This window comes from Tenrec ecaudatus, chromosome X (assembly GCF_050624435.1).
Source record: "Tenrec ecaudatus isolate mTenEca1 chromosome X, mTenEca1.hap1, whole genome shotgun sequence".
NCBI lineage: Eukaryota > Metazoa > Chordata > Mammalia > Afrosoricida > Tenrecidae > Tenrec > Tenrec ecaudatus.
The window spans coordinates 149,534,275-149,661,552 of record NC_134548.1 but is presented as its reverse complement, the minus strand read 5'-3'; the positions used below and the strand labels follow the sequence as shown (position 1 = coordinate 149,661,552).

Genomic DNA, 127,278 nt, shown 5'->3' with positions numbered 1-127,278 from the left:
TGCATCGAAAGAGAAGGCTCCAATTCAGATAGATGGACACAATGGCTGCAACAATGGGGTCAGCAGGAAGAGCTGTGGGGATGGCACAGGACGGTGCCTCAGGTGGTGTTTCGTTCTGTTGTTCATTGGGTCGCTATGGGTCGGAAATCTGTTGTTCATTGGGTCGCTATGGGTCGGAACCGACTGGAAAGCACCTAACAACAATAAAGTACAAGCCTACCTCAGAGATCGGGCGGGTTCTCTTCCACGCAATAACGCCAGCTTTCCGCAATAAATTAAGTCACATGATTTTTTGTTTGTTTCCCAGAGCATATACAAGTTTTATTGACACTAGACTGGAGTCTATTAAGTGCTGTTCTGCTTTAGGGTACAACAGAGGCCCCTAAATCTCAAAAAAAAATTCAGGTGAATATTAAATCTTAAAACAGGGCAGAGATACAGTAACTAGGTGGGGGAGATGGTTAGCTCGAGCTCATGATGATGTCCAAGGATTTTTGCTGGGACTCACAGATTTCAAAAGGACATGGGAGAAAAAAATTTTTTTAAAAAAACATTCATGGGAGAGCAAAGGGAACTGTCACAAAAGCATGACTGGCAGCAGATCTGTACAGCACAGTTGCAGGTAGAACAATAGAAGCAGGAACAGGACCAGGATTGGGACATGTACATTGTTCGAGCTTACAAAATTGGCCCTAGGCCTGCCTTTGCTACACCCAGCACAGTGATCTTGATCTAGGGCAGCGATCTTTATCAAGGACACATTCGTGTAAGCCCCTAAGGCAACTGCCCCTCCTAGGTCAGTGGGGTGGAAATAATCTTTCCAATACAGCCGGCCGGAGGGCAAGAGCTTTCACATTCCTGGTTCCTGTTATTTTTGCAATCTTGTAAGGAGAGACCCTATTAACAACAGAATGAAGCACCACCCTTACCCCCCCAAAAGAAAAAAACACTGCCCAGTCCTGTTGCATCCTCCCAATGAGTCTTAAGTCACTGTCAGTTCACCTTGTCAGGGCCTTCTTGCTCTGCTCTCCCAAACATAATGTCCTTCTCCAAGCACTGGTCTCTCCTGTCCAAAGTCCGTGAGACGATTCTAACCATATTTCTTTTTAAAAAAACATTTTATTAGGGGCTCATACAACTCTTATATGACCATACTTCTTCCAAGACACTTCTGTTTGTTCTGTTGGCAGTCTATAGTACTTTCAATATTCCTGCCCAGCACCACAGTTCAAATGCATCCATTCTCCTTTGGTCTTCGTAAGTCAATGTCCAGGTTTTGTTAGATCTCTCTGGGGCTAGATAAAACTCGGTCCTTGGCTCCGCGTGAGAAATAATTCACTCTGAAGCCTGGTTTGTAATCCGAATGAGTTTTATGAGAGTTAGAAGAAGTTTCAGGTTTACACAGGCACCCACAGGGCTCCTCACGAATGTGCAGTCTGCCTAGAAACTGGTCGCCAAGTCACGCGGTAGACTCTGGGCTCCTGCCTTTTCAATTATTCTGCAGGGAAGCATGGTGGACCACCCCTGGTCGACCCCATTGGCTGCATTGCATTCACCTGGCCTAGGTGGGCCAATCCAGGTGCAGCACCCAACCTCGCATACCTGGCGGGAAACCTGAACCTCTGAGTATGTGCGGTGTGCCACTCCTTTGTTTCCATAGCTCGGCCCTCTGGGCATGCGTAATGGACGTCCCAACCCTTCACTAGACTAACAGTTTTGCATGCACATAGGCCATGGACTTTGGTCGGGTTCACCTTAGTCTTCAAAGTAACATCTTTGCTTTTCAGCACTATTTTTAAAGATCTTTTTATTGGGGGCTCATACAAATCTTATCACAATCCATACACCCATCCATTGTGTCAAGCACATTTGCACATTTGTTGCCATCATCATTCTCAAAACATTTGTTTTCTACTTGAGCCCTTGATATCTTCTCCTCATTTTTTCCCTTCCCTCCCCATTCACCCCTCCCTCAGATTTTCAGCATGATTAAAGAGGTCGTGTGCAGCAGATTTACCCAATGCAATGTATCATTTGATCTCATGTCTACTTCTTCCATGAGCATTGCTTGTGGATCCAAGCACGGTGAAATCCTTGACAACTTCAACTTTTTTTCTCATTTATCATGATGTTACCTATTGGTCCAGTTGTGACAATTTTGATCTTCTCTACAGTGAGTTGTAATTCATACCGGAGCCTGCAAGCCTTGACCTTCATCAGCAAGTGCTTCAAGTCCTCCTCACTTTCAGCAAGCCAGGTTATGTCAGCTGCCCATCACAGGTTACTAATAAGCCATCCATAAATCCTGATACCACATTTTTTTTCATATAACCCAATTTCTCTGATGATTTGCTCAGCATACAGTTTGAATAAGTCTGGTGAGAAGATACATCCCTGACACACACCTTTCCTGATTTTAAACCATGCAGTATTCTCTTTTGTTCACACAACTGCCTCTTGCTAAGCAAGGTTGAAATTGTCAAGATTTTTGTCTTGCTTGGATCCGAATCAATGCTCATGGAAGCCGCAGTGAGGATATCAAAAGATACGCTGCATTAGGGACATCTGCTGCACAAGACCTTTTAGAGGATTGAAAGGCTAGGCTGCGAATTTGAGGACTACAGTGCGTCTGACCCAAGCTATGCGATTTTCCATTACCTCATCTGCATGTGAAAGTTGGACACTGAATAAGGAAGCCTGAAGAAGAATCGATGCATTTGAATTGCGGTGCAGGAGAACAATATTGCTAGTACCATAGACTGCTAAAAGGACAGATGAGTTTGTCTTGAAGGAAGTATGGCCAGAGTGCTCCTCAGAGGTAAGGATGCCAAGACTCCACCTTTGGACATATTGTCAGGAGACAAGTCTTTGGAGAAGGACATTATGCCTGGTCAAGTGGAGGGGCAGGGGGGTGGGGTGGGGGAAGAGGAAGATTCACAATGACATGGACTGACCCAGTGGCTGCAACAATGGGTTCAGGCATAAGAACAATTGTGAGGATGGAACAGGTCCATACTGTCGTACGTAAGATTGCTATGGTCCGAGCTGACTTGGGGGCTCCTAACAACAATATAGATTAAGCCTCCATCAAATGCTTTCTAATAATCAAACAAGGATGTAGATAACCTTGCCCTCAAGCAGAATGCCCTGGAGAGCGAATGGCCTCCAGTCCTCTCTGCCCAGCCCAGGGAGGGGCAGTTTCTCCTTTAAGGCCTTGCCTAGGTGTGTCCTTGATGGAGGTCACCATACTATGGCTGGTGAAGGGGCGGGGTCACAAAGCCATGAGTCATCTCCTATCAGTTTGGCCCTGATGGTCTTATTGGTGGTCTCATCCAGGTGTTTCTGCGTCTTTGTGTTCTCTGTATCTCTTTGAGGACTTAATGCGTTTTCTCTTTAAAGCGTATTCGCGATGGAGTCTCTTTTGCACTGGAAAAACGCTTTCGCTATTATCCATGACTACCTACAAACCAGGTGCTCAGGCTTTAAGAGTCAATATAGTTCTAGAAGGAAAAGACCCCAAATTCAGGTATGATTCATAGAGGGATATTGATATGTCTTTAACTGGACAAAGGTAAAGTATCTGGTTGAGGTAATCACATCATGGGGTCTAAGGAGTCTCAGTCATTCCGACAGAGAACATGGGAAACAGAGGAAACTGTCTCAACCTCGTGACCAGCAGCAGCTCAGTTCATCACAGTTTCAGGCAAAACTATTGAAGCTGGAAAGGGACCCCAATTGGGATTGGATGATTGCATGATTGTATCAATAGGCTCTGTTAGGCAGATAGGGCAGGGATGGGATGTCCATTAATGCATGCCCAGAGAGCCAAGCACGAGAACAAAGGGCGACACACTGCACATGCTCAAAGGCCTAGGGTTTCCTGCCGGTGGGCACAGGTGGGCGCTAAACCTGGATCGGCCCACCTGGACCAGCTGAATTCAATTCAGCCAATGGGGTCGTCCACCACACCTCCCCGTGGAATCCTTGAAAAGGCAGGAGCCGAGAGTCGGAGAACTTTGGAGAAATCTAACAGAGAGTTGCAGGAAAAGAGATCTTTGCGTGACGCCGAGCAGCCTCTGCCAGGCTGCATGGTCGGGAGGAATCCAATGGGTGCCGCGTAAAACCTGGAATTTCTAACTCTCATTAAACTCACTTGGATCACGAGCCAGGTTTCAGCATGAATTCTTTCTCATGCAGAGTCAAGGACCGAGGTGCAACTCTATCCCCAGAGAGATCTAACAGCTCAAGCATAGGAACAACTGTGAGGTTGGCACAGGACCTGGCAGTGTTTGCTTTTGTCCTGCATGAGGTCGCTATGGTCTGGAACCAACCCAATGGCACCTAACAGTAGCAACAAATTAGAAATGCTTACAAGATTGATTCCAGGGGCCTCCAACAGTGAAGATTATGTGACCCTAAAACCAAGACCAAACGATTCACTTCAATGGACTCTCTGTGAGCCTCTCAGACAGAGTAGAACTGCTTCTTTGGGTTCTGAGACTAAACCTTCTTACTGGAGCAGACAGCCTCATCTTTAACTTGAGGAGCAGCTGATAAATTCGAACCTCTGACCTTGTGGCTTGCAGCTCAGCATGTAACCCACCATGCTACCAGAGCTCCTTACCATGGCGCCTAGTACCCCAATTTCCATCAAGGCAATTTCCTGGGGTTAAGGCAGCCCCCTCCCCTGGGGCTGCCTATGGAAATGGCAATAATCCACTCCCTACCACCTTGCCTTTCACTTTGACCTTAGTAAAAAAGAAGTTGATAAAGGTTGATGATTAAGTAGTGACGCAAAAAATGGATTTAGGCCTCTCAATGTGAACCTCATCCTTCTGGAAACCTCCAAAGCAAAACCAAACTCTCCCATCCAGGCAATCCCAACTCACAGAGACACTCGAGGACAGGGTAGAACTGCCTCTGTGGGTTTCTGAGACCATAAGTCTTTATGCGAGTGGAAAGCCCGTCTTTCTCTCGAGCAGTGGCTATGGTTCCAAACTGCTGACTTTGTGGTTAACAGTCTACCGAGTAACCACTAGGCCCCCAGGGAATGATGGAAAAGCTAGAAATATTGTGAGGATAGCAATAATGGTACAGAGAAACGGGAAATGAGAACCCGCACTTGGCAAAGCTGGCCTGTTACATTTGGTCAAGGCAGGGCGGCCACACACCTTCAAAGTAAAAAAATAACAAACAACATCTGAAAAGTGTAATAATGAAGGTGTAATCAAATGAGGTGTGCCTGTACAGTCCTTACGACCATGCACACTCAGTAAATGGGAACTAGTAATATGACCGCTCTTTCTTTTTTAAATCATTTTATTGGGGGCTCATACAACTCTTATCACAATCCATACATACATCAATTGTGTAAAGCCCATCTGTACATTCTTTGCCCTCATCATTTTCAAAGAATTTGCTCTCCACTTAAGCCCTTTGCACCAGGTCCCTCTTTTCCCCCCTCCCTCCCCTCTCCCTCACGAGCCCTTGATAATTTATAAATTATTATTTTGTCATATCTTACATTGTCCAATGTCTTCCTTCACCCACTTTTCTGTTGTTCATCCCCCAGGGAGGAGGTTATATATAGATCCTTATAATCGGTTCTCCCTTTCTATCCCACCCTCCTGGTATTGCTACTCTCACACTGGTCCTAAAGGGATCATCCACCCTTGATTCCCTGTGTTTCCGGCTCTTGTCTGTACCAGTGTACATCCTCTGGTCTAACCAGATTTGTAAGGTAGAATTGGGATCATGATAGTGAGGGACGGGTGACAGTTCTTTCTTTTCGCCTCCACCATTCCTTACATGGAACTGACAAAATCCCCCTTCCTGCCTGCGCTATCGCAGCTGCACCAGATACTCCCTTCCTGGTGTACTCTTTTGTACACAACTCCAGCACCCTCCGTGGGGTTGGTTATGCTCCGCATACCATCAGAAGAAATGGAAAAAGATTGACCTCGACAAAGATTTTGCCTTGCTTGTCTCCACAATCCATGCTCATGTAAGGAGCAGTCAAGAGATCAAAGGAGGAGCTGCATTAGGTAAATCTGCTGCACAAGAGCTTGCAGCAGTGGTTCTCAACCCGTGGGTCACGACCCTCTGGGTTGAATGTCCCTTTCATAGGAGTCACCCGATTAATCACAGTAGCAAAATGACAGTGATGAAGAAGCAATGAAAGTAATGCTATATGGTTGGGGGGTCACCACCACATGAGGACCTGTATGAAAGGGTTACAGCATGAGGAAGGTGGAAAACCATGGTCTTAGAGTATTGAAGAGTAAGGATGTTGCTTTCAGGACTGGTGTGCTCCTGGTCCAAGCCACGATATTTTCCATGGCCTTATATGCACGTGAAAGTTGGATATTGCATAAGGAAGACCAAAGAAGAAAGGCGTATTTGAATTGTTATGCAGAATATTGCAAGGACCATGGATGACTGAGAACGGAGCCCTGGTGATGCAATGGTAATGTGTCGGTCTGGGACATGCAGGGTCCCTATTTTGAAACCAGCAGCAGCTCTGAGGGGGGAAGCCTGGACTTTCTACTCCAGTAAACAGTTACAGTCTCTGAAACCCACAGGGATGGGGTGGGGGTGGGGTCGCTGTGAGTCAGCCTTGACAAATCCATCTGTCCTGGAAGAAGCGAGGCCAGAATGCTTCTTAGAGGAAAGGATGGCGACACTTCATCTCACATACTTTGGCCATGTTGTCAGGAGAGACCAGTCCCTGGAGAAGGATATTATGCTTGGGAAAGAGGAGGGACAACAGATAAGAGGAAGACCTTCGATAAGATCAGTTGATGCAGTGGACGCAACAATGGCTTCCAGCATGGGGACACATGGCACAGAAACCAGGCAGCGTTTCGATCTGTGGTATATAAGGTCACTATGAGTTGGAACCAACTCGATGGCACTTGTTACAACAACCAGCACAGGCCACAGTGCCCAGCACATAGTGGCCTCCCTCTGCTTAAGGACGTGGAGAGGTGTGAGGGCTAGGAGGTTTCTAAAACTGTCATTGGACTTCGCTGAGTTTCAGTCTCTTGTCTAAAAAACCGGAAAGACTAATTCCTGCTGTGAGGGTGAGGGGATTAGTATGACAATTGGTATGTAGATCACCTAGCATGGTATTTCCTACTTACTAACAGGAGCTCAGGAGCCCTGGTGGTGTACTGGTTACGGGGTGGGCTGCTAACTACAAGGTCTGCAGTTCAAAACCACCAGGTGCTCCTCCAGAGAAAGACTGAGGCTTTCTGTCCCGTCTCTCCCCACCCCCACCCCCTGCTGAGTTCCAGTCTCAGACACCCACAGGGACTACAGGGGCAGTTCTACTCTGTCCTTGGGTTGCTACTGGTCGAAATTTGACTCAAAGGCTTCTTGTGGTTAGGTTTGCTGAGGCTTTGACAATCTTTACGTGAGTCTCATCTTCCTCCTGTGGGTTTGAACCACTGACCTTGCTGTTCGCAGTCCAGCGATAGTGCCCCCAGGGCTCCTTCAAGAAATAGTAGTTAGTATCGTTGTAGCATGTATGAAGTCCATACTTCGTGGCATCTCTGCCTGAGCCTTCTAGTGCTAGCCTGCTGTTACGGGGAAAATAGATGTAGGCTCTGGAGTGAGGAAGAGCTGAGTTCAAGTTATGCTTTTGCCCTTTACTCGCATTATGGCCTTGGGCAGGAGCCTCTCGGTGCCTCAATTTTCTCATAGTCAAATGGCAATAATATCTCCTTCACGGGGTGAAATGAGACTTGACTGAAATCATATATGCAAAAGTTTCTAGCATAGTGCGTAGACAGTTTCTCTCTCTACGTAGCCTTCTCGGCTCTACAACTCCTCATCCGTTCCCCTGTTGATGAGCATTCGGGTGGTTTCCAGGTTTGAACTACTGCAAGCAGTGTTGGTATGCACGTTCTTTACATGTCTTATGGTTAATATGTGAGAGTCTTTCTATAGAGCAGAGACCTCGAAGTTCAAATTAGCATTGAAGTTCAAATTAGCACAGTATTAGTTATCTTCTGATAAGTAATGAGTTCTACCAGGAAGTTAATTCAGAGAACTTGCCTTTCTACAGCAGCCTCACAACACCCCCCCCCCCCCCATATCTTCCGACTCACCTGGCTCAATTAGGTCCCAACCTTCAGAATCCTTCCAACTTGCTTCTGGCTTCCAGTTGCTTTCGCCAGCCCTTGTAAGTTTCAACTGTGGCTTTGAGATGGTGATAAAGAGGTGATTGTAAGACAAAGAACGTGAAACCCTGTCATTCTATGATCATTTGGTTTTTATTTGTATTTTAAAAAGTAAAACAACAAACAGAGTGCAAACTGCAAAAGCATTGGTTTGCTATGTGAAAATTGGTTCAGATCTGAAGTAGTTTACCAAGGTTGCACACTATACTCAAAATTGATATTTATTCTTCTTTTAACTTTTCATTGTTTTAAAACTAAAGTACTCTACAAAATAATGGTTCTTACTAATCATTGCATGATTATAACTGAAAATTTTATATATATATATATATATATATATATATATATATATATATATATATATGATGTTTTATCCACTCTGGGTAAAAAATATACAAGGTATTATCTCATAAAGTCTTTTTTAAACCAAACAGTTTAGCTTATTTAGTAAAGAATGTCTGCCTTGATTATGCCTTTTTAAAAATATATCTTTATTGTAGTTTAGGTGAAAGTTCACAGAGCAAATTAATTTCCCATTTCATAATTTATACTTATCTTGTTTCCTGACCCTGCTTGCAATCCCCACAATGCAACAGCACTCTTCCCACTTCCTCCCTGAGTTCCCTGCTTCTGTTAGTCCCTCTTCCCTGCCCTGTGGTGATTGGTCGGGTCAACTTGTCTAGTCTGTCAATGAGGTCACTGCCTGATGGTGCCTCCTAGTGGGCGTGACCTCCTCATAAGGAGGGGCCTGGGAACCTCCCCTTCTCTGTTTCACCTTCTTGCTGTTGAGTCACTTGGAGAGCTGTCAGAGACACAGCCATTGGATCCACAAAACTGTGTACCTACTGGCCTGTGATCTCCCTGCATTCTGCTTCCTTACATGTGGCTGTGTTACTCCAAAGAGGGATTCATGAACAAGTATCGGACTTATGGACTTGATCCGGACTGGGTTGGGATGTTTGCTTGATATATAATTACCTCTTGATATAAAGCTCTCTCTTACACATATATGAGTGTCACTGGATTTGTTTCTCTAGTCAACCCGGACTAACATAATAGTTTCTACCTTCAGAGCTTTGCTTTGGGGGCAATATTCCCCTTTGGGAGTATGTTATTGTTTGTTTTATAGGTCTATCTCTTGTTTGGCTTAAAGTTGATCTGCTGGAGTTGAGGTCAGCTCCAGGCTTAAAGGGTGTCTCAGAGTGACAGTCTTGGAAACTCACACGGACAACCCTACCCTGCCGCCCTATCGGGTCACTATGAGTCGGCATCAACACCATAGCAGTGAGGTTTTTTTGGTTTTAAGGGCCATAGTCTCTGGGGTTCCACCAGTTCTCTATCAGCTCATGAAGTCTGGTCTTTTATGGTTTTGAGTTTCATCCTTCATTTTCTTCTACTCGATCCAGGCCCTTCTGCTGTGATCCCAATCAGAGCAGTTGGCAGTGGTAGCTGGAACCATGTAGCTCTTCTGGTCTCAGGATTAAGGAAGCTGAGGTTTATGTGTCCTTAGGACTACTTTTATTCATACATTTTTCAATTTTAACTATTTTATTGGCATATAATTCTCCATGCATCCTTGATTTTTTTGCTTTGCTTTGGACACGGGAGACCAAGAGTTGCATCTTAGATGACTGCGCACCAGCTTCTAATCTCCAAGGTCTACTCACCAAAGTGGAATGTAGAGCGTTGTCTTTATGGACTACAGTATGCTCACTGGTCTAGCTGTCTCCCCAGAACTTTGCTCCTAAGTCTCCAACCCCCCTGACTCATTCCCTCAAGGTGTTTAGTTATGATGAAAATATTCTCCTAAGTTTGCCCCTGGATGCTCTGCTACAGTCACAGGTATATTTACAGCACATATAAATATCTATGTAGAAATACCCTCGGGCAAGCCCTGGTAGTGTAGTGGGTAATGCAGGGAGCTGCTAACCTCAAGGTCAGCAATTCAAAACCAGCAGTTTCTCCAAGGGAGAAGGATGAGGCTTTCTACTCCTCATAAATAGTTACAGTCTCAGAAACCCACAGGGGCAGTGAATTTGTCTGATACGGCCCCTATTAATCATAAATGACTAAATAGCAGTGCGTTTGGTTTGGTTGGAAACCTATATAAATTCATGAGTGTAGTCCCCTTCACCTTCCCACCCAAGTAAATATTTTTCTGGTATTCTCTGCTTTTCGCCAAGAGCCACATCGGACATCAGCAATGATATCCCTTGTTGTAAGTCCTTTTCTGAATCACTGGCAGCTCACTGTCAATGTACCGCTGCTATCATTGCTGGATGATCTTCAGCAAAACGTTACTTAAATGTGATATTACGGATATTGTTTTATATTCGATCATTCTGGTGGGTCATTTTTCTTTGGAATTGGCACAAATGTGGATCTCTTCCAGTTAAACTTGCATGCCTACCTAGGCATCCACTCCTCACAGATTGTTATTACTGTCCTTTCCGGACTGGGTGTTGTTGTTAGGCACATCACGTTAGTTCTAACCCATAGCAAACCTCGGTACAACAAAACATACCCCAGTCCTGGGCCATACTCACCACGGTTCCTGAGCTTCAGCCCATTGCTGCAGCCATGGGGTCAAACCATTGCATTGAGGGCTTTCCTCTTGTTCACTGCCCTTCTTCTTTAGCAAACGTAACATCCTTCTCCAGGAACTGGTCTCTCCTGACATGGCCAATGTGTGTAAGATGAATTCTCACCATCCTTGCCTCTAAGGGGCACTCTGGTCATACTTCTCTCAAGATTTATTTGTTTCTTCTTTTGGCGGTCCATGGTATTTTCGTTCTCCCCCCCACTCCACCGCGAGTCCATGGTATTTTCAATATTCTTCACCAGCACTATAATGAAAATGCCTCAATTCTTCTCCAGTCTTCCTTACTCAATATCCAACTTTCACAAACATAGGAGGCCATTGAAAATACCATCGCATAAGTCTTGTACACCTTAGTTCTCAAAGTAACATCCTTCTTTGGCAACACGCTCATGAGGTCTTGTGCAGCCGATTTATCCAATGTAATGTGCCTTTTGATCTCTTGATTGATGCTTCCATGATCAGTGATGGTGTATCCAAGCAAAACTAAACCCTTGACAGCTTCAATCTTTCCCCCATGTATCATGATGTTACCTCTTAATCCAATTGAAAAGATTTTTTTATCTACGCTAAATTGAATAGTAAGCCATACTGAAGGCTGCAATCTTTGATATTCACCAACAAGTGCTTCAAATCCTCTCACATTCAACAAGCAAGGTTGTGGAATCAGTATATAAATAATACTTCCTCCGATCCTGATGCCACATTCTTCTTCGGAGAGAAACAATAGTCATGTTGTTGATAGGTGCCATCGAGTCAGCGCTGCCCCACAGCCATCCTACGCACTAGGAAACGGAACACTACATGGCCCTGAGCCACACTCACAATTGTTGAGTCCATTAAGGCAGCCGCCATGTCAATCCAGCTCATTCAGGATCTCCCTCTTTTTTGCTGCCCCTCCACTTTACTAAGCATCATGTCCTTCTCCAAGGACAGGTCTCTCCTGACAACATGTCCAAAGTGTGTAAGACAAAGTCTTATCATCCTTGCCTCTGGGGAGCACTTTGGCTTTACTTCTTCCAAGACAGACTTTTATCCTTTTGGCACTCCATAGTATTCAATATTCTTCTCCAGCACCACAATTCAAATACACTGATTCTTCTCTGGTCTTCGTTATTCAGTGTTCAACTTTCACATGCACATGAAGCAACTAAAAATACCGTGGCCTGGATCAGATGCCCCTTAGTTCTCAGATGCCCCTTGCTCTTCATTACTCTAAGGAGGTGTCATGCAGCAGATTGACCCAATGCAATCTGTCTATGGATCTCTTGACTGGTGCACCCATGAGCACTGATTGTGGAGACAAGCAAGACAACATACTTGACAACTTCAACTTTTTCTTCATTTACCATGATGTCGCCTATTGGCCCAGTTGTGAGGATTTGGGCCTTCTTTACATAGATGATTTGCACTCCATACTGAAGGCTGCAATTCTTGATCTTCATTAGCAATTGCCTTCTTAATTTCAGCAAGCAAGGTTGTATTATCTATACACCGCAGATAAGACTCCCTCTGATTAATAAGACTCCCTTCGGTCATATAATCCAATTTCTCTGATTATTTGCACACAGATTGATAAGTATGATAAGAGGATACGACCCATTTGCTGACTTTAAACCATGCAGTATTTCCTGGTCCTGTTAGCACAACTGCCTCTTGGTCCATATACAAGTACCTCATGAGCACAATGAAGTGTTCTGTAATTCTCACTTGCTCGAGGCTGTCCGTTATGATCCACACAGTTGAATGCCTTTCCATGGTCAATGAAGCACAACTGAACACACCACGGCTTGGGTTAGGTGCACTTTAGGCCGCAAATTAACATCCTGGCTTTTCAGCACTTTAAAGAGTCTCGAGCAGCAGATTGACCCAATGCAATGTATCATTTGATCTCTTGACTGCTGCTTCCATGAGCATTGATTGTGTATCCAAGCAAGACAAAAATCCTTGACAATTTCAACCTTTTTTCCATTTATCATGATGTTACCTATTGGTTCAGTTGTGACGATTTTGGGTTGTCCTTACATTGTGTTGTAATCCACACTTAAGGCTACAGTCCTTCATCTTCATCAGCAAGTGCTTCGAGTCCTCCTCACTTGCGGCAAGCAAGGTTGTGTCATCTGCATATCACAGGTTGTTAATAAGCCTCCCTCCAGTCCCGATGCCATATTCTTCATATAATCCAGATTCTCTGATGGTTTGTGCAGCATGTAGACTGAACACGTATGGTGAGAGAATAGCACACTGTGGCACACTGTTCTGGATTTTAACCTTGTTCTGCTTTCACAACTGTCTCTTGATCCATGTACAAGTTCCATATGAGCACAGCAAAGTGTTCTGGAATTCCCATTCTTCTCAAGGTGATCCACAGTTTTTTTATTGTCCACATAGTATAATGCTATGGCATAATACATGAAACACAAGTAAACATCTTTCTGGTATTCTCTGCTTTGAGTAAAGCTCCATGTGACATCAGCAATGATATTCCTTGTTCCAAGTCCTCTTCTGAATCCAGCCTGAATCTCTGGCAGCTCCCTGTCAATGTACTGCTGCAACCGTTGTTGGATGAGCTTCAGGAAACATTTACTTGTGATGTTCATGATACTGTCCTGTCGTCTGAGCATTCCATTGGGTCACCTTTCTTGGGATGGGTACAAATGTGGATCTCTTCCAGTCAGGTGGCCAAGCAGCTGTCTCCCACACTTCCCGGGAGAGAAGCCTAAGTGCATCAGCTTGTAGAAACATTTCAATTGGTATTCCATCAATTCCTGGAGTCTTGTTTTTTTTGGCTAATTCATTCAGTGAAGCTTGAAATTCTTCCTTCAGTACCACTGGTTCTTGGCTTACATGCTACCTCCTGAAAGGGTGGAATGTTGGCTAGTTCTTCTGGTGACAGTGACTGTCTATTCTCTCCAATTTCTTCTTCATCCTCTTTTGATGCTTCCTATATCATTCAATATTTTGCTCATAGAATCTTTCAAGATCGCAACCCGAGGTTTGAATTTTTTTAGTTCTTTCCGTTTCAGATGTGCTGGCCTGTCCTTCCTTTTTGTTTTGCTCTCTTTGTACATTTCATTATCAAATTCGGCTTTGTCTTCTCAATCTACCATTTGAAATTTGCTATTCAGCTATTTGACTGCATCATTTCTTCCATTTGCTTTAGCTACTGTACTATCAAAAGCAAATTTCAGAGTCTCCGCTGACATCCACTTTGAACTCTTCTTTATTTCCTGTCTTTTTAATGACCCTGTGATTTCTTTATTAATAATGTTCTTTTTATTAGTAGAAGTAGTATTGGAAACCAGTATTTTATTGGTTGTTTTGAGGACCAGTACATATAAATTATAGACAATTTGCACATAATTATCTTTTGCTGTTGTTGTTCAGGGCCACACTGGCTGTATTTCTGATGTTTGGGGTTGGAAGGGGATGTGAGGGTGGGCCCTTTGACCAGTTTGCTGCCATTGGCTGAGGATGTCCTTGGAAACTGACTTAGCTTGGTATTCCCAGCCAAGGGCAGACTAGAGCTCTGCTCCAGCTCTCTGGCCTGCTCCGGATCTCCTGCCTGCTCCAGGTCTCTGATGAATGATGTTCTTGTTGTCTTCCCACAGCTCATCAGGCCTTCTGTCTCTGGCGTTCAATTCAGTAAATGTGTTCTTGAGATGTTCTTGAAATTCAAAGGGGATAGACACAAGATTGTATTTTGGCTCTAGTGGACTTGTTTTAATTTTCTTCACCTTCAACCTGAATTTATTGATAAGCAATTGATGGCCTGCTTTACAGTCAGTCCCAGGCCTGGGTTTAGTGGCGGATAGTGTGTTTCTCCATCTTCTCTTCTCACAGATGTGGTCACTTTGCTTTCTGTGTGTTCCATCTGAAGAAGTCCATGTGAATAGTCACCTTGTGTGCTCTTGAGAAAAGGTATTTGCTGTGAAAGAGTCGTTGGGTCTTGCAAAATTCTGTCATGCAATCCCCAACTTCATTTCTATCATCAAGACCATATTTTCCAACTACTGTTCCTTCCTCTTTGTTTCCCACTTTTGCATTCCAATCATGAATATTTATCAATGCATCTTGATTGTGTGTTTTATTGATTTCGGTCTGAGGTTGTTGGTGGAATTCTTTAATTTTTCATCACTAGCTTCAGTTCTTGGTGAATAAATGGAATAATAGTTATATTGATTGGATTTCTTTGAATTTGTAGAGATATAATTCTATCACAAACATCATTGTACTGCTACATAGACCCTAAAATGCCCTTTTTAATGATGAATGCAGTCCCATTTCTCTTGATCGTGTCATTGAAGGCATAGGAAACCATAATTTTTTTCTGATTCAAAATGGCCTTTGTCAGTCCATTTAGCTCACGAATGCCTAGGACATTGATCTTTATGTGTTCCATTGCATTTTGGCCACTTCCAATTTTCTTAGATTCATACTTTGTACATTCCACGTTCCAGCTATTAGTATATGTTTACAGCGAGTTCTTCTCACCTTGAGTTGTGCCCCATCAGCAAAGGAAGATCCCCCAGCTCCTCCGAAGTCACATTCTGAGTGCCTCCCGAGCCAAGGGACCTTTCCTCTGCCACTGTTTGTAATCATGTTGGGCTTCCATTCATTAAGCATTTAGTCTCTGACTGTTTTCATGCTATGGATAAGGTTCTCAGTGGCTACTTCCTCCAAAGTGGGCAGCCAATTCCTTCTGTGTTGTCTGTTCTTAGTTTCTGGAAGCTCTGTGAAACCTGGTCACTTTGGGTGACCCTACTGACCTTTGAAAAACCAGTGACAGAGTTTCCAGCATCACGGCAACACACAAGCCATCACGGTCAACAAACTGACAGAGAAGTGGTGACCAGACTGTGGATGAGATGGTATTTATCTCTGTTGCCTCTAACTCTTGTGCACCTCCCAGGGCCTTCCTTTGCCTTGGCCATGCTGTTCTGACCACCTCTATCTTGTATATTGTCTTTCCCTTCTCCCAAGTTAAGACGTGTCTACTCTCTAGTGATTCTCCCTCTCTGCCCCCTCAACAGTGTGAGCTTTTAAAGATCTATATGGGATGAAATTGACAGCAGCCACACCATGGATTAGATAGAAAGGTCAGGGAGTGACGTATTTATGGCCATGAGGGAGCAACGATGGTGAAAAGGAGGATGGGTGCACAACTGAGGACTTGCGACAGGGTCACTGTTCTGTCATTCCCAACACTGGACTTTTCCAGCTCCTGCATTCGATATTCCACTGCCACAGTCAGTAGTCATAAATGAAAGGGTTTCTTGTAAAAGTTAGTGGGTTTCAGTGCAAGGGGGAAATGCTTAGGATACAGTTGTTCAGCGGGACATGTTACAAGGCCCTTTTAGGGCAGCTAGTCAATGTCCAAAGGACGTGCCACTCTACTGTAAGCTTCCAAATGAAGGCACTCAGCTCTCCCTCCGGGGGTCAGCAAGGCCAGTTCCTCCAGAGGCACTCCACTGCACAAGCCAGCCTCCCCGGAAGCAGTTAGCCTCACTTGCTCCGTGGATTAGGAAATCTGTCACTGTTCCATGCTGTGGCTTCTGCTCCAGCTGCTCCTCTGTTGTCAAGGCATCTTCTGGATCCAAGAGGTTCATTGCACAGGGATCTTGGGGTCTAGAGGATGCGCTTCACACCTGGCTCTTTAAGGTAGTGAGAGCCCCTCTCCAGCTTCTTGGAGGGTTCGTTTTATACCCAGAATAAATTTTGTTCACAATTACTCACAGATGAATCCTATCAATGTTTCAACCTATCTTCTTACCCAGACTCATGCCGGAAAAGATGGGAGTTACAGAGACGTTGGTTAAAAGAGCCATATTCAATGCTCCCCTGCCCCTGCAGTCACTGAATTGTCCATGTAGAAATTGTTGGAGTGATGCATGTTTTGCTGTGTTTATTCTGAACAATGGCAAAAAGAGAGCTGCTTTTTAAAAGCTGTTATGCCACTGTTCTTTGCTAAGATATCTGCATGCAGGAGAAAATAAAGCAAACATGGCTATAAAACCAAACACCCATGGCTGGTGAGTCGATTCTGACTCATAGTGATCTAACAGGACAGAACTGAGCACTACTGAGTTTCAGAGACTATAATCTTTATGGAAGCAGATTGCCACATCCTTCTCTGGTGGGTTGGGACCACAGAATCTTCAGTTGGTAGCTGAGACCTTTAACCATTGCACCACCAGCACTCCTTAGCACAGGTACAACCACGGGCCTAGAGTCAACTCAGACTCAAAAAACTAAAACCCAGCCACTGTTATCAAGTCAATTCGCACTCCTAGTGACCCCATAGGAAAGAGTAGGGTGGCCCCAGAGGGATTCTGAAGCTGGAACCTTGTTATGGAAGCAGCCTGCCTCTTCTTTATCCCTTGGAGGGTTTGGAACCACCAGTCATTCAGGTAACAGCCCAATGCGTAATCGACTGAACCACCAGGATGCCTTCTTAGCACAGGCAGAACCCAAAAATCTTCTACACCCTCCACTCCCCTCTCCTACCTTTTGAGAAAGTAAGTTGTCGTCCCCGGTCGTGTGGCAGACTGCACATTGGACTGCTAGCACAAAATCAGCAGTTAGAACCCACCAGGCACTCCTTGGAGTGTGTGTGTGTGTGTGTGTGTGTGTGTGTGTGTGTGTAAGTAAGTGAGACTTTCCTAGTCTTTTTTAAAAATAATTTTATTGGGGGCTCATACAACTCATCACAATGCATCCATCCATTGTGTCAAGCATATTGGTACATTTGTTGCCATCATCATTCTCAAAACATTTTCTTTCTATTTGAGCCCTTGGTATCAACTCCTCACTCACCCCCCCCACACTCTGAATCCTTGATATTTTATAAATTATTATTATTTTGTCATATCTTACACTGTCCGACGTCTCCCTTCACCTATTTTATGTTGGCCGTCTCCCAGGGAGGAGGTTATATGTAGATCCTTGTAATCGGTTCCCCCTCTCTCTCCCACCTTCCCTCCACCCTCCTCTTTTTTTAACTTATATAACAGTCTTTAAAATATTATTATTAATCATTTTTATTGGGGGCTATTACAAATGTTTTAACAATCCATCATTCAATAGAATTAAGCACCCTTGTACAGATGTTGCCATCAACATTTCCAAAACATTTTCTTTCTACTTGAGCCCTTGGTATCAGTTCCTTTCCCCCCGCCGTCCCCCCACTTCCCTCATGAATCCTTTATCAATCATATAATTGTTATTTTGTGTCTTACACTGTCGATTGTCTCCCTTCACCCACCTTCCTGTTATTTGTCCCCTAGGGGGTTATATATCCAACCTTGTGATGGGTTCCCCCTTTCTCCCCATCCCCACTCCCCTGGCTTTATATTCTGGTAAAGAATAACAGTCTGGGAAACACAGGGGCAGTTCAATCAACTTGATAGCAGTGAAACTTATCTGAACACATTTATGAAGCAATGTGTCCACCACAATCAATTCTAAAGATACTTCTGTGCCAAAAATTCTTTTTTATAAGTTCTTTTAAAAATTTTAAAAGTTGTATTGGCATATAATTTACATAGCATACAATCCAATAGTTCACTTAAATCAAGGACAACTGTACACAATCATATCAGTTTTAGAACATCCCCCCTGAGATAGCTAACATTTATTGTGCCAATATGGCCAATGAACACATGTGGGATTAATTGAAGGGCGGAGAGATAAATGGCTCCGCAAGTCTCACCTCTCTTGTCTCTTGCTCTTTGATCATCAGACCAATGTGTAGCTGCCTTGCTTGTTCTGTGCCTCCACTTACAAGCTACACCACCTGTGGGACACCTAACCCGTGGACTGCGTTGCTATAATTTGAGGTTCCTTCAAGACCTGTTTCACCACGCTATTGGAATATACATCTTTTGAACTGGGGACCATCAAACCCTGTCATCTGGCTGTTGGTGACCTACCTGCCTTGCTGTTTGCTGCCTGTGGGTAAATAACCTGAATTGCTCCACGGAGGACTACCCAGCGACCCTCAAGTTTTGAAAGACTGCCAATGTCTCTCAGCTGTCTCACGGGAGTGAGTGTCACTGAGCCATTTGTACTGCTTTGTAGATTAATTAAATGTTTATTTCTTATGTTATCTCTCTGTCTATGTCTATCTAAATATAATTATTAGTGTCCTTGTTTTGTTTCTCTAGAGAACACTGTCTAACACCCCCCCCCACGGTTAAAGCGTCTTTAAAATGAGTTGTGCAATCACAGTCAGTTCTAGGGCTCCCTCCCCCTTCCTTCCCTCATTTCCCACCCCTGAAACCTCCCTTCCCTCCCTATCACCCTCCCACCCCTGTGTGCCCTATCAACCCCTGTATCCGTTATTATTATTGTGCATCCACTCCTCCTTTGGGGCACAAACTGGAAAACCCAATGGAAAAAAATCAACACCAAAATTGAGATAAGGTGGTAAGGATAAAATAATAATATGAAGACCAAAATACAAATGAGTAAGAAAAACAAAAAAACACCCACAGCAACATTCAAAATGCCAGGGAAAAACTTTCTGGCATGAGCGAGTAAGAGATAGTTGCACCCAGAACCAGTTCAGGTCAGGTCTATAGGGAGGTCACCTGGCCAAGTATTGAGTTTGATTCAGCATATTCAAGATGACAATGGTCTTCGCCTGACAGCAAGGTTGTTCGAGACTCTTGCCTGTGACTAGAGCGGACTGCCAGTGGTTCAGTCTGACCAGATACTCTGCAGATGGGTTTTGGGCTCCTACTGTCTTCTGTAGCCTTCTATAAATTGCTTGTTCATAATTTTAGCTCTAATACCTTCACCATATTAGAATTTTTAATTGTCATCTTTGGATCACATAAGCTGGTGTGCTTCTTCCATGTGAACTTAGTTGACTACTTTTAGATGGCTATTTGTTTGAATATAAGCCTGTAAGACCTAGACACTATTCTGATTGATAGCCAGGCACCACCTGTTTTCTTCACCATACTTTGCTGTAGCTCCCTTATCTTCAGTTATCTCTTGGCTAGAATTATGTGGGAGAGTAGAATCCATCTGCTTGTCCTCTCTGTTAACCTTTTTCAATCCTACTTCTTTCCTATTCCTTCCCTGAAACTGTGAACCAGGAAGAGAATGTAGGTAGACAAACTCTCTCTAGACTCATAAGATGAATCCCAGTCACATTCTTCTGACTAAAAATCATCCCCACAATCTCCCCACCCCATAATAGACTACTTAAAAATGTGCCTAATAAGCACATGACTACTCTATAGTACACCCAGTATACTGCCGTGGAGAGTGATCAGATCCTTGTGTCTGTCCCACCCTAAGTACAGCCCACCCCATTCTGATAATAGCATACATTATCTCCCTGGGGGGAGCTCCGGACACCTAAAGTCAATTCAGTTCAAGGAAAACCAAAGTTAAGCTGTCATCTTAACTCTAGGATCTGTCTACCCCGGTTAAGTATGTGCCTTCTTGTGAGGTGTATACCCCTAGTACTTCCCCTTCCTATTATGTGTTTGCCTCTAGACATGCCTTTCCTGTTCTGTATGTGTTTGATGTGGCTTGCATCAAGATTATATAAGCCTGTTAGAGAACACATTCCCATGCTCTCTGGTTTCAGACTACATGGAAGACGGGAGCCCTTACATGTTGTGTCTGTTGTCTCTTTAATTTTCCCTTTCGATTACACAACTGCTCCTTAGGACCTTATCAGTTGTGGAACTGCCCCCCTCCCCCCACTTTCCTTTTCCTGAGCTTTTTCCCTGAGCAAAGGCTGCGCTTTGGATCTCACATGGTTGATTTAAGGAGTGAGTGCCTCCCTTGTGTTCACCGTGGAGACTGTGAGATTTCCCCAGGTAGAAAATACCTTGGTCTTTGGCTTCGAGCAAGAAAGAATTCACATCGAAACCTGGTTTGTGATCCAAGTGAATTTTTAATAAAGGAGAGGATCAGTTTCCGGCATTACAGTAAACTGAACATATGAGAGAGAGAGAGAGAGAGAGAGAGAGAGAGAGAGAGAGAGAGAGAGAGAGAGAGAGAGAGAGAGAGAGACCTCAGCACAGCTGTGTGTAGGAGCTGCTGGGAGTGAGAATGGTCTCAATGCTTCTGGCTTTTTCAGGGCCCCCGTGGGGAGGCATGGTCGATGGTACTGTTTGACTCCATGGGCTGAATTTAATTCACCTGGTCTAGGTGGGCCTATCCAGGTATACCGCCCACCAAGGTGTACCACTCCTTCCTGGCTCTGAGTCTGAATGCAAGCATGCACTCCAGCCCCTATGGCTGGCTGGGCTCATCCGATACTCTGCAGCAACCTCCTGTAGGGGCATCTTAGCATAGAGAGGGACAACTCCCCCATCGCTTCTCAGCCTTTTGGCTAAGATCAAGAGAGACAACTCCCTATCCAGCTACCTAATAAGAGCACTCAGGGATCTGAGCCAGGGGAGTTACATGTTTAGCAACATGTTTAAATGTTATGGTCTGGTGGTTTCAATGGTTTTCTAAATAATGTCAGCTGTTTCACCTCCATCCAAATAAACCTTCATATGCTTTACTCTGTCTCTATGAATTGGATGGAAATTTAAATCATCATTGGAACCAAGAGTTTCTATGTGAAGCATCTGATGACACTGAAAAAAATTGAGTATCTGATGCTATACCATGCTTCAAGACAAAATTTCATTTATTTGTAATTAGAAATAAATATTTCACAATATTTAAAAAAATAAATTGGCATATCTGTAGCTGTGAAGTGCCTCTGTTAATAAGAGCAAATCCTTAAAACAGTGGTTCTCAACCTTCCTAATGCTGCAACCCTTTAATACAGTTCCTCATGTTTTGGTGACCCCCCCCCCCACCATCAAATTATTTTCGTTGCTACTTCATCGCTGTAATTTTACTACTGTTATGAATTGGGCAACCCTTTTGAAAGGGTCCTTTGACCCGCAGGTTGAGAACCGCTGCCTTAAAAGCTACCACTTTGCTTTTCATCAGGTGCAAGCTGAAAGCAAAAGGAACACATGAAATTAGAAGCTATTTGATGGAAACAAATAAATTCTCCCTCTGCACTTGCACACAATCAAATCATCAGTGTTGATCACAACATGAAAATGACAACTCACAGTGGAGGTGGATGCCCTGGTGGCATGGTGGGTTATGCGCTGGGTGGCTAATCACAAAGTCAGCAGTTCAAACCCACCTGTGGGAGAAAAATGAGGCTGTTTACTCCCATCAAGATTTTACAGTCTCTGAAATCCACATGGGGCAGTCCTGTTCTGTCTTATAAAGTGGCTTAGAGTTAGATTCAACTCGATGGCAGTGAAGTTTGCTTTTTGGTTTGGGAGCTGCTAACTGTGAGATCAGTAGTTCAAAACCACCAGCTGTTCGATGGGAGAAAGATGAGGAGGTTCTCTCAGCAAAAGCTACAGTCTTGGATTGACCATGAACTGTCTGCCAAAATGGTTCGCTACGCACTTGACCCAGAAAACCCCATAAAATTATGTAAAAGGGTCAGGTCTTCTAGTCTATTTCAGGAACACCTGTGAAACTGCCTAGGCCAGTGGTTCTCAACCTTCCTAATGCTGTGACCCTTTCATACCATTCCTCATGTTGTGATGACCCTCCAACCATAAAATTGCTTTCGTTGCTACTTCATCACTGTCATTTTGCTACTGTTATGAATCGGTCAACCCCTGCGAAAGGGTCCTTCAGTCCCAAAGGGGTCGCGACCCACAGTTTGAAAAACGCTGGCCTAGGCCATCAAGGATATGCATTTCTGGAAAGCCACGAAGTATGTGAAAGATGTCACTTTGCAAAAGCAGTGTGGGTGTTCCGATGTTATAAAGGCGGAGTTGGTAGGCATGCCCAGGCCAAACAGTGAGGTTGGACCTAGGGTTGGTGGCCCCAAAAGAGTCCTGAATTTTTGCTTCACATGCTTAAAAATGCAGAGTCATGCTGAAGTTAAAGGTTTAGATGTGGATTCTCTGGCCATTGAGCACATCAGGTGAACAGTGCCCCCAAGATGCGCTGCTGAAATTTCAGAGCTTACAATCAAATCAAACCACAAATGAGCTCCCCCGGCCACATTGAGATAACCCTTCCTGAAAGGAACAAACTGTCCCTAAACACAGAAGAAAAAGAAATTCCCAAAGAAACCGAAGAACCAAAAGCTTAAGGCTCAGGAGTAAAATAAGCTCAAAATAAAATTTAATAAAAGCAAAGAAAGAAAAAAGAATTACAGTCTCAGAAACCCACAGGGGCAGTTCTGTGTCTGTCCTATAGGGTCACTCTGAGTTGGAATCGACTCGATGGCGGTGAGAGTTGACTGTTCATAGGGACAGATATATCATTATGATAAATGATAAATCGTGACAAATGTTTTGTGTCCATGTTACACAACTGTCGTCAGCTTACTTGGGAAACAAATGTGACCATTTAGGTTTTTGCTAATAAGGAACTCGGGTTCGCACCCACCCAGCAGCTCTGCGGGAGAAATAGCCGGCCATCTGCTCCTGTAAAGATGGCAGCTAAGAAAGTCCCATGGAGCAGTTGATGCTGTAAGTCATGGGGCTGCTGTGCATCCCAGTGGAGTAGATGCCACCCCAAACAGCAGCAGGAAGGCACTTTGGTGGGTTTTTAAAAAAAACTCATATGCTGAAGTTCCTTGGGGGAAAAAACAAAACTAACCTAAACTAAATCAAAGCTTTACCAAACAAGGTGTCCTGGCGGTATAAGGGTTACTTGCTGCGCTGCTAACTGCAAGGTCAGCAGTTTAAAACCAGCAGTCCCTCTGTAGGAGATAGACAAGGCTTTCTATTCACATAGAATCACAATCTTAGAGTCTTCTCCCAGCGGGACGAATAACAGAAAAGTGGACGAGGGGCAATGGAGGATGATGTAAGATATGGAAAAAGTAATCTGTAACTTATCAAGGGTTCGAGCGGGAGGGCGAGGGAGGAAATGGGGAGCTGATATCAGGGGCTCAAGTGGGAAGAGAATGCTTTGAAAACGATGATGGCGACATATGTGCAAATGTGCTTGACATATGGGAGGAGTGTATGGATTGTGATGAGATATAAGAGCCCACAATAAAAGTATTTTTAAACACAACAACAACACACACATGAGTTACAGTTCTGGTTTGTGAAGCACAGGAGTAGATGCATAGAGATAACAAATGAGGCAAGGGTTTATAGGAGAGGTAGGAGTTAGGGTATGGTAAGGGGGTTGGAACAGCAAACAATGTATGCAGGAGGAGAGGAGGGAGAACTAGAACTGATTGTGATTGCACAAATCATTTTAAAAGCAATTTAACTGTGGGGGAAGATGAAAAGAAAATGTTCTAAAATGGGTTGGGATAATGATTGCATAATTCTTCTTGATATTATTAAACTATCGAATTGTATGATAGGTGGATTATATGCCAACAAAACTGTAAAAAGAAAAAGAGAGAGAGAGAGAGAGAGAGAGAGAGAGAGAGAGAGAGAGAGAGAGAGAGAGGAGAGAGTTACAGTCTTGGAAACTCATAGAGGTAATTCTACTTGGTCCTATATTGTTGCTATGAGTTGACAGCAATTTGACCGACGGCAGTACGTTTTTAGTTGTTGTTGTTTTATCATGCAAAATAAATAAAGGGTTGTAGCTTTTATCTTATAATGATTGCCATAATCATTGAAGCAAGAGCAGTTAGATCAAGTACTTGCTAGACATTCAATGGTGGGACAGCTCAACGTTTATTTCTTTTTTTGTTTGTTTTTTATCATTTTATTAGGGGCTTATACAACTCTTATCACAATCCATACATACATCAATTGTGTAAAGCACATCTGTACATTCACTGCCCTCATCATTCTCAAAACATTTGCTCTCCACTTAAGCCCCCGGGCAACCTCTATTTCTGAAACTTGTTTTACTTATTCGTCAATACCGCAGTTCCAGCATCCACTGATTTGCCAACTGGGGGCTGGGCAGCTTCATGTGTTTGGAAAGCTGTGGTATGGGCACAACTGGCTGGTACGTGGAATGTCCCTCAGGAGCGCCATGGCAAGTCTTCCACCTCCACCTACCATGGGAATGAGTTAGTTGTGCATAAGAAAGAGTTTTATGTACAAGAGAAATTGAACATTGAGAAAACCTCCCAGCCCAGTCCAGATCAAGTCCATAAGTCCGATATTAGCCCAGATGTCCGATACCAATCTATAAAGTCCTCTTCAGACTCATGAAACACATGCAATGACACCGAATGCAGGAAGATCATAGGCCAGTGGGTGGGAGGTCTTTGGATCCAGTGACGTCATAAGCATCTCAGCACTGGCAGGGGTCTCTACGTGGTTTCTTCGGCATCAGAGGTCTGGTTGCATCAGGGCAGGTCCATGTGACTTCTCCAGCCAGGGACACTAGCATAGAGTTCCATAGGTCTTATCAGCTGCAATGTTTCCCAGGGAGTGGGTGGAGAGAGAGACATGTCTCCTGCCTTCAAGGAGGAAAAACCAGAGTTTTCCCAGAATCCTTAGAAGTCCATCCTTACACAGAACCCTCATTGGCTATGACGTGATTGACAGACTAGACTCCACCCCTTCCCTCTAAATCCTCTCAAGTCCCAAACTGACACATGATTATGTAACTACCACAGTTGTCCCAAAGGGTCATCACTGGTGGTCTTTACGATTTCATCCTGCTTATGCTGAGTGAAATTAGCCAATCACAAAAGACAAATATTGTTTGAGACCACTACTATAAAACACCAAGACAAAGGCAGACTTCTGTTCTCAAGTCATCTGATCTATTCCAGTTTCCCAGGCAACAGCATAGTGTGCTTTCTCAAAGCTTATGAACCATATACTTCTCTCTTATTTGTACATCCTAAAAACAACGTCGACAGGGGAGGCCTCAGTTCAATTGGGTCGGTTTCCCATGATGCAGAGAAAGGGAAGATCCCCAGGAGTTCCTGTCATATAACGTTCTACAGTCACCCAAATTAATGGACACTACCAAAAGAGTCATTAGAGAATCCATGGGAAACCCGAGTCAAGAGGGGACGATGGGGTGGGGGAATGTCTGTCCTGGAGAACATGCTTATGCATAGTCGGTGGGTGAGCCAAGGAGGACAGCATGCCATTGGGAAGAAACACTCAACATTAAGTACATAGACTACCGATGGGGGAGTAAAATATCTAACTGGTACTTTCCACCTAGTTTGCATTCAGCCCTTGGTGGCCCAGGATTTTAGACTCTCCTCTCAAGGCGCACAACATCACAAGGACACAATTTGGAATTTCCACTAAGTGAACTGGATTCAACCTTAAACAGATTAAAGAAACGGAAACAATCCCATGGGCCTGAGGCTGAAATGCCCCGGTGTGGAAGAAGCAGACAACTTCTATTCCAAGGATACAGATGTGGAGGTCATTGGACTTTGGTTCAAAAATACTTGCCTTGGGGATGCCAAATAAGTGGCAAATTAAGTGTACCATAAATGTGCTATTTAAAAAATCATTTTATTGGGGGCTCTTACAGCTTTTATCACAATCCATTCATCCATTGTGTCAAGCATATTTGTACAGATGTTACCATCATCCTTTTCAAAACATTTTCTTTCCACTTGAGCCCTTGGTATCAGCTCCCCTCATGCTATTTTCATACTCCTATTGTCTTTTTATGACATGTATCACTCAGTTCTGCCTTTATGAATAAGCACTATTCAAAAGTTTGCCCAAGCTCCAATCCTGATTGTTAATGTAAATAGTATCCAGTCACCTAATTTGTCCATCTGTACAAATCAACAATCCATATACTTTGGTCTAAAAAACTGTTCTATACATGTACAGTTTCTTTCTCTCAACAGCATTTTAAATCTATACCATAGGCTAAAGTAATGGTGATATTAATAGAACTACCATATGCCCCATGGGGATCATTTATAATGCCCTTCAACAAAATAATAATGATGTCCTTAAAGTGAATCAGGGACATATATAAACCATAGATATATGAATGGATTTTAAGCTTGCCCTTTATGGTAGCTCTAATCTCAGAACCATAAGTCCTTATGACATGACCCTGTTGAATACCAACCCCCATGAAGTGAACACTAAAGATATGGGTGCTTACAGAAAACTGTACTGAAGAAAGCGGATGGTGTACAGCTATCAGAAGGAATAGTATTTGGGGTCCTCAATGGTTGTCTTAAAACAAGCAGCCATGTAAATGAGACATCAGCTATGTCCCCATTAGACGAAGCACACCAGCCTATGTGATCCAAGAATCGTTAATAATAAAACCCAACTCTGGAGAAAAGAATGGTGTTAAAATTTAAATTCTGAGGGGATCAATGCTTAAATTCTGAGCAACCCGGTTTGCATAAGGGTTAGATGACAGTGAAGGCCTGAAATCCACTCACAGGGTCCCCATGTGGATTAAGTCTCTGATGAAGTCCCTCTGATCACAGGCAAGGCCTTGTTATCAGAGAGCGTGCACTGCAGGGAGGCTGACTGCAGTTGTACTTAAGCCAAAATGGGACACCTTGTCATGGCTCTCCTTCTTGATCTGATGTATAATTGTCCCAGTTTTTAATATTTTCTGCTTTGTTTTCAAGTGAAATTTTGCTCTGCTTCCTTCTACCATTGTTGCTTGGGCCATTTGTTTCTATTTTGTCTTGATTTTTTATGTTTTTCTTTATATGGAACCCAGATTAGAGAAAGCTACAGACACACCAAGTGGACTAGTAGATGCAAAGGGACATACATGGATTGGGAGGCTGGTAGGAAATGGGAAGCTACAGAAGTATCCTGCATACAAGGGTACGGGATACAAGGATAACGAAAGGTCCTGCGGTGATGGTTGCATAACTCTTATGAATGTGACTGAGCTGATGAAACATATGATGTTTGAACTGTATGTTGGTGAAATTGTTAAAAATAAAGTAACTAATTAAAATTTTTTAAATTGCTGTGCATTAATCTGACGGCGTGGCTGTCTGCACTATATAATGATATAGTATCATTATATAATGATCTCCATTAAGGGGTCACTGCCATCTAGTTAATTCTGACTCATAGCGACCCTGTAGGACCAGGTAGAAATGCCCTTGTGGGTTTCTGAGACTGCAACTCTTTTTCTTTTAATTGTAAACATTTTATTAGGGGCTCATACAACTCTTCTCACAATCCATACATATGCATACATCAATTGTATAAAGTACTTCCGTACATTCTTTGCCCTAATCATTTTCAAAGCATTTGCTCTCCACTTAAGCCCTTTGCATCAGGTCCTCTTTTTTTTTCCCTCCCTCCCCGCTTCCCCCTCTTTCTTTTTCTTTTAGATAAAAAAAAAATTTTCTCATCACTCCCTTCCCCCTGCCTCTTCCTTCGGCAAAGTCCCTCCGGAACTGTCGGTCCCATTGCTTTCTCTTCAAGCTTGCTTCCCTTTTCTATCCAACAATAACAGAGACCAAAAAAGTGAAAGATTGAATAAAAAGAGAGAGAGAAAATGACAAAGTAATAATTTATAAATTATCAAGGGTTCATGAGGGAGGGGGAGGGGGGAATGGGGAGGGAGGGGAAAAATGAGGAGCTGATGCCAGGGTCTTAAGTGGAGAGCAATTGTTTTGAGATTGAGGGCAACGAATGTACAAATGTGCTTTACACAATTGATGTATGTATAGATTGTGATGAGTTGTATGAGCCCCTAATTAAAAGATTAACAAAAGAGAGGAAAAACAAAGAAATAAAATCACATACATAATTCCAGGTCTATCCACTGACCTTTATGACTATCTCCCCACTGCTCCTGGGGGAATTCCGGAACTGCCATTTTTTATGGAAGTAGAAAGCCTCATCTTTCTCCTGTAACCCACTGTGCCACCAGGACCCCCAACATGAAAGACACACCTAGGCAAGCCCCTAAAGAAGTCCGCCCCTCTCTGGACTGGAGTGGTAGGGGTGGTGGAGGGAATTCATTTTCCAATTGGCTCTGCTGGCGGGCAAGACTACTCACCTCCCAGATTAATGGTCAAAGGGCTGATGATGGATGTGGAAGAAGAGGAAGGTGGAAATTGGGAAGCAACAGCAACATCGAAGAGGGAAAACAGTTACAAAGTTGATTATGATTGATGACTGCACAGCCCTTCTGGATACGACAGAACCGCTGCATTGTACGATCTCTTCGTTTGCGATCAATAAAAAAGAGAAGAACTTCATTGGAGGCTTAATCCATGGGGGTGGGGGCTCTGCAAATGGATATGGGGCTTTCCTTGCCTTCTGCAAGCCAGGTGCTCAGAATGTAGGCTCGAATATGTCCACTTTGCCTCCAGGCTCCTTTTCATGAGGAAAAACCAAACCCAAACTCATTGCTGTGGAATCCATTGTGACTCACAGAGGCCCGATGCACAGGCCTGAAAGGTTCCTGTTGAGAATTTTCTCCTGTTGAAAAGCTGGTGGTTCGGAACTGCTGACCTTGGGGCTGGCAGCCCCACGCCTAACTGCTACGCTCCTGGCTTCACGAGGAACCAACCCCAACGAAACTCACTGCCAGAGAGTCAATGCTGACTCTGAGTTTTATTTACGGGAGTAGAAAGCCCAGTCTTTCTTGTAAGGAGCTACTGGTTGGTTTCGAACTGCCAACTATGTGGATGGGGGCCCAGGGCATAGCCACAAGGCCACGCCAGCACAATTCCTGATAAAACATACAGTACCTGGTTCTTGATGAGGCTGATTGTATTTGGGATGTTAGCGTTGAAGAGAAACGAAAGCAAATTATTAAGCTACTGCGAGGACACAGACAGATCAGACTTTTTGCTGCCAGCCAACTCGACCAGCTGAACCACCCAGCAAGGATTTCTCTGAAAAAGCAGCCCTTGCATGTTGGTGTTGATGATGAGAAACCCAATGCCACTGTGGATGTTCTTGAGAAGGGACACGTAGTCTGTCCCTCTGGAGAAAAAAAAGATTCTTCCTGCTCTTTACCTTCCTTAAGAAAAACCCAGAAAAAGAAACTCATGGTGTTCTTTTCATCCTGTAAGTAGGTTAAAAACCACTGAGTGGCTGCCCTGTGTTGATTGGCCTACCTTGGCCATTCACCGACAGCAGAAGGAAGACAAGTGAACCGCCACAGTGCTCTCCAATTCTGCACCGCAGATTTCGGGAGGCTGTTGTATCCAGCTGTGGCAGCTCAAGGGCTGGGCATTCCTGGAGTCAACTGCATTGGTCAGTGGGACCCTCCCGATGACCCAAAGGGGTGTATTCATCATCTCCATCGCATGGGCCGAACAGTCAGGGGCTTAGATGGAAGAGGGCAGTCCTCGCTCCTTTTGTGTCCAGAAGAATGAAGTTTCCTTCGTTACTTGAAACAATCCAAGATTCGCCTAAGTGAGTTTCAGTTGCCCTGGTCCAAAATTTCCGCTATTCAGTCGCAGCTCGAAAAAACATAGAAAATAACTACTTCCTTCATAAGTTAGCCCAGGAAGCATCTCCAAGTCATATACTTGAGCCTATGACTCACTCTCAGATAAAACTCAGTCATGTTCATCATTCACATTTGCTTTAAGTGGCGCTGTCATTTGGTTTGCAGGAGCCTCCTGTTGTTGCTCTGCGGGGGAACAGCAATGAAGGCACACATAAAAAGCAAGGGGCAGGGGGTGGATTCGGCTAGCAACAAGATTGAAAAGACCCAGATCTGGAAGAACATTAGCCAGAAATCACCTGATTGCAGGCAATTCTCGCACTAAAGATACCCATTGTCTTTAAACAATGGCATTAATCATTGAGTTCCTTTCTGTGGATTTGTGTTGACTCGGGTGGATTTAAATGTGCACATCGTTTTTATGGATTTTTTTTTAATGTGTGCTCTTTCCAAAAGGCCTGCCAACGTTTCCTGTGTCTGCCTGGCATGGGGTTCTTTTGGTGGCAGACAATTGTGGGGAAAAGAAGCGGGGGGACGGACCCCAAAACAAGAAGAATGATAAAGGTTCATTCCATGTTCCTGGTTCCTCCTCAGGCAGAGAAGCGAGGATCCCTAGTGTTCTGTGACCTTCCTTTGTCGCTGTCAGAAACCACTGCTATGTTGCCCTGGTTACTACTGCTACCAAGGTAACGGCTCCTTTCTGTCCTAATTTTTTATCTGATCTCTCTCTCTCTCTCTCTCTCTCTCTCTCTCTCTCTAATTAAAATAAAAGCCAATATCTTACCTGTGCAACAAAACCTGCCCCCCCCCCATTTTCACCTGTACAGGTCAACGCCATGAACTATGTGCTCGGGTTGTGCGATCATCACCACTCTCCAGTCCCAACATTTTTTAATTGTCCGTTAAAAGAACTCTGGGGCTGAAGCAACCCACCACTCCGACCAACACACTCCCCACCTCTCTCCACCCCTCAAAAAACCCATCCCCACCCATTACCATCCAGTCAACATTCACTCGCAGTGGCCCTCTGCATGGTTTGAGGCTGTCCATCTTTATGGGAGCAGACAGCCTCATCTTTCCCCCACAGAGCAGCCAGTCAATTTGAACCTCGGACTTTTTACAGTTGGCAGGCCAACACTTTGCCCGCAATGCCACCAGGCCTTCCACTCTCCTCTGGTAAGCACTAATGAAAGATGGTCTTTATGTGTTTCTCTATCGAGCGGCCCTTTTGTGTCTGACTTAGTAACACCTCTTTTGAAAGTGACCTATCCAGGATTAGGCCCCAAATTCCCAATCATAAAACTGCTGAGGTCCTTTGCGCCTAAACCATTTTGGGCATTATCCTAGCTGGTCACACATTCCCTCATTTCTTGACCAATCACAGCCAAGGCAGTTCAAAATAACTAGGTATGAAACTCACTTGCCATTGAGTTGATCTTGACTCCTGACGACCCTACAGGCCAAGGTAGAACTGCCCCCTCGTGACTTCGGAAACTGCTAAGTCCCATGGGTGCTAAGTCCCACGGGTAAGTCCCACCATCAGGGCTCCAATTAGGTATGATAGGTATGTTTTATACTGATTTTCTTCATTTTTAAATAACAATACATGAGTCCGCACTTTCTCTGTATATCCTCCATTAATTCAACAATAAATGATATTATATTTCAGACTTACAATATATAGGAATTACTCAAAGGCAAAAAGCAGCTCAGTTTACTTTTAAAAAATAATAAATATTTTATTGTGTGTGGGTGAAAATGTACACACTAGATACGGTTGCCATTTCATCATTTCTCTGAAAAAATGTCCGGTGTTCTTAGTTACATTTTCCACGATGTGTCAGTATTCCCTTCCTTTGCTTTCCAGTTGTTCCTTTTCAGGAATCTCGTTTGCCTGCCCCCTCGTCTTCGCCTCTGCTTTGGCATAGATGTAGACCTTTTGATTCAAACAGTTAATATATTTTTTTAATGTTGTGAGTGATTCTGTTATTTCACGAAAAGATGAGCTCACGGGATCATCGAGGTTCAAGGGATAAACACTATGTCAAAGTTTTAGATTCAGGGAGTCCTCTGGTCTCAACTGGTTCATTAAATTGCTACACCCCCCCGCCCCCATTCTATCCAGGACCAACTACTGTGAACGTGGTTAGAATGGTCAGTAGGGTTAGCCAGGAAATCTCTAGTTCTTCACTTTCTTGTAGATTAACGTTGTCTAGGTAAAATATTATGCTGTGACGCCCAAAAGCCTTTGTTTTTTTAATTCTCTTTCCCCTCACTCCCCGTTCCCCCTCTGTCATGAGCCCTTGATAGCTTATAAATTATTATTTTATCCTGTCTTGCCCTGTCCGACATCTCCCTTCACCCCCTTTTGTGTTGTCCGTCCCCCAGAGAGGAGATCACATGTAGATCCTTGTAATCGGTTCCCTCTTTCCAACCCACTCACCCTCTACCCTCCCAGTATCACCACTCACACCGTTGGCCCTGAAGGTATCATCCGCCCTGGATTCCCTGTGTTTCCAGTTCCTATCTGTCCCAGTGTACATCCTCTGGTCTAGCCAGACTTTCAGGGTAGAATTCAGATTATGATAGCGGGGTGGGGGGAGGAAGGAAGCATTTAGGAACTAGAGGAGAGTTGTATTTTTCATTGGTGCTACATTGCACTTAGACTGGCTCATCTCCTCCCCTAGATCCCTCTGCAAGGGGATCTCCAGTGGCCGACAAATGGGCTTTTCAAGCAGGGTGATGACATGGTTCACCCTCACGTGTCAGGGCCAACAAATCTTCCTCTGGAAGATTTGAAATACTGCTGTTGTTGGGGAGTAATTCTAGTACACTCTTCATAGGCAGATTTTAACACCTTGTAGATTTTTCAAGGCCTTCTCTGACCATCATGCTTTCTAGGCATCAGTGTCATCAACGACTAAGTGTATAGTTACAGGTGGGTCCATTCACTTATGTACTATATTCCTGAGTAGGATATTCCACTTGCCTCTATTCTGATACGTTGGGTTACTGCAATAACAAAACCAGGAAGATACCCATTATCTTTCCACACGTGCTCTCTACTCTTTTCATGATTCTCTAAAGCTCCCTGCTATAAATTATAGATGGAGTCACATGTGCTTATTGAACTTAAGTTTGAATTCATTAAAATTAAGTAAACTTTTACCATTTGGTTCCTTGATCATTCTGGTCATATTACTGAGTGTCCCCGAAAGTAAGACACCCCCGAAAATAATACCCACTTACAGTTTTGCCTCTCACTGAACTATAAGGCATCCACTGAAAATAAGACCTCCCCGAAAATAAGCACCCCCGAAGCTACAGTACCTCTGGACTTTGGACCGTAGCGGTGGGCGCCACCGTGCAGCTCACTGTTGGCCACAGCACAGCCGGAGCAGACAGGAAGTGTGAGGTCTCTTTTAATAAAACAAGTCAATAAATGTGTACCATATTCTTCTTCATGGAAAAATAAGATATCCCCTGAAAATGACCTAGTGCAACTTTGGGAGCAAAAATTAATACAAGACACTGTCTTATTTTCGGGGAAACAGTAGCTAGCATAGACACAAAACCTTTCCATCTTTGCCCCAAAGTTCCCTTGCACAGTGCTGGGTGTCAAGTATTGAACTGGGTACCAGCAGAGTGTCTTCTACTCTACCAGATACTCAAATGTGGGAGTGGTTTTAGAACTGGGTAAGGAGTAGAGTTTTCCACTGGAAGAGTCTTAAGGTGCCTAATAGTTAAAGCCTGGTTTGCCTTGAAGGAACTGTTGGTAGTACTATGGACGCCAGAAGCTCAGAAGGAAATGTGGACCTTAAATGTGCCTGTGGTGGGGCTCTAAAACAGCGTTCTCAACCTGTGGGTTGCGACACCTCTGCGGGTCAGATGACCTTTTCACAGGGGTCGCCAAAGACCATCTGAAAACACTTATTTCCAATGATCTTAGGAACTGAGACACTGCTTCTCTATCCGTCTCCAGGCGGTTCCGCCCACAATCAGATATGCCCACACATGAGTACCTGGCGTGAAGACTGTTACCAACGCTTCGCCATGCTTCAAGACAAAATTTCATTTATTTGTCAATAGAAATACATATTTCACAATATATAATGACATATTGTTTTATGATTAATCACTATGCTTTATGTTAAATTTGTAACAATGAAAATGCATCCTGCATATCAGATATTTACGACGATTCATAACAGTAGCAAAATGACAGTTTTGATGTAGCAATGAAAAGAATTTGATGGTTGGGGGTCACCACAACATGAGGAACTGTATTAAAGGGTCGTGGCATTAGGAAGGTTGAGAACCATTGTTCTAAAAGAAAATGTCCGAAGAAAGGCAGAAATGGTAAGAGATGAACTTGGATATCTGGCTGATGAGATGTCTGAGCAAGATGAGGGCAACGAACATATATAAGGGAGCTTTACTCAATTGATGTATGTATGGATTGTATGAGCCCCAATAAAATGATTTATTTTTAAAAAAAGATCTTAAAGATGCCGCTTGGCGTCCTCTTGCCACTAATAGTGAAATGTAAGGGAAAAATGTCCCCTGGTGGACAATCTAGGACACATATGAGTATTGTGAATTTGTACAAGAGAATTTTCCAAACCATTAAGTCCGCTTTTCATTTTGCGCAGGCGGATTTTTAAGTCCATCTGGGGCATGTTTACATATTGCTTGGGTAAAGAGATTAAGCCTGGGGCCAGCCAACTACCAGGAAAGAAAACTCATCAACTTAAACGGAAGGAAACAGAGAAATAATGAGAGAATGCGGTCTGCCTCTTGGACATGTATGGCAGGAAACAGGCTAACCCGTGCTACATCTGTTCTTCAAGAAAAGAAAAAGACCCTCATGGGAAACAGAGCCTTCTTGGTTTCAGAGGGTGGGGTCACGGCCTCCAAGGTTTCAAAGAGCTGAATTTTCATTAACTATAGTCCAGAGTGTGGGGCTACCTGTAAGGTATTGGACAAAACCTGCAGTCTGGAGGGCAGGGCCATCGGTCTCAGAGAACAGACTAATTATTTCCAAACAGTGAGAGCTAATCGTGTAAAGTGTTCTTCTGGCTTGTGGAATTGCTTGGTATCCCTTATCTCATCTTTGCCTCCAATTTCTCTCATTTGTAATGGAAAGGTGTGCCTTGTGGCATTCTTCTTTGGAAACATAACTCATAGTCTGGATTTGCCAGATGCATTGATGAAGAGGAATTTTGCCCGAAGATGGAATACACCTCAAGTCTCAACCCTATTTGATTTAGATGATTTGGGAGATGGGAATTTAATTTCCCTTAGAGTCAATTTAAGACTTTGGGGATGATGTGATGGAGTCTTACATTGGGGAGGACATGGATTTGTGGAGACTAAAAAGCAGAATATTATTAATTGAGTTGTGTCCCATCAAAATACAAAGGGGTACTTAAAAACAATTTTTTCAAAGCTGTGTATTTCTTTCTTTTTTTTTTTTTTTGCAAAACAATGTTAACACTTTCAAAGTAGTCTCCATTACACTTAATACATTCGCCAAATCTGCGCTTCCATTCTTGCTCGCCTCCTGGGAAAAAATGCATATTATGAAAGCTCTACCCAGCGGGGCTTTTTTCCGGTTTTTTTTGGGGGGGTACCCTACATATGTGCTGTAATTCTTAGCTTTTATGCCTGTGATAATAAGCTCATTTGGGCATGGGTTGTTTGTCTTTGTTACTGAGGAAGCCAGATTAGTGTGGGGGGTGTATTAAGTGGATCTCTTTTGAGATATAAAGGAGATTAGACAAGCAAGTGGAGTGGAGATGTAAGATAGATGCCAAGACATGGAGACTTCCAAGGAACCAGGAGCTGAACAGACAATCTTCTCCAGAGCTGACAGACAGGGGACGCCTTCTCCTCGGGCTGAGGCTCTGAATTCAGCCTTCTAGAAGTGATAAGATAAAATGTTCCTTAAATATATCCATTCGTACTGCATCTGTGAGAACAGCACAGGCTTCTGTTAGAAGCCAAGACAAATGTCTAATGAAGAATGAAGCTGTTGGTGAATGGTTTTAGGACAGATCTCAGCTTCCATGGCTAGTTTCAGAACCTCAGTTCAAAGCACCAAGGCCGGCTTCTCGGGGTAAGCCGATATGGCTCCCAACTGCATGAAACTGACAGACTGTTCCAGTACACCTAAGACTTGGGACTTCCAGGGCTATTGCACCCCAGCGGCAGATGGCGTCATGAATGTAGATGACTAATCTGAGTGGAAAACAAAACAGGACAGAGTAAAACTGATCAGAGACAATTAGTTATGGCCATTTATCTTAGACTCTTATTGGAGTTGTTTTTCAGGTTCTAGGATCACTATGAGTCAGCAGAGACCTGAAGGGAGTGGGTTGTTTGAGGATCCGAGTTTACTAGAGCCCTCTTTCTTTTTAATTTTTAAAATTTAATTCACTTTATTGGGGGCTCGTACAACTCTTATCACAATCCATCCATCCATCCATTGTGTCAAGCACATTTGTACATTTGTTTCCCTCATCATTCTCAAAACATTTGCTTTCTACTTAAGCCCTTAATATCAGCTCCTCATTTCCCCCTCCCTCCCCGCCCCCTCCCTCATGAACCCTTGATAATTTATAAATTATTATTTTGTCATATCTTGCACTGTCAGACATCTCCCTTCCCCCACTTTTTTGTTGTCCGTCCCCCAGGGAGGAGGTCACATGTAGATTCTTGTAATCAGTTCCCCCTTTCTACCCCGCCTTCCCTCCACCCTCCAGGTATTGCCACTCTCACCACTGGTCCTGAAGGGATCATCCACCCTGGATTCTCTGTGTTTCCAGTTCCTATCTGTACCAGTGTACATCCTCTGGTCTAGCCAGACTTATAAGGTAGAATTGGGATCATGATAGTGGGGGGGGGAGGAAGCAGTTAAGAACTAGAGGAAAGTTGTACGTTTCATCGTTGCTACACTGCACCCTGACTGAGAGCCCTCTTCCCTTTTGGCTCCATTTCCAAACCTCAGTTTAGCAGGCTGTTCCCCTCAGGACTTTAGGGAGGAAGCACATGGCTCAACAATTCATTGTGAATGGGCCTAACCCTACATTTTTAAAGGCGAAGCGGGATCTTTTCCATGATTGATAGGTTAGTTCAGGGATCATTTCTGAACTCATGGAAATAATGATCTTGATTACCCCGGTTGATCTGAAATTAGCAGGAAAACCAAAGGCCTCAAGAACACTCACTCGCATGAACACCATTACTGTCCAGTTGCCTGATTTGTGCATGAATGTTCCCCATCAAAGATTTTATTAAGTGAAATGAGGAGAAATGAACAAATTCTCTGAAGAATGTATCACAAGACCTCCAACAAATGAAACTTGGGAATGTTTTTTAAAGGGAGTTCAGTGAAAGAACAACCTGTAGATTGTAGATGAACAGTCATGATAGTATGCTCATTCTAATGTGTAATCTACACTACATATACATATGAGGAGCCCTGATGGCACAGTGGCTACACGTTGGGCTGTTAACGGCAAAGTCAGCAGTTCAAAACTAAGAGCCTCTCAACAGGAGAAGGATAGAGCTTTCTACTCCTTTTGAAAGGTTGTCTCAGAGACTCACAGGGGCAGTTCTACCCCTGTGTGGGTCACTATGATTCAGAAGTGACACGATGGCAGTTAAACTTGGTTTTGGTTTTCCCTCGTGGACCCAATGGCAGTGAGTTGTTTTGATATGTCTATATGCACACATGCACATATAACTATAATGTCTCTGTGGAACAGCTCTAAATGAGAAATACAAATCATTGTTCCATCCAGGATAAATGTAGATGAACCAAATTCGTAACCACTATCATGCCATAAATATCACATTTAAAGAGAAATTTCACTTCTTTGGGATGTCCCACCCACCGTGAAAGTGTAAACAAAGGATGCACTTTCTTCATTATCTATCTATCTATCTATCTATCTATCTATCTAACGTTTTATTAGGGGCTCATACAACTCTTTTTTTTAAACAATTCATTAGGGGCTCATACAACTCTTATCACAGTCCATACATATACATACATCAATTATATAAAGCACATCTGTACATTCTTTGCCCTAATCATTTTCTTTTTTTCCCCTCCTCTTTTCTTTTTTTTTTACATTTTATTAGGGACTCATACAACTCTTATCACAATCCATACATACATCAATTATATAAAGCACATCTGTACATTCATTGCCCTTATCATTTTCAAAGCATTTGCTCTCCACTTAAGCCCTTGGCATCAGGTCCTCTTTTTTCCCCTCCCTCCCCGTTCCCCCTCCCTCATGAGCCCTTGATCATTTATAAATTATGATTTTGTCATATCTTGCCCTGTCCAACATCTCCCTTCACCCACTTTACTGTTCTTTGTCCCTCAGGGAGGAGAACACATGTAGATCCTTGTAATCTGTTCCCTCTTTCCAACCCACCCTCCTTCCACCCACCCAGTATCACCACTCACACCACTGGTCCTGAAGGGATCATCCGCCCTGGATTCCCTGTGTTTCCAGTTCCTATCTGTACCAGTGTACATCCTCTGGTCTAGCCAGATTTGTAAGGTAGAATTGGGATCATGATAGTGGGGTGGGGGGAGGAAGCATTTAGCAACTAGAGGAAAGTTGTATGTTTCATCGTTGCTATATCACACCCTGACTGGCTTGTCTCCTCCCTGAGACCCTTCTGTAAGGGGATGTCCAGTGTCCTACAAATGGACTTTGGGTTTCCACTCTGCACTCCACTCCTCATTCACAATGATATGATTTTTTTGTTCTAATAATGCCTGATACCTGATCCCTCGGCACCTCGTGATCACACAGGCTGGTGTGCTTCTTCCATGTGGACTTTGTTGCTTCTGAGCTAGAATGGCCGCTTGTTTACCTTCAACCCTTTAAGACCAGAGACGCTACCTCTTTTGATAGCCGGGCACCATCAGCTTCCTTTGCCATATTTGCTTATGCACAAAGGTTGCACTTCCTATGTGGTTGCCCGTTCTAGAAGACAGTCAAGTATCTGCTCTGTGACAGAAGACGATACTTTCTGGTGACCCAGGAACACTGACCTACTTTCATGACTTTGATAAGAGTGTGTTGGCGCTATAAACCAAAAACCAGTTATGAAGGTAGTCGAAGACAATTTAGATCATCTCATATCAAAACAGGTGTGTTGTTGGGCAATGATAAAAAATTATTTTTAGCATTGTAGAAGGAATAGAAAAGGAAAGGGGAAAACAGAAGTAATAGAAAAGAATAGAGGTTTTTTAAAGTCTTCAAAGTGCAGTGTATGCTGCTTAAACTGAACGCACTCATTGCCATCAAGCTAATTCCTACTCATAGTGCCTCTGGAGGACAGAGCAGACCTGTGGGTTTTCGAGACTGTGAATCATCAAGGGAGTGGAAAGCCTCATCTTTCTCTCACAGAGTGGCTCGTACCAATGGTTACTAAACAGCCTATGCAACTGGATTTGCTCATACAACAAGGAGGCTACGGTGGGTTCCTCAGTGACTCTGAGGGCATGCAGCTGAGCAGGTCACACGGGCCAAATCAATAAGAACATTCAAATAATAGAGGCCACGTGCTTGAAGTAAGGAACCCTGGTGGCGGGGTGCGTCACAAGTTGGGCTGCTAATCAGCAGGTCAGTCGTTCGAACCCACCAGCCGCTCTGAGGTGAAAGATGCGACTTCCTACTCTTGTAAAGAGTTAGTCTCAGACCCCTGAAGAGAGCAGTTATACTCTGTTCTACACGGTCGCAATCAGTTGAAATAGACTCAATGGCAATGAGTTCGGTTGGGGATGTTTGTGTGTTGGTGCTCTAAGTAGGGTTCCCGCAAAAGCTATTTGAGTGTGTTCGATTTGTGGAAGGTGTGTTCTTAGAGAACAACCTGTCAGGGAGGTCTGGCAGCAGGAAAGCAAACAGGAGAGAATAAAGCAAGGACAAGCTCTCAGGCAATGTTCAACTTTGCCTTAATCCACAGCGGGGCTGGAATCTGTTGGAGTCCTGCCTTGAGGCAGAGGCCAGGGATTTTGTCTCCTAGTATCTATCACTGGCTATCCTGGAAAACAGAAGGGGGTGGGGGGTGCTTCCTAAGCGCCCATTAGGTGAGAAAAGGTCACAGGTGTAAGTGACATTGAACATACATGTAGGATAAGAGCATCAGTTAAAGGGTCCCGGCAGGACAATAACAGCATCTAGTACATCCAGCGCCATCAACTCCATCCATGAAGCAGCTACCATAGGAAATGAGTGACCATGGGCTGTTGTTTGGAAATGCGCTCCTGTAATATAAGAAACTATTTTCAGGGGATCCTTTCAGCATGTTTATAATTAAGGCTAGTAATACTTGTGTGTGTGTGTGTGTGTGTGTTGTGTAAACTAAGACTCTGCTTAATTTCCACCATCTGTTAGAATTTGAAAAGGCAACCAATGAAGCAACAAAGTCAATGAATTATTTTAGCATATAAATGTTATAAGATTAGATCTATCTAGATTAGATAGGCTGGATAAACCATACAGATAGACTGATGGTTTCAAGGCGGGGGGGGGGGGGGGGCGGGTACATGGGAGAGGGGGAGGCTGGAGAAAGGAAGTAGTGTTAACAAACCCAGGGACAAGAGAACAACAAGTGATCCAAAATCAGTGGCGAGGAGGGTGTAAGAGGCCTGGTAGGGCTTGTTCAAGGACAATGTAACCGAAAGGAATTACTGAAACCCAAATGAAGGCTGAGCATGGTAGTAGGACAATAGGAAAGGAAAGGGAAATATAGGAAAGAACTAGGAGGCAAAGGATATTTATAGAGGTCTGAATACAGGCATGTACATATGTAAATATGTTTACATATGATGACGGGGAAATAGATATATGTGCATATACTTACAGGTTTAGTATTAAGGTAGCACATGGAAATTGGCCTCCACTCAAGTACTCCCTCAATGTAAGGACATTTTGTTCTATTAAACTGGCATCAAAAGATAGAGTGTCTGGGTCCTTAATGCTTGAAGGTAAACAAGCTGTGATCTAGCTGAGAAGCAACAAAGCCCACATGGAAGAAGCACATCAGCCTGTGTGATCACGCGGTGTCGAAGGGATCAGGTATCAGGAATCAAAGAACAAAAAATCATATCATTGTGAATAAGGGGGAGTGCAGATTGGGGACCCAAAGCCCATGTGTAGGCAACTGGACATCCCCTTACAGAAGGGTTACATGGAGGAGATGAGCCAGTCATGGTGCAGTATCGCAACGATGAAACATACAACTTTCCTCTAGTTCCTAAATGCTTCCTCCTCCCACCCACCACTATCATGATCCCAATTCTACCTTACAAATCCGGCTAGATCAGAGAATGTGTACACTGGTACAGATAGGAGCTGGAAATACAGGTAATCCAGGACAGATACACCCCTCAGGACCAGTGGTGAGAGTGGAGATACTGGGAGGACGGGGGAAAGGTGAGGTAGAAAGGAGGAACCGATTACAAGGATCTAACTATAACCCCCTTCCTGGGGGATGGACAACAGAAAAGTGGGTGAAGGGAAACATCAGAGAGAGTAAGCTTTGACAAAACAATAATAATTTATAAATTATCAAGAGTTCATGAGGGAAGGGGGAATGGGGAGGATTTGATACCAAGGGCTCAACTAGAAAGCAAATGTTTTGAGAATGATGATGGCAACAAATGTATAAATATGCATGACATAATAGATGAATGTATGGATTGTGATAAGAGTTGTACAAGCACCCTAAGATTGGCTTTCTTCTTTGTGCGTGTGCGTGCGTGTGCGTGCGTGTGCGTGCGTGTGCGTGCGTGAGCGTGCGTGCGCGTGTGCGTGCGCGCGTGTGTGTGCGTGTGCGTGCGTGTGCGTGTGCGCGTGTGCGTGTGTGTGCGTGTGCGTGCGTGTGCGTGCGTGTGTGTGTGTGCGTGTGTGTGTGTGTGTGACTAAGATTTTGAAGAACCAAAAGAAGATCCAAACCAAAAGAAGAACTAGTAAAGGATCTAGTTCCTGATCTGACTCGGGGCTTTTTTAAAACACAAGAATAATTCTTAACTTCCTCCTGAGAAATAGTAAGCATTTGTAATAAAATGCTTGTCATTTTCTGATGAACTTTTTTTTCTTTTTTTACATTTTATTAGGGACTCATACAACTCTTATCACCATCCATACATATACATACATCAATTGTATAAAGCACATCCATACATTCCCTGCCCCAATCATTCTCAAAGCATTTGCTCTCCACTTAAGCCCCTTGCATCTGATGAATTTTTATGAGGTTGAAAAGATTTTCTGAGAAACTCATTACCTACTCACCAGGTAAGAGCCTGATTATGAAATATATATCTTTTCAAAAATGGATTTTTTTTGTTAATTAAGTTGGAATTTTATATTTCAGACATTTTTTTAACTTGAATCTTACAACGATTATCTAGCCCTTCTCTTCTGCCGGTGGCGCTGGACTGGTAAGCGCTTTTCAGGGAAGCGTTGGACTGTTAACCACAAGATCGGTGCTTCAAATGCACCAGCCGCTCCTTAGGAAAAAGAAGCGCTATCTGCTTCCATAAAGACTGACAGTTTTGGAAACCCTACATAGGGTCACTATGAGTTGGAAGGGACTCTATGGAAGTGGGTTGGGTCTCTTCTTATAAGTTATCCTTACCAAAGGAGTCCAGATGGCTTAGCAGTTACATTTTGGACTTTGGGGATGCGCAAGTTCCAAAGTTCAAAACCACCAATCACTCCATGGAGTTCTACTCTGTCCTATAGGGCCACCTTGAGTGAGAATTGACTCAATGATAGTGAATATATACACACACACACATATACACACATGTATGTATACACACATGTATGTATGCTATATACAACATCATATATACATGTATGTATATACTCATGAACTGCTAATTGCAAGGTCAGTGCTTCAAACCCACCAGCTGCTCCTCAGGAGAAAGATGAGGCTGTCTGCTCCTGTAAAGACTGACCGTCTCAGAAATGCTACACAGGGCCACTATATAGGGTCACTGACAGTTGAAAGGGACTCTATGATGGTTACACAATCTATTATCAATTTGAGCAAAGGGGTGGAGTCTAGCCTATCAATCAGGTCACAGCCAATAAGGCCACAGTGTGGGCATGGCCTTCTCCTAAGGATTTTTTGTCCCTGGAGGCTGGACACATTCTCCCTGCAGGACATTCCAGTTGACAAGGCACCTGGAGCTATGCTGATGGAGCCAGAGCCCTGGAGCTGGAGGAGCTATATGGAGACTCATGCCAGTGTTGAGATACTTCCACCACCACTGGATCCACAAGACTTTCCACCCACTGGCCTGTGATCTTCCTGAATTCACCGTTATTGCATGTGTTGTGTGAGTCTGAAGAGGAATTTATAGACTAGCATTGGACATATGGGCCAATATCGGACTTATGGACTTGATCTGGACTGGGTTAGGATGTTTTCTTAATATACAATTACTCTTTATATACAGCTCTTTCTTTCTTTTTTTCCCCCCACAGGGGAGAGCACGAACACACTCCCCCATTACCAGATTATGCAGTCGAGTTTCCCACATTTGGGGAAATCGCAGGGGTCAGCACATCCGGAGTGCCATGGAGAAGCCTCACCCTGGGAAAACCACCTTCGGGATCATGGTATCTCCCCTGCCGGGTAAGTATATAAAGCTCTTTCTTGTACACACGAGTGTCTATGAATCTGTTTCCCTACTCAACCCATACTAACACACAAATTGTATGACATTTTAACCTAATTACGTCTGCCACTTCAACTTTACAGTGCTCTCTGTCCGATAACAAGGGTAGTTACATCCCTCAACTACAGTCTGAAGGGACTCATCAGAGGCTTCATCTATGTGAGAATGCTGCAAATGGATCTTGGGCTTCTGCAACCAAGTGTTCATACTATTCCCTCCTCAGATTTGGATTTTATTATTTACAATCTTTGGATCACACAGACTGCTGTGCTTCTTCCATGTGGACTTAGTTGATGCCTCAATTAAATGGCTGTTTGTGTGGAGACAACTTGTAAGCCCCAGACACTATTCCTTCAGATAGCTGGGTGCCATCAAGTTTCCTCCCCACACTTCGCTAGAGCACCTGTATCTTCAGTGATCTCTTCATGAAGGTAAGTCATGAACATAGCCATGTCATAAGAACCAATTGTTCTTAAACTGGGACTAAAAGTAAGTGGGAGCCCAGAATCAATTCATACATCTACGGTTTATATCTGCCTCTGGTTCACCTTAGTGACATCAGTGTCCTTTTGTGTTGGAGAACATTATCAATCGTCCCCATGGGGCCTAAGGCATAAAGATAATTCACTAATTTAGCCAATAGTACAGAATTTAAAACACTAACTGCCTCTTGTTCCATGTACAAGTTCCACATGAGCACAAAGCAGAAGCTCTGCTGAAACCTGTTCCCTTTGGGTGACCCTGCTGGCATTTGACATACCAGTGACATAGCTTCCAGCACCGCTGCAACATGTATGCCACCACAGTACGACAAACCAGCAGCCAAGTGGTGGAGCACAAAATGTATCCTGATAGAATAGCCGAAGCATCACACATAGAGATGGGCAGACTGGGTTTGAATCACTTACTAGCTGTGTGATATTGACTAAGTCATTTAATATCCCTGGTTCTCAGTTTCCTCATCTGTCAAGTGAGTGGCGATTAAGGACTTTTGCACATTTTACACAAGATCATGTTCATGGAATCATGTGGCAAATGATGATATTATGAAAGTGGGTCCTAGTCAGTAGTCCATTTGTTGGCTAGAGTTCCAATGGTACCCGGTGAATCTCTCAGGTATGTTGTCTGTCATGGTCTGTGCCATGGTGTGGAACAAACAGGCATGTGCTGAGAAGTAACAGAAAGCAGGATGTAGAGCATTTTCTTTGTGAGCTGTTTTGTGGTGATTGGCCTTGCTGTCCCCTCATACTATGATCTTGAGCTCTCCGAGGCCAAGCAACTCCTTTATCCATGATTTTTAGTCATGGCTAAGAAGTATGTATAACATTGCCCCCTGTAAACTCTCCTATATTGATGGATACATTTGCAGCATACAAAGGGGTACGCCCCTAAACAGGACATTTTTTTCAATGCTGTTCTTTTTTTTTACAAAACAAACTTATCACCTTCAAAATACTCTCCATTACACTTAATACATTTGTCAACTCTTCACTTCCATTAAAAAAATCACTTTCTTGGGGGCTTCTACAACTCTTATCATCCATCCATTGTGTCAAGCACATTTGTACATTTGTTGCCATCATCATTTTCGAAACATTTTCTTTCTATTTGAGCTCTTGGTATCAGTTCATTCCCCTCTCCTTCATGAACCCTTGATAATTTATAAATTTTTACTATTTTTTCATGTTGTACACTTGCTGATGTCTCCCTTTTACCACTTTTCTGTTGTGCATTTCCCTGGGAGGGGGTTATAGTTAGATCACTGTGATAGGTTTCCCCTTTCTCACACACCTTCCCCTCCCTCTCCTGGTATGGCTACTCTCAATATTGGTCCTGAGGGGTTTACCTGTCCTGGATTCCCTGTGTTTCCAGATCTTATCTGTACCTGTGTATATGTTCTGGTCTAGCCATATTTGTAAGTTAGAATTGGGGTCATGATAGTGGGGAGAGGAAGCATTGAAGAGCCAGCGGGAAGTTGTATGTTTCATTGGTGCTATATTGCCCCCTGACTGGCTTTTCTCCTCCCTGAGACCCTTCTGTAAGGGCATGTCCAATTGCCTACAGATGGGCTTTGGGTCTCCACTCTGCACTTCCCCTCGTTCACAATGAAATGTTTTTTTTTTGTTTGTTCTGGGCCTTTGATGATGCCTGATTCGATCCCATCAACACCTCACGATCACACAGGCTGGTGTGCTTCTTTCATGTGGGCTTTCTTACTTCTGAGCTAGATGGCTGCTTGTTTACCTTCAAGCCTTTAAGATCAGAGATGCCATATCTTGTGATAGCCGGGCACCATCAGCTTTCTTCACCACATTTGCTTATGCACTCACTTTGTCTTCAGAGATTGTGTCGGGAAGGTGAGCATCATGGAATGCCAATTTAACAGAAGAAAGTGTTCTTGTGTTGAGGTTTTTTTCTTTTATATTGCATGTTTGTCTCTTTACATTTGTTGTTTGCTTTCAGTTAAAATTCTCTATTGACTCTTCACCCAAAATCCAACATCTTCTGATAGTCCCAAATGTGTACGGTACATGCATTAGAAAACAAATGGACAACAAGACTAATATAATTTACAAGAAGACATATTCCTCTCAGCATGTTTTTTTAGGCCATTATTCCTCATTTTAGACAACATCAAGAAAATAGTACTGTACTTCAAAAAAAAAGAGAGAAAATATTACTTCTACAAGATGAAAAGGGAATCCCAGAAGGAGGAGATATGAACAAAATGAAACAAGTGGCTGCCAAAGGGTGAAACAGCTGACAAGTTCAACTTTCTCTATGTTGCACGTGTGGCAATGGAAACGGCTGTGAATAGCCCTGAGTGCTGGCAGGGTGCCTGATGCAAATATCCTTTGTATTCTTCCCTCCAGATGTGGGTCTGTAGTTAAATATGCTGATGACTTCCCCATGGCCCTCCTGTTCTTTGGTGTTTGCCCACTCTGAGTTTGGACCTTCTCCACACTCCGTTGGATATGGCTGCTCTTTCTGCTTGGGTATGTTTAACTTTTTAAAGATAAAAATTTCAAAATTATAGAGCAGTTGGAAGAAATAGAAATTAAAACTTCCTTGAGGGTCTTCCCTGAGACGCCCCAGCCTGTAATGTTCTGCCCCATTTGCTTTGTCTCTTATAGATACAACCACTTTTGGTTCAGAAGCAGTTCAATGATAGACATGGTCGCCCTTTATTAAGAGGGACTTCAGCATGCATTTTCTAAGAACAGGAATATTCTTCTCTTTGTCAATTACAGTACAATGATTGAAATCAGAAAAGAATCATAACCAAATGCTATGGAGTATTATTTAATACTCCTTCCACACTGACATTTAGCCAATAGCAGAAGCTCCTTTGTAGCAAGCATTCTTCTGCACCATGCTGTAATGCAGGATATTTGTCATATCTCTTTAGTTGCCTTTAATCGGGAACAGTTCTGTAGGCAGCATTTGTTTGTCCGTTTTCGTGTGTTTTTTTTAAGACATTAACTTCTTGGAAGAGTACAAGCCAGTTGGTCTATAGAACATTCTTTAGCCTGGGCTTCTCAGCTGGTCCTTCCTGATTAAATCAGTGCTCTTTGTAATAGCAAAATGACAGCGATAACAAAACTGGCAACTATTCAATGATGGGAAGAGGGTCAAACAAACTGTGAGACATCTACAGAATGGGCTGGAATGCAGTCGATAAGCATGAGAGAATGTATTTACTGACCCATGGAGATGTTTCCATTTTTTTTTTTTGCCAAAAGCAAATAATAAGTTAGTAGGCATATGAACCTATGTTTATAAAAATAATGACCTAGGAGTGGGTTAAAAATGAATATTTTTCATGGAAAAAACATTTTCCCATGAACCTTTTGAAGGCCCCTCATATATCCAGTAACATGCATACAAATGTTGGGAAGATTTTTTTTCTTTTTTTTATTAACAATTTATTGGGGCTCATACAATTCTTTTCACAGTTCATACATTGTTGGGAAGATTTTATTAACAATATGCAATGGTGCCTTATGGTCATTTAGGACTATGAGAGATGTAATTATTTTTCCAGTTAGCTGTGCTTTCTCCTTCTGGTGTAATGAGCATGCATTTACTTATGGATAGTGGAAAAGGGAATAATGGGAAGAAACAAGAAGTACTGCCATCTACCATTAATCAGCATCTTCAATTTGCCAGCCCTCGCTTTAGCTTAATAAATCATTAGCCTGTCATGAGATGCTCCCTTTAAGTGAAGATGGTGAGACTTTGTCTCATGTACTTTGGACATATTAGGAAGCGGATACCACAGGAGAGAAAAAGGTTATTTTTTTTTAAAAGAAAACAATCCAAACTAGCTTCCTGATAATAAAAATGGAGACACCAAAACTGAACTGCTATCCAGTCGGTTCCCACTCATCGTGACCTTATGTAGGGTTTCCGAAGCTGAAAGACCTTGATAGGAGCAGAAAGCCTCTTCTTTCTCCCACAGAGCAGCTGGTGGGTGAGAACCACCAACTTTTGGGGTAGCAGCCAAATGCTCACTCAACAGCACCCCCTTAAAAGGCAATGGCAGACTCTAAGGGGATTTGCAAGTGATTGGATGTGACGTGGACCAAGGGTAATCTGACTGACTGCAGAGTCACTAACAAACAGGCCAATGTCAAGTCGTAAGGACTGGGATAGTTGAGTGTTCACATTTTTTCTTTTTCTATAAATGTTTTTATTGGGGGCTCTTACAGCTCTTGTAACAATCCATACATCCATTGTGTCAAGCACATTTATACAGATGTTGCCATCATCATTTTCGAAACATTTCCTTTCTACTCGAGCCCTTGGTATCAGCTCCCTTTTCCCTCCCCTTTCCCCTCCCCGTGAACCTATGATAATTAACAGATTATTATTATTTTCATATCTTACAATGTTCGGTGTCTCCCTTTACCCACATTTCTGTTGTTTGTCTCCCAGTGGTAGAATTTTCTATTCGAGCAACCTGAAATCAATGTCTGGTTAATGCACCTCATGCACAACCATAAGCCATGTCAGGTTTGCATGTTACTATGATGCCCTGGTGGCATACGTGGGTTGTGCTTTGGGCTGCCAACCATAACAGTAGCATTTCAAACCCACCGCCTACTCTTTGGGAGAAAGATGAGACTTTCAACTACTGTAAAGAATCACAGTCTTAAAAAATAAGAGTCACGTCTTGAATACTCTCAGGGGCAGTTCTACCCTGCCCTGTACTCACTTTGAGTCACAACTGACTTGATGGCAGTGAGTACGTGAATGATGATGTTGAACAGGTTTGGGTGGAACTTGCAGCCTAAGCTGGGCTAGGGAGAAAGGTCTTGAGGTCCTGCTTTCGAAAACCAGCCAGAGGGTGGGATGGGATGGGAAAGTTGCATGTGTAGGACAAAATGTTATAAAGGAGTCGTTTATAATCAAAAATTCAGCTTTGAAAAAATTTATAAAAGTTTATCAGTGATGAGTGGATGGACTTGTTCCTTATGCCATAGGAAATTTCCTGTTTTATTAAAATTTAAAATGACAGCATGCTAAAAAACAACAACAAAAACAGTCAATGACAACCCTATTCATCACCAGGGTCATGGGAATGACACAGGACGGGGTAGTGTTTTGTTCCTCTGTGTCTGGGGTTGCCATAAGTCAGGGGCTTGACTTAAACGCAGCAAACAATAAAAATCACAGCAGACCAGTTGTGTTTGGGACTTGTGTTTGAGGAGCCCATAGATTGGATAGACATGTCCAGGGAAGAAAAACTGAGACACCAGCGTGAAACTGAGACACCACTGGAGAGGGGTACTAAACTTCAGTAGAAAACAGAGGTGACAGCTGTAGCATATCACGGTGACCAAGGAGAGCAGCACAGGATGGCAAAAATAACAGAGCCTGGTGTGGCCCACTTAGGTTAGAGGTAGGGAGAATAGTCAGAAGAAGAGTGGTTGTGAAGGGTGGTACCAAAGAAACCAAACTGACTCATAGCCACGGTGGTAGTTACATAATCTGCTGTCAACTTGAGACTATTAAGAGTGAAGGGGCCCCAGTCACTGAGCCGCTGCCGAGGACTCAGCCGCCTCCCCCTCGAGCCCCTCGCTTCCCAACGCTCTGTCCCCCCTGCCCACCTTCTCCAGCTGCTGCCTTCCACAGGCCATTTCCACCACGGAGAAGGAATTGTATTGTGTGTCCGCTATCCAAAACCTCCACTCTTTCCACCCCTTTGCTGATGCTAGTAAGGGTGATGACCTGCTGCCTGCAGAGACCGAGGATTATATCCATATAAGAGTTCAACAGCAGAACATCAGGAAGACCCTTACCACTGTCCAAGGGGTCACTGATGACTACGACAAAAAGAAATTAGGGAAGGCGTTTAAGAAGACATTTGCCTATAATGGTACTGTGATGGCGCATCCAGAATATGGAGAAGGGATTCAGCTCCAGGGTGACCAGCGCAAGAACATATGCCAGTGCCTTGTAGAGATTGGACGGGCGAAGGACGACCAGCTGAAGGGTCATGGGTTTAAGTAAGTGCTTGTGGCTCACGGAAGCTTAAGTGAGGATTCCTGGCAATGAGTAGTAAAATTCCCTGTCTCTTGTCACAAGTTTAAAACCTTACAGCTGGTATGATGCAAACATTTGGGGTCCACTTTTAACTTGGACTAGTGTAACTCCTTCATACAATAAACTGAAAAGAGCCCTGCTGCCTAGTCTTAAAGTCCCTCATTGAAACAGAGGTCGAGCAGTAGGCGCCTGGCAGTGCCCAGTCTGAAACAAAACAACAGCATCATGTTTCAGCCAAGCTCAGAGCCTCGAGCTCTCAGATGGCTATGTCTGGGCAGTAACTCCCCTGCCCTAAGAAAATGGCATCCACCACCTGGACAGCCCCCCGTGGGAGGAAGGGATGAGGCAGCTGTACCACTAGCAGGACGTTTTGGTAGCAAGAGAAAGATCCCCTGGTGTTGCGGCCAACCAGACAAGGGGGTGGGTCTTAGATCAGCTCCCTTCCCTCTGGTAAGGTGATAGGGCTTCCGGTGTGGCCACCAAGGTCTTGGTTCTTTTTGACCAGACATATCCTAGCTAGGGGGTGTCCAAAGATCGCTAAAATGTGAGGCCAATCTTCGGTCAGCATTACACTTTTGACAAGGGAACACATTGCAAACGGACGTAGCTAACTGGAGCGCTTGCAACATCACAGCCACAGCTGCCCGATGCCACGTGACGTTAATAACTGGTCTCCCCCTTCCTTCAGTTTTCATGTTACGTGATGTAGTTAAACTTATTTAAATAAAACTTGTTTGCAGAAACAAACAAACAAACCAAAAAAAGTGAAGAGGTGGAGTTTAGCCTGTTAATCAGGTAGCAGCTTGATGACCTCATTGGGAGGCTCTATTGAGATCAATAGTTCTCTGGATGGGACACACACAGAGACTCTCCTTGCGAGACATTCCTGCTGACAAGCCAGATGGAGCTACACCAATGTAGCCAGAGCCCTAGAGCTGGAGGAACACATGGAGACCTACACCAGCGCTGAGATGCTTCCACTGCCACTGGATCCACAGGACTTTCAACCCACTGGCCTGTGATCTTCCTGCACTCATCATCAGTGTATGTATTTCATGAGTCTGAAGAGGAACTTATAGACTGGTATTGGTCATATGGACGAAGGCTAATATCAGACTTATGGACTTGCTCTGGACTGGGATGTTTACTCAATGTACAATTGCTCTTTTTGCATATTATTTTTTTAATTAATAAATATTTTTATTGGGGCTCATACAACTCTTATCACAATCCATACATACGTTAATTGAGTAAAGCACCCTTATACATTTGTTGCCCTCGTCATTCTTTTTTTTCTTTTTTTACATTTTATTAGGGACTCACACAACTCTCATCACAATCCATACATATACACACATCAATTGTATAAAGCACATCCACACATTCCCCGCCCCAATCATTCTCAAAGCATTCGCTCTCCACTTAAGCCCTTTGCATCAGGTCCTCTTTTATTTTCCCCTTCCCTCCCCGCTCCCCCCTTCCAATGTGCCCTTGGTAATTTATACATCATTATTTTGTCATATCTTGCCCTATCCGGAATCTCGCCCCCCACTTCTCTGCCGTCCTTCTCCCAGTGAGGAGGTCACACGTGGACCCCTGTAATTAGTTCCCCCTTTCCAACCCACTCACCCTCTGCTCTCCCAGCATCGCCCCTCACACCCCTGGTCCTGAAGGTATCATCCACCCTGGATTCCCTGTGCCTCCAGCACCCATATGCACCAGTGTACAACCTCTGCCCTATCCAGCCCTGCAAGGTAGAATTCGGATCATGGTAGTTGGGGGGAGTGTACTTTTTTATGTACGAGTGTCTATAAATTTGTTTCTTTAGTCTACCCAGACTAATGCCCACCTTATGAGACACAGAACTGCTCCTATGGGGTTTCTAAAATAGTAAACCTTTACTGAAGCAGATGGCTTTGTCTTTCTCCCATGGAGTGATAAGTGAGCTTGAACCACCAATCTCTCAGTTAATAGTCCAATGCTTAACCCACTGCACCACCAAGACCTCCTGAAGGAGTGGTTCATGATACGGAAATGAAGGTCATTGAGTTTTGAGGAGAAAAACTGTGTTTCAAGTTTTGTGTCAACTTTTCTAGAAAGTGGCCTACACAGCAATCCATGGAAGGTGATGACCTTCATCATGAAATGCTCCAAAAGCCCGACAGTAGAGGCTGCCTGAAGCCTGCTTTTCCTGCTTTGCTTCTTTCCAGGGGAGAAAGGATCTCCACCCAGCCTTTTTCTTGTTACCCTCTCTCGGGACATGCTTCTACCTTCCACTCCCCAGGTGTCCATGGGATAGGTTGAAATATGTTTAAACATGTCTTGGAAGGGCTATTCGCAAGAATGCTGTATTGGATGGAGGGCAATGCCAAGGTGCCAGCTATGATTAGCAAACTTTCAGAAACTGCTTGTTTTTGTATGTGCATGCTTGCTGTGTAACCAAGGACACATGGAAGCTGGGTGCAATGATTGCTTCCTGGAAATAGGAATACCAAATATAGACTGTAAGCCTATTGGGTTTAAGGATCAGGAACATTTGGAAATCAGCCCAGGTAGAATTGCCTGCTTCACCTCAGAAACCAAAGTTAACCACTGCCTCGATGCCGCCAGCAGTTCTAAGTGAAAAAAAGAGCTCTCAAGTGGATTCATCCTCTTTTGATGGCCTTCCTCAAGGATTTCATTATTTAACACATATGAAAAAAAAAGAAAAGTGGAAGGGAATACAAATGAAAGTTGGACTCATAGCAAGAGGTTCTTGCTAACATTATACAGTGTGACAGGACTGTCTTGTTCTCCCGGATCTCCCAAGGTTTCTGCCGTTGACAGGGTGCAGTTACCATTTTTCTAGAGCTATTTCAGTGGGAAAGATGTGGCTTTTCCTTCTCTGATAGTTTCTGCCCGGAAGTTTTCACAGGTCTTAGTGTACATCTGACTGGATTTTCTATAAAGAAAATTGTTGCTTTGTTATGTTAGACATAGCTCAGCACAAAATGTGATTTTGGAGGATTAGTGGAAAATCTAATTTTCCTGCACCATCAATTCATACTCAACTACATTCCATTGATTGGTAATCTAGAAACTTCCAGGCTGACCAACAGCCTACTTGAGAATCTGTGTGATTGTGACCAGTCACTCCTTTTCAGACATGCAAGTAAATATTGTTTGAAATTGCTAAATGAAAACAAGCCTTTTTCTCACCCAATGAGGAAAGAGTATCTAGATGAATCAAGTTTATTTTCCCCCCTGTTTCTGATCGGCCATAGCTTTTTTCCATACAAGGTCTAAACCACCTGCTGAAAAGGGAAAGGTTCTAATGGTTTTATCTTGTCCTGACAGCATTGACTGGTTGTTAGCCACAGTCACTGTTTGGGAAGTAAGAACCAGCTTAGGGCAGATAAAGATCACAGAGGTGTTTCAGCAAAACAGTACATGATCCCTTCAAGTGGATTGAGTAAGCCGCATATGACCCTGCACACAAAGACGCAGGTCCATCTGGCGACAAGGGACAGCTATGAGTAATTTGTTCCCTTACCAGAAGATATGGCCTGGCCAATTACCATATATAATAGAGTACAAGCCAACCTGACCAGAATATCAGCCAAAGCACCTAATTTTACCACAAAAAAACTGCATTAAAAATGTGTTGAAAAACTCGGCTTATCCACAAGTATATACAAAAGCAAAATTTGACTTCAATCAGTATACAAATGAAACCATGTCTGGTTTCACTTCTGCAACTTTAGCTGAAGATGGTATTTGTACAAGCACAGAAAAATAGGAGTGAAGAATTCCAGTTCACCCAGACACTGAAATCCCATGGGAAATAGGATTGTAGGGCTACCTTGTAACATTATGTCCAAAAGAAATACCGTATATACTCTTGTAGAAGCCGAATTTTTCAGCACCCAAAAATGTGCTGAAAAACTGGGGTTCGGCTTATACATGGGTCAGTGGTACCCCAGCGAGGTGTAACATCTTGAGTGTGAATGCAGTTCCTCCGCTGTTCATTCAAAGCCCTGCTGACACTGCAGGGCTTTGAATGTTTGTTTACTCACATCTAACCAATCAGAGCCGTCCTATGATGTGGACATCTCCAATTTGTGGAAATATCCGTAGTGATTCACTTACTCTGGCAGCTGAACTGGTAAGGACATGTCTGTGGCTGCGCTCCGTCTCTCCCCTCTGGTCTCTGCATTAATTCACATACTGCATTTCCCACCCTAGGCTTATACTCGAGTCAATCAGTTTTTCTGGTTTCCCAGGAAATAATTAGGTACCTTGGCTTATACTCGGGTTGGCTTATATTCGAGTATATATGGTATACTAGATGTGTACAAAGGCATTTCCAAAGACAGGTAAGTCTTCTGGTCATTCAGACAGTCGATTAGGGAGGGTTTCTTGTTTTCTTTTGTGTATCTTATCCTTGAAGACATTTTATAGTCACTTGGGCGTTTAGAGAGCAAACTGGTTTTCCATTCTGCAATTCATACACATTTTCTTATAGTGATATTGATTGCAATCTCCACAATGTAAAAAGCCTCTTCCCACTTCCCCTCTGGGCTTACAGTGTCCATTCATCTTTCTTTCCTATCCCCAAGCTTTGTCCTTGGTTAAATGATGCCCTTTTGATCTCAAATGGTTCATAATCCTAAGGTGTGTACATCTCCCTAATGTCATTGTTCCTCTTACAGACCTGTTTGTTGTTTTGGCTGAAAACTGAGGCAGAGGGGGCAAGTTCAATTCCAGGGCTGAACTAAGGGACATCCACCAGCCGCTAGCTGACCAATAAGCCTGTTTGTTTGTTTTTTGGCTGTCAAAATAGTGTTTATTGATTTAGGGGAAAAATACTGTCTTTGAAAAGTACCCTTTTTCCGTGCTTTTTTAAAAAGCATATACCTCATTCATCCACACAGCAGAAACATTCTAAAGGAGAACTCCAAAGTATTTATGGTTTTTCTTTTTTTTTCTTTTTTTATCATTTTATTGGGGGCTAGTACAGCTCTTATCACAATCCATCCGTTCGTCCATTGTGTCCCGCACATTTGAATGTATGGCTTTGCATTCACTTGGCCCCACAACCTAAGCATTGCAGCCGCTCTCTCACTGTTGCCTCTGCGAAGGTAGAGGTAGCCTTCCCTTGGAGGGCTCACTGTTATGACTGTCCCAACTCTTGGGGAGATCTGAACTGTGCCATCTCGATCGTCTGATTCCTTTTTGACAGGACTTCAGAAACGAGAACTTAACATCTTTCAAATATTTGGTAACTCTCTGCAGTGTTTCTACCATGAGATAAGCCTAGTCTTTTTTATGATTGAATTTTAGGCCATATTGGGTTTTTTTTCTCCCGCTAATGGAACATGATCTCTGAGTCTTTTAGTTTTATACAATACTCATATCCAATGAAACCTGTGAATGTTGGAAGTTTCCTTATGCAGAAACCTGTCAGAGAAGGAAAAGACAACCAGTTTCCACTAAAATGAGCAATAGAAACGGCTTCTGACCAAAGGTGGAAAACTTTTGAGGCCCAGATCCACAAGGCAGAACTGTCTAGTTCCAGTTCTCAGGGGTTTCGCCACCTGTCTTTTAAAACAAGGATGGAAAATCCATGTCACGTAAACTTCATGATTCAGGTTTTTACTAAATTCCCACGGTGATTTAACCACCACACTGATTGAAGTCCAGAGCATCTTCATCATCCTTCAAGAAGCCCAAGGTCAATTGCTCCCCCATACCTTCCTTCCCCCCCGCCCTGGCTGTCACTCTTGGGATTTGCCTATACTTGGCCACTCCATGGAAATGAAATACTTCAGAGATGACGGGACCTCGCCCATCGGGTTACTACTCATCATGAGGGATCTTTGAAAAATAATAAATAATTTTATCGGGGGCTCTTAGAACTATCAGATGTACAAAGCACATTTGTACATATGCTGCCATCATCATTTCCAAACATTTCCTTTCTACTTGTGCCCTTGGTATCAGCTCTTGTTCCCTCCCTCGTGTACTCTTGAACATTTATAAATTATTATTTTCATCTTACCCCAACTGCTGCTGTCTCCCTTCACCCATGTTTCTGCTGTTTGTCCTCCTGCCTGGGGGTGGGGGGGGGAATGTGTGTGTACATCAATCAATGTAAATAGTTCCCTCTTTCTCCCAGCAGGGGTTGATCTGTCCTGGAGCTCTATCTGTACTAGTGCACATGCGCTGGTTTAACTAGATTTCTAAGGTAGAACTGGAGTTGTGATAGTAGCAAGGGTGGGGGTGGGGGGAAGCATTAAAGAACTAGAGCAGTGGCTCTCAACCTTCCTAATGCCCCGACCCTTTAATACAGTTCCTCATGTGTGGGTACCACCCCCAAACACAAAATTATTTTTGTTGCTACTTCATCACTGTTATTTGCTACTCTTATGAATTGGGTGACCCCTGTGAAAGAGTCGTTGGACCTCCCCACCCACCCAAAAAAGGGGGTTGCGACCCACAGGTTGAGAACTGCTGAACTAGAGGAGTATCATGTTTCGTCAGTGCTATACGGCATTCTGGCTGGCTTTTCCTCTTCCTTGTGACCCATCTGTGAGAGGACATCCAACTATCAACAGATGGGCCTTGGGTCTCCATTCTGACTCCTCTTATTGGCATTGAAATGGTTCTTTGTTTTGGGTCTTCTGATGTCTGACAACTACAACAGATCCCATTGACATCTCATGATCACACGTGCTGGTGTGTTTCTTGCAGGTGGGCTTTGTTGCTTCCCTGTTACATGGCTGCTTGTTTAACTTCAAGCCTTTAAGACCCCAGATGCTATATCTTGTAATAACTGGGTGGACACCATTAGCTTTCTTCACCGCATTTGCTATGCATCAATTATGTCTTCAGCAATCTGTCAGGATGGTGAGCATCATGGAATGCCAGGTTGTTAGAACAAAGTGCACTTGCATTTAGGTAAGGTGACCAGATTTTAACATTGGTAAAGTGAGACACCAGCGAAATACCATTGATAAACTCATATCCTGGCGAAATAGCCACATGGCAGCTGAAAACCGTATACCCTAGCTTGTCGTGCATTCTTTCCAAAAATCAGGACTTTTAAAAAACACCACGGGACACGGGAAAAATTGTTAAAAATCAGGACTGTCCTGCCAAAAGCGGGACTTCTGGTCACCTTATCAAGTCAGTAGTTTCAATATATTAAAATAGCTTGAAATAATCAGTACAATTTTAGAACATCTGATTTTTAGAATACTCTGATACAGCAAACTTTTTATATCTTTGGTATAGTTCACGTTATAGCAGCTCAGCCACACGGAGGAAGCCATTGTCCGTGTTAACAGTTTCCCCGGCTCCTGACCCTCCCTGGAGAGTCTATTTCTCTGCATCTCATCTCCAAGATTCCCACCTCTAGCAGGGTTTGTGGTTGCATGTGTACCCTGTATGTGTCTACTTGTGAGCTCCTTGTCAACTGGCAGTGGCTCTGTCTCCCTACCACACCATCCACCCTGCACCGTAACACATGTGTAGCAGAGGGGTGCCGGCAAAAGTATAATTTGGGTACTTGCAGACCTCTTGCCTTTTAAGAACCACCTAGGTCTGGTTGACTGACTTCATTATACTGATCATATGTAGGTTGTGTCTGCTCCAGTGTGACGTTATTAAATATCACTGGAGCTGGCGAAGAGTATTGAAAGTACCATGGGTGGGACTGCCAAAAGAACAAACAAATCTGGCTTTAAGGTACAGCCAGAAGGCACTTTAGAGGCAAAGATGTCGAGACTTTGACTCCCATACTTTGGACATGTCATCAGGCGAGACCAGTCACTGGAGAAGGCCATGTTTGGTAAAGTGGAGGGGGAGAGAAAAAGAAGGCCCTCAATAAGATAAACTGACACAGTAGCTGCAACAATGGGCTCAAATATAAGTATAATTGTGAGGGTCGCACAGGATCGAGTGGTATTTCTGTTGTGTGCAGGATCACTCGCTATAGGTCGCAACAGACTCAATGGCCCCTAACAAGTACCTGGTGGCGTTGTGGGTTATGGTGGGATGCTGACCTCAAGGTCAGTAGTTCAAAATCGCCAGCCATTCTTTGGGAGGAAAACAAGGCTTTCTCTTCCCATAGTTAATCTCTACAGTTCAGGGAGAGCAGCCTGCATGACCAGCCCACATGGGGGCAAACCAAGAGGGGAGTGCCACAGACCAGCAATGGAAGCAACGATATGAAGTCCCCGAGGAATATCGATAGACAACTGGCAGGGCGGGAAGGGGGAGGAGGGAGGGAAACACTAGGCACCTCATCTGAACTGGTTGGGGGATATTCACAAGGAGGCTGTATAGAAAGATAAAGGTGTGATTGGTTGGGGAGTGGAGCCCTAGACAGCTACTGCCTTGACTGCAGGAAAAGTAATGGGGTCTTGCAGAAGGTATGCCAGTAGGACTGAAAGAATTTAAGTGCTGTTAAGTAAACAGGTCCTGGGAGACCCAGGGGAATGGACCCATGGATTTTATCAGGGTCTGCTCACTTTTTAACAGATATAATCATCTACTCGGGGTCACATTAATTAGACATAGAACTATATGTATTCCCCCCACCCTTTCTCTTTTGGTGTTTATCTATATAAGATAGGCAGGATAAACAACCCTAAAATGGCAAAGGTTGGGGGAGGGGGGCATGGGAGGGTAGCAATTAGCATATAATGACAGGGATAGGGGAATAGCTGGGGATGTAAAATGGAAGATGAGAGAAGCGTGTAGCATTCCTGGTTGTGTTTGATCAATTGAAATGTATCCAAAAGTTATCACTGTGAGGTGAACAATTGGTAAACATGATAGTGGGTGTGGTAGTCACCTAATCTGGTGTCAGTTTAATGATTAAGAATATAAGGGAGGAGTCTAGGCTGTAAATCTGAAGATAGCCAATGAGACTTCTGTGTGCCCTGGCCGTCTCCTAAGAATTCTGGAAAATCTGGTACTTCCTCCTTGGAGCTGGAAGACACCTCTCTCTCTGCTATTCCCTGGGAGACATTGCAGAAGAAAGCCACATGGATGCAACCAGACCTCTGAAGCCGGAGAAGCCACAGTGAGAAACCTGCCGGCCGAGATCTTACAGCACCACTGGACCCAAAGACTTTCTACCCACTGGCTTGTGATCGTCCTGCATTTGGCTTCATTGCATGTGTTTCATGAGTGTGAGGAGAACTTTATAGATCAGTATCGGACATATGGGCTAATATCAGACTTATGGCCTTGGACTGGACTGGGTTGGGATGTTTTCTGTGTGCAATTCCTCTTGTATATAAACATCTTTTTAATTTTTTTGGCAAAAAGAGTTTATTTGCTGGCTAGAAGCCCAGCATCCAAAAGGGAATCGGAAATATCTTTCTTATAAACATGTGTCTATGGATTTGTTTCTCTTGTCTGCCCAGACTACCACAGTGGGGCAGGAGGAAAGAAAGGAGAAATAGAGGAAAGAATAAGAAAGTAAAAGTGTGGGTACACTAGTGGGAGTAGCAGTATCATGAGGGTAGAGAGATTGCCAGGGAGGGGGAGAAACCATCACAAGGTTGGATATATAGGTCCCCACCCTAAAGGGAAAAATAACAGATATGTGTGAAGGGAGACGACAGTATAAGATACAAAATAATACTAACAATGTATAATTGATCAAGGATTCATGAGGGTGGGAGAGGGGGAGAAGAGGTGCTTATACCAAGGGCTCAAATAGAAAACGTTTTGGAAATGATGATGGCAACATATGTACAAATATGCTTGATACAACTGATGTATGGAATGTTACAAGAGCTATAAGGGCCCCCAATGATTTTGTCTATACAGGTATATAGATACATATATTCATAAATAAAGATGGTGTATTTGTCTCTCTATACACACACACACAAAACAAGGAAGCAGGTGAACTATGGGCCTCTACTTAAATTTTACCTCAGTACACGAACAGTTTGTTAATAATCTGTCATTCTGTGATGCTCACCTTCCCACCATGATTGCTGAAGATAAACATGGGTGCATAAGCAAATGTGAAGAAAGCTGATGGTACCTGGCTATTAAAATACATAGTGTCTGGGGTCTTAAGGGCTTGAAGTTAAAAAAAGCAGCCACCTAGCATGGAAGCAAGAAAGCCCACATGGAAGCAGCACAGCAGCTTGTGTGAACATGAGATGTCAATGCGAATAGGAATCAGAAAACCAAAACAAGCCATCAGATTGATGTGAAGGAGCATAGGCAATGTGGAAACCCAAAACCTACCTGTAAGATAATTGGACAGTACCTCACAAAAGGGCCACACGGAAGGAATGTTATATCCAGGGTACAGTACAGCACTGTTGAAACACAGTATTCTTTAATATTTCCTCCCTCCTACTATTATGGTCTTAGTTTCACCTCATTAATCTTGTGAGACCTGTGTATATACATTTGGATAATTAAGGTCATTCGATGCATGAAATCCAGGATAGATAAAACCTTCAGAAATAGTAATGGGAGTAATGACTTCCTGAGGGTATGAGAAAGGGTATGTGTGTAGGGGTGGTGTGAATTCACAGCAATGACTGTATAACCCTACTTCAGGGAGACAAATAACAGAATTGTCGGTGAATGGATCATTCGGTGGTGTAAGATGCGGCACAATAATAATAATGGTTCCTGAGGGGTAGGGCGAGGGAGGGAGGGGATAAGGGGAGCTGATATCAAAGAGTTCAAGAAGAAAATGTATTGAAAATGATGGTGGTAGCAACTGTACAATTATGCTTGATCTATTTGCTTTATGGGTTGTTATAATATCTGTAAGAGTTCCCAATTATTAAAAAAAAGTTAATCTCAGAAGTCCAGAGGCAGTTTTACCCAGTCCTATAGGGTCACTGTGAGTTGGAATAAAATAAGGCTAAAATGTAACACAATTACTGTTATCAAGTGTCATTACTCAGGAGCGGTCACAAAAAAAGGCATACACTTATGAAAGTCATAACTCCTTTATTGAATGAAGAGTATATGCAAGAATACCAATAAAAGGAAACTAATACTACAAACTACAATTCTGAAAATAAAGCCAATATAACAGGAACCAAATATACAGAACATGAGAGGAATGTTTGATTTTGAACCATGATGCATTCCTTATCTTCACAATGAACCCAAATGTCCATCCAGCAAAATTATATGCCACGGTCTAACATGAGTGCTTTCTACAAAAGCAATAACACTCCAGGACAGTTTTCATTTTGCTTTGAGATATCGAAGATTCTCACATGTTTGTTAAAGTACACAGATTCTGAATCAACAGACCTACATAGCTCGGCAGTCTCTTAATATCTTGAGTAGCATGTACTCCCAAGGAAGTACAATCTATAATATGAAAAGCACTCATCTTTGGGTGTGTGGGGGGGAATTAAACAAAATTTTTTTTCTGTTGTGGGTTTTTAATAAATTGAGATGAAAGTAAAATTCACTTCCCCCTCCCCCAGGAACAATGAACTTTTATTAAAGTAGAGAAACTCAAGTCTATCCTTCTACTCTACAGAACATTTCTTACTAACATTTCTGGTAAGACAATAAATGCTCCAGATTAATCTTCAATATACGCTTGCAAAGATTACACTGTTAATATCAATAACAACAACAAAACAAAAAAGGGGGGGAAGAAAGAAAAGACGCTTTAAAATTTCAAGCTAAAATATGTGAAAAAGACAGTCATGGCAGTATTTTTTGAAATGATGTAAATGCTATATACTTATCAAATAATGTCATGCTTATTAAAACTACAGTTAAGGACTTAAGAGATGTACAGTAAATACACTGCTGAGGTACATTTGTCTAAATATCAATACCACAATGTAATTACTACCCAGTTGATGATGATGCTACTTGGGAACATAAGTACTGTACAATTTTTACATTGTAAGGCACTTTTACTCAGCATGTGACCAAAAATAAAAACGAGAATGATACAGAAACAAAACATTGGAAGTTTACACCAAAGATGACTTCTCATCTTTTTTTTTTTTTAACAAAAGTTATTAGCCAATCACACCACAGTGAGAGATAAAATAGGTAGCCAGCCACTTACCTAGCCAACCAAAAGGTAAAGTGCTATTCTGGTTGCTAGTGGCAGAGAAAGGGTTGAAGAAACCCCTACAAAGTCATATATTTCACTACATATAACAAATCCACCCACTGACAGCTATAGTATTTGAAAACTGGTATAGAATCATTGACGGGCCATTATTACCCCGGACACCTTCTACATTTTTCCTTACAACAAACAAACAAAAAAACCCATAATTACAGTAGTTGTCCATAAATGAAGGCGCTGCTATCCATGGGTAAGCTGATGGCACACAATGTATAAAAGATCTAGACACAGTGAGACAAGATTGAAAACCAGAATTTTCAAGCTGTCCTATGGAAATAAAGTACAGATCCTTTGGGGCAAGTCACATAGCTCGGTAAACACACATCTAGATCTGTCTTGCACTTCAAGTCATGATGAATTTAGACAATCACATACACACCAAAAAACCTTGATGGCATATTTCAAGCAAAAAGAAAACAGAGAGGGCAATCTACGACTACAGCTAGTTTCTTTCTCCTAAGAGTAACAATAAAAGATGGCTTTAAAAATAGAGCAGTCATGGAGCGCTTGGACTTAAGGAAATGTGTGAACAGACAACGGGACAGAGATGTGGTTAAGGGACTAACAGTTTTCACAAAAACTCAAGTCATTAATCCCTAAACCGAACCCACTGCGGGTAGGTCAATTCTGACTCCTAGCAACCCTAGAGGACACAGTAGAACTGCCTCCGACAGTTGTCCATCTTTACGGACGCCGCAGACCGCCATGGCATCCCCCAGTGGAGCCACTGGTGGCTTCATACCATTGACCTTTTGGTTAGCAATTGGGTGCTTCAACCACTGCGTCACCAGGACACTGTCAGTCATTAAGCACAGTGTAATTCTCTACCTGTTTCATTTTTTCAGACGTTTCTCTCTCCTGCAGAGTATCTTGGTGCAGAGTCACATCAGCATGTTGCTGTTTTGTATGCTAACTTGCTTCCATGCGGCCGGTTATTTAACAGTGCAGAAATCGGTATCTCTCTCCTCCACCTTGAGGGGCTGGGCTCCCATCAGGCAGTCCACAACTACCGGTTTTGGTTTTGCCATAAAGAAAAATCCCAATGTGCTTCAGCACGTATGTGGAAGAAAACATCCCGAGCTGGAAATGCCAGCGAGGACATCCTTTCTACAAAGCTGTGTTCTTAGGCTTTGATAAACAATTGCGAGTCTCTATGGTAAAACACCACCATGGTCTATCAGAAGAAAATAGCAAGGCATAAAAGCCTATATAGCAGATAACCAAAGCAGTGGAGCGAAAACATTAAAAAGTATTAAATAAAGGCTCCAAAATAGTGGTTATAAAATTCAAAATAAATACTGCTTTATGCCAAGATGGTTTGGTTTGGTTTCCTCCCATAAGCACAGGAGACCTCCTTACACACTTTGGGCCAACACGTGAAATGTTTCACACAACAGGGCACTTGAGAGGAATGGGTATCGGACTGGGGGATAGAGAGGGGAGGGGATGACAGTGTGCAGGGAGTGTTAACCCTTGAAATCTTAAAGAGGTTGAATTTGTTGTTGTCACTTGGAAAGATGCGATGATCCCCCTCCCCGCCCCGCCCCCAACCTGGCACTCTCTGTACAACATGGGAAGAAGTGGTGTACTGTCGAGCAGGTTTGGCATAAGCAGGAGCTCGAAGTTGAGAGCGGCCAGAGTGGAGTCCATGCTGGTCAATGAGAACTTGAACAGCAATCAAATGGAAAAAAACTTAACACACTGCCTGGAGGGCATTTTTCGCATGCGCTATCAGAGCCGGCAGAAAAAGTAAGGCTCTCTTCATTTGTAGCCATCAGTACTTGCGTGTGACAAGCACTTCACAAATTACCGTGTGGCCACCGGAGGCGTGTTTGCATTGTAAAGTCGAATTTGCTTAAGTTTTCCCTTGAGTATGAGGCCACTAAAACCGTCTAAACAGCACAACTTTGTTCGGTCCATATAGCCAGCTTACTTCGTTTCCATGTCTGAAATGGTGACATTGTACATGGATGGGGTTAATAGTGTTTCACTTGCTTCCCCAAAACTGCACACTACTGCTAAGTAATATCCACATGTCAAATGCTGCCACCTAGTGGAGGTTCACAGAACAAACAGGACATTTGTAGGCAGTTCAGTAAAGGATCTAAGAGAGCTGGGCAGTACAAAGTTACAAACCCTTTTGATTTTAGAAAACAGTGAAAAAAGAATAGTAGTTATAGATGTCTTATTCATTCCCAGTTTTCTAACTCTGTCCCATGAACCTGTTCAAAAGATGATAAGAAAATGTAAAATACGATGCTTGAGAGGAAAAAACAATAAATATGTTATTGAGGAGTGAGAATATCTTATTGATTTTACTTAAAACTACATTTACTGATAAAGTAGATAACCTCGTGTTACTATTACCAAATCAGCTAGCTAAAACAAATAAAACAAAAAAAAACCCCAAACTAGGCAAGGCTACACAATCCTCTGCATTCTAATAACATGCTCTTAACTAATTAGCTACTAAAGGCTCGCTGCACACCACCATGTCAACACCGATTAATGTGCATGGTATTCTGACAACAGATCTAATATAATTAACGTTCATACCTAATTTCCATTAAGTTGCTGCTGAGTTAGTTGCTGCTGATCAATTTCTACTTTTCCACGACTTTTACTCTCTCGTTCTTCATCTTCTTCATCCCGCTCATCATTTCCGCTATGGTTTTTACAATATAGTCTGTGAGGAGGAAAGACAAAAGCCTCAAGATGTTGTAGTCATCATTGATGAGCTCACGATTACATCACCATTAGTGGATGCTGGCCCATTTCCAATATGGGTCCCCTCATTCCCACTTACAACCAGTTCACAATTAAGCATAGGGCTACAGTCAATGCAAGTTTGTCTGACATAAAATCTCTGGCTTAAGGTTATAGTTAAATGATTACATAGACCCGAAGAGAAAGCAATTCCTCACTTTGCCCCAGATAGAAAGCAAAGTTGGCAAGCACTTTGAAAGTGTTAACTTTCAGGTATACCAACCAAAGCCTACCTCACTGCCATCAAGTTGATTCCAACTCAGGGGTCCTCAAACTTTTTAAACAGGGGACCAGTTCTCTGTCCCTCAGACCCATTGGATGGCCAGACTATAGTTAAAAAAACAAACCATGAACACATTCCTACGCACACTGCACATATCTTATTTTGAAGTCAAAAAACAAATGGGGCAAAAACACCCAGCAGGCCGGATAACTGTCCTTGGCGGGCAGTAGTTTGAGGACGTCCGTTGGAATCCAACTCATAGCGAAGCAGAATAGAACTGCCCCCTGTGGGTTTCTGAGACCGTAACTCCTCATGGGAAGAGAAAGCCTCCTCATTCTCCCATGGACTGGCTGGTAGTTTCAAAGTGCTGACCTTGTGCTTAGAGGCCTGACTCACATAGCACCCACAAAGCCACTAGGGCTCCTACTTTTAGACATTCCGAGAGAGAAAGCCCCTGAAATTTTGTTACATTGACAGGATTTGACATCTCAGTTCAGGAAATCATACATGTTATGTATGCTTCTTTCCACTCATGTTTCTCTCATTAAACAGTTTTATTCGAAATCTTCCAGTACTTGGTTACCATCAGTATCTGGGTCACACCTTTAGTGGTCATCGAACAGGTTTCTAGGCACCCTTCAACATGTTCCTCAAGATGGTGACTTTTATTCAAGACAAGGTCAGCTATTTTGTCACGGCAATGACCTTGCGCTTGTCTGAGTGCGCTGGCTACCCTCCCAGTATCACCACTCACACCACTGGTCCTGAAGGAATCATCCTCCCTGGATTCCCTGTGTTTTTTCCAGTTCCTGTCTATATCAGTGTACATCCTCTGGTCTAGCCAGACTTGCAGGGTAGAATTCAGATTATGATAGCGGGGTGGGGGTTGGGAGGAAGCATTTAGGAATTAGAGGAAAATTGTATTTTTCATCAGTGCTATATCGCACCTTGACTGACTCATCTCCTCCCCTAGACCCCTCTGGGAGGGGATCGCCATTGGCCGACAAATGGGCTTTGGGTCTCCACTCTGCACTTCCCCCTTCATTCACTATGGTAAAAATTTTGTTCTAATGATGCCTTATACCTGGTCCCTTCGACACCTTGTGATCACACAGGCTTCCACCAATAGTTTCTTTAAACATCCCCCACCCCCAATCAGAGGGGTGGGCTGATGTGGGCTCAGATTTAGGTCATTTATACACAAACAAACAAAGCAGAACAATGCTTAGAAAATGTTCATTAGATGCCCTCTTGTGGTCAGTAGTGGAAAAAAACCGATCAGGTAGGCATTCACAGAGGCACGTCACAATTGGGACGATCTAAAACAGATTTCCTATGAGACATTTCTAACATATGAATAGAATAAGAGGCAGGGGGCAGGCGTGGGTGGTAAGGACACTAACAAGTGACTTTCAACCTGGTTTGGCTCTTTTTATTCTTTGTCAATAATGTTCAAAGAACTCTGGAGAAATTGAGCTCTTCAAATGCTGCGCATTGGGAAGCACATTATCTATAAAATGTTGAGTTTAAATACTAATACGTGAGATTACTACAAATCGCCACCTATCAAGTATTCATCCCCCAATATATAACCTCAGTCTTGCCTTTGAGCCAATTTACAGGTAATGGGGGGAGAGTCTAACAAGTTATATGTTAGCATGAAAGAACAGAGACAAATCTAGAATGGGAGACAACTTCTACAGTACCACTTAGTGGGTTCTTTAATAAGTAAGGGGAGAGGGAGTGTAGTGTGGAAATTGTACTATATTGAGAGACTTCAGACTCTGTACCTCTGTCCAGATTTAAACAAAGCAACTCCAAAAGAAAATTTTAAAGACAACTGGGGACAGGTGAAAGTAAATTGGATACGATACTAAGAAATTATTCATCTTGATGTGTGACAATTGGGTAGCTGATTATGTGAGAAGCACCCCCTTTTTAGGAGGTACATACTGAGAAATGTAGGGAAAGATGGGACTTTGCTTTCATGTACTTCAGGAACAAAACAGACAGCAAAAACAACTATGACAATAACTTGGTAATTGTTGATGGAAGGATTTGTCAGATGACTTGATTTTTGTGCATGTTTCAGATTGTGGATCATAGGAAGCTTTCTTTCCAAAGATGATTTCGTTGTTCAGTACACATTGGAGTCCTGTGGTGACACTGCCTTTTTGAGGACTGTTGGTCCCAGGCCCACCTTGAGAAACAGTCTGGCCACAAAGGTCACAGATCAACCAAGCAGGATTCCTACTTCCAGAGAACTCACATATTTTATGGTGGAAAACAGACAATGAAAATAAACACACATTTATCTGGTACTAAAATGTCATACAGACAGAAAAGCAGAATGATACAGAATTTCTAGTCCTCCTCCCTTTCAACTGGAAAAAGATGCAGCAAAGGCAGGCAAGGAAGGAAAGCCCATTCAGTGAATGAAAAGAACCCACTTCACTGAGAAATGAATAGGTTGTAAAGAGTTTATAACAGATTATTCATGGACTTTTGAAAGCCCCTTCCTGCTCTTCCCATCATCTGTCTCCAAGTTATCTGCACATGAACTCTCATTTGAAGTCAATACTCTTTAGGAAAATATAATCTGGTTACAAATATGAAAATTTTAAAAAGTTAAAGAAATTACTCAAGTTATCTTGGAACCAAGTGTGTATCTTCTTATTTACCGTTGATGACTCCAACATGGTTCTATAAATCATTGAAAATGAAAAATAAGCTAAAGATCTAAAAATGAAACTGGGAATACTCATACACTGAAATCCGATGTAACCAGAAAAATGGTTCAGGCATAGTAAGTGGGAAAAAACACCAGAAAACTGTGTATAAGTGCACAGTGTTGTTATATTATATCCATATGTACAGTTACTCAGAATACTGGAAGAAAATATCTGAAAATATTTAAAACTTTTATCTTTGGCAAGAGAATTCATGTTTTCTTGGTAAGCTTGGACTACTAACCCCAAGCTCAGTGGTTTAAACCCCTCTCAGTTGCTCAAGGGGAGACAGATGAGGCTGTCTGCTCCCGTGAAGATCTACAGCCTCAGAAACCCTAGATGGCAGTAGGTTTTTAAAATCGCAATTCTTAGCAGCAACATGGGGATCTTAAGTAATACTAAATAATACATGTGGCAGTCTGCTTTCATAAAGACTCATGAAAACCCTAGGGGGCAGTTCCACTCCATCCTAGAGGTTTCCACTAAGTTGAAATCTACATTATAGTTACCATTTTTGGGGAGATGAAAATGGGTATTATAATAAATATATAACTATAAAGTTAAATAGGGAAGATGGTCTAGAGATTTTGCTATGTATACAAAACTGTGTGTTGGCTTCATTCCTTGGCTGCTGCATAGTATTCCATTATATGCAGGTCTTACATTTATTTATCAAGTCTCCAGGTACATGCTCACGGTATTTCTTACTCTACATGAGAAAATCCTCTGTGGTTAAGTCTGTAGTTCTGTTCCCCTGGCAGTTGAACAGAAACTGGTAATGCCAACTGCCTTATGAAGCTAGATACCCCTGCTTGGAAGACGGTACCTACACTGGGAGAATGACGTATATGCTGTCAGGATGCCAAAGCACTGGGGAGTGGGACTGTGTCCCTTATGGGTAAACAGGAGAATCAGTCATGCCTACACACCCATTGTCACAGGAGCTGCAGGCTTCTACAGGTGAGGTTTTTAAGGCAGGATGAGCCACAGATGTTATGGTGCCTGAGTTCTACTGCTAACCTCGCTGGTGAAAGGGCTTCCAGTGAAGAGGACCATCTGATAGTGCCGAGCTGACCAGTTGTACTTCTTGTCCTGTATCCTTGACTGGTGCAACCTGAACACAGAGCTGAGTCTAAGATGTCCTAGTGGCCCTGCAGCAAAATGATCCTACACAGCCATCATGAACAATAAGCCGAAGAAATTCTGGCATCTTTACTTGGTATTCTGGTCTGCTTCCTTCCCCAAGATAATTTGCTAGATGTACTGTTTATGGCTTTGATCTCTAATGGCAAACTGCTCTTCAAAAAAGTTGCACTAATTTATATTCAAGCTTAGTATTGAATGAGAAGACCTACCTCCCGTTACCTAGCTAACATTAGAGAATGAGCATCTTCTTTTTGCATTTCCTTGAATACCACTAAAGTTAAACATCTTCTCATATGCTTACTATCCATGGCTATTCCTTTTGTTAGTTGTCTGCTCATGTCTTTTGTCAAATTTTCAAATGGATTGCATTTTCCTGGCTAGACGGTTTCTCTTGGTGGGCCTATGGTAAACATTCCTGATTTAAAATTATCTTTATGTAAAAAAAACACTACTGCATCTCAGCCTTCCTGGTAGGCATGGTCAAAGGTAGGGGGGAGGGCTGACTTATTCTAGAGGGCTGGAGTGAGTGGGTAACAAGACCTTGAGGATGTGAGAACAGTACCTACGGGGGGGGGGGCTGTCAGATTTTCAGCGGGAGGAGTTTTTAACATGCTCAAAAATAGAGAGAAAAAAAAACCCCTCTAAGTTTCCTTTTATGCTTATAAAAAGCCTTTAAGAATATAGGACTCAACGAATGTACAGATGTGCTTTAGACAATGGATGGATGTATGGATTGTGATAAGAGTTGTATGAGTCCCTAATCAAATGTTTAATAAAACAGAAAAAAGAATATAAGACTAGCTCCTGTATTTCCTAACCACACTTAAAGTCTTAGTCTTTCTTTTTTTAAATGTCTATAATTTTAATTCATCTATAGTTTATTTTGGGGTACAGTCTGTGGTAGGTTTTGAAGCTTTTCCTCTAAATGGGTGTCAATTGTAGGTTGTTGACTTGATTCCAACTCATAGTGACGTTGTATATAGGAGTGAGCAGAAGTGCCCCACAGCACGTCCGAGTCTGTCATCTTTACAGAAGCTGACTGCCACGTCAACTTACTAGTGGCCTTGAATTGCTAAACTTTCAGATAGCAAAGGTCGACAGCACAGTGCTTTAGCCACTGTGTCACCAGGGCTCCTTTGTACATAGTATAAACCCAAACGACCAAACCAGTTGCCTTTGAGTTGATTTGAACTCATAAAGACTCTATAGAACTGAGCAGAGCTGTCTTAAGAGGTTTCCAGGGTTTACATCCTTATGGAAGCAGTTTGCTTCAGCTTTCTCCCATGGAATGGCTGGTGGATTTGAATCTCTAATCATATGATTAGCAGCCATGTGCTTTACCACCACCAGAGCTGTTTGCGCTTTAATTTAAACCACTGAGTCAATTCTATTTAATAGTGACCCTGTGTAGGGTTTCTGAGGCTATAAATCTGTACAGGACCAGCCAGTCTGGTATATAAATACGTGTAATAAACAGTGAGTAACTGAACGCTACTGCAGGGGTAGGTAATCAGAGGAAAATGACAGCTGCAGTCCCATTTCTTACACAACATCCACAGTCTTCTACACAGTGCTACACAGCCCAAAGAATGGGGCTGAAGTCACCTAATGTCATCTGTTGCAAGGTTGGTTCTGATTAGCATGTTTAGGAGAGCTGTTTCTTACTTGTAAATTCCTCGGGACATGTTTTCAATGTACTTGGCTTTGTCTTGCACTCCACAGTGGTAATGGTAAGTCTTAACACAGGCTTTGATTTCACATCCAATAGTAGCACCAGGCTGACTGCAAAGTGTACATTTCTGTTTAGGGAAAGAGAAAGGAATAATAAGAACGTGTTTTATTTTCAAAGCTCATGCAATCTTATGTATTCTACTTGGGCATATTTCATCCAAGCATTCCACTCTACCACAACAAAACAGCTGTATTTTCCACTGGAAATAAAGGAGGGGCAGACCTATCAAACAATACTGCAATTTAAGCCAAATTTGATAACATTTCTAATCATCCTCTGGCCTTTACGTTATTTAGTATGTGTTCAACTGCCAGCTTGTTAGAAAAACTGCAGTACCCATTAGAGACCTGACACCTGAACATCAGTAAGATACTCACCAATACTGCCAAACACACAAAAGGGAACTGCATTCTTTATTACAGTGGATGGAACTCCTCCTCTCCCACTTCTGATTATATCCTTTTTCATTACAGGTATGACTATGCCAAATATTTAGAAAAGGTAACTGTGATCTCCCCGAGAGGGACTGCTACCCAGCAGGCAGAAGCGCAGAGCAACTTTAAAGCAGCCCGTTGATCTTTGTAGAACTCATTTCGGTCTAGATCTACCTTGGCTACAAACATGTTCAAAGCTAGGTTAAGCAGACTCCTTGATTGCAAAACTCGTACTACAGCCTTTTCTCCAGGACAGTGGGAGAAGGGGTATACTACACAACCTCTAAGATACCCTTTTTTCGGGGGGGGGGGGGGGAGAGAGTGATGGAGAAGTTTTATGGAGTCATTTCCTTTGGGAGCATACTTAGTGAAATGTTAGGCTAGTGTTTAATTAATCTTCATCAGTGCAGAGATAGTAATTAATAGATCAAGTGAACTAAATTGGCATGCTAGTCACCTCCAGGGACATAGCACACTAACACTGCGTTATGTATGCTCAAGTAATTGTTCCTTTATGTTGCTCATACTATAGGTTCTGTTATAGAGTTTCTTTTTTTTTTTTTTTGGAATTTGTGATTGCTAGTCTTTTCCTTCTTTCTTTTTTTACATTTTATTAGGGACTCATACAACTCTTATCACCATCCATACATATACATACATCAATTGTATAAAGCACATCCATACATTCCCTGCCCCAATCATTCTCAAAGCATTTGCTCTCCACTTAAGCCCTTTGCATCAGGTCCTCTTTTTTTTCCCCTCCCTCCCCGCTCCCCCCTCCCAATGTGTCCTTGGTAATTTATACATCGTTATTTTGTCATATCTTGCCCTATCCGGAGTCTCCCCCCACCCCTTCTCTGCCGTCCCTCTCCCAGGGAGGAGATCACACGTGGACCCCTGTAATCAGTTCCCCCTTTCCAACTCACTCACCCTCCACTCTCCCAGCATTGCCCCTCACACCCTTGGTCCTGAAGGTATCATCCACCCTGGATTCCCTGTGCCTCCAGCCCCCATATGCATCAGTGTACAACCTCTGCCCTATCCAGCCCTGCAAGGTAGAATTCGGATCATGGTAGTTGGGGGGAGTAGAGTTTCATTTTTAATCAAAATTATCAATGAACTGAACTGTATCTAGAACACCACCAATTTTCACAGTGCTAGCTTCTCAAGTATATTCAAATTCTTAATTGAGTTCTGACAGGCATTTTTCAAATGCACCTTGTAGTCCATCATTCCTCTAAAGTTTGTCAACACCTTCAGAAAGGGTTTTGCAAAAGGTCATCTCTAATGGATTCAAAAGACACCATTAAAGACTGAAGGGGCACTTCACTATGTAGCGAGGGGACTCATCACTGAACCCGAGGACAACACACGATGACAAAATAGAAGATAGTCTCTCCCACCTGCAAAGTCATCTGCGCCCCTCACAAGTTGAAATGTAATCTAATCATAAGACACAAATCAAAACTATGGGATATTCTACAGAGCAATTAACAAGTTTTCTTCAATAAGGCAACGGTAATCAAAAAATAAAACAAAAAGAGGGTTACGTGCCAAGATTACTTCAGAGATACATAACCACCAAATGTACTGTGTGGTCCCCGCTGTGATCTTGATTCACACAAGGCATCCTTACAAAGGCAGGTTTTGAGGCAGTTGGGAAAATACAAATACGCACGGGGAATTACATGATACTAAAGAAGTATCTTGATTTATACAGTGTAGTGACACTGGGATTAGGTAAGGAATGACTGAAGTTCTTATAGATGAAAACTGAGGTTTTCAGAGTAAAATAACAGGGAGTCCAAAATCTGCTTTAAAGCACTTCAAGAATAGTGATGACAAATGGCATAAATAAGGCACATGCAAATCATCTGGACAAGTCACACATCAAGGTGGGGGATTGATGAGGTCTACTGTGTTCTCAACTTAAATGCAACTGAAATGCTTTTGCAATATAAAAGACATTGTGTGATATTCATAAACTAGCCAGTGAGTCAGGGATACTCTTTGCTGGTAATACAACACTAAGGTACATTTTTATTAAGGAAACATTTAAGCTAGGATAAACATTTTAAGTGACAATACTTTACAAGTGCACTTTAACTAAACAGAAGGCTCCAGGAAGGCAGAGTAGAGGGAAGGTGAGGAAGAAAGGGGGAACAGATTACAAGGAACCTCAATATAACCTCCTCCCTGAGGGACGGACAGCGGAGAACTGGGGGAAGGGAGACTGGATGGTGTAAAATATGACAAAATAATAGCAATTTATAAATTATCAAGGGTTTATAGGGGAGGGGGAAGTGGGGAGGGAGGGGAAAATGAGGAGCTGATATTAAGGGCTCAAGTAGAAAGCAAATATTTTGACAATGATGATGACAACATATGTGCTTGACCCAATGGATGGATGTATGGATTGTGATAAGAGTTGTACAAGCCCCCAATAAAATACTTCAAAAAAAAAAGAAAGAAGGCTCTAGGAAAAAGAAAGAAAAAGATCCTTTCCTGTTACTTAGAACCGATAAATAAGTAATATGATAGTTTTCACTGCTATATCAGAATTATGTTTTCCTCAAGCAAACGTAAATCATTATTTAGTTACATTTCCCTTTTTAATATGGCTTCCCATAGACCTATTACAATATAAATGTGTCAATGTAAAAAATAAAATGAAGTTTAAGGCTTAAACAAATCAATCTAACACTTAGTGCGGTATGTCACATTCATGTTCTCATTGATTTAGCAATTTCCTTGAGTAGTAAAGCAACATAGAAAAAGGATCAAGGGGTAATAACCCTTTAATTATGGTGCCAAAGAAAACCATACTGTAACATATGGAGTTTCTAAAGACTGGGTAGATCTGAGATCTATTCTTCAATTTAAAGCAGAAAATCAAGAGGAATACTGCGTAACCTAAATAGAAAATTACAGACCATTCTTTTTCCTCGCTTAATCTCTTGAAGTACAGTTTTAATGTCAAAATCCCCAAATTCGGCTCTTGATGTTGTTGTGAGCTGCACAGTGCCTGAAGAAAACAACTGGAGAAGAAAAAAGCAGAAATGTTAACACTCAGAATTCCTGGGGAAAAAAAAGATTAAACAACATTGGAACTGAGGTGTTATATTATTTTAATTTCCTGAGGAAGAAGATTTTAAAAAATCATGTACCAACTCCAATATTTGAAAGCACCTATATGATTAAAATATAAACCAAAATTTGATATAAAACTACAATCGGCAATGTGCAAGCTCAGATTAAATACCTCTGGATTCTGACACTGAAGATTCTTAACTGTTGTACATTTCCAACAAGTTTTCAAAAGGGATCTTTTAAATCAGCAAATTTCAACCATAGATGCAGATCAAAATCCTCTGGGGATTTTATTTTCTCCAAATAGTCATGTCTGGGATCTATTTCATGTGGGGGCTTGGGTACATGTATTTTGGATAAAGTCCCCAAGGAAATCGCATCTGCCTCTCTAGTTAAGAATCGCTGATAAACATAATTTTAAAAACTCAATCAAAAAGGGATGAGTAATTCAGTACAATCTAATATAAAAAACCACTTAGGTGTGCCTACATATATCTGGCCTAGACCTAAGGATGCAAAGATAAACTTCATGTCCACATGGAATTTAAGAGTCTATTAGAAGAATCGGCTCAAAAGTAACTGCAACTCAGTGTGTGTATAAAAACATTTATAACCGAAAGATCCCTAATGTTACTGTTCCCCTTATAGGCCTATTTTTTTTTTTTTTGCTGAAAATTGAGCCATGGAGGTGAGTTTATTTCCAGACCTGTGGGGTAACAAAGGGCCATAGCTTCCGTCTGACCAATAAACCTGGTCTTTTTTTTTTTTTATAATCTTGACATTACCCCCTCTATTGAGGATCTTCTAAAGGGAACCCTTTCAGGGAAGTTGATCGTGATTGCTGAGCACCATTTAGTTCTTCTGATCTCAAGGTCATTAGTCCACTGGGCTAACTGTTTCCATGTGTTGTCATTATTCATCACTCTTTGTTCCAGGCAATGAGCTGCCTTAGATGGCCACTCCTGAATTCTTAAGATCTTACTTGCTACTGACCAGTCGTATGTATGTAGAACATTGTCTTTGTGGACTATGCTGTGCCTATTTGTTATGACGGAACTTCCAAAAGTTCATGAAAAAAATGGCATGAAAAGATAATAGAATTTCCCATAAAGTTTTTGAAGCCTGCTCCCTCCTCCTCGTAGTTGCTGCAAAGGTAAATACACATGCACAAATATCCTCTGACAAACCCATAGTATACGCTCATGCTCCCGTCTAAGATCCATTCAGCCTCCACGTGTATCCATGCAGCTCATCACAGACCACCAATCTGGCAGAATTGTGGATTTAACAGTATTTACCTCTGTTGTCTTTAACTCTCACACTCCTCCCAGAGTCTTCCCCTGCCTCCATCACTTTTTTGCTCTCTTAAGAGTAGACTGGCAATGGCTAGAATCCTAAGGACATGGATCACCAGGTCTTTCTTCTGTAGCTGGTCAGTGGATTCAAACCGCCAGCCTTTGGGTTAGTAGTCTATGCAGGGACCTCTACTAAAGCAGAAAGACAGGACTTCCCCAATGTGCCTTTTATTAAAATTTGGATCACAGGATATACGCTTCCTAATTCTTAAACACGAATGTAAAGAAAAGGGCTGTATTTGGCTACCTGCTGAATGACTTTCCCAAAGAACTTGGAAGTGCATACAAAGAACCATACTCACCATGCACTTGTAATGTGCAGCTGCCTTTTTGGCATTAAATATATGCAGTTTTCCTCTAGCTTCATTTTCCTCCTCACCTACATGACAGAATCCACATCTGGGCCTGGCATCACTAGGGCTGCTTCTGTGTGGAGACCTCTCTCTCTGTGAATGCAAAGAAAAATGTGACTCTTTAAAAACCTCCCCTAAAACAGGCCATTGGTCTCATTTAAACCATATCAAATAACGAACTTCAGTTTAAATTCAATATAATCTCGGTCCCATAGAAAAGAAAGAAGAAAGCATTCTTCGACTTACATAGGAACTACTTTCCGTTTCATCTGTTCCATGGGAGGATGTGGACCTGGTATCTTCAGACAGCCCTTTGAAATGAGTTTTCCTGGGTCTTCCTTTGCGACTTTTCTTTTTATTTTTAGGCGATGAAGGCTCTAGTTCATGCTCATTAAAGCTTTCTTCTAAATCAGCTGCTTGAAAATGTTTACAAAGCAGACAAAGCTTTATAGGGACCAACTTAAAAATGTGCACTTGTTTATGAATCCTTAGAATATACCTTTCTCCCTAGACTGAAATCACCTCCAGACATAAGCAAACTCAACTCCAACCCCACTACCACTGAGTGGATTCTGATTCAGAAACCTTAAATGACAGCTTCTGAGCAGCCCAGTATTTAAGCCACTGTGCCACAAAAAATGGTTCATGATGTTCAACATAGGAACCGCTCGCAGATACACAATAAAAAACAAATACATCAACAAGCTTTATTATAATCTTAATACTTTTTTAATTTTGTATTTCTATGGAGTTTTGTGGTTTTGCACATGTATATGAATGTGTATGAGTAATTCGGTCAACATTTTTAACCTAGTTTTTACAAGAGTTCTTGTTTTGTCCACGGTTTAATCTCATACATTAACTTGGAAAACTAAGATGAAAATAAAGTAGGGAAAAAATAGACTTTGGGGCCAGGGCGGGGGCCCCCCATCAGACTCCACCGGAAAACACTCCTAAAGGTCAACAGACCTTGAACTATTTACAGGCATTTCTTATTTTTTTGTCATCGATTTTTTGTTGTTCTTGCTTTATTTTGTTTTCTTTTGTTGCTTTGTTTTTATGCATATTATTATCTCTGCAGGTCTATCTAGATAAGATAGGCGGGATAAACAATCTGGAGGAGAAAACAATGGGGCCGACGGTTCTGGGGGCACATAAGAGAGGGGGAAGCAGCGGAAAGGAAGTGGGTATTAACAAACCCAGGGACAAGGGAACAATGAGTGATCCAAAATCGATGGCAAGGAGGGTGTAGGAGGCTTGGTAGGGCATGATCAAGGGCAATGTAACCGAGAGGAATTACTGAAACCCAAATGAAGGCTGACCATGATAGTGGGACAAGAGGAAAGTAAAAGGAAATAAAGGAAAAAGCTAGGAGGCAAAGGACACGTATAGAGGTCTAGACATAGGCATGTACATATGTAAATATATTTATATATGATGATAGGGAAATAGATATATTTGCAAAAATTTGTAGGTTTAGTATTAAGGTCACAGATGGACATTGGGCCTCTACTCAAGTACACCCTCAATGCAAGAACACTTTGTTCTATTAAATTGGCATTTCATGATGTTTACCTTCCCGACATGATTGCTGAAGACAAAGTGGGTATATAAGCAAATGTGGGGAAGAAAGCTGATGGTGCCCAGCTATCAAAAGATGAAGTACCTGGCATCTTAAAGGCTTGAAGGTAAACAGGTGGCCATCTAGCTGAGAAGCAATAAAGCCTACATGAAAGAAACACACCAGCCTGTGTGATCACAATGTGTCTAAGTGATCAGGTATCAGGCATCAAAGAACAAAAAAACATATCATTGTGAATGAGGAGGAGTGCCTAGTGGGAGACCCAAAGCCCATCTGTAGGCAACTGAACACCCCCTTACAGAAGGGTCACGGGGAGGAGACGAGCCAGTCAGGGTGAAGTTAAGCAATGATGAAACATACAAATTTCCTCTATTTCTTTAATGCTTCCTCCCCTCCTCTATCATGATCCCAATTATACTTTACAAATACAGCTAGACCAGAGGATATACATTGGTTCAGATAAGAAATGGAAACATGGAATCCAGGACAGATAAACCCCTCAGGACCAGTAACGAGAGTAGCGATACCAGGAGGGGAAGGGGAAGGTAGGGTAGAAAGGGGGAACCGATCACAAGGATCTACATATAAGCCCCTCCCTGGGGATAGACAACAGAAAAGTAGGTGAGGGGAGACATTGGACAGTGTAAGACATGAAAAATAATAATAATTTATAAATTATCAAGGCTTCGTGAGGGAGGGAAGTAGGAAGGGAGGGGCAAAATAAAGAGCTGATACCAAAGGCTCAAGTAGAAAGAAAATGTTTTGAAAATGATGATGGCAACAAATGTACACATGTACTTGACACAATGGATGGATGTATAGAAGAGTTGTACAAGCCCCCAATAAAATGATTTTTAAAAAAGAAAAAATAAGGTAGGGTATCTAGCTTATCTGTAGTGTTTATTATAGTAGGCACTAGCAATATCTGGCCAGTAGCAACATTTACGCCAAAAATGATTCAATAAAATTAAACCTCAGTTTCTCAGTTGCATTAAGCACATCTCAGGTGCATATTAGGCACATGTGATTAGCGGCAAGTGCGCTACACAACATAGATCATGCATCTCACTGGAGAAAGTTCTACTGGATAGTGCTGTTCACACCATCATGGAAAATGAAGGAGCAAATTCTACAAGAGATCTACAAAGGAAATACCAACTGATAAGGCAATTAAATATCAAGTACAAAAGGAATTTCCAACCTAAGCAGATGAGTTTTGTTATTGTGTTACACATGTATTGGATTAACTCATTCATGCATAGGCACTTTAGGACTGCATTATTCAATAAATTGAAACAATGACTACTGTTAATGGAAAGGTGTCATTCACTACCAATGTTTTATTTATTTTTTTAAAAATCATTTTATTAGGGGCTCATACAATTCTTATCACAATACATACATACATCAATTTGTCAAGCACATTTATACATTCATTGCCCTCATCATTCTCACATTTGCTCTCCACTTAAGCCCCTGGCATCAGCTCATTTTTCCCCCTCCCTCCCCACTTCCCCATCTCCATCATGAACCTTTGATAATTTATAAATTATTATTTTTGTCATATCTTACACTGTCCGATGTCTCCCTTCACCCACTTTTCTGTTGTCAGTCCCCCAGCGGGGGGAGGTGGTTATATGTAGATCCTTGTAATCAGTTCTCCCTTTCTACCCCACCTTCCTCCCACCCTCCTGGTATCGCCATTCTCACCACTGGTCCTGAAGGGACCATCCGCCCTGGATTCCCTGTGTTTCCAGTTCCGCTCTGTACCACTGTACATCCTCTGGTCTAGCCAGATTTGTAAGGTCGAAATGGGATCATGATAATGGGAGTGGGGTGAGGGAAGCATTTAGGAACTAGAGGAAAGTTGTATGTTTCATCGTTGCTATATCACACCCTGACTGGCTTGTCTCCTCCCTGAGACCCTTCTGTAAGGGGATGTCCAATTGCCTACAGCTGGGCTTTGGGTCTCCACTCCACACTCCCCCTTACTCACAATGATATGATTTTTTTGTTCTGATGATGCCTGATACCTGATCTCTTCGATACCTCGTTATCGCTCAGGCTGGTGTGCTTTTTCCATGTGGGATTTGTTGCTTCTCAGCTAGATGGCCGCTTGTTACCTTCAAGCCTATCAGCTTTCTTCACCACATTTGCTTATGCACCCACTGTCTTCAGCAATTGTGTCAGGAAGGTGACCATCATGGAATGCCAGTTTAATAGAACAAAGTATTCTTGCATTGAGAGATTACTTGAGTAGAAGCCCAATGTCCATCTGCTACCTTAATACTAAACCTATACATACATGCACTTAGATCTATCTCCCCATCAACCTATATAAATACATTTACATATGTACATGCCCACATTTAGACCTCTATAAATACCCTTTGCCTCCTAGCTCTTTTCTCTATTTCCGTTTACTTTCCTTTTGTCCCACTATCATGTTCAGCCTTCATTTGGGTTTCAGTAATTCCTCTCAGTTACATTACTCTTGGTCACGCCCTACCAAGCCTCCTACACTAATGTTTTATTTCTTGAAAGCGTTTGGTGGACAAGACCATATATTTGGTGTTCAAAAACGTGTTCCAAACCAAATGAGTGTTCACTTTGCCTAGGGCCAAGCTATAGAAAGTTGCTTGGTACAGCTATAATACCTTCATTTCCCTCTTTTCCACATTATTACTTTTAATTCTAGATCATCAGTAATTTAGAAAACATTCTAACTCCTAATTAGCAAATGCTACCATCAATCTGAATAAGATGTTAAAAAATTAGGGTAGAGATACCAGGAGGATTAAGGGAGGGTGAGGGAAGAAAGGGGCAAGCAACTACAAGGATCAACCCAGAACTCCTTTCCAGGGGGGATAACCAACAGAAAAGTGGGTGAGAGGTGACCGAGGATGAGGCAAGATATGAAAATAATAATCTATAACTTAGCAAGGGTTCATGAGGGAGGGAGGGAGGGTGTGGAGGGAGGGGAAAGAAATGGGGAGGTGATATCAGGGGCTCGAGTAGGAAAAGAATGCTTTGAAAATGATGATGGCAGCATATGTGCAAATGTGCTTGACACAATGGATGAATGTATGGATTGTGATAAGAGATTTAAGAGCCCCCAATAAAAGTATTTAATAAAAAAATTACAAAAATAAAAAGCCTATTCACGTTGGTAAGAAAAGGCTAATTCAGTCAGTTTGCTTTAATATATAAAATCAGGCAAATGCAAGCACTAGACAGTCAATTTCTTTGAAAGTAAATTTGTATAACGGATAGGATTTCAGAAGAAAAAAAGGGGAAAGGTAAACATTATTGGAGAGTGTTTTCCAGGCAACAGGACAATTCATATGAAGAACTCTCCCTGCGAAGAAAGAATAGCCAGCTGAAGATAGATATCTTCTTCAGACCCTATCACTCCAAGGAAATTGATAGTAGGCACCACTGTCTACTTTTAACAAAATGGCCATTTTTGTGTTCTTTTTTTTCCCATTCTTGTGTTCTTAAAACATCTACAGAGATATGACTTCAGGAGGGATTCCATTCCCAGGACATGTTCATTATCCAAAAGATGTATTTGTCTGCCCCAAATATGTAATCGTTCAATAAAAAAATTATAGTGGACTATAACAGAAATTGTGAAAGTCACAAAGCACTCTTGCATCTTAAGTATATTAGGCCTTCAAATGTATGAAAATAAGAAAAAGTGAGAAAATCAAATGGTATACGCTAAACAGAAAAATAGCTGCTGTACCCATGAAAAAGGATTAATAACCTTATGAAAAAATAAGCTTATATAAGATTAAGACTCCCATGGATCAAGAATAAGATAATTCACAGACTAATAAGCCAGAGAAAACCGAACCCACTGCCAACTGCATTTATTCCAGCTCACAGCAATCCTTTATGGCAAAACTATATAAACCTTTCTGGAAGTGAACCACCGATCTTTGTCCAGTGGGTTCACACTGCTGACCTGTCTGTTAGCAGCTAACCACGTACACTGCGCCACCTGGGCTCCTCTAGACTACAAGTGGTATATTAACCATTTTTAACAATTTAACTTCTTTAAATGAGAGAGATGCAAACCAAGTGAGATATCATTTTCATCTATCAAAATAGCAGCACTGATATGGTTATCATGGACAGGTGGTAGTTGTGCATGAGGTATGTTGGCCAGCAACTAAATCCAGGCATCCCCCTTATGGAAATTCCATCACTAAAGGCTCTGATACTCCATAAAAACGCCTCTGAACCAGCAGTTCTCCACCTGCCTTACGCTGCAACCCTTTCATACAGCTTCTCGTGTGGTGGTGATTCCCCCCAACCATCAAATTATTTTCATTGCTACTCCATAACTGTAATTTTGCTACTGTTATGAATTGGGCAACCCGAGAAAGGGTTGTTTGACCCCCAAAGGAGCTGTGACCCACAGGTTGAGAACCGCTTCTCTATACAGATTTTTCCCCCCTAAACTGATATTTAATGCAAGTATAGAAATTTAGGCCTGAGAGCATATTCTAGAGGGGAAAACAGGGAAAAGCTGGCAAAGTCTTCAGATTATAACATATTTTCAATATATTTCTATTCTACATGCAGCTCTCCTCAGAAACAGAAACTGAGTTCTAGGATCTGGCTAGTGGTTGGCAATATTAAGACTCAGAACTGTCCACAAAGCCACAGAATAAAATCCACACTAGAGCGTCCAAAGTTAAGACACAAAACATGGGGCTTGATGGTCTCTGTAGTTCTAGCACTTCTCTTGAGTTTATCTTTTAAAGTCATTTCCAACTTTTACCACATTTGTGTTAGTGAGATTTATGCTTTAGGAGGTATGAGGCTGTTTTCTCGCTAAACACGTCCATGTTGTCAACACTGTGAGGAACCTGGAAGCACTGCTGTGTAAGCTTGTGGCTCCCTTGGTAGATGGAAGCAATGCGGAACGTTCCATCCTCAAAAGCACTCATGTTCCATCAGTAACATTGGCACGCCCTTTGTTCTTCATTCCGTTGGGGAAAAACATCTGAGGTCCATGCCATTCAGCTAACTGACAACAGAAATCACCTGGATCTCGTGTTAAAAGCCGCCAATCTAGCCAGCCAGGTGGAGCTGGAGATTGTGCATTTCTAACAAGCTCCCGGTGGGTGGCAGTCCTCCAGAGCAAAAAGAAGTCCTGCTACCTTCTTCCTCGCAAGGCTAACAATTCTCAATTCCCAATCATTCTAACTCATGCATCTGACTTGCTCTGGTTTAAGTGCACAGGCCTCTGTCCAACTCCTGCCACAATCCTGTGTGATTCCAACATGGATAATCCAAGCACCACCCAGCCAATCAGTTCCCGGATCTTCAGTGAAGTCCTGTCAGCTGTCTATAATCTCTATGATCACCGCCAGACAATTACTGAACACTTTCCTCAGGTGACTTTGCTCCAATCAGAGATTTGGATCAGACAATCTTATCACTAGTCAAAGCTTCTATTTAAAGAACAAGAACTATATAAATGCTGTATGCTTTATGTACAGTCTATGTGCACCCCCAAACAAACAAACAAACCCGGGTCTATCCACTGAAACCTAACCCTGAACTATAGTGTAAAACTATTCTTGTGGGTTTCCAAGGCTGCAAATCTTACTGGAATGGAAAGCCTCACTTTTCTCCTGCAGAGCAGCTGGAGGTTTTGAATTGTGGGCCTTGCAGTTAGCAGAACAAGTAATGCACACCACATCACAAGGGATCCTGAATTATACACAGGGACCTCAGAGAGTTCAGGGGGAAATTTCCTTTTATTTTACCAGTTGTTGGAAGCCGCCTTATGTAATCATTACTTGGTTAGCTCCCAGGGCACAGGCATCTCAACTGCAACCTTTTGGACTACACTCCTACGTCTCCCCCAGGAGCACACTCCACTCCAATGTTCTCGAAGTCAATGTCCCCTTGCAGCCATCTCCACACTGTGCTCTCCTTCACCCCAAGGTCAGAACAATTCTGCCTCTGCCCACCCTCACAGCTGACCATCTCTGTTCACCCTCTGGTCTACCTCTTGTATCATCATCATCACTCACCAGGATTCCTGGAGTAGGCCATATTCCCTGCTAAAAAACAAAAACAAAGGAAAAAAAATCCCCTCACTCCCTGGTTCTTAGAATAGCACTGAAATGCTTCTGGGTGCTCGGGCCCTCACCTTCCTCCACCCCCAACCCCAGAGGCTACTTTCACAGTTCTCAAACAACGGCGTTAGGAAGCATCAAGTTCGGTCCTGTGTCAGTCATTCCTGTTCCTTTTGCATAGGATGCTCCTTCAATCCTTTAGTCTTTAAGACGTAAATTAAATGAAACTTCTTGGGGGAAGCCCTCTCTTGTGTCACCAAACAGGCAGAACCTCAAAGGTGCTCTCTTAGTAGCCTATACCTCTGACTTGTGCCATTCATCAAGATTATAATAAGCAATTCATTACTCAATCACTTGTTTAATGTCCATCTCTCAAATTAGAATTCAAACTCAGAGGGAACTGAGGCCCCCCCCTAGTTTATTCTTGTAGCTCCAATCACCCAACAAGCCCAGCACATGGCAGGAATTTACTAACCCATGCCTAACTCCAGAAGGATCTTATTTTCAGTCCATTATTACCATAAGTTGTAGCACTGTTTTTATTAAAAGTGCTTTCCTCCTTGCTTCAAGTCATTTTATAGGCAGCCTGGCCATCACCATTAACAAGCAAATATATAGTTTCTGGGTCTGGCAGTCTAATAATCTAGCCACATGGTGGCAGTTCAAAATTATCTCCAAATAGCGTAATAACAAGGATGCTGCTGCAGAGTAACGCAACAAAGAATCACTTCTATAAACTCACAGGTCACCCTTCTCTGATACAAAACTCACGGATGGCATGGGTTTCAGGGATTCAATAATTCCTCATATTTTATTTTGAGAAGATGGGAAAATTAAGTGGCCAAATGAGGCAATTATTCTCAAATTCCAAGCTTCTAGTCGTCTCTTAAATACAACCCTCCACACCCTCATCATAACTCGTGATCATAAAGGAGAACAGCTATCTTTCCATCATTACAATGAACTAAATGGAAGGCTGCTTTCTCATTAAGAACTCAGCATCAAGTAAGTTCATGCTAAATGAATGCACTGAGACCCCCAAATTCAACACACACAAACTCGTTAACGCTGGCATATTTGAAATTATGCTTCAAGTTCTGTAATAAACTGTAAAAACTCACTGCCATTGAGTCTATTGTAGATCACAGTGACCCTATAGGGCAGCGGTTCTCAACCTGTGAGTCGCGACCCCGTTGGGAGTGGAATGAACCTTTCACAGAGGTCGCCCGATTCATAACAGTAGCAAAATGACAGTTATGAAGTAGCAACGAAAATAATTTTACGGTTGTGGGGGTCACCACAACATGAGGAACTGTATGAAAGGGTCGAGGCATTAGGAAGGTTGAGAACCACTGCTATAGGGCAAGGCAGAACTGCCTCTGTGGGTTTCTAAGACTGGAATTCTTTATAGGAGCAGAAAGCCTCATCTTTCTAATAAGCATATAAAGACACTCTATATACTGGTAATACAAGGGAGTCTCAATGTGCTACATATTTCAAACCAGTCATATTGCAAATTGTATTCATAGGAGTCCTTCCGGCTACACTAAAAGTCATCTTAAAAAGACCGATGGAAACTCTCAAAAATAAGTACCTCAGAGCAGAAAAACACAAACCAGACTCACTGTTCTCGAATCAATGCCAACTTACGGTGACCCCTGTAGGACAGGATAGAATTGCCCCTGTGAGTTCCAGAGACTGCAACTCTTTATAAGAGTTGAAAGCTCCAGCTTTCTCTCAGAGTAAAAAGGTAGTTCAAATGATTCTACCTGACGTTTGCTGCAGTGACTCTTTGTTACCACTAGGTGCTATTAACTGCTTCAGAAATCTAGGGAATAAAAGGGGTATTTTTTTTTATGTCCACCAGTCCTGCCATTCTTCTCAAATTACAAGAGACAAGCCTACATTTCAAATACCAGGCCCCAGTGTAGTCACATCCTTGTATTTTTCAGGTAGCAAGTCTCAATCCTTGGCTTCCCACTACAATCCACAGAGGATAAATCATACTGCTGCAATCTGAAGGAAAGCCAAGCCTATTCCTGTTCCTCACAATAGACTTTTAATTCATTCTAGAATTAAGCAGGGGAGTGAAGGGATTAACATGAAGACTAATCAGTTGCACTTCACTTACTGTCTCAAAACTATTATTTTTTAACCGTCTGTTTACCTTAAAGACTAGTTTTTGCTAAAGATTGTATTTTCAACCAGTACTTGAGTATCCAGGTGACTCTGACATCTAGAAGTGGAGACAAGACTTTTGGATTACAATAGTCAAGATTTAGGAGATTTTTATTCAATGACCAAAAAACATAATATGCTATCACAATAATTAGACAGACTGTTATAAAAGGAACACCTTCTTAAAATTGCATGCATTGGTCAAGCCATCCTAATTCTAAAAGGTGTGTTCTCAGAAGCCAACAACCACAAAAACCCTTAATGGTTCCTAACTGAAAAGAAACGGCTTCAGCAATCTCAAATTAAACCTAAACCGTTCACATAGTTAAGTATCAAAGCCATTTGTTTGACAAAACTTGAAAACAGAATTCAATTGGAGAATTTGCCCATACCATTTAAAAATCAACATATTTTCTTTCATTGCATTCACTACAAGCCCCTCAATGAAACATCACTTGTCAAACTTCCTACTTGTGTTTCCTACTTCCCATTTCTCCTTCTTCTTTTCTAACCCTTCTGAACTTTGTCCTTTGATAAGATAAATAACTTTTGATCTCAAATGGTTGTTTATTCTACAGTGTGCTTAGTTCATTAATGTTATTTGTTCCCCTTATGGGCCAATCCATTGTTTCGCTGAAAGTTGACCCATAGAGCTGAGTTCCATTCCGGACCAGAAGAGAGGCTAAGGCCATAATTTAAAATTATTTCTTATGGGTATGCCTATATTTTAAAAAAGAAGATAGGTCAGTGTGAATAAAAACAGAAAGTCTGGTGATTACAGAGTGTGTTAGTATTCCCAAAATCACATTCCCTAAAATATCTGAAGACAGCAAAGATTCTAATTCATCACATTTATTTCTTCCTAAAGATCAATATATCTTTACTATAATTCTCACCATAACTTGAGGATACATATTTTCTTAAAGTCTTCTCTTATGTTCATTAGTTTTATCCTATCACTTTTCTCAATTCTTCTAAGTGGATTTAATATCGACATTCATCTTGTAGTAATAACTTAATACAATGTAACTGACAACTTTTTAAAACTCAAATTTCTTTTTAAAACTGAAAAGTAGTGGAATGATGTTTACCTTCAGAGTTATATGCAGTTTTCTTGTGTTTTCGGCAATAAACCCTACAAAAAAATAAAGAAATGAAAAATTATCAAGTAAGAAAAAGCAATTAAGATTTCTTTTTCAAGTAGGGGGAAATGTATGCTTCACAGTATTCACAATTGCATTGCAAGTGTCTTATTATTAGACTTGCTATCATTTCTATCAACACTAATTCCTTAGCACAAACACCCTTTACAATGATGGTAAAATGCTTTCAAATAAGGAAAACCTTTACAAACGCCTACAGAAAGTAGGGCTGGGGGTGGGGGGAATATGACAAAAAACAAAAGGAGAAGTGAAATAATTACATGTAAATTCCTTGTGAAGGTTTCTCTCGGATCTGAGCTTTGTCATGCAATGCACAGTGGTAGTGGTATGTCCTGTGACAGGTTTTCACATCACAACCTATTGTTGCTCCAGGACAATGGCACAAAGAACACATCTACAGCAAAAACAGCAAGGTATTATTATTAGTGGTTGAGTGTGCTGAGGTTGTGCTATCTATCAGCTGCTGTCAAGGAAAACCGATTGGTTATTGAAAACGTTTCTAGGTAATAGTGCTTAGTTTTCTGCTTTTCTTGGCTGGAAACCAGGTGAATAAAATACTATACCAAGGGAGATTTCTCCTTCATGTTAACGACTCACAAAATTAACTGAACATTATTCATGTTTACGATTTCACTGAGGTCAGGAGAAACTGAAAGATAGCAAATCAAGAATGTGAGCTATGAGTACCAGAAGTGTCAGATCTTTTTGAGCAACTCAGGTATTTCCGGGCTAAATATGAAAGGTTTAAGTTACTGGGGAAACTATCTCATGCCAGAAAACAATTTCCTCTGTTATTCCATTTACGGAGCTTTGGTGGCAGAGCGGTTAAGTGCTCGGCTGCTAGACACATGGTCAGCTGTATGACTCTACCAACCGTTCCTCGGGATAAAGAAGAGGCTATCTGCTTCTGTACAGTTTCACAGCCTAAAAAACCCCACGGGACCAGTTCTACTCTGCCCTACAGGATTGCTAAGAGTCAAAATCCACCCAGTGGCAATAGGCTTAGATTTCTACTTTTAGTATGAACCTGCAAAAGAAGCCTCACGTTTGGGAGCCTGGTTAAGATGCACTTGAAGGGCTAAGCGATTAGGTAGATTATTTTTCAGTACCTTGAGCTCTGATAGTATTTTGTGATGTCAAATTGATTATATTGTGAAAATATGCTATCTACTTCAACTGTCATAAGAAAATTTACTTCTGTTACTTATCTCTTACATTGTGAGTTCAGAAACATAAGAAAAAGAACTCGATGCTTTCACCAGATATCTCACCTTCTGACTTTACCTTTTAAGACTCCTCATCTTAACTATCTCATGCCCTAGACTTAGAAAGGAGAACAAAATTGCTTTACCCAAAAAAGACTCTGCAAAGATGGCTAGGGATTGTGATGAGTGTCTCTCGGTGTACTAAGTGGACAATGAACGAGGCTCTCTCCTAAGCTACAGATGCCATACGTAAATAAGTGCACGGTGCTGTCAATCCGGAAAATGGCTCGTTTTATTACTTGGGTGCTCGATACCTTTTTCTTAATGCCAACATGCAAGACACTTACCACCCTAGCTCTTGTCTTTCTTGGTTCCTAAACAATTTTAATGTATACCAAGAGGCATATAAATTCCAATAAATTTGACATTCGTGTAAGCAAGTAAACACTCACTCTTATTCAACCTATCAGCATTTATAAAAATATTCCCATCAAAGATATTTGCCATGGTTGTTGTAAGCCAGGTGGGGGTTAGTGCCCCTTATTAACGCAGCTAGCTCCTGCTACTTGCAGGCTCGGTGCAGCCACTTCACTTTTATGAAAGACCTACATCAGTGCCTGTATTCACTAGCCAGAAGAAATCTTTAAGTTTTTGTTTCTATGAGAAAAAAAAGGTGAACAGTAAGCTTTGGCTTTTTTTTTTTTTTAAGCGTTGGCTTTATATGGAGCCATGAAGAGGCCACGCAGACCTCTTTAGAGAGCTGGGGGCGGTGCCAAGCTCCTTCCTGGGAAGGACATTCCAGCAACTCAGTCGGCAGGGCTTTAAACAGGGTTTGAACACTTGATGCCAATGTTCCTTCAGGCTCTGGGGCTTACCTGGGGTCTGCTTTATGCCATCTCAGTCTACAAAAGAGTTCATAGGAACACTGCTTTTCAGACAGCGGGGGAATCTCTACTTGAGAAATCCCTTAGTTCAAAGAATCATTTCACTAAAAAAGGAATCGTATCAAATCTCACACAGGGGATGCTGTTATAGAGTAAAACCTGTAAAGGCCATAACTTGGGTAAGAGAGAAACCTGCGAAGAGAAAAAGACTCAACTCACTGCCATTGAGTCAATCCCGACAGGAAGGAGAACTGCTCCTGTGAATTTTTGAGACTGTAACTGTTAACAGTAGAAAACCTCGTCTTTCTCCCGAGGAGGAGCTGGTGACTTAGAAACTTAACCTTGCAGTTAGCAGCCTAACATGTAACTGAGAAAAGGAAAACCCCCACAAATTTTCCTCCCAGTGGAATGTTGGAAATGTGGTAGGGCTGTGCTTTGTCAAAGTGGCAACCTTGCGAACCTGGGAACAAGGCAGTCCTGTTGAGTGCCAGCTCTCACAGGTTTCACCTTGTACTTTATTTTTCGTTTGGTCTTACAAGCCCATATGTCCAGGGCTGACTTTCAATAGATCACAGCAGGAGATCAGCTCTGCTTTGGAGGAGAAGTCAGCCCAAAGCCGGTCATCTATGAATGGTTTATCACCAGGATCCCCGAAAACATACAAAGCATGGTAGGCCAGTGGGTGGCCGTCACTGTACAATTTGCGTGACTGGGAAATTGAGGTAGTGAGTCATGTGTACTGCAGCTTAATTTTGAGGCTCTATCTTTTCAGTGAACTGTATTCGTGGTCCAAAACCTACTTATTGAATATTTTAGAAAAAAAAGTACATAAAGAAAAATATTCCATCACTCCAACAAGTCACCAGACACCCCCGTGTTGTGGCACGGCTTACATGCAAACTCTTCTTCGCCTACTCCTTTGCAATCTATTTTTTTCTTTACACAGGAAATTGAGCAGTTCACCCACTTCACTAAGAATTCAATTACAAGTAGTTTATCCTGAAAGTACATCTAAAACAGGTTTGGAGAGGTGTATTGTGAAAAAAAATTACTGAGTTGAATAAGCAAGCAAAAATTAAAGGGGAAATGTTTATTTCGAAGTGGTGGCAAAGAAACAAAAAAATGAGCCCTTTCATTTCAGCCAATGAAATGGCTGGGAACTAGTGCACAGTCTCGGCAAGCACTGGGCAATTTTTTGTCAAAGAGTCTTTCAAAAGGTTGCATTTTCAGATCCCCAGACACTATATTTCTATAAATCCAGTCTAGAAAAATATCAGACTCCAAAGAAGTTTTATATAAAATCACGTTCATTAAAAAAATAAATGAGGATCTGATACCAAGGGCTCAAGTAGAAAGCAAATGTTGAGAATGATGATGATAACAAATTGTACAAATGTGCTTGACACAATGGATGGATTGTAATAAGGGTTGTACGAGCCCCCAATAAAATCACTGATAAATAAAGCACGTTCATTGCAAAATTTTCCAGAATAGCCCACAGAAATAAAATCACCTATGAACAACAAAGGAAAATTATGTTATGGTATTAACCCACAAGGGAATACTGCATGGTTTCAAGTCAGGAAAGGTGTGTGACAGGGTTTTTTGTATTCTCTCACCATACTTATTCAGTCTGTATGCTGAGCAAATCACCAGAGAAGCTGGATTCTATGAAGAAGAACACAGGTATCAGGATTGGAGGGAGGCTTATTAACAACCTGTGATTTGCAGATGACACAACCTTGCTTGCTGAAAGGGAGGACTTGAAGCACTTGCTGATAATGATCGAGGATTGCAGCCTTCAGTATGGATTACAGCTCAATGTAAAGACGACCTAAATCCTCCCAACTGGGCAAATAAGCAACATAATAAATGAAAGAAAAAAAAAAAAGGACCGAAGTTGTTGAAGGATTTTGTCTTACTTGGCTGGCTCCAGTCAATGTTCCTGGAAGCAGCAGTCAAGAGATGAAAAGGCACATTGCCTCAGGGAAAACTGCTTACAAGACCTTTTTAGAGGACTGAAAGGCAAGGCTATTACTTTGAGGACTAAGGTGCATTTGAATTGTGGTGCTGGAGAATAACACTGAACCGATATCATGGACTCCTAAAAGGACAAACCAATCTTTCCTGGAATTAGTATGGCCAGATTGCTCCGTAGAGGCAAGGATGGAGAGACTTCATGTTATCTAGTTTGTTGGACAGGTTGTCAGGCAAGACCAATCCCTGGAGAAGGATATCACGTTTAGTAAAGTACAGGAGCAGCAAGAAAGGGGAAACTCCTCAAGGTGATGGATTGACACAGTGGCTGCCAACAATGGGCTCAAGCATAGGAACAACTGTGAGGATGGCACCGGACTGGGGGATGGGTGGGCGGGGGAGAAGTGTTTCATTTGGTCGTAGGTAGGGTCGCCATGGGTTGGCTGGAAATCACTCAATGGCACCTAACAAAAACAACAGCATACCCACGGGAAGGAATAGTCTACAACTATTCTTTTCAAAGAACATTTAATGACCCGGAACATGGTTTAAGTGTAATGTAAAGTGAAAAAAAATGAAGCAAGGACAAAATATTCTGTGTACTATGAGCTCTAATATGTTTTATAACGTACATTAACGGAAAATAGAGAGAGGTCAATATGGCACAATTCCAGGAGTGGTTAGTTCTGGATGGTGGGATTGGGAATTATTTGTTTTCCTTCATAATTTTCTATAATGGGAAAAGTTCTCTTAGATGTAAATCCATATTTTAAAAAATACTATCAGGAACACCCTAGCAAATGCTTCTACTACTCACCTCTCAGGCTGGGGATAGTGCCAAGAAAATCAAAAGTATAAAATATAGTGAAAGTGTTGTCAACTGCTTATAAATTCAAATGTACTTAAAGCAAATGGACTGGACTACTCTGGTGAGATCTACTATGCAAATAACCTGGTAACGATAGCATTTAAAACTGATAGTTTGTTTTTTCAAGTGAACAAAAGACTTTATTTTTCATTGTCAGTGCATTGCAACAAAAGAAAGAGTAAGATAAAATCAGTAAAAAATGTTTGCGGAAAGTGGGAACTACTTTTCTGGGCGAGGGGGTAGAACTAGGGATCAAAATTTACAAGATTTATTTTCTACAGTTTTCCTGTAATACAAACAGTCATATGTCTATCAAGAACAAAGAGAACAGCAAGATTGACCACAGTAAAACCCAAATGCACAATTTGCATTTGCTTACACAACTAGGAATGGAAAGTCCAACCTCTAAAATAAATGACTGTTTGTCCCTGAACTCCTATGGGACTTCAGATATGTAGCATTCACTTTGGCTCTAATCATTTTACTCCCTTAGGTGGATAATTATCTTTGCAAAGGCGTAGATTATACCCATCAATTCCTACTAGACTGAATTTCTTAGAAGACTAACACAGAATACCTCCTAAAGCAGTGGCCAATAAATCTGTTGTGCGTGAGCTTACTCTGGTACTGAATATTTAAATATCTTATGGCACGATTTTCCTTGGGCATATTTCTAGTAGCTGCGGCTTTACTGTAATTACCATCAGATACTCCTAGACATAGATTTAAGCCGTCTAAACTACGGGTTGGAAAGGTGAGATGGGGGAGAACAAGCCAGTGGAAAAGGCACCGATTGAGCAGAGGCAGAAATAAAGGTGGAGGATGCAAGACCAGACCAGCCTTGCTGGAAAGAAGGTCAAGAATCATGAAGAGAGCAATAGAAACAAAAGTAATCAGCTGACCAGGTAACTGTCTTTCAAATTTCTTGTGATACTTGAAGAAACAATGTATTAACACTGGGAGAATGGAGTTGAAGTTATGCTTGGCAAAGAGTAGATACTAAGTATTTCATAAAAGAACAGATACATGAATTCCAGATACTCTTGTGGGAGGGGGGGCAGCATGGGCGGGCGGGAGGCCAATGCAATAGTTGAAGAAACAATGTAATAACACTGGGGAAATTAAGTTGAAGAAACAGGAAAACCTTCCTGTCAGACATTCATTGCTCTCTACCATCCTGGAGTAAAAAAACAGCTTAATTTTCCCTTGAGCTTTCTCTCCTCTCTTTTCATACTGAATCAAGACTTCTCTGGCCCATTTACACTTAGCTCATCCTGGATACTTCTAACTACTTTCCAATTGAAGCCTTTCACTCCTTCAAATTCAATCAATTAGTGAGGTGCCATGTATTTTTAACTCTACAGAATGCAAACAAAACATTAAGAGCTATACTACTACATATACTCGAGTATAAGCCAACCTGAATATCAGCCGAGGCACCTAATTTTACCACAAAAACGGCGTTTAAAATCTGCTGAAAAACTCGGCTTATACACAGTGTTTTCCAAGCATTAAGCCTCCCCTTGCCAGCAAGTACATTCAGATTCATAGCGACCTTTAGGACAAAATATATCTGTACCACTGAGTTGTCCAAGACTATAAATCTCTGTGGGAGCAGACAACTTCTTTTGTTCTTGAGCTTACAATACAGCAGGAAGAAAAGCATGCTGTAACATGCTTTTGTAATAAAAGCAATGCATACAGGTTAAATTCTACGGCAGAACTAAACTTTGGAGTTTGAGTTGGATGTCAAAAAGAACTCCCCTCTCCCTTCCACTTTTTATTGAGGTTTGGGTGAAATATTTGAGAGCAAATTAGCTTTCCATTCAACAACTTATGTACATTATGTTTCCTGGGTTGGTGGCAATCCCCTCAATTTAACAGCATTCTTTCCACTTCCTCCTTGGGCTCCCCATTTCCATTTGTCCTTCATTCCTCCCCGTTCCTTCCTTCCTTCTGAGCTTTGGTTTGGGGCAAATGCTGCCCTTTTGGTTTCATATGATTGATTTACTGACAAGTATATTTTTCCTGGGTGTTAGTCCCCTTTGAAGCCACTCTGTTTGGCTGAGATCTGATCCTGTGGGGTGGGTTCAGTTCCAGGCCTGAAGAGTGTGTAAGGGCCACAGTCTCGATGTCAAAACCTTGTACGAAGCTACTAGGATGCAGTGATGAATGTCAGTACATAAAGGGTAGTGTGGATAGGACAGGAGGTTAGGGAACTGAGAGGCAAGTGGGATGCCTTGCAGTGAAGGGAGGGTGTATGTGAGAGAACACGAGTTAAAGATGGAAAAGGTGGGTTAAGATACAACTTCTGAAGGGCAGACTGAGGCATTTGTATGTAAGGAAACATTACAGGTGTGAATCTGAAAGTAATATTAACATTTAAAAGCAGAGGTCAAGCACTTACCACAATATATTACTGTATATTATGAAAGAGTGGAAAACAGGGTAGGATTAAGGAAGAAAGATACCTCAGAAATGGAATCAGCATGACAGATGTGGAAGAAAAGAGTGGAAAGAGGAAAAGAAAGGTTTCAGGATCAGTAAATGATGAAGACTGGTTTTAGAAAGGGCTGGATTTATGATGTTCACTAGACATCTATGAAGAGCAGACAAACACAAGAATACTACCATCATTACACTTCCTTCTCCCCATTTGTCATTGAAAAACAATCTTCCTTTGCCCTTACTCATGCCCCCTACATATTCTCACCTTTACACTAATCTGCTACTACCGGTCTTAATGACCCTTGCCTGATAATGGCTAGCTGATTTCCTGGATTCATTTCCTCCTCACTTTTTTTATTAAAAAAAAAAAAAACAAAAAACCCTGGCCAATAGGAAGCAGTCTTCATACCTAAATGGGTAAGATTCCTTCCACACAGAATCAAATAGTGTATATAGTATGGATTACCTTATGTGTGGGATCATGGCTTGCCCAGAAGAAACTCTCAAACTCAGACACCTTGTTTCACCTGGGTACCAAGCACTCCACTGGTACTGAGTAAACAGCAAAGTAAATACTGCATAGAACTGGCTTTTCCCCCAAAGGCAACCAAAATATCTTGAACAGAATCAAGGATCACAACATTCTCACACAGGATGCACACAGTTTTGTCCTTAAAAGTAACAAGATAATGCTCTGACCAGAACATACTACCAGGAGTTAGATTATGTCCTAAATTCAGTATGATGTTCATCTTTATTTGAAAATTACTCAGCTCTAATAATCACATATATTTTCATATGCGATTTTTGGTTGGGTACTTAAGACTGTCCAGTCTAGCTAGATTAGATTAAATTATATGAAAGTTCTGATCTTAGAGTCAACTGACCCTAGAGTCAAATATTAGCTATTCCACTTAAAGTGCTACGAATAGTCACATTAGTTAACGTCTCTGAGCTACAATGTTTTCATCTGCAAAATGAGAATGAGTATTTCCCCACCTCACAGAATTACTCTTAAAAGATTATATATGAGCACATATTTTAAGTACTCACATTTAAGCTCCGTATTTAGGAAATATTAAGTGTCCATAAACGTGAGCTTTCTCTACAACTCCAAATAAAGTAGGAAAAATATTCAGAGAATTTCATAATAAGACACGAGGAAAAGTATTACATTTGAAAAAGGGAACATTTATGAGTGAGAGGACAGTCAGGAAGTATATGAAAGATCATCCATTTTAATAAGGAAAAACTACTTCCCTTAATGAAAGGAAACAGACCTAGAATAAATGGATTTACATGAAGAAAGGAGCGCTACACAAGGGCGAGCTCTCAACTGTGCCGAGTGTTGCACAATGGTTCTTCTTTAGCTTCTTAGGGAGGAATCACAAGTCCTTGCTGTCCTGAAGAATAAGGCAAACAAAAATCTTCCCTTTCGAAGTTTACAGATAACCTTTGTTGGAGTTATAGAAGCTAAACTCTGGCTAAGTGTAGTGTATGATATATCTGACAGATACCAATTAGAATACTGACTACCCAATGCAGGGACTTCTAATGCTCTAATCATCTAGTTTTATTCAGAAAGAGTATTTCTTCAAATAGACTCAAATGTTTCCTTAAGCACACTTTAAAAGGTGAGGATAGGGGAAACCAATCGCAATGATCGATGCATAACCACCACTACCACCCCCCACCCACCGCCGAGGGGGAAGAACAACAGAAACATGGATGAAGGGGGACAGCGGTTGGTGTAAGATAGGAAAACAATAATAATTTATCATTGATCAAGGGGTCACAAGGATGAGAGGAGAGAAAAAAAGAGGAGCTGATACCAAGGGCTTAAGCAGAAAGTAAATGTCTAGAAAATGACGATAGGAACATATGTACAAATGTGCTTGATACAGTTGATGTATGGATTGATAAGAGCCCCCAATAAAATGATCTTAAAAAATTAAATGAGGACATGCATTTCTTGGTGAAATGGCTGGAGAATCAGAGTAGATGGTATAGATACAGGATCTCCAAATGGCTTCAATCAGGAGGGAAAAAAGATCTGTCCAAACGGCAAAAACAAGACCTTGAGATAAGAAAAGCCTTCATACTCTGGCCCGTATTCCCCAGTCCATTTTGGCGCTATACATGTACTGACACCAGTATCTTCATGAAGCATAGCTTTCCTTCCTAACCCTTGTAGCTGACGTGAAACCTCAGAAAACTGCCATGGCAGCAAGAACAGAAACCACACACCTGCACCACTTGATCTACTCAGACCGCCATTGTCACAAGACTCGGACCCATCTGGCCATCTATAGACACTTTCATTTCAAGGGCTGGCCACTTCTCACTATACTTAAAAAAAAATCCTTTTATTGGGGGCTCGTACAACTCTTTTATCACAATCCAGTGTGTCAAGCACACTTGTCGCCATCATCATTCTCAATTTCACTATCGTTTTCTTGGAGGCAAAGTGAACCCCTTAGGAGGCAATACCAGACAGACAAGAATCTGTCTAGAAGCACTCAGGGACCAGTACTCCTGTTTCCGATGATTCTTCAATGGGTATTTGCGACCCAGTTTTCACCTACAGGCGCACAGGATAAAATGCCTTAAAAAGTCAATTAAGGTGGCTGATCATTTATAGGGAGAATATCAGTCATATAAAATGCTTTGCTTTTTGCACCCTTCTTATTTGATTTATGGCTAATTTATTGCTTAGACAAAGCTACAGAGTGAAAAGGAGAAAACGAAACTGGAATTTTGACAGCACTTTTTGTAAAAACATTATGGTGAAAGGAACAAAACTAATGGCTAAAAGGATAAATACATTATTTCACAGTTGAACGTATAAATGCGACCTTCCTGTTCCCATATAGGTTACTCTAATTCTAACATTTTGGGAGAAGGAGGGGGCACAATTATACAGCCAGACTTAGGAATTCTCCTGTTTTTCTAGATGCCCACAGCCTCAGAAACACCTTTTTAAAGGGAACCCTGCATATCTTATACCACTTTTACGCCATGCAACACCATTGTTTAAAAAGCAGTGATTAAATATTACCTCTATTTTACAGTTGGAGAAAAGGCAAAAAAGTTAATGACTTATCCCTGGTTACATAATGTGTCAGTGACAGGGTTGATATTATTTTTTTAAACAGGCCTGGCAACATCCCTGCCCTACATGCTTTTCATGAACCTGAGCCTTCTCAATGATACTAAGAGGACCTAATTACTATTACTTATAAATAAAAAGAACAATAATTACAATGGTGGCTACCATTTATCAAGACCTAACTGTGTGTCAGGTACCATACTAAATCCTTTAAACTATCTCTTTTAATGCTGGTAAATAACCCTGTGAGTTAAGATTCGTCATTATCCCTTTTATAGGTACAACAAACATGGCTTAAAGAAGTAAATTACTTGCCCAGGGTCACCCAGCTAGTAGGTGAATTGAGTTGAGATTCAAACCCAAACCAAGTCTATTCCCATAGCTTATGCTCCTAAACCACTCCCTAGACTAAGAAACTTAATGATCACTTGAGAAGAAAATGGACTCCCTATACAATAACATTAAAAATTAATCAAAACAATTTATAATAGTGAAAAGTTCTGGAGTTTTCTTCACAAATGGGTCCAACTAAATTAAATCAGTACTGCCCGGCATATGCTATTGCTTCCTTTAAAACTAGACATTGCATGTTGTGGTTACACAGTTTTATGTCAACTGAAAGATATACAAAAAGTGTAGGGGTGGTATCCAACCTGTCAATCAGTCTTGATGGACGGTGCCTCTTTGAGGGCCCTGAATACCTCCCTCTCCCTCCACCTTGCCTGCTCGCTGACCCGAGAGTTGCTGAGCCTTGTGATGGATGTTTCCACAGACCCTGGATTCATGCGACTTTGCATCCATCATCTTGTGGTCTTCCTGCAGTCCACATCATTGCATGTGGTTGCCATGAATCTAAAGAGGGACTTATAGACTAGTACCAGACTTATGGACTTGAGTTGGACTGGCTGAGATGCTTTCTTGGTATACAATTACTCCTGGATATAAAGCTCTTTCTTACTAATGAGTATCAATGGATTTGTTTCTTTAGTCAGCCAACCTAAAATACACGTGTTAATAATATCTTAAAAAGTTAGGTATCGGGTGGAACGGGGGAACCGATTACAAGGATCTACATACAACCTCCTCCCTGGGGGACGAACAGTAGACAATTGGGTGAAGGGAGATATCAGACTGTGCAAGATATAACAAAATAATAACTTTTAAATTATCAAGGGTTCATTAGGGAGAGGGGAGCGGGGAGGGAGGGGTAAAATGAGGAGCTGATGCCAGGGGCTTAAGCAGAGAGCAAATATTTTGAGAATGATGAGGGCAATGAACGTACAAATGTGCTTCACACAATTGATATATGAACGGATTGTGGTAAGAGTTGTATGAGCCCCTAATAAAATGCTTTTTTAAAAAGTTAGGTATCAAAGCGGCTCCTGTTCTGACAAGAGCAGCATACCAAGTGACTAAATAATAGTAACAAGTCAGGATGTAGAAGTATTTTCCAGGAAAGTCCATAATGCCAAGGAATGAATACTAGGGCTGTAAGGGTTACAGTACAACCATTTTCAAGTAAATAGCATTCTTTCTATTTGAATTTGCTGTTAAGTACTAGGAAATAAAAGCACACTGTTCTGGTTCTGAGGGGAAAATATCAGCAAACTATAGAAAATGAGAAGTAGCAAATAAAAATCACACTAAAAAAAGGCCAATTTCCACTGCTAGCTACAGTTTGGCATGGGGAGGATAAGCATTTTCACAGTTAAGGCCTCACTGCAACAAAAACAGTCTGACCTCGGAATTCTCATTTTTTTTCCAGTATCAATCCTAGCTAGGCTTTGGGACTATTTCCTAATCTAAAGTAAATCTCAAAAGTTATCTTGGTATTCCTATTTCTACATGCTGCATTTTTCTGATATTAAACCCACTGCCATTGAGTCGACTCCGGCTGATAGCATCCCTACAGGAGAGAGAACTGCCCCACAGTGCTTCCAAAGCTGGAATTTTTATGTAAATAAGACTGTCACGCCTTTCTTTTGTGGAGTGGCTGATAGGTTCTAGCCACTGCTGCTCTCCTTTGCTGCAGAGTACTTTCACCACTGAGTTACTAGGGCTTGCGTTTTTAACACTACAGGACTGCTGTTCATAAGAAATTGTTCCTAAGCATCAACATGATAACCTCTATCTTTCCACCAACGTTTCATCTAGTGGCCATCAGCTCAGGTTTTCTGTGAAATACGACATTACTCAGTGCCCAAGACTGTCCACTGATGTTCTCTACCAAACTCATCCATGAAATAATCCAACACTGGATAGGAAGTTACTGAAGGTACAGTTTCGGGTGTACATAACAATAAAGAGCTTAATTGAGAACAATGAAAATAAACCTTTCGGTTAATTGAGTGCTCCCAAATCAACCATAAGGTGTCACGAATGCCAAGAGAGATGACATTATTTTGTCAATAGAGCAATATAATCACTACCTTGCCAATCTGGTTTCTGGTAGTGAAAAGAACAGGGACGTTACTCTAGCTGGTTTCAGAACGATGCCTGTGAAATTCACTGAAAGATGCCCAAAGTCATAAATGCTATAGTATATAGCGGGGTCCACAGGAAAACACTATGGTCGGCGAGGACTAACATTTTCCTCCTCAACATTTTCACTCATCAGAACATGAGTTATTTTATGATGGATGGTGCAAACAAATCAGAACTTAACTCTCTTAGCACACGATACACTCAAATTAAGCAAAGTGCTCATGTTCTAAGTAAACACAGCCTCCCCAAAGTTAATTCTCTCTGGAAAAAATTATTCATTCCTTTTTAGTCGAGTGGTGAATACATTAAACCCAGCTTTGAATTTTGCTCGTTCAGAGATTTTTTAAAAAAAGGACTGCAAGTTAAAATTATACCCAGCTAAATAATACAACACACTCCCTAAAATAAGCAATTTCCTCCTTAATTTTTATCCTCAAGAGGCAGAAATACCAACTTACCAGTTTTGTGCCTCTTTTTATTTCCTTTTGGACATCTTCAATAGAAAATCCACCAAGACTCTCATTATCAGAGTGTGATGATACCAAAGCAGATGAAAAGAGCTATGAAGTACATCAAAAAAGAAAATTATGGTTCACACCTGAATAAATCATTGTAAAACAGTGAATACGATGGCTAAAATTTAAAGGGCACATTCTAGTTAAAACAGTATCGAACTAGTAACAACTAATTTCTTAAAACTTAAATGAGGTTCTGAGGACTCAGGAATGGCTATTAAAATTTCAGTGCGTCAGGTCTTCTGGTTGCTGCCCGCATACTTACCATACATTTATGGTGTGCTGCCACCTTCTGGTTTTCAGATATTAGTAATTGTCCACATTCCTTGTCTCTATTTGACTTACAAAAGCCACATTTGCGCTGTCGTGTAGGCCCCTTTTTCTGTTCAACTGAGCTTGACATGATTTTTAAATTGCCTTTAGAATGCCACTTTAGCAAAAAAATGCTAGAGAATAAAAAAGGTAACAAAACAATTAATGTCCTTTGAAAACCAGTTTTTACATATTCATATAAGTTATTTAATAATTGACCTAAGTTTTAATAGATATTTCTAAATGGTTACTTATTACAAACAAGTTAATATTAAAACCTAAGATGATGTCATAAGAAAAAGCATATAAATTTTTTTAAACTAAAGTAATTGAAAAAATTAACTGTTCTCAAATTAGGGGAAATGTGAAATAATTGGAAGCATTTTTATGTGGCTAAGTGAAAAATGTACAGTGTATGATAGTACATCATCATCTGCTGATAAGATAGAAAATATTTTCATGCATAATTAGGTTCCCCCTCAAGGAGGCAAAGAAAGATTTGTCTAACAGCAGAACCAAGACTATTTAAAACACTATACAACATCCAGAGTGAAAATCCAAAGAGAATAGAATTCTCTAACTGCACAATTTCTTAAAGTTTACATACTGAAAAATATTAACAAAGTAAAAATAAATGTATTTTTTATCTGTAACTTTAAAATTAATTTCCAAGTTTAAAAATATATATCTACGTTGAATCAATTTTTTTTCTTTTCTACTGCTTTTTCAAATTAAGAAAATAATTAAGGTTATAATAATAACCTAACAAAAACAGGTGATGATAAAATATCTATACTATCTGATGCTGAGATTTACTCCACATTTTTGCCTTTGAAAGTTAACTGACAGTGATCTTCCAAATGCAATAACTTACATGCCTAAATTAGGAATACGGTATAAATGAAAGAAATCTTTTCTGAATGAGGCTTAAATTAGTGAAATTACAGTTACTGGTAATATACAGTCAAACAAAGGAAGAAAAGCTCTAACATGGAAGATTTCAAATTTCTATCATCACTCTCAACATGGGTTTTTCAGAAGACTACTAAATAAGCACCCTTAAAATCAGTAATTTGATTTGGGAGGCACCCCAAATTAACAGGGCTACACAGCTCAAGGACTCACAACACATACCGCAAACAAAATCTTGGATAGTTGCCTTAAAATTAATCAATGGAATTCTTTGCCCATTCGGATACATTCAAACACATTTACATAACACAGTTGATAAAAACTGACTTCCAAACACTACATTGTAGATTTCTTTTCATTTTTTTTACATTGTAGCTTTCTGAGAAACACTTGTTCATCAACAAGAACAGCAGCGGCTGGGTGCCAGCAAGGCGATTTTCTAAACCATCGCACATTCTTCACTATAAACACTCAGATGTATAATCAATATTTGAAATGAAGTCAAAATGCAGCTATCTTTTCATCTATGCATACCTGTTTTCCTTCTTAACTGGAAACTCCAAAGGCCCTGAGAGTCTCTGATTTGATGAGTTTAACAAACTCTCAGTGCTAGCTACAATTTTAAATACCTCCATCTCTCAAAAGGCACAGGATACTTTGTAACGATGTGGTATTTCATAGCACTGGCCCTAAACAGGGAAACTGACTGAAAATAAGCAGCAAATACTTTTAGGATTGAAGGGAAAGAAAAAAAAAACACAACAAAGAAACAAAAGGGGAAGTGTGTTTGTATTTGCTCAGGCAAGTATGTGTTCAGCTGCTTTATTAAGAGTACACCTACCAGAATCTCCAGCGTCAACTATGCAAAACATAAAAATTCATAAATAGGGTAAAAACTTGCTATTGGAAATCCAAATTAGTTTTCTTTGCAGCTCTGCAAAAAATAGCAGACACTCTAAGGCCACTGTAACACATCAGACATTTCCCCTGGTCACCCTGGCCAGTTGAAAGGACAGCACGTTATAAAATCTCATCTGTGCAAGCACCCTTACAGCAGCCCAGCGTTGGCTAGGGAAACGGTCTCAGTCCAAGACAATTCCTAGAGAAGAAAATAATATTTTGCTCCTCAAAATCATTCTAAAAGAAGTAGCTCCAAAAAATCTACCCACATGCCATTCTGCTTCTTTCCATTTATAACCAGGTACATTGCCTTTTCCTAATTTTGAGAACCTACCGAAGATCCCCCCAAATCCACAAGGGAGCAGAGGGATGGATACTGTATTTGACACACAACCATAATTTGGTGTCTTTTTTCCATAAGCAGTTGAAATGTCATATGTAAATTGAATCGAGCCATGCACAAGAGGTACACCAAACCAATGAAAAACTTTCCCCAATGTGCAATGATGAAATGGATTTTTCCACTAAAAGCAAAATAACGCATCTGTGCATATCTTTCTAGAAAATTTTTTTTAAATTTTACAGCCTCCTTGTAAAATGAAGTGCAAAACATCATGGAAACAATGACTCTGTAGAAAGGTCTTTATCATAAAAGACAGATTTTTATCTAATACTGTCTGTTTTGTTTGTGGTCTTTAGCAAAGCAGAATAAGGGCATTCCAAGGACCAATGTAAAGGGGCTTCAACAGGATGCTGTTTTACTTTGAATCTAAAAGGCAAGCAGAGATCAAAGCTGGATGCTTTTCCCCAACAATGAAGCCTCTTCCTTAAAGGAAACCTAAAACATCCATGTTACAGAGCAGAAATAAAGAGGCCAAGATAACAGCGTGGGGAGAATTTAAATGTCTTTAGCAAAGAAACACAATTTTTGAAAAAATCAAAACAAAAAACAACCATAAAAGCCAGATTCGTTCTGCCGCAGCAATTCACGCATTTCTGATTTTCCAAGATGCCCTGAAAGCACCAAGGTAGAAAAACCTGAAACATGAAGGCGAGCCCTCAAGGGCCAACTCTAGAGCTCATTCAATGCCTGGTAACTGAAAGATCATTTTCCCAGAAAAACAAAAACGAACGAAACAAACACCCCCACCCCCCACCCCCCTGCAGTTCCGGAAATTAAAAAAAAAAATCCACATTCCAGTGGGCTGAAACCTCCAGATCCAAGTTCTAGCAGGGAGATCGCCCCAAGAAGTCGGATTTTTGTCAGGAAAGTTCCAGCGAGAGCGGGAGCCCCGGCACGAGAGGGACCGGAAGGGCACCTGAATTCGGTTGCACGATAAGATTGCGTGCTTTCGCACTGCTTTCTGCGCTTCTTAGCGAGGAAACTGAAGGAATCTTCCCGTTGTTGCCAAGCCCAGGACACAGGACAATTCGGACCAGGTGGGCAGGAGCCCCGATGGTCCGTCGGACGCCTGGGAGAACAGCTTTCCCCCTTCCCCCCCACCCCCACAAGTCGAGGCGTAATCAACTTGGGCGCCTTTAGAATCTCAAAAAACGAACCGAAATGTCCAACGCCTCACAAAGCCTGGCGTCGATCCTCTGACCAGGGGTCGTCCCCCGGGGGCGCCAGGGACCCTCTCCGTTATTTACCCCCACCCCCACCCCTCAGCCCCGGCAGGGGGTGAACTCACAAAACTCTCTCGCCCTCCCACACTTGCGGAGGGCTCCTCTGCGTCTCAGTCAGGGGCGCCTCAGGGGTCCTTTGCCCAAAGCCTCCCAAACGCAGGGAAATCGCCCGGCCTTGGCTCTCCCGCGCCCCCCGCCCCCGTCTTCCCCTCAGGAGTTCGCCCCGGAACGGGCTTCCCTTTCAGCTTCGCCTCAGAACCTCAGTTGCACCCCGAACACTCCCCCCCCCCCGGAGTTTTTTCCTCATTCCGTCAAGCTAGCCCCTTCTGCCGCCCGAACGACGAGGAGTCTCCCTCCTTCCCAAATATGTCTTGAGCGAAACGCACAGGACGACCAAAAAAAAATTGTTTTCCCTCCCCCTTGTTTCTAGGGGAAAAAAAAAAGAAAAAGAAAGGTTGCGCCCCCTCCCCGAAGTCCAGGCTTGAGGGCGCCGCTCCCTCGGCCGCCTCCGGGGCACTTTCTCAGGCGCTCCGCTCCCAGCCCGGAGCCGCCGAGCGGCGCTGAGGGGGCCCCCGACAATAAAGCCAGACCACCGAGTCCCCCTAACAACGGGCAGGGGCGGCGGCCTGGCCACCGCCATCCTGGTCTCCTCCCGCCGGGCAGAGAACGGGGGGGGCCCGGGTTCCGAGGGGACTCACCGGCGGGGCCCAAGGGCGGGCGGCGGGAGGGGAGCGCCAATGAAGGGAAAGAGAAAGCGGTCGGCCCGGTTCTCCGGCAGCGCCCGGGAGCGGGGTACTGTCGCCGGAGGTTGTTTCCTTTCATTCGAGGAGACGGGCTCGCCGAGCGCCCTTACGTCGCCCCTCCCCCCGCCCCCCTGGCACGCACGCGTTCCACAAAGCGTTGGTACGTCCCGAGCGCGCCGCGGGCCCAGATTGGCAGCCGAGAGCGGGCAACTGACGCCGTCGCGGCAAGACGCATGTGCGGGGGGCTGCCCCCGTCCGGATCGCGGCGGTAGGCCCCGCCTCCGGCTCCCGCGCGGACCTGCCAGTCTCCGCTCGGCCGCCCCGCCAGTGCTTGAGGGCCGGATCGCAGGAGCCGGAGCCAGCGATTCTAAGATTTCGCTGTGTGCTGGGCGGAGGAGGGACAGGGACTAGAACCGTGGGACGGGTCCCCTGGATTAGACGGGTTTCCAGCAGTGGGTCGAGCGGCTCGGCCTGGTCTCTCGCACATGTTCGCCGAGGCCTTTCTACAGCCATTCTTTTCATTGTACTCTCGTGGCATCCCTTGCAGCTCAGACCTCCATCATCCTCCTTTGACTGCCAGGAAAGACCAAGATGCTTGTAGCGCACCCGGCAGCCTCGATTTCAATCCTTGGGCCGAACCCTTTCAGCCTCTGTCCCTCATTCGATTTGGACTTTTTGTCGTTTTTGAAATGGGCACTGAACGAGTAGCTGGCGGGCTAAGAGCGAGGAAGGCATCAGATAACACAAAGCATGGACGGAGTCCCTGGGCTGTAACTGCCTTCCTCTCTAAATGCTGGGCTTGTTCAGAAAGGGCCATAGATTTTTCCCTCCCAGGTCGCACAAACCTGCCTTCTGAATGAGAGCTTAGCTCTTTGCTGAATGGAGCCAGCCAGCTTGGGTTTGAATTCCAGCTCGATGACCTTGAACGCCATTGCTTTACCTACCTCCCTGTGCCTTGATTTCATCACGTCCAAAATCGTACAACCTGTCTTGTCTTATAGGGTGATGGTGAGAGACAAAAGAGCTGTTGTAATTCCCACAGAAATACTGCCCTCTGCAAGAATCATCCTTGGGCATTTTCGATCAGGTAGCCAGTCTTTTTAGGTTCAAACACAAAGAACAACAACAAAAACAGAGATGCTCTTCACAAATCTGTTTTTCTGGCAGTCTGGGTGGGTTTCCGCCTTTTGCCCAAAGCGGTTTTGTATAGTGTGTCCTCATTCTTCCCTGCAAGGTCAACCTTACATTGCAATCCCCTTCCCTGCCTGCCCACACACAGCGACCGCTTTCATGCAAACGCCACGTCATTCAAACAACTACCCGGTTTTTAAAAGGTGCACAGATCAGTCGTATAAAATGCCTCTGGGTGACGGCCTTTCACCCATGTTCTGTGCCGCCTACGGGAACAATCAGAGCTTTGCATCAGATCCAGAGGCAGAGGCAGTGTGTTTGGAAAACAGAGTCTCGACCTGGATGGCGCCCCATTCTTTTTTCTCCAGGTTGTTATAATCATCCATTTGGCTAGCTTTTCCCACTCCCTCTCCTTTCACCCATCCACTCATTTGCACTGAACTCGATTCAATAAACATTTTCAAATCTGCTAAGGTCCAAAGACATTTCCACTCCGTGTCTAGAAGAGGAGATGGACATGCAAACAAATACAGTATGAGGTGAGGGTGACGTAGGGTGCCCTGTGCAGACATCCACGGCCTAGAATGTAGTCTCTTTTCTGCTGAGGTGCAGCATGGTGGCCCAGAAGACACAGCGCTTGTCCTCCACTGTCTGCAATGTAAGAGGAAACGACAGATATAAGTGTGGAACCAAAAATTCTAGCTAAACTATTTGCCATCAAATCTGTTCCGATTCATAGTAACCCTACTGAACAGCCTAGAAAAGCCCCTTTGGAAAAAGCTTCCTTTTGGCTTTCTCCTACGGAGCACCTGGTAGTTTCGAACTGCTGACCAGGGCTCCTGAGAGGCAGAAAAGAGAGTACAAGACAGGGAGCGAGATCATGGACGCCTGTTACTTTAAGGCCCCAGTCGGTTACCATCAAGTCAACTCCACGGTGGTGAGTTCTTTGTTTCATTGACCCCCGGACTTTTTTGAGCACCCCATGCAAACTCTCCAGCTTCGTCTTTTCTACAGTTGTAGTAAGTAAGCTCGGGACAAGCCAAACTCGCCGTTGTCCAGTGGCTTCTGAACTGCCCCCATCAGGTTTCCAGGGCTGTCCCGCTTCAGGGTCATGGAGTTGGCATTGACTCGATGGCAGAGAGTTTGGTTTGGTATTTTGGAAATCTTTAGAAGAGCAGGCTGAATGAAGCAGCAGCTTTGGGGTGAGCCGCCCTTTGCCTCACTGCTCTGCCTCAGGTATGGTAGCCAGGCCCAATTAGCAGGACTGATAAACTCAGCCCTGTGATTTCCAGGGCTGCAGCAATGAGTCAAGATTGCGATAACAAACTCTTACTAATGCCTGAGGATGTGTGTAGCCTGTGATCTAGTAATCTCTTCAGGCACACCAGGACCCCCAACAACACTGTCCCTATCATTTCCTTCAGGCTCCAGAGCTGCCTTTTGAGACCTCACACGCACCAAAGGCCAGCATTTCCTGACGTGCTGAGCTGAGGAAAGGGCTATTCAGGCTTTATCTCCACTTTATCTTGTACATGCATTCCCCAGAGCTCAGAAAGTTGTTTGTCCTGATTCCTAACGCTGAACTGGTGCACTGAAGAACACCCCGTCCAAGTTCTGGACCGAGTCCTGGGGGCTTCGTGGTGAAGCATTCAGCTGCTAACCACAAGATCTGCTTCCGTCGAGTGACAGTCTCCTCTTACACTGTCTGACGTCTCCCTCACCCACTTTTCTTTTGTCCGTCCCCCAGGGAGGGAGTTATATGTAGATCCTTGAAATGGGTTCCCCCAAATAATAATCATTTATAAAATATCACGGGTTCATGAGGGAGGGGCCAGTGGGGAGGGAGGGGCAAAAATGTGGAACTGATGCCAGGGCTCAGGTAGAACGGAAATGTTTTGAGAATGATGATGGCAACAAATGTACAAATGTGCCTGACACAATGGATGGATGGATGGATTGTGATAAGAGTTGGACGAGCCCCCAATAAAATGATTAAAAATACGTCTATAGGCATTAACATAGATATGTAAATATATAATTATATAGAGTTAAAAAAAAGAGGAGTGTCTGTCTTGGAGCCCCACAGGGGCTCTTCTACCCTGTCCTATAGGGTCGCTGAGAGTCACCATCGGCTGGATGGCTGGGAGTTGTTTTGGTGTTTTTACTTCCGTAAATAGTTACAGTCTCAGAAACTCACAGGGGATAGTTTGACCCTGGCCTCCAGGGTCCCTATGAGTCGGTATCTGCTCCATGGCAGTGAGTTTCTATATGGTTTTGTCTTTTTGTTGTTGCTATTTCCCTTACCTCCGTAACGCCTCTGACACAGGTTTCCCTTCTCACTTCATAAGGCAGGCTTTCATCTCAACTAGGCGCCCTGGTGGCACTGTGGTGGCGCATTGAACTGCTCACCTCAAGGTGAGCAGTTTGAAACCACCTGCTGCCCCATGGGAGAAATACGAAGCTTTCTAATCCTGTAAAGAGTTACAGTCTCAGAAACTCACAAAGAGGACCGTTCTACCCTGTCCTATAAGGTCAATCCCCATCTATACTGAGTCCTGGACCCTCTGCTGATCTGGTCCTCTTCACGCCCCACAGTTCTTAACAATTTGCAAGTGAGAATTGTCTTGAAGAGCTTGTTGAAAATGTAGAGATTTGGTTCTTTTGGTGTGGAGGTGGTTGGTGTGTGTGTGTGAGTGTGTGTGTGTGTGTGTGTGTGTGTGTGTGTGTGTGTGTGAGACCCCTGAACATTCTGAAGGTGTGGGTATGGGAATCCACCTTCTTTAAATCCACAGGAGATGCTGGATGCTGAGAAATATCTGTTGAGAACCGCACATAAGAAAGTGCCTTATGTACTTCTTCTTTTTGGAGAATTGTTAAAAATTCTCGACTCTCTCTACCCTGTAAACAACTGCTTAGCAACTGCATCTGCTTTGCATAGATCAGCCCTGACCTTGACCTCAAATCACTAAATCCAGAACAAACAAATTCATCATCCTCAGAACTGAAAAACAACTTCCTTCCCCATCTTAAAGGTTTCTGTATAAAACACCAATGATATTTCTACTCCTGCCTAAATCAAACACTAAACTCACCTACATTTCTGTGACCTCACTTAAAAAAAACATTTTATTGGGGGCTCGTACAACTCTCATCACAATCCATACATACATCCATGGTGTCAAGCACATTTGTACATTTGTTGCCATCATCGTTCTCAAAAAATTTGCTTTCTACTTGAGCCCTTGGTGTCAGCTACTCATTTCCCCCCATTTTCTCCCACCCTCACTCCCTCATGAGCCCTTGATAATTTATAAATTATTATTATTTTGTCATGTCTTACACTGTCCGATGTTTCCCTTCACCTGCTTTTCTGTTGTCCATCCCCCAAGGGAGGGGTTATATGTAGATCCTTGTAATGGGTTCCCTCTTTCTACCCCACCTTCCCTCCACCCTCCTGATATCGCCACTCTCACTACTGGTCCTGAGGGGTTCATCTGTTCAGGATTCCCTGTGTTTCCAGTTCCTATCTGTACCAGTGTACATCCTCTGGTCTAGCCAGATTGGTAAGGTACAACTGGTATCTTAAAATGGGGGGGGGAGGGTGAGGAAGGATTAAAGAACTAGAGGAAAAACTAAGGAGCTGATGCCAGGGGTTTAGGTAGAGAGCAAATGTTTTAGATTGATGAGGGCAATGAATGTACAAATGTGCTTTACACAATTGATGTATGCATGGGTTGTGATAAGAGTTGTATGAGTCCCTAATAAAACGATTAAAAAATAAAGAACTAGAGGAAAGTTGTATATTTGATCATTGCTACACTGCACCCCGACTGGCTCATCTCCTCCCAGTGACCCTTCTGAAAGGGGGTGTCCAGTTGTCTACAGATGGGCTTTGGGTCCCCACTCCGTACTCCCCCTGTGAGGTTTTGTGCAGTTGTATATTGAGTCTTCATGAAGCAGAACGGATCTGAAGGCAACTGAGAATGTTAAAATTTATTGTGCCAACCTGGCTGATAAACACATGTGGGGTTAATTGAAGGCAGAGAGAGAAATGGCATGGTGAGCCTCACCTTTCTAGTTCTCGGGTCTCTTGCTTTGTGATGATGACACAAGGGTGCCAGTTCCCTGCTTTAGCTGGCAAGGCTCACTTCCTGCAAGACATCCTTGAGGAGAAGTCACATGGACCTACACCTATGCAGCCCTGCCTATCTTATCTAGATAAACCTGCAGAGATAATATGCACAAAACAAGACAGAACAAAACAAAGCAACAAAAGAAAACCAAACAACAACAACAACAAAACAATAACAAAAGAAAAGCCTGTAAATAATTCAAGGTCAGTTTGTTGACCTTTAGGAGTGTTTTCTGGTCTAGTCTGATGGGGTGCCACACCCTGGCCCACAGACTATTTTCAGTATTCTCCCGGGACTTTGTTGCTCTGTTCCCCTTGCTGTTCTGTTCCACGCCCTTAGGGTGGGAAGTATTTGTGTGGAATTTAGATGGAGCCTTGGTAGTCAAGTCGTCATGCGTTGGGCTGGGATCTGCATGATTGGCAGTTAAAAATCCCCAGCAGCTCTGTGGGAGAAAAACTGGGCCTTTTACTCTTGTAAACAGTTACCGTCTCAGAAACCACAAGGGGTCACTCTGAGTCAGCATGGACACGAACGAAGGCACTGAGTTTGGTTTTGGTTAAGAGTCAAAAGCCCAAGTTTTGCATCTCTAGCTTGCTATTAACTGAGGACCTCCCTGAGCTGTACTTTCAAAGCACACTCCATTGGCGTCTAACCTTCCTCAGGCCGCAACCCTTTCATACAGTTCCTCGTGTGGTGGTGACCCCCAACCATAACATTATTTTCGTTGTTACTTCATCGCTGTCATTTTGCTACTGTTATAAATCAGGTGACCCTGTGAAAGGGTTGCTCGACCTCCAAATGGGTTGTGGCCCACAAGTTAAGAACCGCTGCTGTAGTACAGGATAGAACTACCCCTGTGTGTTTCTGAGTCTGAAACTCTTGACAGGAATAGAAAGCCTCATCCTTCTCCTACGCAACCGCTATTGGTTTAGAACTGTTAACCTTGAGGTTAGCAGCTCAACGCACAATACACTGTGACAGTGGGGTTCCTAATGAGCAAAATGAGAATAATAATATTTATAAGGTTGTTGTAGGGCACAAGCACAGAAAATGGTGTAGCGTATGTTCCAGCCTCAGCCCCAATGATACAAAGGATACTTATTTTTCTCTGTATCCCATGAGTGTCTTCTAATCTAGGCTGGTTCTACCAGTTATTTTTTGGTTCCGAGGATTTGGCCCCATGTGCTGTTCTTTTTTAACTTCTTAGTGTATTTTTTTTTTACCATTTTATACCATTCTTAACTCTGTCCAGTTACTTCGGTGCATCACTGAGGAGTTGGGGTTCTTGGTGGGCTTTGTTGTAGAGATTTCTTCCTTGTTTCAAAATTCGAGGTGGAGTGAGTGATATAGAAACTGCACAGGATACTAGCAACTGGGGCAGGGGAAATGCTTTCCAGTGGCTCTCAACCTGTGGGCCGCGACCCCTTTGGGGGTTAAGTAAGTCTTTCACGGGGGTCGCTTGATTCATAACAGTAGCAAAATGACAGTGATGAAGTAGCAATGAAAATAATTTTATGGTTGGGGGTCACTACAACATGAGGAACTGTATTAAAGGGCCGAGGCAGTAGGAAGGTTGAGAAACACTGCTTTAGACACACATTCTCTGCCTAATGCAGCAATGTTGAACAAACACAAAAGCTGAACCTCATATAACACTTCAATGGTAAGACTGGATACATATTTTAAAAGTGATGGTGGCTACACAGGAGCAACAGTTACCACTGAGTGCAGCTTATCATTGACTACACAGTAACGAACAGTGACTACATATAATGTAGCAGACAGTGTGCTACATAGTTTTAGTAAATCCTTGCCACAGCCCTTCAAGGCTGTTCTGAATATTTCTATAAAGCTCTCGAATTTCATCAGATATAAGTCACTATTGTGCATTCAAAACACATATTATTACTCACTCATAATATTAATTTGGAGCCGTGAGAGCTCTGTAGGATAGGCATTGGACTTCTAAGCGCAAGGTGAGTGGTTTGAGCTGCTCCGTTCCCAGGGAGACCCAAAAGGCTGCTCTCTTAAAGAGTAAAAGTCTCAGAAACCCCAGACGGGGTGGCTGTGACTCAGAATCAACCCAATGGCAGTGGGCTTAATATGATTTTAGAAGTAGAAATGTCTACTTTTCTGAGTTTCTCTAATAGTAAACATGAGCCACGAGAAAGTTATTGAGAAAACAGCTGAATTTCAAAAAGGAAACATAGAAATATGTGATTTAGGTAATGAACATAAATAACATCTAAAAAGAATATAGACGAACTTAAAGTTGACTCTGACCTCACAGGCTGTGAGAAAGAAGACATAATGCAGCTATTCTTTGCAAACTGTCCTTGGGACATAAATCTAAACAACTTTAAGGGGAAAAAATGTGACACTCAGGCCATTTTTAATCCTGGAGAAATGACAGAACATACTCGTCTTTGACATGAAACTGACCCTTATTGTGTGAGACCAAGGTGAGACTTTGACGTCATAAAGCCAGAATTTCTGTTCACTCACTCGCTGATAGAAGATAGAGCAAACACCCAGAATTGCTGAGGCCCTGCCTGCCGGATCCGACCTTAGACCCTAGCTAAAAGGGACATTGGCCTAGTTTTAGGCCTGGTTAAAACTTTCTCCCCAAATCTTTCATTACAGGTAAAAATGCCTGAAGAATTGAACTCTAATCTAAGATATCGTTATAATTGGAATCGTGACTCTCTGGTGCACATTGTGAGGTCTTACTTGGGTGCCTTGCTATGATTATTTTCCAGTAATCTAAACGAGTTTGTGCATGACAAACCTGAGTATCTACTAATTTTCTAGGATAAATTCCTGCCTGACCATTGGTGAAGTCAGCAGCTATTATCTATGATTAGTAATTGATTGCTTTATTATTATTATTGAGTGCTTTTTGATGGCCCAATATTGATTTTAAAATAATTAACGTGAAATACTGGCTTGGTAATACCCAGCCTTACTAAATTTGAACAAAATTGAATCTGGTTGGTGTGGGAAAGAGCTATGGGTCAGTCATTTTTACAATCAAATTCAAGATAGGGGCCCACCACTATAATAAGCAAATCTTCTCATGACACGACAACTCAGCACCGGTCAAGCAAAGATGCTACTTGGGTATTTGCTAGTTTAAAAATTTTAAAATACAACAACACAAAAACCTGGTTGAGGGACCAGTGGTCACAGGCTGAGCAAAGATACTGCTAGGATGTAAACCAATATGGACCAAATACCACGTTCAAGACATTGTTTTCTATCCTCCGTGGACATGGAGTCTCCCATCTGTCAAGTCAGTATCGCAGGGGCTAGTCAGAAGAAAAGTAGGGGTCAGAGACATGTGGTGTATAAGCAACCCTGAAAACACCTGAAACACAAGAAGCTCAAACCTCAATACTACCCTGTGAGGAAACAGCACCCCCCAAACCCAACCCCATTTTCTTCAAGTCTATTCTGACACCTAGTGACCCTATAGAACAGAGTAGAAGTGCCTCCTAGGATTTTCAAGGCTGTAAACGAGTTGTGTTGTTGAGACACCTGCACAGCAAACTATGATGCAAGTCTCTGTCTGTAAAAGTCAGTGACATTGATGACAGCCTTTGACTTGTGCCATCATTCTCACTCCTTTTCTGATCTGTCCCCCCTCGTTAACATAAAGTCACTGCCCCTTAAGGTTGCTAGTTGGTGAGTTGTTGTTATCAGTTTGATCTCATAGAGTTCTTGAAAAAGCATAAAGCTCACGGCAGATATTTTTTTAACCGACTAAGCGAAACTATTGTTTGGTTTTAAGATTCCAAGAGATAATTTTTGGTTTAAGGTTTCAAAATTATCTCAGAGCCTTGCTTTCAGGGGTTCATTTAATCTTCATGGCTACAGGAACTCCGGAGTCTTTGAGAACTTTAAATCCTGCTCTGCATTTCTCCCCTTTTGTTCAGGATTGAGCTGTGGACTCTTGATCAGAGTGTGGAGAATGGTAGCCGGGTCTCATAGCAAAGGAGGCAGTTTGTGGACAGGGTGGCAAGTGGCAATGGAAGTGGACATAGCTGAGCTCCCTTAGCTTCCCTATTGCCACAAGGCAGGGGTCAGACATGTCTCCACACTCCATCCTTCTTTACCTATTCTGACACCAACTGTCCCTCTCACGCCTCTCTACATGTATGTTGGGTTCCATAATTCATTTCGATGGCCATACAGAACTTACATTTACGGGGATTCATTAGGGAAGTTACCAACTGACCACAAGCCAAGATCAGCAAATCATCGGTCTCCAGCCAGCAGCCAAGTCTTTCGCCAGTCCTTAGCCACTCAGCCACATGGTGCCTTGCCCTTGGCTTTCGTGGGCCAGGAAGCCAGCTGGCTAGTCCCTCTGTCCCATAGTTCCACAGTTTCAGGGCAGATGAGCAGAAGTCTCCGTGCTCCTCCTCTGAGTCTCCATGTCATAATCTCAGCAGCCGTTTCCATTTCATGCAGAGATCTGGAAGTGCTCTTGCAAGGTCTTCAGGGTTTCTCCCTCTGCTGCTGCTTCAAAGATGGCTCATCCTTGTAGTGGGGGGTGGGGGTGGGAGTAATGGTGCCGAAAACAGGCCATTCCTATTAGTGTCACACATGCCCTATTAGCACACTCCCATGCAATCATTTGGTGAGAATGACAGAGACTTGGGGTTGCTGTTAGGGGCCATCCAGTAGGTTCAGACTCCTGGTGACGCTACGCCCAACAGACTGAAACATGCCCCAATCCTGCATAATCCTCACACCTGTTCCTGTGTTTGAGCTCATTGTGGCAGCCATGGTGTCAATCCATCATCTTGAGGACCTTCCTCTTTTTGGTTGCCCCTGGCCTTCTACCAGGCTCGCCCTTTACCAAACATGATGTCCTTCTCCAGAGACCAGGTCTCTCCTGACAACATGTTCAAAGGATGAAAGACAAAGTCTCGCCATCCTTGATCCCATGGACCATTCTGGCCTTGTTTCTTCCCTTACAGATGGGGTTTTCCTTTAAGGAGTCCATAGTACTTTCAATATTCTTCCCCAGCACCACCATTCAAATGCATCCATTCTTCTTTGGGCTTCTTTATTTAATTCACATGCATATGAGATCATTGAAGACACCATTATTTGAGTTAGGAGCCCCGTAGTCCTCAAAGCATTATCCTGGATTTTCAACACTCTAAAGAGGTCTTGTGCAACACATTTACCTAATACAATTTTTGATCTCTTGCTTGCTTCTTCCTAGTGCAGCAGTTCTCAACTTGAGGATCGCGACCCCTTTGGGGATCAAATGACCTTTTCAAAGTAGTCACCTGGTTCATAACAGTAGCAACATGACAGTGATGAAGTAGTAACGACAATAATTTGATGGTTGGGGGGTCACCACCACATGAGGCACTGTATGAAAGGGTCACGGCATGAGGAAGGTTGAGAACCACTGGCCTAGTGGATTCAAGCAAGATGAAATCCTTGACAACTTAATTCTTGTCTCTATCTATCATGGACCCATTGGTCCAGATGTGAGGATTTGAGTCTTCTTGACATTGAGTTGCGATCAATATGGAAGACTGCAATGCTCCATCAGTAAGTGTTTCAAGTCCTCCTCCTTTTCAGCAAACAAGGTTGTGTCATCTGTAAATCTCAGGCTGTTAATAAGCCTTCCTCCAATCCTGATGCCTGTGTTCTTCTTCATAGAATCCAGCTTCTCTGGCGATTTGCTCACCATACTGATTGAATAAGTATGGCGAGAGGATACAACCCTGAGACACACCTTTCCTAACCTCAAGCACTGTAGTATATGCTTGTTCTGTTCACAGAATGCCTCTTGATCCAGGTACAAGTTCCACAGGGCCATAGTGAAGTGTTCTGGAATTCCCTTTCTTCTCAAAACTATGCAAAGTTTGCTATGATCCACATAGTCGGATGTCTTGGCATAGTCAATAAAACATTTTTCTGGTATTCTCTGCATTCAGCCAAGAGTCATCTGACATTAGCAATGGCATCCCTTGTCGCATGTCCTCTTCTGAATCCGGCCTGAACCTCTGGAAACTCCCTCCAATGTACTTCTGCCAGTTGTTGTTGGATGACCTCCAGCAAACTTTTACTTGTATGGGATGTCAATGACACTGTTCTCTCATTTGAGCATTCTATTGGGTCACTTTTCTTTGGAATGGGTAAAAATATGGATCTCTTCTGGACGGCTGGCCAAGTAGCTGTCTTCCAGACTTCCTGGCATAGATAAGTAAGGGCTTCCACTGATTCTGGAACTGTGGGAGAGAGCAACAGGTAGTCACTGTGGGAGAGAGTAAGAATGGAAGCACAGATCAAAGAACCATGCAGCTAAGTGACTGAGGACAGGAGAGAAAGACTTGGTTGCTAGCTGAGACCAATAATTGTATCCTTACTGTTTACTGATCCTGACCTGTGGTAACCTACTGACCTCTAATTGTGGTAATCTATTTATGTTGCCTTCATTGTGAATATTGTCTGGAAGGTCTGTGTGGCCATTACAACAATTCTTGAACTCAGTATAGCTGTGTAGTGCCATGGGATGAATGGTTGACGTCAGCACAGGTAAATCAGGATGGAGAATGGAGGCATGTTTGACTTTTGACTTGTGGCAGTAGGGAAGTCAAGGGCAGTAAGATATGTGCTGTTTCTTTTCCATTGCTGTTTATTGAAATAGGATCTTATCATCCATGAATAGAAATCATGCCGCTTCTTTTCCAATATGAATAACTTTATCTCTTTTCCTTGTCTTATTTTTCTGGATAGGACTTTGAAGACAATGTTGAATAGAATGGCAGAGTAGGTACCCTTGTCTTGGCCTAGATTTAAGAGGAAAGTTACCAGTGTAAAGTTGGCTGTTGATTTTTCATGTATGCCCTGAATCATATTGAGGGATTTGCTTTCTATTCTAACCTTTAGGGTTTCCAACAAGACAAATTGTTGGATTTTATCAAATGCTTTTTTCTGCAACCACAGAAATGATCATGCATTTTCCCCCTTTATTCTATTAATGTCATATAATATGTTGATTGTCCACTAGTATTTTGTTGAGGATTTTGGTATTTATGCGAGAGACCTGGTAGCATAGTGGGATGTCCGTTGGTCTGCTAAGCACAAGGTCATCAGTTCAAACCCACCAGCTATCAAGATTCACAGACTCAGAAACCACAAGAGCAGGCCTACTCTCTCCTACAGGTTCGCTATACGTAGAATCACTTAATTAACAAGCCATATTAGTCTACACAGAGGAAGACTGCTACATATCTCTGGAGTGAGCGGCCGGTGAATTTGAACCACCAACCTTCTGTGTAGCAACTGAATGCTCACCTAATGCACCACCAGAGAATAGGAAATTATATGACTCACCAAGGCACTCTTTAAAAAAATTGATTGGGATTTAATACATATATTATATCATTCCATAGTTCCATCATGTCAAGTAGAATTGTACAATTGCTACCAAAATCAGTTTCCAAACATTCTTTTTCTACATGAACTCCTTGACAGGGTCTCCCCTTTACACACACACACACACACACACACACACACACACACACACACACACACACTATAAACTGCCCCCGCCCAACTACCACCAAGGCACTCTTAAGCAATTTTTGCAACTTAAGCACACTTTGCAATTTTTCTTTGGCTATAACCCAAACCAAACGTCTGGCCATTGAGTTAATTTTGACTGTCACTTTTCCTATAAGGACAGGGTAGAACTGCCCTATGGTTTCCAAGCTGTAACTCTGTATGGAAGCAGACTTAAATATTTCTCTTTTGGTTTGGTTATACCTTGTGAATATGTGTGTGTGTGTGTTTGTGTGCACACACATGCATTTTTCTCTTGGTTTTGAATAAGGGACAAAAAATATTATTCAAACAAAAAGAACCGTAACTGATAAGGAGAGGCTTCGAGAATGAAAAAAATCTGAACTTTCTAATTTTAAATTGCTAACAAAAATGAATAAACTTGAGAAAATTGTCAAAAATAATAGTAAAAAAATACCATGTACTCCTGAATGGCAATTCCAGGAGAGATACAGGTGATTTAGTAAGGGATAAACTTAAAATAAATGATATCAACCTCTGCTTTATCCAGACTTGCAAGGTAGAATTCGGATCATGAAGGGGGGGGGAAGCATTTAGCTTGTACACTGGTGCAGATAGGAGCTGGAGGCACAGGGAATCCAGGGTGGATGATACCTTCAGGACCAGGGGTGTGAGGGGCGATACTGGGAGGGTAGAGGGTGAGTGGGTTGGAAAGAGGGAACCGTTTACAAGGATCTACATGTGACCTCCTCCCTGGGGGGGATGGACAACAGAAAAGGGGTGAAAGGAGATGCCAGATAGGGCAAGATATGACAAAGTAACAATTTATAAATTATCAAGGGCTCATGAGGGAGGGGAAAAAAAGAGGACTTGATGCCAAGGGCTTAAGTGGAGAGCAAATGCTTTCAAAATGATTAGGGCAAAGAATGTACAGATGTGCTTTATACAATTGATGTATGTACATGTATGGATTGTGATAAGAGTTGTATGAGTCCCTAATAAAAGGTTTAAAAAAATGATATCACTTATGGGACCAATAGAGACTAGAGAAATCTGCTAGACTACCACCCTAATATAACCTTTAAAGTTGGATTTTAAGCTATTGTACCTTTCAACCTTTACACCAAATAATTGATAGGTTGGCTTGTAAAATAAACAATATCACCTGTGAGGAACATGTTCCCTGACACAATTAACTCCATGAGATCAAACAGTCAATATTTACCCAAAAAGCAAAGATGAGAAGGCAAAGAGGGGAAGGGAAGCTAGATCAATAGAAACAGAACAAATGGAATGGAAATACTGAGAATGCTGACACATTTTGAAAACCGTAACCATCAGCATGGAACAATTAGTATAGAAGATGTTAAAGGGGAACCTCAGTTACTATGTAAACTTTCATCTAAAATGCCATTAAAGCTTAGTTTTTAAAACCATAACTCTGCTGTCAATCTGAGCACTTCATTGCAAGGGTTCTCCCTGGTTCTGTCATGGCCCACAAATCAAAACCCAAATGGACCTGAATCTGTAAAATACGAATGATGCAGAATAACAAGCCAGGAAAAATTACAAGTCAACGCCTAGCTGGAAACGTAATCGCCCTATCAGACAACAAGAGCAGTGAGTGTGTTGGAGAGCTCATTTTGTTGACCTGCAGAGTCCAAAATAAGGATCCTCTGCTCAAATGTGGGGACCACACAAGCCACTTTAAATGGATATCACTCCCCACAGCCCTGGCTCCTGAGCGGGCTCACTACACCTATTCCTACTCCCCCATCCCAGGGTTCCAATCTGTCATTTTTCCCATTCTGGTTATTTTTCTGATTCACTCAAAGTTTAAAAATTCAAGTCTGTTCTGATTTTGCCTTGTCAGCCATGACTGAACCAGTTTGAACTGATTTGCAACCCTGCTAAATAGAAAGAAGTACTTGACCTCCTGAAAGGAGCACTCAAAAATATGAAGGTAAAAATTCAGAGGAAATCCTGGTGAGGAGAGCAGTGATAAAAAGACATATCCTGAATCCCAAATCATTTGCTCCAAGATATCATGATACACTCTCTGGAAGTGATGATCATCTATATAACCAACATGACCCTCATCATTAATGATCATGCTCCACAGCAATGGATACCACTGCGAAACGCAATACCGACGAGAACCTCATCAGACTCACAGAACAAAGAGCACTTGCGAGGCAGGAAGGTATTAAAATGAGCCAGGAATTCCAACAGCCACCTCGACTGAAACACAATGGCTTTTAGAACTCTGGTCACAAGGTGACAGAAACGTAATCCTCACTGATGTCGAAATAATACAGTGGAGTGAGGATATGAGCTGGAATCCAGAATGAAAGGCTGTAGGGAAAACCAAGTAAATGCCGAGAGGTCAAGAACATATCCTGACTGTAGTAACCACAAATGAGATCTGGTGGTGCCGTGGGTTAGCATTGGGCTACTAACCACAAGGTCGGCAGTTCAAACCCACCAGACTGTCTGCTCCTGGGAAGACTTAAACTCTTGGGAACCCTAAGGAGCAGTTCTACGCTGTCGCATGTAGGGTTGCTATGAGTTAGGGTTGACAGGGTGGCAGTGGGTTTGGTTAAAGACAAGACAGTGGATAGCTACCGACAAAGCCACAAGTAGCCCAATGAAGGTAGGCTCACTCACAATGTTCTGTGACAGAAGGGCCAACAACCCATTCAAAACAGAAGCTACAGACCAAATTAAAGCAATCATTCTTAGCATCCCCACAAGAGACACTTGTTATATTTGCCCTACTTAGAAGAGCAAACACCACAGGCAACCTAATACATTTACTTAGGACAGCCGAGGAGTTAAGTCAAGACAGACATGATGCTCTTCAAGTCCATTTTAAATGCAGATCCAACAATAGATTTATCTCCAATTTTAGACCCAACAGATCTCCACTGTTCAATCCAAACTGGAAGCAACCCAGATCGTTATAGCCAGCTACCAAAAGAGAGCAACAGAGAAGGGGGTTGGGAAGAACTGAGGAGTATGAATAAAGAAATGATTTTTTTTTGCTCTTAAAAAATCATTTTATTAGGGGCTCAAACAACTCTTATCGCAATCCATACACACATCAATTGTATAAAGCACATTTGTACATTCATTGCCCTCAACATTTTTAAAACATTTGCTCTTCACTTAAGCCCCTGGCACCAGCTCTTCATTTCCCCCCTCCTCCCTCCCCACTTCCCTCTCCCTCATGAACCCTTAATAATTTATAAATTATTATTTTGTCATATCTTATACTGTCCGAAGTAAAGAACTGAATTTAGTAGATCTAATTTGGGAGAACGATGAGGCTTTCTACTTGAGCTCTTTTGAGCCACCTCTGTACAGCCAGCAAGTTTGAGTGTGCTGTACACAGTCCCCGACTGGCTGCTCTCTGGTACTCAAGTGCTTCCTCAAGATGTCTGAGGAAGTGCACCATGGAGGGGTGGGGGGCAGGGAGATCTTTGCCTTTCAGGCAGAGATTGTCCACCTCATGTCCTTCATCATCAATACTGTCTACTAAGGAAAGTTTCCTTCGTGAGTTGGTCTTTAATACTTCTCACGCCTTGGACAAGATTCACTATGAGAGCCTGACACACCCTTCCAAGATGGTCAGTGATAAAGAGCTGAACGTTGACATCATTCCCAACTCCCAGGAATGTACTCGGACTCAAGTGGATACAGGCATTGCTGTGGCCAATGCTGATCTCATCAACAATTTTTGAACCATTGCCAAGTCTGGTACCAAGGCATTCATGGAGGCTCTACAGGCTGGTGCAGACATCTCCATGACCAGGCAATGTGATGTTGCCTTTTATTCTGCCTACTTGGTGGCAGAGAAAGTGGTTGTGATCATCAATCACAGTGATAGTGAGCAGTATGCCTGGGAGGCTTCTGCTGGGGCTCCTTCACTGTCTGTGCTGACGACGGTGAGCCCATTGGTCGGCGAGCTAAAGTAACTCTGTGCGTCCAGGAAGACCAGACAGAGTAGCTAGAGGAGAAGCGAGTCAAAGACGTAGTGAAGAAGCACTCAGAGTTCACGGGCAACCCCATCACCCTTTATCTGGAGAAGGACACCTGTGATGATGAGGCAGAAGAAGAGAAAAGTGAGAAAGAAGCAGGAAAGGATGAGGAGGAGAAGCCCAAGATTGAAGGCGTGGGCTCAGATGATGAGGATGACAGTGGGAAGGACAAAAAGAAGAAAACCAAGAAGATTACGGAGAAACACGTTGACCAGGAAGAACGAAACTATACCAAGCCCATTGGGACCAGGAATCCTGATGATGTGACCCAGGAGGAGGATGGAGAATTCTACAAGTCTTACTTGACAGTCAAGCACTTTTGTGTAGGAAGTCAGTTGGAGTTCAGGGCATTGCCCTTTTTCTCCTGCTGGGCTCCCTCTCACCACTTTGAGAACAAGAAGGAAAAACCAAAACAAACCAGCCAAACCAAAAACCCATTCAGCTTTATGTCCGCTTAGTGTTCATAATGGTCAATTATGAAGTCAACTTCCTCTGTGGTGTAGTCGACTCTGAAGATCTACCCCTTGACTTGTCCCGAGAGATGTTCCAGCAGAACAAGTCCTTTTTAAACAATCATTTTATTGGGGACTCATAGAGCTCTGATCACAATCCACACATCCATCCATTCTCTCAAGCACATTTGTACATTTGTTGCCATCATCATTTTCAAAAGATGTACTTTTACTTGAGACCTTGTTATCAGCTCCTCATTTTCCCCCTTCCTCTGCCAACCTCTCTCCCTCCTGAACCCTTGATAATTTATAAATTATTATTTTTTTTCATGTTTCACACTGGCCAATGTCTTCTTCCACCCACTTTTCTGTTGTCTATCCCCCAGGGAGGGGGTTATATATAGATCCTTGTGATCAGTTCTCCCTATTTCCCCCTCCTTCCCCTTCCCTTCCTGGTATCGCTACTCTCATGATTAGTGCTGAGGGGTTTATCTGTCCTGGGTTCCCTGGCTTTCCAGCTCTGATCTGTAGCCATGTACATGCGCAGAGCAAGTTCTTGAAGGTCATCCACAAAAACATTGTCAAGAAGTGCTTTGAGCTGTTCTCTGAGTTGGCAGAAGACAAGGAAAACTATGAGACATTTTCTGAGGTCTTCTCTAAAACTTGGCAACCACAAGGACTTCACCAACCGGTGGCGCTTTTCTGACCTGCTGCACTATCACACCTACCAGTTCAGGGACAAGATGAACTTCTCTGTCAGAATACATCTCCCATATGAAGGAGACTGAGACATCTATTATATCACCGGTGAGAGCAAAGAGCAGGTGGTGTGAGTATGCAAGTGGAACTTCAAGGTGGTCTATGTAACTGAACTTATCAACGATTATGGTGTTCAGCAGTTCATGGAGTTTGATGGGAAGAGTCTGGTCTTGGTGACCAAGGGGGGCCTCGAGCTACCTGAGAATGAAGGGAAGAAGAAGATGGAGGAGTATAAAGCCAAATTCGAGAACCTCGGCACACTCACTAAAGAAATCTTGGATAAGAAGGTTGAGAAGGTGACAATCTCCAATAAACTTATGTTTTCACCCTGCTCCATTGTGACAGGATGACCAACCTGGAGCGGATCATGAAAGCCTTTGGGACAACTCCACAATGGGCTACACGATGGCCTCAAAGCGCCTGGAGATCAACCTGGACCATCCCAGCCTGGAGCTGTTATGGCAGAAGGCATAGGCTGATGAGAATGACAAAGCATTCAATGCCCTGGTAGTGGTGCTCTTTGAAACCACACTGCTCTCCTCTAGCTTCTCCCTTGTGGTCTGGCAGACCCACTCCAACCGCTTCTACTGCATGATCAAGCTTGGCTTAGGCATTGATGAAGATGAGGTGACAGCTGAGGCACCCAGTTCTGCTGTTCCTGATGAGATCTCCTCCATAGGAGGTGACGAGGAAATATCGTGCATGGAAGAAGTAGATTAGGCCATTCTGTTCTCGAACCTCATGCCCTCTGTGTAGCTTCCCTGTGACTCCGACAACAGCCTCCGGTTGGTCCTCTCCCATCTGGCTCCACCTGTTGATAACTAGTGGTTTCCCCCTCTCCTCCTTTCACGCTCTGGTCCCTCCCTTAATTAGCAATGGGGTTAACTGTTGTGTGAATATGAGATTTCATTTTTGTTTATTTTATTCTGAAATTAAAGTATGCAAAAAAGGAAGATGCTATTTTATACCAAAAAAATAGATAGCGATAGAGTCTCAAAAACCCACAGGGGGCAGTTCTACCCTGTATTATAGGGTTACCATGAGACTACATTGTCTAGAAGTTTTGGAACTCAAATTCAGGAGAAGAGTTCAGAAGGGAAAATAATGACCAAAATTTAAACAGGGAATTCAGAAGGAGAACTAATGAACAAATCCCATGTAGGAATTTTAGAAAGAAACAAGGCATGCAACATAGTAGACATGCGGTCGCTTGTTGTTCCCTTGCCCCTGGGTTTATTAACACCACTAACTTTTCCCTCACCTCCCCGTCTCCCATGTTCACACGGAACTATCGGTCCCGTTGTTTTCTCCTCCAATTGTTCATCCAGCCTATCTTATTTAGACAGACCCGTGGAGATAATAACATGCACAAAACAAGACAGAGCACAACCAAGCAACAATATACTACTACAACAACAACAAAACCAATGACAAAAACAAAACACAAGAAAGAAAAGCTTGTAGTTAGTTCAAGGATGTTTTTGTTGGCCTTTAGGAGTGTTTTCCAGTTCAGCCTGTTGGGGCACCATGCCCTGGCCTCAAAGTACACCATCAGTATTCCCTGGGGACCTTGCCGCTCCATTCCCTTACTGTTCTGTTAATGTTCTGTTCCCTTAATGCTTTGCCTTGGTGTAGCAGGATCCAATCGGGTGCAATTCCCTCACTGTGTCTCTGGTGTTGTCCCCTGTAGGGCTATGGACCAGTGAGGGACGTCATGTCTCATAGTGGGTCTGGCCATGTGGTCCTCTCTGTTTACTGACTGCTCTAATTGGTAACATCGACCTCCTGACCTGCTGGGCTATGATGTGCTCCACTCTCTCCTCCTCCCCCTTTATCTGCTCCTGTGTGCTCTGATCAGATGTGTCCCTCTTCCGGAGCTGTAGATTCAGTGCCGTCCTTTGAGATAAATTCTTCTGAAGGGAGAGGCAGGTGTCCACTTAGTAGTTGGTGTTGGGGCCAGCCCCCCAGACTTCTCCACTGGTTCCCTACTCCACACTGGCATGTTGCATTCACATCTTGGAGCATTGGATTGAAGTCTTGTCCCTCTTTCCCTATGGAGACATAAACAATACCCTCCCCTTGGGTGGGTTAGTGCCCTGTGCCCCCACTACCCTTTTCTTTTTTATTATTTTTTTCCTTTCCCCATCTGCTTTTTAGTTATCTACCATGTGTATCTCTGTATTTGGTCTGGTCCCTGCCATATTACCTGGTCTTCACCCCAGGAATGTTTGTATACCTTAACTCTTTCCCTATGCCCCTTTTACCTTTTTTTTTTTTTTAAGCTTACATCAGCAGCCTTTCAAATCTTTCTATATTGAAGTCAATGCTATCTTGGCATCTGTTTTCTCTTTTTTGTCCCCTGGGTGAGATTGTTCTATGTGGTGTTCTCTTATGCTTGGTGAATGTTGTTCTTCTGCCCATTCTGGGTCGGCATGGATCTTTTGCAGGGCTGGGTTTCTTCTAACGTATTCTTTGAATTTTTCCTTGTCTGGGAAGACTCTTACTTCTCCATCTATCTTGATCAATAATTTGGCCTGGAAGAGTATTCTTGGGTTTACATTGTTTTCCTTCAATTTTTGGAATATGTACTCCACTCTCTCCTTTTTTTCATAGTTTCTGCTGATAGGTCTAAGCATATCCTTATGTGGAAACCTTTATATGTGATTGCTTATTTTTCCCTAGCTGCTCTCATGATTTTCTCCTTTTCCTCAAAGTTGGGTAATTTAACTATTATGTGCCTTGTTGACTTCTTGGGATCCAGTCTAGCTGGTGTTGTTTCAGCCTCCTGAATGGTTGCCTGAATGGTTTTCATTCATTAAGCTGGGGAAGCTTTCCTCCAAGAATTCTTTCACTATTGTTCCAGATTACTTCTTTATTGTGTCTTCCTTCGGTAAGTCAATAATTCTAATGTTGTTCCGCTTCATAGTATCAGACATAACTCTTAAGATTTCTTCAGCTTCTCAGATGATCTTATTAGATTTTTGTTCGTGTTTGTTAAAGTCTGCTTGGCTGTCCTCCAAGTCACTGATGTGGTTCTCTGATTCCTCAAGTCGCTTCTCGAGGTCCATGAGTCTGCTACTTGTTTTTGTTGTCTCCTCCCTAAGCTCCTGTATTTCTCTTTCATTTATGGCTTTTACCTCTTCTATCATTTCATCCTTTTTCTGTATTGTTCCCCTCATATCCTGTTTGTGTTGTGTTGTTTTAGAGGAGCCAGGTGCCATTTTTCAGGGAGTAGAAGCGCACTGCTCTCTCTGGGAGAATTGCAGGAGCGCTTCTTCGAACTGCCTATAGCTTATTTCACTATGGAATTAACCTACTACTTTATCGTCCTGTGGCTTCCATCTCAGGGGAGTGACCCAGAAGGGTTGCCTGCTTTGGTGTTGCAGAGTTTGGACAGAGGTTCCTGATGCAGCTTGGAACGTTGAGGAGTGTTGGCCGAGCTACCTTAGGACCCCAGGCACACAGGCAGGAATTCCCCTGTAAGAAGTTGAACAGAGTATCCCCTGGTGGAGGTTGGCAGGGCCTTTCCCATTCTCCCTAGCCACACAGGGTGGAGCTCACCTAGCTGGGTGTGGCACAGGCGTAAATGCCCTGGGCTAAGGGGAGTGGTCTGGAGGTTATCAGTAAAGTGTGAGAGACCAAGAGACAAAGAGGAGAACAAAAAGTTAAAAAGCAAGCCCGCTGAGCCTGTGGGGGAAGGGGGATATAGTGAAGAGATGGAAACAAAGCAACAATGTAGCTGAGTCCCAATCCCCACCAGTGGAGCTGCAAGGGTTTAGTCCTTGCTCGGAGGCAGCAATGGTAAGC

At 42.5% G+C, this 127,278-nt stretch overlaps 1 protein-coding gene, 1 non-coding gene and 3 pseudogenes across 5 annotated transcripts; 3 read left to right on the top strand and 2 right to left on the bottom strand.

Moving 5' to 3' along the window:
• Positions 1 to 24,688: 24,688 nt before the first annotated feature.
• On the bottom strand, positions 24,689 to 105,548 carry PHF6 (PHD finger protein 6). 4 transcript variants are annotated; one of them, XM_075539588.1, is made up of 11 exons: positions 102,671 to 102,885; positions 101,178 to 101,358; positions 100,856 to 100,957; positions 87,683 to 87,816; positions 87,351 to 87,394; positions 76,645 to 76,814; positions 76,348 to 76,491; positions 74,534 to 74,638; positions 71,100 to 71,233; positions 65,127 to 65,256; positions 24,689 to 24,823 (listed from the first exon to the last, which is right to left on the bottom strand). In XM_075539588.1, the coding sequence occupies exons 1-10, from the start codon at positions 102,769 to 102,771 to the stop codon at positions 65,127 to 65,129; spliced, it is 1,245 nt and encodes a 414-aa protein (XP_075395703.1). In that variant the 5' UTR covers positions 102,772 to 102,885; the 3' UTR covers positions 24,689 to 24,823. The 4 variants fall into 4 exon arrangements, with proteins under 4 accessions (XP_075395703.1, XP_075395705.1, XP_075395702.1 ...); XM_075539590.1 differs by lacking the exons at positions 24,689 to 24,823; positions 102,671 to 102,885 and adding exons at positions 61,423 to 64,792; positions 105,361 to 105,548; XM_075539587.1 differs by lacking the exon at positions 24,689 to 24,823 and adding an exon at positions 61,423 to 64,792 and having other exon boundaries at positions 102,671 to 102,876.
• LOC142433783 (ATP-dependent RNA helicase DDX18 pseudogene) lies at positions 29,444 to 30,484 on the top strand (annotated as a pseudogene).
• On the top strand, positions 36,288 to 50,398 carry LOC142433782 (eukaryotic translation initiation factor 1 pseudogene; annotated as a pseudogene).
• On the bottom strand, positions 43,686 to 43,847 carry LOC142435086 (U1 spliceosomal RNA). Its single transcript, XR_012781234.1, has one exon. It is a non-coding gene; the product is annotated as a U1 spliceosomal RNA (small nuclear RNA).
• Positions 105,549 to 121,656: 16,108 nt separating the features above from the next.
• Positions 121,657 to 124,191, top strand: LOC142434698 (heat shock protein HSP 90-beta-like; annotated as a pseudogene).
• The last annotated feature ends 3,087 nt before the right edge of the window (positions 124,192 to 127,278 follow it).

Excerpts from the sequence above, each read along its gene's own strand:
- PHF6 (XM_075539588.1), bottom strand. The coding sequence starts at position 102,771 with ATGGAGGTATTTAAAATTGTAGCTAGCACTGAGAGTTTGTTAAACTCA. Across the intron at positions 100,958-101,177 it reads CAGCACACCATAAATGTATG|CTCTTTTCATCTGCTTTGGT; the intron begins GTAAGTATGCGG and ends TGTACTTCATAG. Across the intron at positions 76,492-76,644 it reads AAACGGAAAGTAGTTCCTAT|AGAGAGAGGTCTCCACACAG; the intron begins GTAAGTCGAAGA and ends TTGCATTCACAG.